Below are 117,795 nucleotides of genomic sequence, written 5' to 3' on the forward strand. Positions count from 1 at the left end.
TGTTAATTTTGTTGGAAACACCAGCACCCCAAATAAAAGTAATCAGAAAATTTTAAAAAGCTCCTAGAGAACTTGGGAGTTGACTTATCATAAGGTAATGATTCTGCAGGATGAAAAATGAGAGAAAGAAGGAAAAGTAATGAACAAACCAAATAAAGAAAGCACAATATGTATAACCAAGCCACATATTTCACTAATACGTATGTATTTCACCTGTAAGCCAATTACAGAGCTTGCTCATGCATATGAATTGTCTTGTTCAAAAACCCATATAAAGTTATAGTCTTCGTGTAATCAGGACCCGAGGTCTGCGATAAGTGCCTTGGGCCTTTGCAGTACAGCAAACAATAAACATTTCCTGCTGAAGCATACTAAAAAAGCATACCAGGTACATCTACACTGTAGATTTAATGCATGTTGACACCACTTTGAAACCCATGCCTCAGTTCTATAGAATTCTGGGGTTTGTAGTTCAGTGAGGCGCAAGCACTCATTAGCAGAAAAAGGCTAAAGACCTTGTAAAATAGCACTGAGCCATGTTAGTTAAAATTGTCTCAAACTGCATTAATTCTACAAGGTAGATGCACCTGTGGTATGACAATGTCACAGTACTCACATCCCACCCACCCATGACCGCTGCTCCTTTCATTTTCATTTCTGAGGAATGGGCTCTGTGTGTATGCCTTCGGGCTTTGCTTCCTCTTTGCAACCTCTGTCTCATGCCATCCTCCCACCAAGGTGACTTGAACCACAGTGACAGGGGATATGAGTGGGGTTGGGTGAATCAAACCTTCTTAAACTGTGGTTCGCAACCCTAATTGGGGTCTTGATATGTGGAGGGAAGACTATTGGCTTCCTGGAAGATGGTGAACATTTGACCTCACAGTTTCCTTGCTTTATTTACTTGCTTTGGGCCCCTCTTTTCCACTTGTGTTTCCTCGCCAGCCCTTCCTCCAATGTGGTGGGGTGCTCCCAGTTCCTTCCCCCATGCTCCATTCCCCAATAGCTTGATTTCCCCCATGTGCATTCTTTCACCCAACTTTATCACACCTATAACCTTATCACTCTTGGGTTTTTTGGCCTGTCCTCTTTGGGGACGGGGCCTACCGAGAGTCATTAGACGAAGCTGGCTTGGCCTTGCCCCCATTCAAACCCAAAGTGGCAAGGAAGTGTCACAAGATGCTTCCTTGCCACAACTGAGAGGTAACTGGGTTTGGGGTAGATTTGGAGGAGCTACTCGCATTTTTGATGCCTTTCCCCCATATGATAGGGGAAAGGCCAACGCAGCAACATGTGTTACCACCCTTTCCCCTGTCTGATGGAGGAAGGAGGGAGGGTGCGTACATGGGGCACCACGAAGTGCCCTGTGTGCTTGCCTTTTCACCGCCGATTGCCAGCAAAACGGTACAAAATGAAGGTTAGTGTGAAGAGGTCCCTAGAGGTTTTGTTATGAGCCTTCCCTTCTTCCTTGGGCTTTAACTTGGCAAGGTTTCTGCACACTGCCACGTAGTGTCTGCCTTATACCTTTATATGAATCTGCTAGCAACAGTATTTTAGCAACAGCATTTTAGCCAGTGGACTCTCAAGCAGAGAAACTACAGAAAAAGCTTACCTTGTTTAGCAAGCCTTGCAAGCATTGGTTTTGTTTCCTAGCATCATTTTGGTTTCAGAAATACTCCCCTTCACATTTTGATTCTAAAAAACTAAGTTAAGTTTATAAACGATACTCAATTAAAATTTTTAAAAGTCAATCATCTGCCAAGAATTTGCCTAGGTGTTATGAGATTTCAGCTAATGCAAAACCATGGGTTCGGAAGCCCAGCATGCCTAGGGAGGGGACCAATATGCAAATGAGTTAAAGGATAGGCTGGTCAATAAGGTGGATAGAACAAATAGTAGGATAGGAATAGAGCCATTATAAAAGGATCTTTTCATCTTAACTTAAAAGTATAGTAATCAAATAAAGGAACTTGAGTTCAGGTCATGGTTAGAGACCATCTAGAAGAGAAGCACAGCTGTGAGTATGGCAAAACAAGTAAAACAGGAATGGAAAGGCCAAATAAACAAAGACAATCTGGATAACATAGTGGAATTGCTCGGTCTTGTTGGAATGTGTTTCATCAACTGACGTGGAATGAAAGGCTGTATTTTTGTGCAAACAAACTAGTTCAAACAGCGCTTCTTTCTGGTGTCCACTCTTGTTTATGTGGTTGCTGTTGTTGCTGGAAAAGCTCTTGGAAAAGATTGGTTTGAAAGCGGGGTTTTGTTTTTTTTTAATTTGAAGAGAAAATGTTGAAACAGGGAGGAAGGGAATCTTTTAACTTGTATGTTTCAGGAAGAGAAAATAGCATAGCTGCTTCACACAGAAAAGCTTTCCAAAAATCAAGGAATTGAACATTTCTGTAGTTCAACTAGCAAGCTCAAAGTGGGAAAGAGGTGACAGGAGTCTTTTTCCTAACTTAACAGAACTTGCTGCTTTGGAAAGAAGCAGTGAGAAAGAGGATTTGGAGGGAGGATTGGTTGCAGCCTGAACAGTTTTAAAATCATAAAAGAATAATGTGGAAACATCCCAACAAACTTGGACATAAAGAAAACAGCAAACTAAGAAAATGTTTCAAGAGAGTGTCCAATTTATTTGGACCGACTCCCAAGGAAAACGTGAGTAGCAGGAAAGTTTTGTTCTTTTTCAAGAACAGAACCTGTTATTTCAAAAATTGAGGGGAACTTCAGGAATGTGTTTTCCCAACATAAGTAAACAGCACCATTTCCTTGCAAGAACAAAAGGTTATTTATAGAGATATTTTTAACAAGGCTGATAGGAATAAAAAAGAGTTTTTCCCAGAGACTAAGGACAGTTCCAGACATCACCAAACTGCATGCTTTAGTCGGGGGGGGGGGGGGGAACCCAAAACCTGAGAGTAGGTCTGCACACAGACCTGTTGGTCCCAGGCTTTCTTCCCTCACTGTCCTCACCAACCTGGCCTCCCTTCTGTGTCTCTGGAGATCCCATGTTTAAACCATCACACGCATGTGTGCACTCCTCTCCTCCTCCGTCCTAGTCCTCTATGCTTCTGCAAATGCCTTCTCTCTGTCTCTCTCTCTCTCCCTCTTCCAGCTCTCTTCTTCAACACAAACAAACCCTCAGAGCCCCCTTCACTTTCCATCCTGCCTCTTCATTAATCCACTCCCATCTTGGAGCAAGTGGCACATATTACAAACATTGCTCTTGCAATCTCAACGCCATACTTCATTGTTTAATATTATACAGTATAAAAATAAAGAGTTGCAGACAGTTCTAATGGCTCTCTGTTTGTGCTTCCTTTAAATCAGCTATTCGTGGATTTGGCAGCCCAAACGGCTGATCAGCTGTTCTGGCTTTTTAAAAGAGGACATCAGCTGGAGCAGTCCCTCACAATGGAGCAAAACTGCAGCAACATTAGTTTTGTCATCTCAGCTCTTAGGAAGACTTCAAGCTTGATTTGCTCTTGAGGAGCATTTCTCAACCTGGGGGTCGCGAAGGGATGTCAGAGGGGTCACCAAAGACCATCAGAAAATACAGTATTATACAGTATTATCAGTATTAAAGTTTGGCCCAATTATATCATTGGTGGGGTTCAAGTGGTTCTTTAATTGTAAGTGAACTATACATCCCAGCAACTCAAACTCCCAAATCTCAAGGTCTGCTTTCCCAGACTCCGCCAGTGTTCACATTTGGGCATATTGAGGATTGTTTGAGTCCACAGTGCACTCTGGATGTAGGTGAATTACAGCTTCCAGACTCAAGGTCAATGCCCACCAAACCCTTCCAGTATTTCCTGTTGGTCATGGGAGTTCTGTGTGCCAAGGTTGGTTCAATTCCATCACTGGTGGAGTTCAAAATGCTCTTTGGTTGTAGGTGAACTTTAAATCCTAGCAACTACAATTCCCAAATGACAAAATCAATACCCCCAACCCCACCAGTATTCAAATTTGGGCTTATTGGGCATTTGTGCCAAATTTGGTCCAGTGAATTAAAATACATCCTGCATATGAGATATTTGCATTACAATTCATAATAGAAGCTATATTACATTTATGAAAAGAGCAATGAAAATAATTTTATGGTTGGGCGTCACCACAACATGAGGAAGTGTGTTAAGGGGTCACGGCATAAGGAAGGTTGAGAAACAGAAGTATAATCCAGGGCTTCTTTCCAACAGGGCCAGGAAATACAGAGAAACCTTCTTTCTACTGCAGAACCTTCTCCATTTATCAGTAATTGGGAAGGCAGGCAAATCACTATGTATTTGTAACAAAATCTGGGGAAAAAACTCTTCCTGGTTTGGAAGTGTTATTTCCTATGTAATTGTGCGGTACTTACTTTAAAAATAGTTGTTATACACCAGAAACTTTGTTGTTGTTTTTTAACCACCATTTTTAACCTTTCATGTGCCATTTTTAACCTTTTGCACAGACAGTAAAAACAAAGAATTTGCAGTGTAATAAACATTTTACTTTGGGCTTATTCTGGAAAAAAAACTTTTATAGTTTTATCACAGCCTTCAGTTTTTTATTAAGGCATGTAGATTGTGTTAAAGTGTGCCTTGGAGGAACAGGGAGGAGCAACATATGGGCCGTTAAAAGGCTATAAAGAAATAGGTTATAGAAGATTTGGGAACGGCCTTAGATGAGAGCGTGTGAACAAAGCACAGGCACAGACTTGCAGAGCAGACTGGAACGAGTCTGAAATAAGGTAAGGGGGCATATCACGTATTTGTCTAGTTTCCTTCCCTTCTTACCAGTACTTGCTTCTTCATTTTTCATATCCTCCTGTGACATTTTCACTCCGAGATTTATAATCCCACTTGTGGCACTTTTTGTTTTGCTTTATAAACATGCTATGCTGTTTTTGTTTAAGATATTGACTAGCCCTCACTCCCCATTTGAATGTTAGGACCCAAAACCTTATTATCACTGTGTTATGAATGCATGTGTGCCCATAAATTCCAACCCTTCCCAACAGCCCCTTTGCCAGTTAAACCAGAGCTGTGGGTCTTTGAAATGTAACCTTAACCTGTTCTAAATAAGCACTCTGTTATATGTCAGTGCCCTTGTAACTATACTCTTCTTGCCTTTCCTCTTAAATATGTTGCCAAGTACACTGGCTGTTTCTTGTCACATTTCATTTTCAGGGTTAGCTGATGTTTCCACTGTGATGATGATGATGATTATTATTATTATAAATAATTTTATTTGTATTCTGCCCTATCTCCCCAGGGGAACTCATGGCGGATTCCAACATACAACAGCAAACATTCAATGCCTCCATAAAGCAAACAAGTACTTTATAGCCCCAGAAAAGCCCCACATATTAAAACAACCTAACATCAATAAATTAAACCAATATAATCAAACAAGAATTATACAACGATGTAAAATCTGAGTGTGAAACATTCACATCAATTTACAAAAGCCAACTATTGTTCAGAAAATTGTGTAGGTTGGTTTTGTGGCCAGAGTGGTTGTATGGCCAGTGATAGTAACTGAGCTAATTTAGATTAGAGAAGCCTGAGTATGAAATAGTTCTCAACCAGGTAGTCCAGTAGTAATTTCTCAATGTCTAATCCTCCTCCTCTCCATTTGCTAATGAGCAAAGACGAATCTTCATTTTTTTGAAGGAGAGAAGGGAGGGGTCCAGCTTTATTTCTTTTGGAGAGGGAGTTACAGAGGTGAGGGGTGACCATGGAGAAGGCCCTCTCTCTTGTTCTCTCTAGTTGTACTTGAGATGGGGTGGAAATGGGAGCAGGGCCTCCTCTGCTGACCACAGTGCCTGAGCTGGTTTGTAAGAGGAGATGGAATTTGTCAAGTAGCTTGGACCCAAACCATTTGAGGCTTCAAAGGTGTTGACCAACACTTTGTATTTAGCCAGTGGAGCCGCTGTAACATAGGAATACCTCTCTTCCTGTATGGGACTTCAGTTAATAATCTGGCTGCCGATCTCTGAACGCTCTGAAGCTTCTGAACTATTTTCCCCAGGTAGGGAGCATTGCAGTAGTCTAAGCAGGATGTGATTAAGGCATGGACTATCGAAAGCCACTGAGAGGTCAAGGAGAAACTGCAGGGACACCCCCCTCCTGTCCAGCTCTCTTCCTAGATCATCCACCAAGGTGACCAATGCTGTTTCCGTTCCATAGCCAGGCCCGAAACCAGACTAAGATGATTGCATTTCTAGAGAGCCTAGCCTTCCCCTTGTCTGTTTACTTTATTTTACTGTCCCTTTATGCTGCTTCATCTATTTTTTCTTCAATTTAATACTGACTACTTATATTAATTGTTCTCCAAGTTGCTGAATAAAAATGAAAACTTTATTTACCTCAGAGGCAAAGATGAATATGACTCTGGCTGTAGATAAGGGGTTTTTCAAGCTAGAATATACATTCTATGTGGGTATGCAGCAGAATCTCAGGCCCATGGGGAAATCCTTCTTTATTTTTCATTTGTTTGAACAGTTGACAAACATAAGGACACCATAATTCAAGAGAGATATTGACAAGTTGGAATGTGTCTAGGTCTTTATTTGTCATAACCAGCACTTTGAATTCTGCCTGGAAATGGATGCGTCACCAGTGGAGCTGTTTCAACAGGGGTGTTACTTTGTTGTTTGGTTCGGTTTGGTGATATGGCCTAAGGGCTAATCAATAAAATTTGTTTATTATTTATTTAACAGGAGTGTGAGGTACCTCCCATAACCAGCAACCTGGCTGCAGTATTTCCGACCTAATATTTCTGAAGAGTTTCCAAAGGCAGCTTCACTTGGAGTACATCATAGTAATCTAAACAAGAAGTAACCAACAAATGTGTGGCCAGATACAACATATCAAGGAGTGGATAAAGATGATACACTAGTTTTATTTGTATAAGCACCCTCCCTGGCACCACAAAACCTAGATATGCAAGCCTAGATCAGGGTCCAGCAATACTCCCTAGCTATGGACCTGAGATTCCTGGGGTAGAATAACCCATCTGTAACAAAAGGGAGGGAAGCCACCAGTTTGTAAAAGAAGCATGCATCTATGTGCAGTCCTCTGCCAAAGCTTTAATATCTGGGACGCTCTGTGTGTTGTAAAACAGAAGCCTCTTGGCTTGGAATCACAGGCTTGAGTCTCTCTTGTATGAAACAAAGTATCAACGTTTATTCAAACATTCCAAGCTCCAAACGATTGTGGTTACAATTACTATTTTTGTTGCAAACTTGAGTTACAGTCATGTATAATATATTTGGTACACGTTCCTTTTAAACTCTTGACAGGATAATATTGTAACTTAAGCCACACTGGCTATAACTTATTCTCTGATTCCCCACTGTCTCTCTCTCTCAGACAGGGTTAACTTCTCTTCACACAGATTCCTAACTGTTCCTAAACAGCTTTTCCTTAACTAACTTCACAAGCAGCCATTCTTAACTAACTCTCTAACAGATATTCTTCATTGTCTCCCTCAGACAGTGTTTCTTAACTTCTTCTTTTAGGCAGAGATTCCCAATTCTCCTTTTCTTAAACAGGAAGTCCTACTTCTTCAATAACAGAAGTTCCTGACTTCTTTTCTCACACAGAGATCCCTAACACATTTTCTTAACTGCTCATTTCTCAAACTCTGTTCCCAGCTGTCATTTTCTAAACTCTCTACTCTAACTGCCTCTTTTTAAACTTAACTCCGCCCCTTTAGAATGTTCGGCTCTGCTCTTCCCAACTGTCTGCACTAATCTGCATAGGACCAATCGGGCTCCATATGCAAATGATCTTGTCCGCTGTTGCTATACTATTTGTCTCTAATCTTCCCTATCTGCCCCCTACAAACATAGATCTATACACTAAAATTTTCACACAGAGTAACAAATTCGCTACACCATCCATTAAAGTCTCAATCCCTATTTCCCAACCTTCCTTTCAACTTGTCAGGAGCAGTTTGATGTTTCCCCTTGTCCAATCCATTATTGATAGCAGACACTGGTTTAGTACTAAAATGGCTACATGAATTAAAGGCACTCTATCACTCCCACTGATTTTTTTCTCTCTGCAGATTTTAGACATGTGGATTTACCTGGCTGCTCTCCTAGGGCTTTATTTCCTTCGACGATGGTACCGAGAGAGACAGAATGTGGAGAAACTTACAGATAAATATGTTTTCATCACTGGCTGCGACACTGGTTTTGGGCACCAACTTGCTAGGCAGTTAGATGCTCAAGGGCTCCAGGTGTTGGCAGCTTGTCTCACACAGAAAGGAGCAGAAGAGCTGGAAAGGATCTCCTCAGAGCGCCTCAAAACCACCATTTTGGATGTCACTAGCACCGAGAGTGTAAAAGAAGCAATGAACTGGGTGAAAGGATGTGTTGGACACAAAGGTAGAGATTTCCATACATTTATTATCTCCAGGCATGGCTGAGACCATGGGGGCCCCGGTGGCGCAATGTGCCAGCAGAATTGCTGACCAACAGGTCAGCGGTTCTATTCCAGGGAGAGAAGGTTGAGCTCCCTCTGCCAGCTCCAGCTCCCCGTGCGGGGACATGAGAGAAGCCTCCCACAAGGATGGTAAAACACCAAAAACATCCAGGTATCCTCTTGCAGACAGCCAATTCTCTCACACCAGAAGTGACTTGCAGTTTCTCAAGTCACAACTGACACACACAAAAAATGGCTGAGGCCAGCAATTTGTCTTATTCCAAATATTTACCCTTCAGCTAGAAGTCGCTGAGCTTGGCTCACTCTTTGACAACACCAGGTTGCACTACAAAATTGACAACATGAAACTTCCTGTATGGAAGTTGTTCTCTGTTTTAAAAGCTTCAATGACAAAAAATGCTAGGCTCAAAATTGTAATAGATGGCAGATCTTTGTAAACTATGTCTTCCTCCTTTCAATATCAAACCAAATATATACAGGCCATAGAAACTGTACAGCAGGCATGTAGCCGGGGGGGGGGGCTTGGGGGGCTTCAGCCCCCCCCCCCCCCCCCGAAATTCTGATGGTGGTTCGCGAAAAGGCCTTACTGGTGCATTATTTAAACTGTTATGTTTATTCATATCATGATCTGATCACCATAATCAATATATCCCATATGTATGGGGGTATTGGGGTAATAATACAAAAGGTTTGCTAGGCTAGACCCTCTTTCAATCAGACTCAGCCCCCCCCGAAACTCAGCCCCCCCCCGAAACTCCCCCGAAAATTTTTTAGCCCCCCCCCCCCCCGAAACGAAATCCTGGCTACGGGCCTGCTGTACAGAAACATACTGTACAGATAAATGCCTGACAAGTTTAGTGGTGCCAATTGAAAACAGATTTTGGAGAAGCATCTCTTTAAATCCTGAATCCTACACATAACCGATCACCTTTCACCATTCAGTATTTTTACCTTCTTTATTCAACATTTCTAAACAATAAGATAAAATAGGGTGAGCAGATTTGCACATATTTTCTCCTATTTTATTGATGGCTCATCAATAAAATGAGAGCAAGAAAAACACAATCCTGGTCTAAACATCGCAATAGCAACTTTGTAAATTGCAGTAGTCACTAGGTTCTCATCCAGAAATTATCAGTTCGTTTCATTTGCTTTTAGAGAAGGAAGTGTGAAGTAGAAGCAAACACACTTCAACCTGCAAATATTCATTGTGACATATCCAAGAAATACTGTTGTTGCTTGAGACTGAAGCCCCTTAGTGATGAAAAATTAGATAATTAAAACAGAACAGGATGAGAAGACAGAGACAAAAGGTTATACAATAAACTGCAGCTGAACCAGAGAGAACCAAGTGCATGCTCATATCAGGTGCTCAGAGTACAACATTCTTTCAGAAAATTCACAGAATACTTGTAATGATCCCAGAATCAAAGTTTGTTCAGCCAGAAAATAAAATATTCCAAAAAAGGTAAGGGATAAAGCAAAAACATTTCTAAACAAGACATCTCTCTCTTCACACAGGACTGTGGGGTTTGGTAAACAACGCAGGTATAGGGAATCCATCAGGTCCCAACGAATGGCTGACAAAAGATGATTTTGCAAGGCTGATCAATGTTAATCTGCTCGGTACGATCGATGTGACACTGCAGATGCTGCCCCTGTTGAGAAAAGCCAGGGGGAGAGTGGTCAACATGTCTAGTATAAATGGAAGACTGGCGAACACTGGAAACTATTCAGTAACCAAGTTTGGTGTGGAAGCCTTCTCTGACAGCCTGAGGTAAGATATTAGTTATCTATGTTTTTCTCTCCAGCTAATGCTGAAGTAATGGGATAATCGGGCTCCTCAGTTAATCTGAATGATAAAAGAGAATAGAAAAATGGGAAGCTGCAATTTGTGTTGTGTTGATTGCCACAAAATCAACCTCAGTTTTTAGTGACCCCATGAACAGGAGACCTCCAATTAACCCTATCTTCAATAGTTCAACTCATGTCTTCAAAGGGCCCTTCCACACAGCCATATAACCCAGAATATCAAGGCAGATAATCCACAATATCTGCTTTGAACTGGATTATCTGAGTCCACACTGTCATATAATCCAGTTCAATGTGGATTTTAGACAGCTGTGTGGAAGGGGCCAAAGACTCAGGGCTGTGGTTTCCTTGACTGAGCCTATCAATCTTTAATGAGGTCTCCTTTTTTTTCCTACTACCTTTTACATAACCAAGCATTTTCTAGTGAGTCATGCCTTCTCGTGATATGGCCAGAGTAGAACAATCTCAATTTATCCTTTTTTGGCTTCAGGGAAGAATCGTATTATGCAAAAGACACAGTGCACAATATAATGTGACTAGCATCAGTTATTTAAATACTAAGTTTCATAGTATTGGGTTTTGTAGCAACTGATTCCATCTAAAATTACAAGCAAAGAGCGGCTTCTGTGAATGGCAATGCGGAAAATTGTACTCTACTATATAAAGTAAGATTTGGAGGAAGCTGAAAGCTAGAATTAGGGTCTTATAAGATTGGAATATACCCTGTTTCTGAGACTCTTTGAATGTGATTCCGAGTAGATCCTACCCAACACATGGCATTTGTCAATTCTGTCAGTAATCCATTGGAATCAGTGTGCAAAATGATGTAATGGCACATGGGACACTTATCATGTTTTTAAATTTTTAATATGGTTCTGAGGTGCTTTTTTACATGTGATCATAAAATCAATATACGTTCCATCAGCTGAAATCTCGCAAGAATAGTAGTTTGGGACTTCCAGCTATGTCACTGCGGAATATTAGAAAAGAAAAGTGATGTAGGGAGGAATTTGAATGGATTTGAAGGAGCCAGCTTTCTGTGGTGTCATCAGTCAAAGCACAGTTTTTTCTAAACCTAAGAATCAGATATGAAGGGGTCAGTATGCATCCCATCTGAATACATTATGCATCGAACCCTAAAAAATATGGGATGCATACTGGTATAAACAGAGTATATCCCAATATGATAATGTCCCTAGTAACTATCATGCAAAGTTTGCCTGATAGTGGCAAAGTGGGTTAAAGCGCTGAGCTGCTGAACTTGCTGATCGAAAGGTCGCAGGTTTGAATCAGGGGAGTGGCGGGAGCTCCTGCTGTTAGCCCCAGCTTCTGCCAACCTAGCAGTTCAAAAAGATGCAAATGCGAGTAGATCAATAGGTACTGCTCTGGCAGGAAGGTAATGGCACTCCATGCAGTCATGCTGGACACCTGGCCTTGGAGGTGTCTATGAACAATGCTGGCTCTTCGGCTTAGAAATGGAGATAAGCACCAGAGTCCCAGAGTCAGACATTAGAGCAGTGTTTCTCAACCCGGGGGTTGGGACCCCTGGGGCAGGTTGTGAGGGGACTTAATGTTGTGACGGGGGTTGGGACCCCTGGGGCAGGTTGTGAGGGGACTTAATGTTGTGACGGGGGTTGGGACCCCTGGGGCAGGTTGTGAGGGGACTTAATGTTGTGACTGGACTTAATGTCCAGTCATTAAGGGTTGTGACTGGGTTGTGACTGGACTTAATGTCAGGGGAAACCCTTTACCTTTACCTTTTACCATTTCTAACTTCTCTCAGTGATTATTTGTAGGATAAACATCCACCACAGAAGATTTCATGGGTGTTACATTTTTTTTCTTTCTCTGTGAGTATGGTCCTGAAAAACATGAACTTTAAAGTAACAAATAAGCCTTCGAAGTAATTGATTAGTTGTTAATTAACGAAGAACTAGCTATCTAACTAATAATTTCTTTTAACTATCAATCTGAGATGGGGTGGTATCACCCCTCTTATTTCCTGCTGCCTGGCATCATTTAAAAGATTTCTAGTTCAATTTTGGATAATCAATGCATATGTATGAAAGACAGAGAGTGAGAGGTTTTCACCAAACTGCATAATATCTCTGAATTTTTAAAAAAATTATCTTCACCATTGATTTGGCCACATGGGGCTTTCAATACATGTTGAGTCTCCCTAGACAGAAATGAAAAAAAAAACTTCACATGACATGGTCACAGGGAACCGAAATAGGGGAAAGCTCTTTTAGTGGTGCTGAACATGCATTTACAAAGTCTTCCAAGTATTTTCAGTCATGTGATAAACTCAAGGTGCTTCTGCAGTGACTTTCCACCTCATCAGACAGGATGATTTTAGTGTCCTAGGACACCTCCATCCCATCTGGAGGAATGATGAGTTCGCTGCCCATCAGACAATGCAAGGGCGCTTTGTGTGGAAACCCCATCCCCAATGCGTCACTGTACACGTTCACTCTAATGATAATAATAATCTAATGGAGCCAGCATAGGGCCTCACCACAATGACGACACATGTGATGGGGAAAGCGTCACCGAGAGGGAGCTGTGTGCAGGGTGACAGATCCACCCCACTGCTCTCTCTTTGAACCCCCCATCCCCAGAAGCCCAGCAGAGTGGGACACTTTGCCAGGGCTTTCTGATGAAATCAATTGAGATCAGTGACATCTACTGTGGGCGTTCCTTTTCTATGCCGCAATTCCCTGTCCCTATACTATTGCTATTTCAACTTCTAGTAGGCAGACAGTGAAGACCACTGAAGCCATATGTTCCCATTTTTTTTCTTCCCATATACGTCCTTTTTAAGAAAAAAATCAAAAAACTGTGCAGCTCCGTAGCCGAACTAAGCTGCTGATATGGATATCTACTGTAAGTTGAAAATTCACAAGTACAGAACTGTGCATCTGTAAACCTCTCACAATGCGAAAGCCCAATCTCATGAGATTGTGATGTTTCAAAGTTGTGCAGTTCTCCTGGAGGAAAATGTGGGGTCATAGACAAAGAGGGAGATGCATAGGTTGGGAGCAGTTATAGCCTAGTAGAAGCGGAAAGCTAAACACATGTGCAGTTTCTCAAATAGCTTTGTGCAATAAGAACAGAGACAAGCCAGGCATACTCTAATTCAGTGGTTCTCAACCTTCCTAATGCCGCAACCCCTTAACACAGTCCCTCATGTTGTGGTGACCCCCAACTATAAAATTACCTTCGCTGCTATTTCATAACTGTAATTTTGCTATTGTTAGTAATTTTAATGTAAACATCTGATATGCAGGATGTATTTTCATTCACTAGACCAATCTGGGCACAAATACCTGATGCACCTAAATCTGAATACTGATGGGGTTGGGGGGGGGGATTGATTTTGTCATTTGGGAGTTGTAATTGCTGGGATTTATAGTTCACCTACAATCGGAGAGCATCCTGAACTCCATCAATGATGGAATTGAACCAAACTTGGCACACAGAACTCCCATGACCAACAGAAAATACTGGAAGGGTTTGGTGGGCATTGACCTTGAGTTTTGGGGTTGTAGTTCACCTACATCCAGAGATCACTGTGGACTCAAATAATGATGGATCTGGACCAAAGTTGGCACAAATACTCAATATACCCAAATGTGAACACTGGTGGAGTTTAGAGAAAACAGACCATGAGATTTGGAAGTTATAGTTGCAGGGATTTATAGTTCACTTACAATCAAAGAGCATTCTGAACCCCACTAATGATAGAATTGGATGAAACTTCCCACACAGAACCTCCATGACCAAAAGAAAACACTGTATCTTCTGATGGCCTTTGGTGACCTCTCTGACGCCCCCTCGCAACCCGCCCCAGGGGTCCCAACCCCCAGTTGAGTAACGCTGCTCTAATCTCAGACAAGACAGATCTGCAATTATATAAGCCTGTTTAAGAGCCTTGTGTGATAATGTCCCAGTAAAGGAATAAACAGAAAATATGAGAGAGGTGGCTAGAATCATCGGGATGTCTGCAATGCTACATGCGTATTCCTGGGATTGAAACCTTACTAAAAGGAGTCATGTTTCAATCACAGTAAAAATACAAAACACCACATGTAACAGTCTTATTACAGATGAGGTTATCTTTTTCTTTCAATTCAGGAGAGAGCTTTGTCCCTTTGGAATTAAAGTTAGCATAATTGAACCCGGTGTTTTCACTACCAACATTTTGAACAACGTGGAAGAGAACTTCAGGAAAACATGGGACCGAGCACCTTCTGACATCAAAGAAGCCTATGGGCAGCAATATCTGGAGAGCTGTGAGTAATCTGGACACATTATTTCTGGAATCTGTTTTGAAGACTTTCTCTGTGTGTATATTCCTCATGATATAAAAAACATAGGAGAGACAAACACAACCACCTTCTAAGCCTCCCATTCAAACTTCTTCAAGCTTCATGTAATCAACCTCCACAGTCCAGAATCTGAGGATTTGGACTGGCCTACAATTCAGTTGAAAATAGTTTGGATTACATCTGACCCAATTTAGGCCCAAATCCCAACTAAAGCATCAATATACAAATACTTGCACCTACCATTGCCTTGATTTAGGAATGTTAATAGCCATGTTTTTAATCCTCATCAAAACTACATGAATTTTTGAGAAATCACCATACCTCCAATGTGTATGTAATGTCAAACCAAAACTTTTAAAATGGAGCCACAATCAAGAGTAAAGATTTAAAGTTGAGTTTAGTTCAGTGCCTAAGAACATTCCTACTAAAGTAACACTTTAATTGCATTCCCAATGCACAGCCCCCTATAAATAAACAGCTAGTGCTAAAGAAGTGTGGGGCTGAATCCATACCTGCAAAATAATTAGTCATTTACTCATTTTTGGTGCACAACATTCCTCAGCTTTGAAAGTGAAATCAGCTTAAATAACCCTTTTATTCTGCACTTTCATGGAAAAACCTGTTTTTGGGGGGGGGGGGTTGTTGTCAGTTTTTTGTTTGTTTTGTTTTTGTTCTGTTTGGTTTTTTTTTTTTACTATGTTCTACAGCCTGTATCTGGATTGAGGTGGATTGTGGGGGACAGGTTAAGAGTTGCTGGTTGGTAGGTGGTGACTGTGGTGCTGCTGTTTTGTTTGGGGTCTTTAGAGTGGAAGACTGGGCAGGGGATCAGATGGGGACAGCTGGCAGAAGGGATGAGAAAGCCATTCTTTCCCACTGCTCCTGTGCCTTTGACACAGATGCCAGCCTCTCTCTACCCAGTGTGTCTGTCTCTCTGTTGAGAGAATTAAATGCCTCCTCAATTTAAGTCACAACATTTAAAGTCCCCATGCTCATTCCCTCACTCAGATGACAAAGGAAAGAGACTGAACAGGGAGTGCATTCAAAAGGAGTACAAGGTGGGTGGTAAGACTGACTGGAAAATAGAAAGATGGTTGGTTGGCAGGTTTACTTGTGTCAGGAATTAAGAAGAAGTAACGGCTGTGGTCATGTGACCAAAACAATCTGATACCACAAATGTGTGCATACCCAAAATGCCCTTTTGTACCAAGGTAGTTTTGGGGTGTGGGGTTGGAACTGTGTGGTTTTCAAGAGCAGCTTGAGTCCAGATTTAAACAAGTGAGTGTGACCTCAGCAGGGTCATATTAGTAGAAGATAATGCTCAGGAAGCTGGGATACAGCTCTTATGTGGCTTCAGCCCCTTCTACTTCCATATAATCCAGTGTATCAAACTTGATGATCAGCTTTGAACTGGAGTATATGAATCCTCACTACCATATAATCCAGTTTAAAACAAATAATCTAGATTTTATATGGCAGTGTAGAAGGGGTCTAGAAAAGGAGAACCAAAGACTGAGTCCTGATAGAATCAAGAAAAGCAAAATAAAGTAAACAGAGGACTGGCACAAAGCTCCAACAAATTATTTAAAACAATCCTGCTGTTAGTAAAAACCAGTTAAAGAACACAGTAAATAAGGAACTATCTGGTTATATACTCTGTTCCTTTCCCGAAGCATTGCAGCTGGAGAGTGCTAGTGAGATTCTTGCCCCAACTGGAAGTAAGATCAGCCAGTAAAGAAAGTCTAACTCTCCTCCTCTTCCCACCCTCCCATTCTGGCATCTTCCTTACAGGAAGCTATTTTGCAATATTTGGGAGACATACTATCTGACTCGTATTAAGGTACATTTTGTTGCTGCTTCAGCATAATGCCCCAAATTGGTTCAAATTGATCTAATCCAGACTCAATCCAGTTCAAATATGACCTTGGACTACATCTTTCCTTCATATGTTTCACAAACAGGTTGCACCCTCATAAGCCAAGCTTACATAAAGAAGGCCAACACCAACCTCTATCTGGTCACTGACTGCATGGAGCATGCTCTGATGTCCCGGTATCCACGCACACGCTACTCTGCAGGCTTGGATGCAAAGCTCTTCTACATTCCTCTGTCTTACATGCCAACCTTTGTGGGAGACTATGTGATGACTTGCTTTGCCCCAAAACCAGCACAGGCAGTGTAGGTAATTTTACAGGAAAGAGTTGAATAAAGTCCACAAGTTGTGTCAATGGACACCGTTACATACAATCTCAGCAGTCAAAATGTTGTTTTTTTTAATGTGTGTGTTTCATTTTTACCTTTGATCTCTGAACTAAAGGCTCACATTCGAATAATTGAGATGTGCTTGTTTGGAAGTCAGATTCTGGCTGCGATGATGTCAACTTAAATGTCTCTCATGCCATAAATAATATTCAGTGAACCCACCTACAAAGAGACCAAGGAGTGAAAACATCTCTCATCTTGGAGACTAATGAATCCTCAGGGAAAGGGGAGCCAATTGAACCAAGCCATCAGAAAAACATGAAGAAGGGAAACAAGTAAAGCCATTCCCTCCTGATCTGACAAGTCAGAGAAAAACAAATGTAGATATCTCATTGGACAGAAAAGTTATGAGATGATGCTAGCTGGTAGAGATAAGATGAATTATCAAACCATTGTTCTAAAAGACACAATTTCTCCCTTCTGTTCACTTTTTGTGGATCACTTTTTGTGGATTTTGAAAGATTGTTTATGTTCCTCATTGATGGGAGCACAACCTCACCCCACAAAACCCAATCTTTGCCAGCACGTTCTAGTCTTTCTTAAACCCAGAGGCCAATGGTACTCCCAAAAACCTCCTGGAAGCTATATTAGTTGTAATTTCCGCTATTCTCTAGGACAGTGGTTCTCAACCTGAGGGTCCCGGGTATTTTGGCCTACAACTCCCAGAAATCCCAGCCAGTTTACCAACGTTTAGGATTTCTAGGAGTTGAAGACCAAAATATCTGGGGACCCACAGGTTGAGAACCACTGCTCTAGAGAGCCATAGTCTGAAAGGTGCCATAATTCCATACCCATTAACTATTGTAATTTAGCAGAAATGATCTCGATTAATCCACTACTATCCTATTTTTTAGCTTTTAAAATGTCCTTGTTTCTTGCTTTTCCTTCCATTTTTCCCATTTGTCCTCATCTTATTTCAGTTACGGGGGAGGGGGGGGGATTACTGCAAATACCAAAAGTAGTTTGCACTCAAGTTAGGTCACTAGGAAGCAGAAAAGAGGAGGCGACAAAATATTTTCCTTCCCAGCAGACTCTGAGAAACACAAACTGCTTCAGCCTCTTCTGACTTCGTCCTCATTAATAATATTTACTTTCTTGATCACATTGCATATTGCTTAGCTACAAGTATTTCAGTTTTCATCTGTGAAATGTTGGAGGCTATGTAGTTCTTAAGCATGCTAGGGCTGTAACAAAGTCCTGATTATGTCATGAAGACTTCAAAGAGGTTTCTCCAAAGGCTGCTAATTCTTCCAAGAACATTAAAATCCACAAGCATCTTCTGTATTAACAGATACAATATGCCTGGCCCAGCATCATCCAATAGAAACAAATAGCCACAAATAGCTGGTGGTGCAGTGGGTTAAAGTGCTAGCTGCTGAACTTGCTGACCAAAAGGCTGCATGTTCAAATCCAGGGAGCAGGGTGAGCTCCTGCTGTTAGCCCCAGCTACTGCTAATCTAGCAGCTCGAAAACATGCAAATGTGAGTAGATCAATAAGTACCACTCTAACAGAAAGATAATGACCACATGACCTTGGAGGCGTCTACAGCTCTTCAACTTAGAAATAAAGATGAGCACCAACCCCCAGAGTCTGACATGACTGGACTTAAGGTCAGGGGAAAGCCTTTACCTTTACCTATCTACACAAAACATAATAGTTATGCAAATATATAACATTTGACATGAAATTATTATGGTCGGGAGCATATGCCAATTTATAATGGGAATCTCAGAACTTACTATGTAGTCATGTTATTATATTACAGAGCTACCAAAAGAGCAATAAAAAGGAGGCACTTCACATATTATCAAGGTCAGTGTATTATCAATGCCTCAACAGACAAAAATATCCCTGTTGGTACGGCCCCTTATAAAATAAAAGAGATGCCAAAGTTCTCAAAGCTCTACGGCCAAAGTCCTCTGAAAGAGTGGAGAATCTAACATATAAGAGTTGCTCTCATAAGTGGAAGAAATCATATGTCTTTTCTCCCAGCGTGTAAGGAGACCTAGCCATTCGGAATTAAGGTAAGATAATATAGGATCTTTGATGGTGTGACAAAAGGGGTTCAATCCCATTCAATGCCGCAATGGGGGAACTCAGCTTCCTGGAATAATCTGGAGAACTGGATCAAGAGTCCTATTGAAGTCAGCTCTCTTCAGAATTTGTCAGAAAGATGATAAAGTGTACAAAAGACAGGTAACAATTTTAGTCAAGGAGCCTCAAGTGGCGCAGTGGGTTAAACCTTTGTGCCGGCAGGACTGCTTACTGACAGATCAGCAGTTAGAATCTGGGGAGAGCGGGTTGAGTTTCCTCTGGCAGCTCCAGCTCCCCATGCAGGGATACAAGAGAAGCCTTCCATAACGATGGTAAAACATCAAACATCTGGGCAACGTCCCTGCAGACGGCCAATTCTCTCCTACTAGAAGCAACTTGCAGTTTTTTAAATTGCTTCTGACATGAAAAAAAGCCAACCTACCCAGAGGTTCCATCAACAAATGGAAGGGACCACTAAGTATGCATTGTGATTTCAGCAATATTCATACTTGGGACTGGAAAGGAGAAATAATTTGTTCTCCTGCTGGCTATGCCTTTTTGCCTATGGCACGAATGGGATTCCTGATCACATCACAAACTAGCGTGTCGTGGTCTTATTTAATATTGAGGATTTTAAACAGAGGCTGGATGGCCATCTGTTGAGAATGCTTGGATTGTATTTTCCTGCATGACAGAATGGGATTGGACTGGATAGCCCTTGTGGTCTCTTCCAACTTAATGATTTTATGACTTCCAGATATCCCTGCACCTTAAGAAATGTTTTGTTGGCTCTGGGTCAGAAAATAAGAATATAGCCATTTTTACTGGGGGAAATCTGAAGAGGAAAGACTTATTACATCACCATGGCTCCCAATCATCCTTGAGCAAGTTGTAAATATTCCTTTTTTATAATTTGTTAATATTTCTGCATATATTCTAGAATTAGTTTCTCCCAATATTTTAAGGTTTTTGAGTCATAGCTTATTATTTATTTATTTATTACTGTGCTTATATACCGCCGTTTCTCAGCCTAAATCGGCGATTCAACGCGGTTTACAACACAATGACAAGCAGCAATATTCCATTAAAAAGCATAAAAACACATACACAATACACAATATTATTGGGCCACCAATAATAATCCAATGCATCTCTTAATTGTAGTCGCAATCCAATTTCGTCGTCTGTGATTAACCAATCCTTGTTCATCAGTTTCGTTGCACCAGATTAATCGAATGCTTGTTTAAACATCCATGTCTTCAACCTTTTTCGAAATACCATCAGTGAAGGGGCTGATCTCACCTCTATGGGGAGGGCATTCCAAAGCCGAGGGGCCACCACAGAAAAGGCCCTGTCTCTCGTTCCCGCCAGCCGCACCTGTGAAGCAGGCGGGATAGAGAGCAGGGCCTCCCCAGAAGATCTTAGGGTCCTGGTGGGCTGATAGGCCGAGATACGTTCGGATAGATAAGTTGGGCCAGAACCGTTTAGGGCTTTAAAGGCCAGCGCCAGCACTTTGAATTGGGCCCGGTAGCAAATCGGCAGCCAGTGGAGCTGGTACAGCAGAGGAGTTGTATGCTCCCTGCGCCCAGCTCTGGTTAGTATCATGGCTTCCGCCCGTTGGACTAATTGGAGCTTCCGAGCCGTCTTCAAAGGCAACCCCACGTAGAGAGTGTTGCAGTAGTCAAGACGGGATGTAACCAGAGCGTGGACTACCGTGGCCAAGTCAGACTTCCCAAGGTACGGTCGCAGTTGGCGCACAAGTTTTAGCTGTGCGAATGCTCCCCTGGTCACCGCCGAAACCTGGGGTTCCAGGCTCAGCGATGAGTCCAGGATCACACCCAAACTGCGAACCTGCGTCTTCAGGGGGAGTGCGACCCCGTCTAACACAGGCTGTAACCCTATACCCTGTTCGACCTTGCGACTAACCAGGAGTACCTCTGTCTTGTCTGGATTCAATTTCAATTTGTTCGCCCCCATCCAGACCGTCACAGCGGCCAAGCACCGGTTCAGGACCTCAACAGCCTCCTTAGTAGCAGGTGGAAAGGAGTGACAGAGTTGGACATCATCTGCGTACAGATGACATCGCATTCCGAAACTCCGGATGATCTCGCCCAGCGGCTTCATGTAGATGTTAAACAACATGGGAGATAGTATTGAACCCTGAGGAACCCCACAAGACAAAGGTTGTGGGGTTGAACAGGAGCCTCCCAGTAACACCTTCTGTGACCGACCCTCGAGGAATGAGCGGAGCCACTGCAGAACAGTACCTCCAAGACCCATCCCCGCGAGGCGTCCCAGAAGGATACCGTGGTCGACGGTATCGAAGGCCGCTGAGAGGTCAAGCAGCACCAACAGGGACACACTCCCCCTGTCGAGCTCCCGACGCAGATCATCCACTAAGGCGACCAAGGCTGTCTCGGTACCATGCCCCGGTCTAAAGCCAGACTGTGCCGGGTCCAGATAATCCGTGTCTACCAAGAATGCCTGGAGTTGTGAGGCCACCACACGTTCCATGACTTTGCCCAAAAAGGGGAGATTGGAAACAGGCCGATAGTTGACGAATTGAGTGGGGTCCAGTGATGGTTTTTTCAACAGTGGTTTTATCACAGCTTGCTTTAAGCTGGCTGGAATTTTGCCTTCCCGAAGGGAGGCATTAACCACCACCTTCACCCACTCGGCCAATCCCCCTCTGGCCTCCTTCAGAAGCCAGGATGGGCAGGGGTCTAGGATGCATGTGGTAGCTCTCATTCCTCCAAGCACCTTGTCCACATCCTTGGATTGAACCAATTGAAATGAATCCATCAAAACTGGACAAGCAGATGCTCGTGTTACATCCTCAGAGACTGCCGTTAATATGGTATCCAGTCCAGAGCGGATCAAAGCGACTTTGTCTGCAAAGAACTGAGCAAAAGCTTCACAGCGAGCTGCCGAGTCATCAGGGCACCCATCCTGAGTGGTGGGTTTTAACAGGCCTCTGACAACTCGGAACAGTTCAGCCGGACGGTTCTTTGCAGACGCAATAGTGGCCGCAAAGAAAGTCTTCTTAGCGGCTTTTATTGCCGCGGCATATGCCCTTAAAAAGGACACAAACCGTGTTCGATTTGGCTCGCTCGGATCCGAACGCCACACGCTCTCTAGTTCCCTCTTCTTTCGCTTCAACGCTGCCAGCTCCTCGGTGAACCAAGGAGCTGGTTTAGCTCAGCTACTTGAGAGGGGACGTTCTGGAGCGATCGTGTCTATTGCCCTAGTCATCTCCCCATTCCAGAGAGCGACCAGGGCATCAACAGGATCACCTACCGAGGTGGCGGGAAATTCCCCAAGAGCCGTCAGGAATCCATCCGGATCCATAAGCCTCCTGGGGTGGACCAGCTTAATGGGTCCTCCACCTCTGCGGAGGTTAGGGGGTGCAGTGAGTCTAAAGCTGACCAGGTGGTGGTCGGTCCATGGCAACGGAGAGATGGATAACTCCTCAACACCGCCACCTTCCTCCCATCCCTGATAAAAAACTAAGTCCAATATATGTCCAGCACTGTGGGTGGGGCCAGATACCCGCTGGGACAGCCCCATGGTCGCCATGGTAGACATGAAGTCCTGAGCCGCTCCCGTCCTGAGCTTACACTGTGGCTCAATGTTTAATGAAAAGGTATTTATGTGTATTTTAATAGGCATAAACCTCTCCCTAAAATTTAAAATTTACTTTTTACTTTAAAATTTAAAATTTACTTTTTTTCCGTAGTTAGTGACAATGTGATCAATGCAGATGAAGGTTTTACTTGGAATATATTCTTAGCAAATAAGACAAAGAGACCACAGGAAAAGTTGAATGCTATAGGAGTTTTATATTGAGAAGGAACACAATAGTGGGCATGCATTCTTTTCTTCCGTGCTTCATCTGTTTCTAGACTTGTTTTGATCTTCATTGCAATGTACATGTCTTCTCTCAGATGGGAGAAGGAAGTTCATACGCTGCTGAGTAAACCAAACCCTTTGTTCACACATTCCCCAGCAGCAGATGTACATATAATTTCACCAATACTGGAAATGATATATAGTCATTTCAAAGCCATTGATAATTCAGATCACAATTAATTTATAAGCTGGCAGGCATCTTATGCATCTTATAAGAAATTCCATAATGTATTTATGTGCTGTTTGAAGAAACACTTCTTTCCATTTGTCCTGAAGCTGCCGCTGTTTATATCCTGGAGATGATGCTAGGTTCTAATATTAGGAGCAATGCATCGGCTTTCTCTTTCTAATATGTTGCCCCTTATTTGCCATTTTCCTAAACTACTGTATACTGATTTTCTTGCTTCCTGGCAGGGGGCTGGACTGGATGGCCCACAAGGTCTCTTCCAACTCAATGATTGTATGATTCTAGGTTCTGCAAACTGTGCTTCTATAAGATTTTCTCCTGTCTTCATTTTGTCTCTTTTCTCTGCACTTTTTTGAACTCTGCAATCTCCATTTCTATGTGTCTTAAAGCCAGCTTTGCATTCACTAAGCTAAGAACTCTATCCCATGGTGGGGACGGGGAGGAAGCATCATATTACCATGGCATTTTGTTCCATAGCATTATAAAGGACATCCGTCCATTTCTCATTCTTCTTCAAACATTGTATTTTCTTGCCAGTTTTACAGAAATTGTCAGTTTTCAGATTTTTCCCATGACACAGTGTAGTCTCCACGCACTCTGTTTTTAAAATTTAAAAAATCTTCAGAAAATAAGCTTACTTGACTTTCCCTCAGATCCCACTGCTCTAGAGGAGACCCAAATAGCTGATCTTACACTAAACTTATTACAATTGTTCAATCATGAGGATAGTCTTATTTAACTCCTTATATCTATCTTTCCCCTTTTTTCTGGAAATGAGACCCTTCCACTTTGCCTCCCAGGTCCTTCTGATTTGGCCCGTCTTATAATAACTTTTCCTTTTACTAATATAATCTTGGAGTAGGTAGTCAGCTAGATTTTTATACCAAGTTTTTATATACCATTTCTTGTGGTCCTTCCAGACTAGCACAACTGAGGTTTTAATTGCATTCATCATGTATTTTATCATACATTCTATATTTATTATATTCTAAAGTCCCTTTTAAAATATCTATATCTTATTTTATTCTTTGGAGTCTTATCTTATTCCATGTTTATTGCTGTCTGCACGGAAGATATCACATTCTATTAATGGTGATTGCTCTGATTTCTGAGGAGTCGTAATATGACTCCAAAGTCATTATTTAGAAGCAATGCTTCATGGGAGAATAGAGTTCAGAGTCCCTGGAGCAACAAGTGATTAAAGTTACGACTTCTTCATGTCCCTTTCATTTCTGTTATCGAATCCCCCCCCAAAAAAATTCTCAATAAACCAAATCTACTAACTGACAGTGAAAGAATCCTCTATTTCCCCCTATATAATATAATGATCACAAGAAAATAATGCATGTACTAAAAGTAACATCCAATGTTAGTGACAAGGGCCCCTGATAAAGCAGGAATTTAATTTTGGTGAGAAGTTTTACCTTCAAGATTGTGATTATACATTCATATTACTAAAAAATACTAGATCAGTACATCGCAAGTTATCTGTTATGTGGGATTGGTAAAAAAATCTAGCATTCCTAAAACTAGCATCATATTTGTGCACATTAATTACAGCTGTTTCTTTCCTTCCTGGAAACTTACCATGGGTGAAGCTAAAAGCTCAGTGACTGTCATGAAATTGGTGACAATCACTTTGAGTAGAATTGGGCTGATATACATTGATACATTGATATATACAATGTTCATTAGAAGAGTCCTGTGTTCCCCATAATTGTTACGTCTTCCCTGCAGGTTATAGAGATGTGGCTCTACCTGGCTGCCCTCTTGGGGTTTTACTTCCTCTGCCGATGGTTCCGGGAGAGACAGACTGTGGAGAAATTGACAGAGAAATATGTGTTCATTACCGGCTGTGATTCTGGGTTTGGGTACCATCTCGCCAGGCAGCTGGATGCCCAGGGCATGCGAGTGTTGGCAGGTTGTCTCACCCAGAAAGGGGCAGATCAACTGGAAAAGGTCACATCAGAAAGGCTGAAAACCACGCTCTTGGATGTCACCAGCACAGAAAGCGTGGCTGCAGCAACTGAGTGGGTGAAAGGATGTGTTGGGAATAAAGGTACAGTAGTGGACTTTCTCAATTTTTCCCCCAAAATGGAAGTCCTTTGAAAATACTTTTTCCCCTTTCTGGAACAGATAATATGCAGGACAGAGCAATGTGGACGCCAGTCCTCAGCTGTAAACCAACGAATCCTGCCTCAAGAGCTCAGAGGCAGAGCTTTGCCAATGAACTAAAAACTTCACCTTCATTTTTTCAACTTCTAAGTGTGGCATTTTCCCTTAATCTATCAGGCTCCATGCTGTACTTCTGAAAATGTTGGAACTCATAAGTAATATTCATGCCAATGAGTGGTCCAAAAATAGGTAGTTGAAAAAGACAGGATAGAAGATGATATCCACCTTGAAATGATGATCAAATCTTTTTACACTATCTAATTATATCAATTTGATACCACATTAACAACTATCATTATCATACAGCATCCTGGGATTTGTAGTTTGGGAAGGCCCTTGAGGTCTCTGACAGATCATTCTAAATACGCCATAAACTATAAGGATTCCACAGGTCAAGCAACAGCGGTTAAAGTAGTGTCAAACTGCTATAATAGTGTAGTGGGAAAGCAATGTTAATCTAACCCACACTTTTTCATCTGTAATATAAGTTGACAAGTGTAGGCAACAATTAACTTTGCAGTGATTAGCAATTAAAGTTGTCTAAGTTAAAGATTACACAGGCTGTTAGAAAAGCAAGATTCTTTCACAAAGTTCACAAGGCTTTTGAGACTCTGGGTCCATTCAGCCAGTGTTGAAAAGGCTACCAAAAATGGGAGGCGAAATGAAAAAGCAACCCTAAATTAAGAAATTCTCTCTTCATGCAGGACTCTGGGGATTGGTAAATAATGCGGGCATAGCTGTACCCCAAGCTCCTAATGAATGGCTGACCAAGGAAGACTTTATGAAGGTGATAAATATCAACCTCTTTGGGGTTATTGATGTGACAGTGCACGCCCTACCTCTGTTGAGAAAAGCCAGAGGGAGGATTGTCAACATGTCCAGCGTGGCAGGAAGACTATCGTACTTTGGAGGAGGTTACTGCCTGTCCAAGTATGGCGTGGAAGCCTTCTCTGATTGTCTGAGGTAAAGAAGATCCCCAGCTTGGGTTTTCCTCCATCCAAATTTCAAGTCACAGAGTGTTTCCTTACACTGAATGATGCAAGATTTATGGCATAATGTAAAATAAACCACGGGTAGATCACTTTGGATCTGCCCACACACTGCCATACCAGGGAAAGAAAATATGCCTCACAGATGATCAATAAAGAACAAGTAGTTTACTCTTCATAATTCAGATCACCATATTTACAATCATGTGATCAGTTGCATTGACTCACATAATGTCCTTTTATGAGAGGTTTAAAATGGCCTTTCTTTGTCTATGTAGATGAACTCCTTCAGCAGCTCATGAAGCGAGAGCACACTCCAAAATCTGTCTCTCTCTGCTTTCTCTCTGTGCTCTCTGCATGCACTTGCATAGCTCAAGCCTGAAAATGTAACAGTAACCAAAAGTCACAGGCTCAGCCATCTCCCTGGGTGTAGCCTGAGCAATCAGCTTCATGCATCTTATTTTACAGTTGACACACAGACACTAACTGATTTCTTGCATGCTTTAACAAGATTGTAGAAGCATTTGAAGATGTGCTATACTTAATCATAGTATTAGTCTTTTTAATTTTAATATTAACTATGTCATCTACTTAAAAGAAGTATTCCAGACATCAAACTAGAATCCCATTATGATTAAAGTTATTTCCTTTTACTTTTGCAGGAAAGTCAGAACTGGCCCTATTGTTAGACAAATCACCCTCAAGATATATATTCTAGATGTATTATAAAAGCAGCAGACTATTAATGATTTCATGTTCTGCGATTGTACATTTACTCTATTTGCTGCTACTCTTGAAATAGAACGTTTCTTGGGCTTGAAGTCAATATGAAAATTTAAGCTACTACATTGCTTTGGATAACAGCTCTGGAGATGAGGGATCAATTCCCTGTTTGGCCAAGGACATCCCCTTGGGGGAGTCACATATTCTCAGCCCCAGAAAATCTCTTAATAGGTTTGCTTTAGGGGAGCCATAGATTAGAAACAAGGCACACAACAACAACAGCATGCATTAGAAGACATATGAGTAATAGAGGGAGAGAGAGGTGGACTAACAGAAAAGAGAGAGAGAGAGAGATGACATATGAATGTGGGCAAACATATCAAAGAGCAAGGGGGCTGTATCACTGTATAAGGGGAAGAAATAAGAGAACAAAGAAAAAGAGACAAGATGAGCATGGGCAAGATTTATGAGAGGGAAGAAGGAAAGGACATTACTCAGAAGCTACCAACAAGGGGAGAAAGAGAAAGAATGGAAAACAATGAGTAAGACATAGAAGGGGTAAAAGAAACAAAATCAGGGAAATTAAAAAAGATAGGATGCAAGTGCATAAGAAAGGTTTAACTGAAAAATCTTTGTATCTGTCATTTGTAATTAATGATGTGTAGACCTTAGGAAAAGAAAACCAAAAAACATTTTGAGTTGATTAAGGCGAGTGGGAAAACAACTGAGAAAAGTACAAATAAGATTGAAAAACTGCCAAACAGAAATCCTTAAGTCTCATATTCAGCATTCCTTCATGAATAGGAGGTAGCCCAATATTTCCCACCTTGTTCACGGTCTACCCAATGCCCTGGTGCTGGATGAAGTTTCAGAAACTTTGTGTTGGCTGTCATCCTATGCATGTTCATTCTTAGCACTTAAGCCTCATTGAGGGTTGCAATGGGACTTCTGTGTAAGTGCCTTCAAGTTGCCTTCTGACCTATGGCAGTCCCATAATTTCATTGGGTTTTCTTAGGCAACAAACATTCTGAGATGGCTTTGCAGTTTCCTTCCTCTGAAATCACAGTACATATACAAATCACTTCCCCGTAGAAAGGTTATTATTATATGTGAACTGGAAATGGTGATCTTTTCCTTTTTATTTATTCAGGCGAGAGCTCCGTCCTTTTGGGGTTCAAGTCAGTATTATAGAGCCTGGTGGTTTTGCTACACCCATTCAGAACAATATTGTAGAGGCCTTCCAAACGGCATGGAGCCAGGTGCCTTCTGACACCAAAGACGCCTATGGGCAGCAATACATGGAGACCTGTGAGTAAAAAATTACATCAAAGTTGTGCTAAAGGTGGGCAATGTCATTGCATTCATTGCTTTTGAGAGGTGAATTTTTCCTAGCCTTTGCAGCACAAAGGCTAATGGGAGCTGTCCAATGTGATGAACTTCTTTGGGGCTTCTTTTTGTGTCAGGAGCTACTTGAAAAACTGCAAGTTGCTTCTGGTGTGAGAAAATTGGCCATCTGCAAGGACATTGCCCAGGAGACACCTGGGTGTTTGATGTTTTACCATCCTTGTGAGAAGCTTCTCTCATGTCCCGCATGAGGAGCTGGAGCTGACAGATGGAGTTAAACCCACTCTCCCTGGATTTGAACCACTGGTCAGCGGTCCTGCCGACACAAGGGTTTGACCCATTGCACCACCGGGGGCTCCTTTGGAGCTTATGGTTTGACACCTTGGGTAGTTCCCATAAAATCAGGAGTAGATTTCATAAAACCCAGCATGGATTCATTTTCCAAAACCATCAGGTATGTTGAAGTGTCTCAGAAGCAAAAATAAAAGTAGGAGAGCATCTTACTAAAATGTCATTCTTAAAGTATCATGGATATTTTCACAGGCTGTGCAAACTTCACCCACCTGCTTAGGGTCCTGTTTAATGGTTTGGATTAGACAATATTCCAGTTCATTTTTGTTTGGACAGATCTGACACAAAACTGAAATCAGATCAAATTGTGAACATCTGTATTTTGCCCTATCACTGACTGGTACTGGGAAGCAGAAACACCATAAGAGTTTGTGCTTGTTGTCCTCCCCCCCCCCCTAAAAAAAACAATTTTAAACAATTTACAGATCTGATGCCCTTCACATGGAAATTAATTGCAGACTTGTAGAGCTACAGAATCTGTATAAGCCACATTTAAACCACGACTTTGATAAAATCAAAGGAAAAAGTGTACATGTTCCTTCAAGTCACCTATCAACTTATGTTATCCCACAAATGTAAAGAGTGTTCTTATACAAGGGATATTGAGATGTGGTTTGCCTTCCTTTCCTTTAAAACATTATTGACATTAACAAGGAGCCAACAAAAGAAACCAAGCAGGAGGAAAAATATTGATTGTATATATCTAATATATTGACTCTTCAACTTTTCTTTAACTCAAGTACTATAATTGGAAAGTGCTGATGAAATTCTTGCTCCAGTTTGAACCTAGACCTATTTCTCGTATCTCTCCTCCCTTTCTTCTTCCTTCTGGAGTCTTCTTTACATGCTGCTATTTTAAAATATTTAGAAAATATACCATCTGGATAATTGAACTATTTTTGATGCTGTGCCAAATAACTTCAGATAAATGTAATCCAGACCCAATCTAGGTCAGACCTAATCTTGCACTACTTCTTTCCTTCCTCTTTTTCACATGCAGGCTGCAAATTGCTCCGGGATCACTCAAAGAGAGCCAACAACAACAACTGGCTGGTCACCGACAGCATAGAACATGCCTTGACATCCCGCTACCCTCGCACTCGCTACTCTATAGGTCGAGACGCAAAATACTTCCACCTTCCTATGTCTTATTTGCCAACAGCTGTGTCAGATTTTGTGCTGGCTCGCTTTATGCCAAAGCCAGCACTGGCATTGTAATCAATCTTGTCTAAAATGCTTTGCAAATAAGTCAATAAATCAAGTAGGTGGGACATAACCTCCATACATATACATATATCTCTCCTAATGAGATGCTGCTCTTAGTTATGACCATTGATGTGTCAATCATAATAAGGTTTTTGCTATATATTTTTATCAAAAGTCTTAAATACTGTTTTAGCTCATTATGACATAATTGTCTGCATAGAAGGACAAAATCAGGGGAAAGTCCTGTGTCGTTCCAGTCACTTGGTTCAATTGTTGAACAATGAGGTAACACAGATAAGCATTTTACTAATTCAATTCCCCTACTGTAGTTGTGGCTAGTAACTGAATTAACACCCAGGGAATATCTGGAAAGCCAAATATCACAACGGGACAGATAACAGAAAAAAATGAAATGCAAAAATACAGAATGGGGGACACATGGCTCGAGAGCAGTACGTGGACAACAAGTTAAACATGAGCCAACAATATGATGTCAAAAAAAGCCAATGGGATTTTGGCTTGCATCAATAGGAGTATAGTGTCTAGATCTAGGGAAGTCATGCTCCCCGCCCCCCATTCTGCCTTGGTTAGACCACACCTGGAATATTGTGTCCAATTCTAGGCACCACAATTGAAGAGAGATATTGACAAGCTGGAGAGTGTCCAGAGAAGGGTGACTAAAATGATCAAGGGTCTGGAGAACAAGCCCTATGAGGAGCGGCTTAAAGAGCTGGGCATGTTTAGCCTGCAGAAGAGAAGGCTGAGAGGAGACATGATAGCCATGTATAAATATGTGAGGGCAAGTCACAGGGAGGAGGGAGCAAGCTTGTTTTCTGCTTCCTTGGAGACTAGGACACGGAACAATGGCTTCAAACTACAAGAAAAGAGATTCCATCTGAATATTAGGAAGGACTTCCTGCCTATGAGAGCCAGTCAGCAGTGGAACTCTCTGCCCCGGAGTGTGGTGGAGGCTCCTTCTTTGGAAGCTTTTAAACAGAGTTGGATGGTCATCTGTCAGGGGTGCTTTGTATGCAATTTTCCTGCTTCTTGGCAAGGGGGTTGGACCGGATGGCCCATGAGGTCTCTTCCAACTCTGATTCTATCATTCTATGAATCTGGGTTCTTCACAAAAAGCAATTCTCAAATGCCATAATGGATATAATACAATTTGAAAAACAACCTCCTCAAACGTAATGCCAGATAAAACAATTGTGATGTCTCAGTGCTGAGTCCAGTTTTCTAAAAACCATTTTGGCTTCCCAAGTGTTGCAAGCCAAGTGAGAAATTTATTGTAGTTTAGTAATTTGATAAAACTCAATAAATAACACTGTGTGACATGATTTTTGTTCCTGGGTTATAAATTTCATTTCCTAAATGGTTTTATCATAAAACATGGGAAACATTTATTAAACTGCAAAAACTTTGTTTTTGCAGGACATCCTACAGCACATTTTGCTATAGTTTTTCATTGAATATCTGATAGAGTTTCAACCAATTCAACAACTGCTATTGTCAGTAGAATGTGACTATTGCACTATGCAACCCAGATCTCACGAACAGGACACCCACCAGTATGTGTCTGAAATATAGTCCACTGAGGTGTTTAGTTCTTATATCACATACCATCACATATTTGCTTGTCCTAAATGATCTTGACTTTTGCAGATTTGATTACTCATGGATCTGATTAAAATGTTCTCTCTATGAATCTCCAGTTTTACTGAATAATTACCTGTCTCTGATCATGCTAGAAGACCAAGAGATTTTGAAAGAGAACACCTCTCTGGGACTCTCTAGGTCAGTGATGGGCAACCTTTTGAGCTTGGTGTGTCAAAATTTGCCAAAAACCTGAGCATAACTTGGGTGGAGTGTCACTTTGAGGAAAAAACCCATAATTTTGCAATATTTATAGTTTAAATAAGAAAAATGTATAATCCATGCTGAGTTATGGAGTGAACAATGCTCAAACGTGCAGATGTTAAATTTGTAGAGCCTTTAGTGCTTATAAACTGACTCATGGTCAGCTTTTAGCAGAAGTTAACAACAAAATTATGCCAAAAGACCTGGAAATTCATTGAGAGCTGTTTTCTTAGGGGGGCCCAGTGGTGCAGTGGGTTAAATTGCTGAGCTGCTGAACTTGCTGACTGAAAGGCTGGCAGTTCGAATTCAGGGAACAGGGTGAGCTCCCGCTGTTAGTCCCAGCTTCTTCCAACCTAGCAGTTCGAAAACATGCAAATGTGAGTAGATCAATAGGTACCGCTTCTGTGGGAAGGTAATGGTGCTCCATGCAGTCATGCTGACCACATGACCTTGGAGGTGTCTATGGACAAAGCTGGCTCTTCGGCTTAGAAATGGAGATGAGCACCACCCCCCAGAGTCAGACACGACTAGACTTTCTGTCACAGAAGTACAGACAGGGAAAATTCACTTCTATTCCTCTCTCTCTCTCTCTCTCTCTTATGACCTCGTCAGATGGGGTAAAAATCGACAGCATACACTGGTTCCTCTTCCCTTTTGTGACGGAGCCCGTTGACCCCATCCCACAATGTACATCTACTTCTGGTGGGGCTCCATCGCAAAAGGTAACAAGAATCAGTATACGCCACTGCAGTGACAACACAAGAAGCTTTCCATGTTGCATTCGTATCAATGGGGGAAAGCCAGGTGGCGGATAATTCACCCCTGTAGGATGGGGCCCAATGTAAGTCGGGTGATGCGGTGCATGGGACAACGGGTTTCCCATGCTGGGCTCAACCAGATTTACCACGTTCCATGGCAATTCCAACAGCACATATCATGAGGTTCTTAGATTGCTTAATCCCTTCATAAGAGATGTATATCAAGCTCCAGGAAAGACATCAAGAAATATTTCAAACATTCCACAATTTTCTGATTACTGAGATGATGTTAAGGACTGTGTTGTTTTAATGATGTTTGAAATCCACCTCTTTCCCATTGGGTAGACAACATATAAATTTAGCACATACATTTAAATAAACAAAAAACTTTTGTTCAAGAAACTCATTGGAAACTGAGCAGTTCAGCTCTAAAAACTATATAGATACATATATAGCTCTCAAAACAAATGCACAGACAGAGGACAGAAAGACATTCAATCTAATATGGAACACAAAATTCTTCCATCTGTTTCAATGACTTCGCAAGAGAATTGTAGCCATAAAAATAATTTCTTCAGAACTTATGACAACAAAGATTTACTGATGTTTTGCCCTCTTCCTCATTCCCCAGTTTGTGGAGAATGTCTAAATATCTAAAAAGCTAACCTTTCAACCTCCCTGCTCCATGGAAGCTGAAATCATCAAGTGTGGTCCAGCTAGGAAGTACCACAGCTCAGATTTCTTTCAGCTACCCGTTGAACCCTTGCCCCTGTGGCAGTAGGCAACAGTACTGTGCACTTTTAGCCTTGTTCTCTTTGCCCTACTCCAAGCATGGGGAAACTTCGGCCCTCCAGGTGTTTGGGACCTCAACTCCCAGAAATCCCAGTCAGCTTACTGGCTGTTAAGAATTGTGGGAGCTGAAGTCCAAAACACCTGGACTTCATGCCTGCAGACTCTCTTTCACAACTTAAGCACAGGGTTGGGCCAACGTGTGGTTAGCACACATTCCACTGGCAAGGAATGCAGATGGAAGAATGCGGAAAAACTGACCAGTCCAGTGCTTGCATCACTCCTTATTCTGGAGTCACACTGGCTCCCTCTGATATTGCTTGGCAATGTGTGCCCTGTGAAATGACAGAAGGTATGCTTTATCACACTCCACACTTCTTAAAAGGGTGTGAACTAACAACTTGCTTGGATTTGGAAAGAAAACAAAAGCACCATTACCAGCATTCTGAAGATAGGAAAACCCAAAACTTATGGGGAACCTCTGCCAGCAGTTTTCTTATATAGGCTAGGTTCATATCCCCTTTGGACTACCCGTTGAACCCTTGCCCCTGTGGCAGTAGAAAGAATTAGATCTATTTTCATCCCAAGGAGGTAGATGCTGAGAAAAACATTTACTGTTCTTCAATAGGATCAAAAGTTCCCAAGACTCCAGTAGTTGCAGGTGTGCCATGTTAACAAAGGAACCTATCATGAGGTTTTGTTGGTAGAATTTGTTCAGAAGGGCTGTGACTATAGTATTAATTTCAACTTTGATACCTCTTCTCTCCCTGCCTGTTATTTTGTTGTTTGATTCTTGCAATAGTTTGGAAGTGTAGAAAAAAAATATTATTGTTTTTTAATTGCCTATATAAAATAGCTCGTGGTTCTGTTGTGCATTATCATTTGAGAAACGCCCTCTTCAAATGATCTTGTCATCTTGACTTCAGTTACTTTCCAGTATCTAATCATGTTTTCATCCTACAAACATCCATCCGTCATCCGACTCCAAGGCTCCCTGTTATCAATAGCCCTTCTCAGGTCTTACAAACTCTGGTCCATACCTTGACTGAGATTTTCATTGATGTATCTTCCTCTCTTCCTGCCTTTTACCAAGTATTCTGATCTTTTCTAATGAATCCTGTTTTATCATATGTCCAAAGTAAGATAGCCTCAGTTCTTAGGGAGAGTCCTGGATTGATTTATTTTGGGACCTTTTACTTGTAATGCTGCAGAAATTCCATCTTTTTAAATGATTTCATTAATTTTCTACAGAAAGGTTAACAAGAAAAGCATTTTAAAAAGGGAAACTTTTGTGTGCCCATACAATGAGGTACCAACAAAGACTTATGAGAGATAAGCAAATTGAAGGGTAAAGAAGAAATAAATGTTGAAAAATTAAAATCTGACATTTTCACTCAAGATGGTTTGTGACTGAAATTATCAAACTCCTCAATTCATTTACTTAATTCATCCCTAACCATTTTACCAACAGTACATCTATTTAAATGTTTCTTTCTCTATAGCCACTATACCAGGCAGAATTCCCTTTCTGAATAAAATTCTTCCAACATTTCAACATTTTCCTTTGATATATATGTATAAATAAAAATGCTAAATGACCATTTGTAAGAGGATTGCTATATTTTGAATATGACATTTGTATGTAACAACAATAAAACATATGAACACTATTCTCTCTCCAAGATATGCTGAATTTTAAGTCACCAAAATAATCATACAAGTCAGACCTTAGGCTAGCTGAATGAACAGAGCAAGCAAAAATATGCAAACAATCTGGATTTTTGAGGCAGCAAGGGATATGCAAATATATATATATTGCTTTACTAATATGCAGAGATGTCAAATCTTCCTTCATAAATAGTCTGCAATGGAAATCTTCTGGAGTAGACATTCTACTCTTTCTCCGGTGCATGTGGAAAAGAGAGGAAGGAAGTCTTTTATACTTTTTCAAAGCCTGTGAAAGGAGTCCATTTCCTTTCCCATGAAATTGTAACAACACACATCCCTCCAGACCAAGATAAGAGACTAAGGACTACAGAGTAGAGGTGGCAGAAGTTGGGACTCAAGCTCACCCTAAGAGGCAAGAGGCAGGTGGCTTAACCCTCTCAGATGATCTGGCACAACTGGACCACTGAATTTCTTCTGCAGCTGAGCCTCCGTTCTGTGTGCAAAATCCCATTATATCTGAGCCTGCTCAAGAGTAGGTAAATAACTCTGGAAAAAATAGCCAGTTTTAGTGCTTATAAACTGTTCATACTCAAGAACAACTGGATATTAATGGAATGGGGTGAGTGATTTGCTTTCTCCCTGACTGCCTCCCAGGTACGTATGATGATCATTGTTTTTCCTGACCCAACAGAAGACTACAGATCACAGGAAAGGGTAGTCTGTCTTAATAGCCTTAAAATATCTCACTCCTTCTGAGACATTTCACTAAGCGTGAAGTTAAAGAATTGGGGGAGGGGTTGGGTTGCAGCAAGCTATTTTTCTACACTGTATGCTGGAGAAAAAATATCTCTCCAACGGCATCCTGGAGTGAGTAGCACAACTCTGTAGCTGCTCTTTTTTCTGCAGTTTTTCTTTGCATTTTCATATGTATGCATTTGTGTGTGAGTGACTAAATTTATTGTTCTAACTGCAATACAACCCCACTTCAGTATTTAGGGCTTTGGGGCGATGGTTCACATTCAATTGACCCTATTGTACATGGTATATTCTGACTCTGTTTTCTATATTAAAAATTACTTTTCCTTATGCCATAATATAATGTGACCAACCCAGAAATAGCTTTTAATATGGAAAAATTCCTAAAAGCACCAAGTACTGTTGGGAAAAAAATGGAATGCTATAGGTGCGAAGGAGGCATCCAATTATAGAGGGGGTCTAAATACTCTGAAAGCTGCAGACCCCCACTTAATTTTGGCAGCTAGACCACCAAGGAATATCAAGTGTTCTAGGCTCAGTTTCAGAGGAAGGAACTGGCAAAAACACCTCTGAAGATTCATAATCTAAGTAAGCCCTATGAAATTCATGACACCAACATAAATTAATTGGCAACTTAAACATAATTGTGCAGATGAATCATTTCCTTCTTATCCTCATCTGCTAATGAATTTTATTGTTTTGTCAGGATGTAATTCTTTTTCCCAGAAGGAAGAGTGAGGTTCAACTGATGCCATTCTCCAGACCAGCAGGAGGTCCTTACTCTTCTCAGAATAGTGTTTCTGCATAAGGTATTTTTTATTTATTTTTATTTTTAGTGTTATTGGTGTTTTTATAACCTGACAGAAATATGATTCTTCACTGTTTGGCTAATTTAAGAACATAAGAAGAGGCATATGAAATCAGATCAGGATTTCCTCTAGTACAATGTTCAGCTCCCTGGGTGGCCAACTAGCTGCCTATAAGCAGAGTGCAACCAAACCCACTGTCGCACAGTCCATAGTGTGTGTGTGTGTGATATACATACACACACACACACAGAAAGAGAGAGAGAGGGGGGGGACTGTCTCCAGTACTGGAGGTGGTATAGAGTTGTCCTAGGTATGGAAGGCAGGATTAAGAAAATCAGGTAAATTTCATAACATGCTATGGGGAAACTCTGCAATGGCCTGTTACAGCATGAAAAGAAGGCTGTTCCTTGCTATATTGGTGCATCGAGCTCCTGTTAAAGGAAACCTACCCAACATATTTGAAATGTCTATACAGGCAGTCCCTGGGTTACAAACATCTGGATTATAAATGACTCATAGTTGAGAACAGGGTTGAGACATCAGGAAGTGAGAGAAATCTACGCTTAAGAAGGGAAAATCACTCCTGAAAGAGTTATCATTGGGGAAAGGTGTGTCTACTGAAACTTTGTCATCAATCCTTGTTTCCACAAATTTGTTTCCACAACAAGCCAAATTTTTCAAAATTCAATTATCTCATGGACAGAAAGTGAGGTGAAATCTTCTGAACAGGGGCTCAGACAGCAAAACAAACATCACTGGAGTGTCAACCTTTCCCTACGCTATCCAAAGCTTTAAAAATTGTTTGAAATTACAATTACCTGTTCTGACACAAAATCAACTTAAGAACAAAACTACAGAACCTATCTTGTTAATAACTTGAGAACTGCCTATATTCTGACCTCAATACTGTCAGAGAATATAGTATTTTTCCACAAGTAGTCCTGATTCAACTTTCTACCAGCAATGTAGAAGTCAAACCCACTCCTAATAAGCTAATGTTTCTGTGTCACTTGGAAAATAACGTACTCTCAATGCATTAACAAAGCTCTGGCTCCCCCTCACTTTCTTCTTTTTCCATGCAGGTTTTAGCCATGTGGCTCTACCTAGCTGTCTTGCTGGGGTTTTACTTCCTTCGCCAGTGGTACCGGGAGAGACAGACTGTGGGGAATCTAACAGAGAAATACGTCTTCATCACCGGTTGTGATTCTGGGTTTGGGAACCATCTTGCCAGGCAGTTGGATACTCGGGGCATGAGGGTTTTGGCAGCTTGTCTCACCCAGAAAGGGGCAGAGGAACTCGAGAGTCTGACATCAGACCGATTGAAAACTATTATTTTGGATATCACCATCACAGAGAACGTGGCGGCGGCAGCAGAGTGGGTGAAAGGATGTGTTGGCAACAAAGGTACAGTAGAGGACTTCCTACTGCTATTTCAGAAATGAAAGTTTTATAAAGCTTATTTTACTTCTGAAAGGGGGAATATGTAGGGACAGGGCTATGCTGAACACTAACCACAGGGCTCCTGGACTCTAGACTAATGAATGCCACTTTTTTCATTTCCGCCATTTCCCACAGATGGCCTGACTCTGGGTTGCAGTGTTCTGCTCATAATCAGGGATTTGGCCATAGGAAAGTGGCAATGTAGTGTGTCACTAGAGAGCCTAGAGATGGAGGAAATCCAACAGCAACTGTAGGGAACAGTGGGATGTGCCTTCAGGTACTGGAAGAGAAGATTCAAAGGGAGACTAAGGGCTCAAATTTGATGGACAATATCATGTTCATTTTTCTAGCATCATTGCCCCCAGACTGGCCAACTCTAAGACACTTGTAAAACTATGAGTTATGGCAATGTAAAAAAAGCCAACCAAGATTCCATAAACAGTGTTATGGCAGTGTAAACCAAGTTTACACTGCCATAACCAAATCTAAAGCCAGGTTACACTGCCATCAGAGTTGTGGCAGTGTAAACCAAGCCAACCAAGATTCCATAATCTTTCTTGATCAGTGTGTGCATATATCAAAAACGAACTAAAGTTTCATGAGCTTTCATGTTATAGTTAATTTGAAGACATGGTTAGGAAACCATCTCTTAATAATGAAATGTTTCAGCCTGATTTATTTGAGAGCCGCAAACTAAGTTCCTTGTTTTAGACATTAGAATACAACAGTCCTTACATTTCTTAATCATACGCTTGGTTCAGGAATTCTTGGTTCAAACCCTTAGGTTGGATCTATATTGCCATATAATTCAATTTGAATTGCATTATACTGCGGGATTATTTTAAATATATATGTGCTATTTTTATGCTTATATTGCTTTGTTAATTTTATGTTTACGTTGTTTACTCTGTATGTATTGATGATGTTACTTGGAAACCACTCGGAGTCCCCTCAGGGAAATAGAGCAATATATAAATAAAGTTGTGTTTGTTGTTGTATTGTCAGTGTAAACCCATATAATACAGTTCAATGCAATTCAAGCTAAGTTATATGGGTCTACATTGACTATATATTAATACAGTTCGAACTGCATTGTTTGGCAGAGTAAATCCAGCCTGAGATGAAGATTAAAAATTAGAGTCAGTTTGTTTTTGTAATTTCTTATACTTAATGTTCTCTGTGCAGTGTAGTAGGCAATTAATTGGGTGTCATAGGAAAATATTATGGGCCTCTTCAGAGAAGAATACTTCTCCAGGAAAAACAGAAAACGTTTGACAGAATTACAGTTTATGCACTCACATTTGCAAAAGCTATAAAAATGAAATAAATTTAAAAATCAGTCCTGAACAAGGCAATTCTCTCTTGCAGGTCTCTGGGGCTTGGTAAACAATGCTGGCATTGGTGATCCATCAGGTCCCAACGAATGGCTGACCAAAGATGATTTTGCAAAGGTGATCAATGTCAACCTGCTTGGCTTGATTGATGTGACTCTACACATGCTGCCCCTGGTGAGAGCAGCCAGCGGAAGAGTGGTCAATGTCACCAGTGTATTTGGAAGACTACCTTACATCGGAGGAGGCTATTCTCCATCCAAGTACGGTGTGGAAGCCTTCTCTGACAGCCTAAGGTAAAATACTGGCCAGGTGGCTACTAAGTAACATGGGCCATTCTCCAGCTATTTCTCATTTAACATTGAATATCCTGAGCTGTACTGAACATGGGTCTAAACTCAACTGTTGGTACCAACTAGAACACTGTTCAACGGAGAAAAAATTGCGGGCCTGAAAATAGCTGTTCTTTTATAATTTTGGGGTGCTGAAAATGAAAATGACATTTAAAATGTGTATTGGCTCTAGTTTTTATGATATAAGCAATCACGTAATCATGTATGGTTGAAAAAATGCATGTTGCGACTTACACTATGGAAGATTCTAGAATATTCTAGAAAGTTTGATGATGCAGTATCAGTGCCGTGTGCAAAAGCCAGAAAGCCCTATATAAGGCCAGACTTTTGAACGGTGAGGGTCAGTCAGTTGAAGACTGAGACAGTATTGTTAAACATCGTTTTACATTGTTCTTTTTACTGTAGTTATGCCTCACACGTGTGTAAATAAAGCAGATAATTTCTGCTATGTTTGCGGCGAAGTTACTTTTGAATCACAAAAGAGACGAATAACAGCAGTGATTAGGAAAGCCTACAAGTTGTATTTTGAGTGGGAAATAGGAGACCAAGACAAAAGTTGGGCGCCCCACATCTGCTGTAATTCATGTGGATCGAGACTTGTCCAGTGGCTGAAGGGGAAAAAGTCTTCCATGCCTTTCGCAGTGCCAATGATTTGGCGGGAACCAACCGATCATGTCAGTAATTATTACTTTTGTATGGTGCCTCCAATTCAGAAAGGTGTTACAAAGAGAAAGAAATTGTTTATTCAGTAGCCAAACATTCCTTCAGCAATGCGTCCAGTACCTCATGGAGAAGGACTACCGATTCCAGGAGCACCTGAATCTTTCGTAATTGACTCCAGTGAGGAAGAACCAGACGAAGCTTGTAGTGATGATCCAATAGCCTTATTTGACCCCGATTTTCTGCCATCCACATCCAATGAACCGCATCTCATAACACAGATGGCACTCAACAACCTAATAAGAGATCTGGATCTTCCTAAGAATAAGGCCGAGGTTTTAGGTTCAAGACTGAAACAATGGAATCTCTTGGCAGATGATGTTCGTACATCACTATACCATGACCGTCAGAAAGACCTTCTTCCACTCTTTGACCAGGAAGGTGATATTGCTGTTTGTAAGAATATCTGCGATTTAATGTCGGCCCTCAACATAAATTATAATCCCGAAGAGTGGAGGTTATTCGTTGACGCTTCCAAAACAAGTCTTAAAGCTGTATTACTGCATAATGGGAATCAGTTACCATCTATTCCAGTTGCTTATGCAGTTGCAATGAAAGAAACATATGAAAACCTGAAAGAGCTTCTAAGGTGCATCAACTACGATCAACATCAATGGTCAGTCTGTTGTGACCTAAAAGTTGTTGCTACCTTACTTGGTCTTCAGGGTGGATATACTAAGTATTGTAGTTTTTTATGTGACTGGGACAGTCGTGCCAGAGAATTGCATTATATCAAAAGAGACTGGCCGCTAAGGCAGACATTGCAGCCGGGGAGTAATAATGTAATACATCCGGCACTTATAAACAGCGACAAGATCATATTACCTCCATTACACATAAAGCTGGGATTGATGAAAAACTTTGTCAAGACAATGGATAAGAATAAACCAGCTTTTATGTACCTGAAAGGTAAATTTCCATCAATTAGTGCTGCAAAAATAAATGAAGGAATTTTTGTTGGCCCACAGATTCGTCAACTTATGGGCGATGACGAGTTTCTTTCTCTATTGAAAGGAAAAGAAAAGGCTGCGTGGATATCATTCATGTCAGTAACATCGAAGTTTCTTGGAAACAACAAATCATCAAACTACAAGGAAGTGGTTGAAGAACTACTCCAAGCCTACAATCGTCTTGGATGTAACATGTCATTAAAAATTCATTTCCTTGACTCGCATCTGGATTTCTTTCCATCAAATTGTGGGGCAGTGAGTGACGAGCATGGTGAGCATTTCCATCAACAAGTTGCCACTATGGAAAAAAGATATCAAGGCAAATGGACTCCGTCAATGCTGTCAGACTACTGCTGGAGCATTGTAAGAGACAATCCTTTCCTTGAATAAAAAAGAAAAGTCAAGAGAAGCAAACAGATATAAACTAAAGTCACGATTAAAGTGACATTTAAACTTTCAGACTTTTCAACTGCATTAGGCCTACTAATATAGTTTCTTGCTGCACAAACATAAACAATAGACTAATTAAATAAATATTTCTCATGTATAAACTATTGGCAATATAATTTGACTAAAATTTAGTAAATATTCACAGTTTATATACATGCAGTAAGGTTAGGCGCATTATCATAATATTAACTAATTACCTATTGTGGAGAAAACTGAAATAGCTGTTGCATAAAAACCAGAGCCAATTATCACATTTAATTATTATATTTGAATTCAGCATGTTAAATTTATTAAGAAACGGCACATTTCGTTTCCGCAACTGAGAAAAACGGAAAAATTGTAGAACAGTGGAATAGATCCTTTATTTTAGTAGGAACTTCACAAGTCATTGAAGGCACGTTTGAATGGGGTATGTCTGCTGCACTTTTTTCCTTATTGTTATGTTTTTAAATGCTCTTACATTATTTTAAATTAATAGCTTTTAGCAGGGTAGCAAACCTATGAATGCACCTTAAACCTTTTCCACTCACAACCCCTTTTAGCCGAAGAAGTTTTCACGTGACCCCAAGTATATAGGTATACAAAATAGGTATAAAAACCAAACATTTACTGAAAATAAGTCAGCATTTGAAAGACTTGCTAAACAGGCCTATTTTCCTTTTTGTGAAGTATAGCTGAAGATTTTTCTGCAACGTCCAGTAAACACTGGCTGTTGTTGCTAACAGCTCCCCTGATTTATCTGCAAAGGAAGAATATTAACAAGTAAAAGATCCCTATTTGGATTTTGGAGTGCATCTGGTCAGTCTATAGAGCCAGTGTGGTGTAGGGGTTTGAGTGTTGGACCATGAGTATGACTCTGAAGACCAGGGTTTGAATCCCTGCTTGGGCATGGAAATCCATTTGGTGACCTTGGTCATAATTTCTCAGCCTCACGGGAATGTAAAGCTAACCCTCCTCTAAACAAATCTTGCCAAGAAAACCCCATGACAGGTTCACCTGAAGAGTGCCATCACTCAGAAACACCTTGACAGTATAAAGCAATAACAACTAAGCAAGTACTATATGTACTATCGTACCAGTTGGGTATCCCTTATCTAAAATTCTTAAGGCCAAAGGTGTTCTGCATTCCAGATTTTTTTACCAGATTTTGGAATACTTCCATGTACATTATGCCTCTCAAGATTAAACATGAAATTCATTTAGGTTACATACATACACAATTTACACACATAGCCTGAAGATAATTTTACGCACAATATTTTAATAACTTTGAGCATGAAACAAAATTTGCATACACTGAGCCATCAGAAAGCAAGGGTGTCACTGTCATTGCCACCCACGTGGACATTTCTGGATTGTTTTGTTTTGTTTTGTTTTTTAGTATTTTGGATTATGAAACACCTGTTATATATAGTGTTCAACCTGTAGCAGCAACTGCAATACTCCCTCTGCTGGAAATAAAAAGTATCAACACATACAACAGGGGCAGGCAGTAAATGAGCACATAGAAAAATGCATTTTGTGTTTTCTCTTATACCCTTCACTATGACACTATGCACAGTTATAGCAGCTTGGTCCCACTTTTTTGCAATGGCTCCAACCTGGGAATTTTATCATCTCCAGTCTAGACCTATTACTTCATCACATGAAAATCGGGCAAAACAGAGGGAACCACCTTCTTTGTTTCCTATCATTAGGTCCTGTGCCTTTTCTTGTTCACGGACGACTGCCATTGAAAGTATACCTAGGGCACTACTTTGAGGAACATGCTGGCTGGAGGAGACTAAGATTTGTCATCTCCAAAGTGACTTTTCTAAGCACCAGTTGGGAGTGCCTAGGCCAGTGGTTCTCAACCTGGCGTCCCCAGGTGTTTTTGGCCTACAATTCCCAGAAATCCCAGCCAGTTTACCAGCTGTTAGGATTTCTGGGAGTTGAAGGCCAAAAACCTCTGGGGACCCCAGGTTGAGAACCACTGGCCTAGAGCCAGTGTGATAACCACAATTCTGAACATGTATACATTTGCATTAAATATGAATTTTCAGAAACACAAAAAAACTCTTAAGGAATAGAACTGTATCTCAATAATTCTGTAAACAATTGTACAGATAGCAACATCATTTTGTTCCATTTCAGGCGAGAGCTCCGTCCCTTTGGAGTCCAACTCAGCATTATTGAACCTGGTGCTTTCAACACACCTCTGCTCAGATCTATAGAAGAGACGTTCAGAAAAACATGGAGCCAGGCTCCTTCTGACATTAAAGAACTCTATGGGGAGCAGTACTTGGAGAACTGTAAGTCATGAAAGCACTGTTCTATATGCTTAGTGGATTGTAATGCTCTGAGCAGTAAACTCCAGCTTCTTTCTCACCGCTCATGTGCAACCACACTGCTTGGTGCCAGAATGTGTTCCCATAGCCAGTTAGTGGCTTGGGAAGTAGACAATGGCCAGTCCCATTGCAGTCCCAGATGAGAGCCAGCTCAGCACAAAAGATACTCAACACATATAGTTTACATGTACATAGTATATTTTATAGATATTGTTGGGGGAAAATATAAAAACCATAATTTACAGCTGTAAATTAGGTTGGGCTCTTTATGGGTTCAGATCCAAGCACTGATCAGTGATTACCATGCCTATTGGCTAATGAGTCCAACTCTCTGACTAACTGTTGGAGTCCCGTGGAATGATGGGAGGGGACCACAGTGGCAGCCACCCACCCCACATGATTTCCCACCAGCAGGGGGTGCTGGTGAAGGCATCATCCCTGCAAGTGTCATTTTCAGATTCAGGACCTATGCCAGACTACCCCAACACGTTGCTACAAGTACAGAAATCACCATGTAAACAATCCATCGTTCAAATACCACAAACAAGCCATATACGAAGGACAGATGGGTGGGACACGGGTCAGACTCCAACTGTGGAATTCCACGAAGCTCCTCCCCTTATATACCATCTGGCCTGACCAGAATGAAAACACCCAAACAGAACAGCCAAGAACCCCAGTCAGGCCACCCAGCCAATCAATTTTGAACCCTATGGTTTAAACCAGGAGTCCTCAAACTTTTTAAACAGAGGGCCAGGTCACCGACCCTCAAACTGTTGGAGGGCGGGTTATGATTTGAAAAAAACCATGAATGAATTCCTGTGCACACTGCACATATATTATCTGTAGTGCAAAAAACACTTAATTACAATACAATAATTAAAAAGGAAGAACAATTGTAACAAATATAAACTGATTAATATTTCAATTGGAAGTGTGGGCCTGCTTTTGGCTGATGAGATAGGATTGTTGTTGTTGTTGTTGTTGTTGTTGTTGTTGTTGTGTGCTTTCAAGTCATTTCAGACTTAGGTTGACTCTGAGCGAGGGCCGGGTAAATTACCTTGGAGGGCTGTATCCAGCTCCCAGGCCTTAGTTTGAGTCCCCCTGGTTTAAACTGATTGACTGCCTGTCCCCTGCGTGCCATGCAGTGCCATGAAGGCATGGGGGAAGCCCTCCAGCCAGCCATGAGGATGGGGCAAACACTGGCAGCTTCACTCCTTACCGAGCAGTGAGTTGCACAATTCTATTTCTGCAGATGAGAATGCAGAAGACTTAATTATCTTGTATCTCCAGCAAAAACCGGAGATGGGTTGGGAGGAGCTGTAACATCTTCTATACCAGTGGTTCTCCACCTGTGACTCCCCAGATGTTTTGCCTTTCGAATCCCATAAATCCTAACAGCTGGTAAACTGGCTGGGATTTCTGGGAATTGTAGGCCAAAACACCTGGGGACCCACAGGCTGAGAACCACTGTTCTATATGATCTTGGCTGCAGAACCACTGGACACCACCAGCTGACACACTCGCCCAACTACGAGTTAGCCATAGTGGCACATGGGATGGGGGAGTGGGATGGCTACATGGGGTGGGGGGAGGATGAGATGAGATGTCTTGAAAAGTTGCTCAATGTCTCTTATTTGCAACAACTAAGGAGCCCCTGGTGGCACAATGCGTTAAACTAAAAGGTCGCAGAGGCTCGAATCCGGGGAGAGTGTGGATGAGCTCCCTCTGTCAGCTCCAGCTCCCCATGCAGGGACATGAGAGAACCCGCCCACAAGGATGTTAAAACATCAAAACATCTGGGCATCCCCTGAGTAACATTTTTGCAGACGGCCAATTCTCTCAAACAGAAGCAACTTGCAGTTTCTCAAGTCGCTCTTGACATGAAAAAAAAAGTTGTAACAACTTTTTAAAAACACATGTAGGCACAACAGAAATTTAAACTTATGTGTGTCAGCAACAGGTAGGGGCGGCTCAACCCATTATGCAAAGTAAGCATTTGCAGTATAGTTGATTTTGCCCAGGGGAGCTCTTGAGGCACTCTTGGGGGAAAATAGACCTTGACATATGCAAGTTGTAGTTACTGGGATGTATAGTTCACCTACAATCAAAGAGCATTCTGAACTCCACCAATGATGGAATTGAACCAAATATGGCACACAGAACTCCCACGACGAACAGAAAATATATATCAGTGATTGGTTGGGGGGGGGGGCAAAATACTGTTTTATTACCATTGAAAATTACTTAGGACCACCTCTGGCAACAGGATTCCATTCTCCATCACCTACTTCGCATATATGTACATTGCTATCCAGAAATTGATAAGGCAAGAAATAAAATGGTTGACTAGCTTCTAGGCCTTCCCACTGGAATCTCATTCTTGAAGTACCATAAATACGTCAAGATTTCACAGCGCATTCCTGAATTTTCACTGAGGAATATTAGAAAGCTGTCTTGACAGCCTTTGATTATGAAAATATGCAAGTTGCCTTTTGTCATCTGGGTCTAACTTTTTCTTTTATTTCTGGTTTTCCCCACACAGTGTGCAAAGTATGCCAACGTATCATCCAGGATGCCAGCCAGAACCTCTCTCTGGTTACTGACTCCATAGAGCATGCCTTGACGTCTTGCTACCCTCGCACACGCTACACTGCAGGTTGGGACGCAAAGCTCCTCTTTATCCCTCTTTCCTATATGCCAACATCACTAACAGAATATATGATGACTTATTTTATGCCAGAGCCAGCACAGTCAATGTAAATTAGTGTATTATGCAAGGCCCATGGAAAAAGGGCTTTGCCGTCTTCCAAATCAGCCAAGAAGTTGTATAGATGGGGCACAACTTCCAGTTCTTCTGGGGAGGCCCTTCTTTCGCCCCCGCCAGTCTCCCAGACTCGTCTGGTGAGTACAAGGGAGAGAGCTTTTTCCTCTGTGGCTCCCCGACTCTGGAACGCACTTCCTGGAGAGATTAGGAAAGCCCCTACCCTAGAAACCTTTAAAAAGAACCTTAAAACCTGGCTCTTCCACTGCTCATTTGATGAATAGATTTACATCCACATACTAGTGCTTAGTTTTCATGGTTCTGTTATTGGAGTGCATTCCCCCCTATAGGAAAGCTTTGCTTCACAACCTCCACTAAAACGAGCTCGCCACTGCAAATAATCTGTCCTTGTTTATCTCGTGTTTATCTTGCCTGAGTTTTTAATCTGTTTCTACCCAGTTTTCTTTTATCCATTACATGTAGCTCGCCCATGTTATTGTGATTGTGTTTATTGTAATTTTATATTGCTATGTTGTCTTTTGTTTTATGTAATTGCATTATTATTGTTTATTATTTGCATTTTCGGGCTTGTTTTATTTCATGTAATTGTTGTTTTGGGCTTGGCATCATGTAAACCGCACCAGGTCCTCATCGAGGAGATGGAGTGGGGTACAAATAAAGATTATTATTATTATTATTATTATTATTATTATTATTACCTCAGTCATCATGTGACCGAAAGATTTCTCAGGTTAATTTCTGTTTCCGTCAATTTTGAATTATTGACCCATCTTGGAACTGACATGATATAGCAATTTACTTCTGCAGGTGAGATTGAAATTCTCACTTCAGCAACCTGAACTCGCCGGTGAAAGAGTAAGTATTTTTATGTAAGAAGGTTTATGGACCAAAATGACATTACAGTTGTGAAGTTAGGCTGCCAGTTAAAACCTAGAATGAATTGTTGGGAGAGATTGCTAAACCAGTCTCTTACCTTATAGTTATGCAATGTTTTAGTGGTGTGTGCATCCATAATCTTCAGCCGTATGAGTATATGTCCATTGTCTTGAACTTGTATCTCTCCTGCTTTTCCTGGTGTTTGATAGATCACATCGTAGCTGGTGGTAGAGCTAATGGCAGGTGAAACTTGGGTAACCCAGACTGCACACAAAATATAGACCTCCAAAAAGAACAACAGAACAAAACTGCATCTGCCAAAAATAAATTATACAGAGAGAGAGATTGAGAATGTATATATCCCAGTTTAAAGGCAAAGGTTTCCCCTTGACATTAAGTCTAGACGTGTCCAACTCTGGGAGGTGGTGCTCATCTCCATTTCTAGGCTGAAGAGCCGGTCATGTGGCCAGCAGGACTGCATGGAGCGCTGTTACCTTCCCACCAAAGCAGTACCTATCAATCTACTCACCTTCACATGTTTTCGAACTGGTAGGTTGGCAGAAGCCGGGGCTAACAATGGGAGCTCACCCCATCCGCAGATTCAAACTGCCAACCTTCCAATCAGCAAGTTCTGCAGCTCAGCAATTTAACCAGCTGCACCACCACAGCCCCCTACATCCCAGTTTATCCTCAACTTATCTCAAACTATCAGATCTGACAAATACTGGTATTAATGTACCACCAGCAGCAAAAACACCTGCTCTATCAGTGTGGAAAGGGCCATTACCCACGTAAACTGGAATATACATTCCCTTCTTCTATTTAAAACTCTTCTAGTAATTGATAATTGAAATTATTCTACATTTAACCATTTTGTCCAGCTTTCCAAGAAAAAGGTTCCTTCTCAAAACAGAATCATCTAAAACAGTGTACCGTGGTTTAAAGGGGTCACAGTTTTATATAAGTTACAAACAATTAAGGATCAGTAGGTCTGTTCTTCAGTTTTTATTGTGTATGGAATTGCAATTGTGGACATTTTAACTTACCTCCCCACACCTCATATCATCATTACCACCTTTTGATGTATTTTGAAGTTTCTCTGACATGGAAGAAAAATCCCCACTACCACCTTTTTGAGGTATTAAAACCTGTCCACACCAATTGTTAGAATATGCCAGGGTATAGACAAGCTTCACCTTGATTACCCCCAACTTTTTACCCCCTCCAACATTCTTCCCATTATGAGCCTTCGGAAGTATGGGTGCCAGATGTTGACCAGCCAAAGTAGAGGTCGATTGACATAAATGAAGGATAATTACGCAAGATCATGTGCTAATGCGGTGGAAATCAAAGCAAAACGTATGGCTTTGAACATGCCGCAAAACAAGCATGACAGCAGCATTTCCACACATCAAAGGTCAACCTCTGAAGGGTTGTGGGATTCTTTGTTCATTGGATCTTCCAAGAGCAGAGGAAATGGGGTTTTCATTAAAGTATTTTTAGAAGTCTACACCCATGGCAGGAGGAGTCATGCATTTTGTAAAATTAAGCTGGAAATAATAATGCAGGGTTTCTGTGAGTTTTCCAGGCTATATGGCCAAAAGCATTCTCTCCTAACATTTCACCCATTGAATGGCCTTGCCATTTATTAAATGTAATAATCATTATTAAATGTAATAATACATTTTGTAAAAACTAAGTGTGGAACTGCACTTACCATATGTTATCATATACTATTTGAAATTGCTAACATTGACAGAACAAGGACTTTTGTTGGGTGAAATTGTTGAGCCTAGTAGGCTGAGCTGTTATATTTTCCGTTACTGAACCACCACCACCACCACCCCCTTCCATTTATTACCAACTGTTGCATAGAAACAGCTTCCTTCTCCATATCAGGCTTTTGAGGGACATAGTTGTCTTACTCCTGGACGTGACACCAACTGATTTATAAATCACCTTGGAGAGTGTTAGTTTTATGGCATTGTAAATCTAGAAAAACAGTCTGGGTCTCTGAGAGGATTATGGTGGGTATGTAGAAATGTAATCTGAGCCATGGGCCTAACAGCATAAAAGCATGTAGTTTTTAAATACCAAACCAGATCCTGGGAATGTTAATTGCTGGATTTCAGTTGGTTTTGTTCCAGTTATGCTGGTATTAGTTGTCTTGTCCCCAGCGGCACAACCATTCATTGGATAACCAGAAGAGCTACCAATTGTGATTTGATTTGGTTATTTGGGGTGCCGATTCAGAAAATTGCATTGGATAGATCAAATAACCAACCCAAATCTAAATGATGAATTTGTGATTTTACTCTGATGACCTGGCCTTATGTAATTGTATGATTTGTATTTTAATGTATTTTATGTATTAATGTATTATGATGTTGCTATGTTATGTTTTTTATACTAATTGTGTATGAACCTTTTGCTGTGAACCAGCCTGAGTCCCTCTTCAGAGGTCGAGAAGACCGGGTTATAAAAGCTCTAAATAAATAAATACAATTTTGCAACTAGTTGTGCTATTGGAACCTGTATTCTTCAATCCACACCCTATTACATACTTTAGAAATAAGTTCCATTTTGTGCAACATTATTTGTGGCAATGGAATGCCACCATCAGATAAAACCACTCACCTTCCAACTAGAGCTTGTTGGCCCTGAATTTTCATATAGACCAGTGATTCCCAAGAACTAAAATATGGTCCACGGCCTCACCATTACTACACCATTGCAATGAGAGCGACTGGTCTTGCGAACCCCTCTTATAGTGCAGAGCCTTATTAAATAAGGTTTTCTGTGGGCGAGCAGATGGCAACTCCTGAATGGCATATGTTCTGTATCGGAAACTAGTGTTGATGTGATCTATCCAATGCAATTTTCTGAATCAGCACCCCAAATAACCAAACCAAATCTAAAGTTGACCAAAAACCGATTCGTAACCCTTTTGGTACTAATGTTGGAGAGTGGTCCCAGCTCAAAGAAAAGATTGGGAACCATTGCTTTAGATGTAAGAAGCCAACTGAGCACAGTGCTGATTGACAGTGTATTGCTATCCCAATTGCACTCCTCTCTAAAATGCAAGTACTTTAAAATACTGCTGTTTTTTTTAATTCTTATTAAGCAATGGGTAAACACAGAACTGAATAAATCTGTATGTGACACTTTTTTAAAAAGCAGAAACACGACTGAGACTTAATAAGCAAAACAGATTGCTGAATCAACATTTGGATTCCTGACCAATCCATATGGAAAATACATTTAGAAGACAGGGACCATATAGAATCATAGATTTGAAAGGCTCCTATGGGCCATTGAGTCCAACCCCTCAATAAGTGCTAGATCTCCAGCTAGAACATCTTTACTGGATAGCTGTCTAACATCATCTCAAATTCACTTCAAGAAATTTTATACACAGGGAACCACTATTTTATACACAGGGAACCACTATTTGATACACAGGGAACCACTATTTGATACACAGGGAACCACTATAGAACATCTTTATTGGATAGCTGTCTAACATCATCTCAAATTCACTTCAAGAAATTCTATACACAGGGAACCACTATTAACAGACTTCATAATGCAGTTTCTTCCAGTGTCAGAAGTAGTGCAATAGATCAAAAGTGCTTCTGCGATGAGTTTGGGAGAATACATATTGTTGTGGGCATCACTTCCCTCTGGTTCACTTCCCAATCAATTTCCAGCATGCAGACAAATTTAACCTCTTCACTGTAAAGCAATAACTTCCCACATTTGCTTCCTTTTTTCTACCTGCACGGTTTCAGAGTTTATTCCTGGCACTCTTCAGAATTTCATTTGTTGCACAAGCATCTCCATACTGTTTTCAATATTTCATATTTGTTTTATTTATTTATTTACTAACTTGGGGACCCAGTGATGCCCAGGTTATTTGAGAAGGGCATTTGTCAGCTGGGGTATTTGTCGGTTGGGTTCAGTGCTCTCTGGAGAAGGCAGAACTACAGCTCCCTTCTCCAGTCACACCCAAACTCTGCCTGGATGTTCAGTTCAGAATGTTAGGTCTGTGTGCCAAGTTTGGTCTGGATGCAGCATCAGCTTGATTCATGCTCTCTGGATAAAGGTGAACTACAACTCCTATATGCCAAGGAAATCACCCCCCCCCCCCCAAAAAAAAAAAAAAACACTGCCTGTGTGCACAGTTGGCCATGTTGGGTCTGTGCACTAGGTTTGGTCCAGATCTGATGTCAGTTGGATTCAGTGCTCTCTGGAGAAGGGTGAACTACAACACCCAGATCCGAAGTCAATCACGCCCAAATCCCACCTGTATGCACAGTTAGCCATGTTGGGTCTCTGTGCCAAGTTTGGTCCAGATCTGGCTGGGTTCAGTGCTTTCTGGATAAGGGTGAAGTACAACTCCCCAAATCAAGGTCAATTCCCACAAACTCCTGCAGTATGTTCAGTTGGTCATGGGGCTTCTCTGTGCCAATTTTAGTCCTGGTCCATTGCCAATGGGGTTCACAGTTTCTCTAGATGCCTGTGCACTATAACACCCTTAAATCAAGGTCAGTTTCCCCTAAACGTCTCTAGTATGTTCTCTTGGTTATGGAGAGTATGTGTGCCAAGTTTGGTCCAGGTTCGTCATTTATGTGCAGTGGTTGGTGGAAGTCAGAGCTGAATTGGCTGCAAATCTCATCATCCATGGTTCGTCCTCCCCCAAAACACATCAGGACGTAAAGTGGGTCATGAGGAGTCTGTGTACCAAGTTTGGTCCAGGTCCGTCGTTCGTGGGGGTTGCAGTAGCCTGTGGAAGTGGGAGCCAAACGGAAAGCTGCCACATACATACAAACACAGATACAAACACAGATTGACTTTTATTATACAGATAGATTTATTTGGCAACTTCTGCAAGCCCCTACACTCCAAAACAAGATTTGTAACAAAAATGTGCACTCCTCTTTCAGAATACAGTAATGAGGAAAAGGCAGGGAATGGCAAAATGCATCTTTTAGTATTCTCTGCATGTGTGTGTGTGTGTGTTCATGTGTGTGGATATACCATTCTTGTGCACTCAGAAAATCAGGAATTAATTTACTGTGCAAGGGCAAATTTCCTCAATGACAAGGCCACAAACAACTGGTCTTTAAGTTGCACGGTTCTTCCAGTAGGAAAGACAGGCAAGAATAATGAGGGACAAGGCCCAGGTTGGGGGGAGTTTTTAAGCTATGTGCCGAGTTGACAACAGAATTTGACTGGAGGATGTACAAATGCGAAAAGAAATGTTCTCTCCAAGAATCTCTAAGTCCTCCAGAGCAGGCATGTAGCCGGGGGGGGGGGGAGCCCCTCAACCCCCCCCCCCCAAATTCTCATGGTGGTTTGCGAAAAGACCTTACTGGTGCATTATTTAAACTGCTATGTTTATTCTGATCACTATACTCAATATATCCCATATGCATGGGGGTATTGGGGTAACGATACAAAAGGTTTGCTAGGGTAGACCCTCTTTCACTCAGACTCAGCCCCCCCCCCCCATTGAAATCCTGGCTACGGGCCTGCTCCAGATCATCTCTATGGTGGTAGTTGACCACAGGATTACACTGGAGAACCTATAGATTCCTAGAGAGAACATATTAATCAAATCTGTGAATAATTAAAGCCACAAGACGACTCCACATATTTAAATGTTTGTTGTTTAGCACGAGAAGAAGTAACCCTAGTCCTCAATTCCACCCTTCAAAAAAGTAACCTCGAGCCCTTTCCACTCCACCTCATATGGCTTGAGCAGGTTTTGGTTTAGACCAGGTCAGGATCAAATCCGCCAAGGCTGTGGGCAAGTAAGAGAGAGGAATGAAGAAGAACTGGGCATCCCAGCCCGCAGAATAGCGTGTACGAGGATGCTTGGATATCAAGGCGTGCTCCATGCAATCCGTAACCAGGTAGAGGTTTGTGTCGCACCGAGATGAGAGATCTTCTCTAAGTAACTTATACACTGTATGAAAGAGGGACCGGGGGAGAGAGAGAGCTCAATGAGAAAAGCTGTAATCGAAAATTCTATTATACCAGAAAATAAAGCAGCCTTTGGTACAATGGCATAGATACATATACTGTCTTCTTCAGAAAGACATCCCTGATTGGCAAATCTGTCCCATTATGAAATTGTTATATGTCAACAGGTAAGACTCTGCCTTGTCAGGAAAAGGAAACAGGTTTTGGTTAAGTGGTTGAAAGTGAACTACTTGACTTCCAAACAGAGAGCTCAATACAATCACTAGGTGACGGCTAACTTGTGTGATCGGCCCCATCCATGCTGCAGAATAATACTTTCACACCATGTTAACTCTCACGGCTCAATGCTATGAAATTCTGGGATTTGTAGTTTTGTAAGCTGTTAAACTGGATGGGATTTCTGGGAGTTGTAGGCCAAAACACCTAAGGACTCACAGGTTGAGAACCTCATCAAGACAGGGAATATTAGACATGTAGGCACCTAAGTCGCTCCTGAGACACACACACAAAAACCTCTAAGAGGAGGGCTTGGAAAATTTCCATTTTTGAAATATAGCTCCAAGAATCTTACTACTGGTTATGCTGGTTTAGAGTCTAAGAGTTATAATCCAAAAATTATATTTCCAACATGGGTCAGATCTCATAAAAATGACTTTTTGTTTTATAACTCTCAGGATTCCCTGGCTAACATGGCCAGTGGGTCGTTATCTGGAAGTACAAAAGTTGAACTTTTTCAAGCCCTGTTGCATTATGCATTTTGGAGCAGATTTCTTACCAGGTTTACTGTTCCAGCCCCCTCCCCAAAAGTATTCGGGGATTTGTTGTCAAAGTTTATAAACTTCCCACTTTGCAAATGGATAGTGAGACTCTGCTAGTAGTGGCTTCTACCTAGGACAGGTAGAATGAAGACTATTTACACTAATAGTAAACAAATCAACAGAATTGCCCCACCAACCACAGCATAAAAAACAAGATCCTGCCTACAGTATTACATAAAGGACTCACGATTGGTGTAGTAGGTCTGGCCATAGCTGTCTTTGATTTCCTGTGTGACATTGATCCACCGATGCTCCATCCAGTTAAGGGCGTTTTGGACATGGCTCATGGCTGTCCTGAAGTATCCTGGCTCTATTATAGCTACTTTGACTCCAAATGGGTTGAGCTCACGCCTAGAAAGAGATACATGGATAACGGGCAGTTGTAAGTTTAGTGGTCTACTCTATGCTCAAGCACTTTAAAAACACCAAAACACAGCTCGCCAGGAGTGATTGCTTATAAGAATAGTAATCAGTGCATCTCAGTGGACTGGTAAAAAAAATCTGCATTTTCTGGCAGATGTCTAGCCATAGATATTGCAATTCATGGGTTCAGTTTGTAGCCACTGTCAGGGCCTCAAAACAGTTCCTGGGTTGTTTGTAGTAGGCACTGCACAGCAAAACCTGATCATTTTAATCCACCTCCAAACCGAATAAGAGTATCTGTTTAGAACTTCCCTATAGAGATATAAACATATTTACAAATTCAGTTTCTCTGTGTGTTTTTTTTTAGTGTGTGTGTCAGGAGCAACTTGAAAACTGCAAGTCGCTTCTGGTGTGAGAGAATTGTCCATCTTCAGGGACGTTGCCCAGGGGATGCCCGGATGTTTGATGTTTTACCATCTTTGTGGGAGGCTTCTCTCAAGTCCCTGCATAGGGAGCTGGAGCTGACACAGGGAACTCAACCTGCTCTCCGCAGATTCAAACCGCTGACCTGTCAGTCAGCAGTCCTGCCAGCACAAGGGTTTAACCCACTGAGCCACCGGGGGCTTTCTCAGTGATAAAGAATGTATCAATGTGTCAACATATTCTGCTTCAAACATTCACAACCATGGAAAGATTCATTAGTCATCTTTCCTAGCTCTTATCTAAACTAATCGCTTGAAGAGGACTTTTGAAATTAGGATGAGAAGTAGAGCAGGCATCCCTTCAGTCCAAATATATGACAAACATTATCTCTTGAAACTACACCACTTAGCACAGAATTGCCATTTTCTACTAAAACAAATGGCCCACGTTCTTTAATAAAACCAGCTTCCTAACCCACAAATTATCACAATTCTCTGACTCTTGCTATCCCTTGGTCTGGATGTCAGAACCATTTTGAAACCTTGGTGCAAAAAGGGGGCAAATGTGGCTCAACAAACATTGATGGACCGTACCTCCGATAATCCCTCATCATTGATTGTTTAGTTCATAAAATTATCAGAAACGTGGCATTTTGCCCGCTCGCATAACCTTTTGCTGATCCTGACAGTTAGAAACGATGCAGCATTACCTGAGGGAGTCAGAAAAAGCCTCCACCCCATACTTAGAAGGGCAGTAGCCTCCTCCACAGAAAGAGAGCCGACCTAGGATACTGGCCACGTTGACCACCCTTCCCTTGGCCTTCCTCAATAGGGGCAACATTTGCAGAGTCACATCTATCAGCCCGAGGAGATTGACATTCAGCACTTTCTCAAAGTCTTCCTTGGTCAGCCACTCGTTGGGGCACGCGGAACCAAAAATGCCAGCATTGTTCACCAAACCCCAGAGCCCTGTGAGACAAAGGAGGCATGGAAGGAATTGCATAAAACAGAATTGTAACAAACAGCAAAACATCAGTGAATGGGCAGGAAATGGTCATGGCTCCCACTACTAATTTCATTAGAAATTATGTTTGAGCACCCAGCAAAGGGAGATTAATGGTTTCATGCATTACTGGATAAGTTAATAGCATCCTGATCTGAGCTAGACAAAGAACAATTCTCCAGTTTTGTTAGATTGCAACTCCAGGCATTAGGTACTACTGCTGGATTTGCAGTCCAGCAATATTTGGGGGCTGCACAATACCCACTGTAGCATGTAGCACAGTTCTGTTCAGGGCTTGCCTAAAAGTACAGCTTACTAGGTTTTACTTGCTAGGAAGAGTGTTTAGGTTTTCAGTGTAATCTAATCATTTTCCTTTACATACAACCTCTTCCAGAGACTGATTTTGACTGAAACATATTCCTCAATTGCCTAATTTGACAGGAGAGTCCTAAGGAAACCTCTATCATCCCACTTTTTCTGCCATTTTCAAAATGTTCCAGTTTCTCCCTCCTCCTTCCACTTTCTTCCTTTGTCCTTGATTTGTACCAGTTGGTGCAAATTGTATTCAAAGGAGTTCCCACTCAGTGTACCTTCATGGGAAGGGGGAAAATAGGATTGGGTGCAATGTTGGATTCTAGGGAGAAATTAGGCTTGAGTTACTATTGGACCTATTTATTTGGCTTTTTAGCAGTCCATGGTCTTCGTAGAACTTTCTCCACCACCGCATTTCAAATGAGTCGACTTTTCCCGAAGAGCTTTCTTCACTATCCATTTCTTACAACCACACAAAGAAATAGGGAAAACAATAGCATGGGCAATTCTAACTTCAGTATTCAATGATGTATCACTACATTTCTTGCCTAGTTCCTTCATAGCTGCTCTTCTGAGGGCCCTTCCACACAGCCATATGACCCAGAATATCAAGGCAAAAAATCCCACAATATCGAGTCCACACTGCCATATATTCCAGTTCAAAGCAGATAGTGTGGGATTTTATTCAGCTATGTGGAAGGGGCCCAAGAAAGTCTAAACCAGTGGTTCTCAGCCTTTGGTCCTCCAGATGTTTTGCACTTCAGCTTCCTCAATTCTTAACAGCTGGTAAACTGGCTGGGATTTCTGGGAGTTGGAGTCCAAAACACCTGGAGGACCAAAGGCTGAAAACCACTGATCTAAACAAATACTATTGTCTCCTTCATGTCTCATCCTGAAGAACCTGAAAGAAGAGAAGTGAGTCCCCTACTGTACCTTTGCTCCCCACGATTCCTTTCACCCACTCGGTTGCTGCCTTCACACTCTCTGTGCTGGTGACATCCAAGATGGTGGTTTTCAGCCGGTCGGATGTCAGCCTCTCCAGTTCTTCTGCTCCTTCCTTGGTGAGGCAAGCTGCCAAGACCTGCAGGCCCTGGATATCCAATTGCTTGGCCACCTGGTTCCCAAAGCCAGAATCACAGCCAGTGATGAAGACATATTTCTCCCCGAGGTTCTCCACAGTCTGTCTCTCCCGGTAGAACCGTATTACAAAATACAGGAAGACTGCCAGTGCCAGATAGATCCACATTTTTGCTGTGAATTAAAACAAAATAAAGCAAAATGCCAGGTGTTTGTCTTTACACACACACATGTTCCAGGCTAAATATCCTCCAAGTATTCTTATTTTAACATTGCCAAGCAGCTCTGAGTATAGTTTGCTCTATCTAAAGGGTTAAAGAGCAATGAAAAGTAATGGGGAAATAAACCCAACTTATCATTCCACCTGCAATTCATTACCCCTTTTCCTGAGTGGATGACATTTCCTATAAAGAAGTCAATATCTGCACTTATCATATTGGTTAAAATTAACTCTGTTGCAAAATTAACAGAGTATTACTAGGAGCAGTACTGTGATACATTAAAGAGAAGGTTCTCTCCTGGAGCACTCAAGGCTAGATTACGGTGACTACAGTCCTCAACCAATTCCAAAACCAGGAACCTATTTGTGCAATTGTGCAAAATCCATTATTGTTATGTCCACTTCCCCAAATTGCACATCAGGCCAGTAGTTCTGCCACATTATGAAAACCCTGCTTCATTTCAGACACAGATAAAGGGGTGCTTCTAAACATCTCACATACCCTCTAACTGCCCAGATGTGCTGGGGACACCTCTGAATAGTCCTCAGCCATCCCACTTTTCCAGCTATTTTTAAAGTATTCCACTTCTTTCTTCTCCAAGTCTTCACCATTGTCATTAGCTTTCTTCGGTTCCTAAAAATTGAGTTCAAAATGCAAACATTGTTTGCATTCAATACAGTAGGCAGGAGAGGGGGTGTTGTCTTGTCCTTCCCAGTGGACTTAAGCAAAGGGAAACTGCTGTAGCCTCTCCTTACTTGTGAGCTCTTCCTAATATCACTTGCAGCAGTATGTCTGCAGTCAATAATGTGATAAAATTTGACCTGAGAAAGAATGAGGTTCCACTCTAGCTGATTTTGCATATTGTGTGATTACATACAATATGCAAGGTAAACAGCTGCTGCCTCCAGAAATCTGCCCTACCAGATGCTCGCAGTATATCAACTGATCTAGGTTAACATGAGCCAAAGCTGTTTAATGTGGCCTTGAACCACATTAACCAAAGGCACAGATTGCTCTGAATTCTCCCCCCAAAATCTGACGGAAACCTCAACTTTGGGCCCATGTAAGCAGTTGGTCCAGTTGTGAGATGAAACCAGCCACAACTGTTTACACAGCCATCCACGTTTCCTGGACTTCGGCAGCCCAGGGACACAAGATGGCACTCACTATTCCCCCTCCTGTTCTCATTCCAGTTGCTAATTCTCTGGAGAGACACTAGCTAGTCAATCAGAGAAAGGATAGGAAACAGGAGGGGTAATTCTTTCTCTCCCTCTTCCCCCCTCCTGTATCATTCTAGTGCCATGTTTGACATCACTCCAAGTGACAACTGGTATGACCCATGTTGTGCCCACTGGCCAGCCCTATGTGGAAAAAAATGGGTGGCCCAGCTCTCTAATTTGTTAATGTACCTGTTCTCTGAAGTATTAGCTATCCCTCCTAATTTGATGTCATTTGAAAACTTAATAAGTATGCTTTCTAAATCTGAATCTAAGTAATTAATAAAGATGTTGAACAGCACTGGGCCCAAGGCACAACCCCCCAGCACTCTATTAGTCACTTCTTTCCAGGAGGAAGAAGAACCTTTGGGTTCAGCCGTTTAATCGATTACGAATCCACCGAATAGTAGCATTGTTTAGCCCATACTAGTTTGTTTGCAAGACAGTCATGGGGGCCCTTGTCAAAAGCCTTACTGAAATATGCTACATCCACAGCATTCCCTGCATCTTTTAAGTTTTTTACTCAATCGAAAAAAGGGGATAATATTAGTCTGGCATGACTTGTTTTTGAGAAATTCATGATGACTTTTAGTAATCACAGCATTCCTTTCTCAGTGATTGCAGACTGCCTCCTTAATGATCTGCTCCAGAATTGTTCCTGGTATTGATGTCAGGCTGACTGGATAGTAATTGTTTGGGTCTTCTTTTTCCCCTTCTTGAAGATAGGGACAACATTTGTCCTCCTCCAGTCTGATGGGATTTCTCCTGTTCTCCAAGAATTCTCAAAGATTATTGCAAGTGGTTCTGAAATTACTTCTGGTAGTTCCTTCAATACTCGAGTTCAGTTCATCTGGCCCTGGAGACCTAATTTGTTTAGAGTAACCAGGTATTCCTTGACTACTTCCTTACCTATTTTAGGTTGCAAATCCCCTATTTCCTCATCCGCTCCATGTTACTCAGATTAAATACTGATTTCCTTTGGGGAGAGAACTGAGTCAAAGAAGATGTTGAGTAATTCTGCCTTTTCACTATCCCATGTCAGCATTTCACCACCCTCTCCACGCAGTGGCCCAAAAGAACCCCTAAAATGTTTTTAAAACTTACCTGGCCGTCATTGTGACCCTCCTTGCAGCCTCCTGGCATGAGGAAATGATGTGGAGAGTTCGAGGAGGAGCCAGGTAAATTTAAAAAACTTTTTAGGGTTCGTTTGGGGGGCTTCAAGCGGGGGGGTTGCATGCCATCCCGATAGTAAACAGGATGGCATATAGCCACCCTCCCTGGGAAAGACTGGGTTTCGGGTTGGTTGTGAGGACTTAAACCTGTACCAAAGTGGATTTTTTAAACCTGTTTCAGCACAGGTTTAAGCCTTGTGTGGAAGAGCCCTTACTTTCACCTTTCCTCTGTATCACAAACACCAGAAGAACATGGTCACTCTCACCTAAGGATCCCACCACTTCCACTCCATTTACCAGGCCCTCATTGCTGGCTAGGATCAGCTAGAGGCTAACTGATCCCTTTATTGTTTCGTCCACCTTCTGGATGATAAAACTGTTTGGACAAGTACCATTCTCCAAGCCTTAGGAAAACAATGGCAAAACCCTCCGATTAAAACTTAACAAGAAAGTCCCATGAAAGTTGTTACCATGAGTTAGAATTTACTTCAAGTTAGATGACATGTTTTTATCTTGTTTTATGGCACCCTAATATTTTCCCCTTAAAGGCATTTTATATGGATTTTTTAAAATAAATGAAAAAAATGGCAGAGGTCTGATTTGAACTAGCCACTTCTTGATTCACAATCCACAGCCCAATCTGGGAATAATAAGTTCAAATTGAATTTTAAAAAAAAGGGTGGGGGGGGGGGGGTTCCCAGAGAAGTAGGGGCTAGGAATGCAACTTCAGCCTCTCACACATCCACACACTGCACTATATCTACCATCTCATCTAATCTATCAGATTCAAGTAGAACTAGTTTAGCAAGAGGGGATGCCACCTATTTTATTGCACCAATACCTTGGGGGGGGGGGGAGTAGTCTAGAGTTGTCGAAGGCTATCATGGTTGGAATCACTGGATTGTTGTGAGTTTTCCGGGCTGTATGGCTATGTTCCAGAAGCATTCTCTCCTGACGTTTCACCCACATCTATGGCAGGCATCCTCAGGGGTTGTGAGGTTTGTTAGAAACAAGGCAAGTGGGGTTTATATATCTGTGGAATGTCCAGGGTGGGAGAAAGAACTCTTGTCTGCTTGAGGCAATTGATCACCTTGATTAGCATTGAATAGCCTTAAAACCTCAAGGCTTGGCTGCTTCCTGCCTGCGGGAATCCTTTGTTGGGAGGTGATTAGCTGGCCCTAATTGATTCTTGTCTGGAATTTCTCTGTTTAGAGTATTGTTCTTTCTTTACTGTCCTACTTTTAGAGTTTTTCAATACTGGTAGCCAGATTTTCCTCATTTTCATGGTTTCCTCCTTTCTATTTAAATTGTCCACATGCTTGTGGATTTCAATGTCGTCTCTCAAAGAAAACTCACAGCAACCTAGTCTAGAGTTGCATGACTGATTTTGGGGTTTTTTTTAATAGTTAGTACAAGGCAGGCCACGTTGTAGAAAAGTCACCTTGTTAGCTGGGGATTTCTGAAAGTTCCAATCCAAAAATTGTAACTTTTCCAAAAGGTGAATCAGTACTGGAACATGGCAGCTAAAAATAATTATTAAAGCTCCTCCTGATCCGATGCCTCAATCCCAATCAGATTTTGGAGTTCCTCAAGTAGTGAGTATATGCTTAACAAAAAACAGAAGCAGCAGCCTCCCAAATGTTTCTTTTAGTCCCCAGTAAACATGGACAGCACTCGTTAATATTTGGATGGGAGACCACCAACAAATACTGTATGCTCTATTTCAGAGGAAAGAACTGACAAAAACACCTCTTGAGCATTCCTTGCCTAAAAAACCCTATGAAGTTCAGCAGGCAACTTGCACATACACACAGGGCACATCTACACTGTAGAATTAATGGATGCGGTTTTCACAGACAACACACAATGACATATATATGAGTATTCTTACACATGTTCATAACATTCCGGATTTATAGACATGTGCAAGAATCCTAAGGCGTTCTACTTCTAGTTCTACTGAAGACCTAAGAGCCCACTCAACGTCTATGGAAAATGGACGAGTGTAAAAAATGAATCTTTAAAGGCTTTGCATACCTCAGAATTCACTTCCCTTGTGACTGTCCAGCTGTTTGAAGTGGGACCATCTGCAAGTTAAAAAAGGCGTATGTAGTATATAAATAACCTTTAAAAACCATCCCACCCTACATTTGTATAGGGACTTGGGATAGGCTGCAAGTCAACAAATACTTGGTTCTTTTGCAAGTGCAGGTGAAAGTCCAAAGCATTGGCTGTATCAGCACCCTGCCCGCTCTGGCCAAGATCCAACTCTTTCCCCTCTATTGATTTAACTCCCCTGGTGATTGTGTGCAAGGACAGTAACTGTGTTGCTTGGCAGCTCCTTGAGGCCAAGTCTCCCGATTGCTTCACACTGCCGACTGAACCAGAATTAGTCCAAAGTTTATTTTGCAAATATTCATCTCCAGTTGCAATCACGGTGCATGACTAGGGACTGTCAAAAATGTCCCCAACTCATTAGAAATGTGAGGAAAAAATGGTCTAGCTTCCTATTTTATGATTGCCACTTTTTTTTTTTCAGAATGTTACTATTTTGTATATTCTTCCAGGGAAACAGCATGGTGGAGGTACTTGAGGACTGGACTCGCTCAGCCATGAAAACCCACTGAGTGACCTTGGGGAAGCGGAAATGTCCTTTTGGAGTTTTGTTATACAGCAGAAGGGACAAATGCTAGACACACATGCTAAAATTTTAAAAACCCAACTTCAGTAGTCTTCGGGAGAACGTGAGTATGATTCCATGATCAGGAATGCTACAGGAGTTCTTATCAAAGGATAGGAATTTGAGAAAAGTGAGATATCGGGTGACACAATCTCAAACAGTTGCAATTAGGAGGAAAAATAGGTGTCTAAAGCAGACCCGCACAATATATTATTATTATTATTATTATTATTATTATTATTATTATTATTATTAGATACATCACACAGTCCTAGACATCAAATACAAAAGCCAGCATACTGATTTGTTTAATACAAGATTAGTACACAGCAAGCAAGGTCACTATGCTGGCTGCTGTATTGGATCACATGTCGGACACTTCTCGAGTGTCTAGCACTGTGTGATGTATCGGCGAATAATGCAAGCAGATCCAGGTAGGATGGCCTTTTGCAGCTGACAGTTGGGAATTTTGCCTGGGCCAATTGTTTTGAAGTGCAGGCCAAGATTTTTAGACATTGCACCCAGTGTGCTCATCACCACTAGGACCACCTTTACTGGCTTGTGCCAGAGCATTTGCAGTTCGATCTTTAAATCTTCATATCATGTAAGCCTTTCCAGTTGCTTCTCGTCAACTCTGCTGTCACCTGGGATTGCAACATCGATGATCCATACTTTCTTTTTTCTATGATTGTAAGATCAGGAGTATTGTGCTCCAAAATTCTGTTTGAATTCAGAAGTCTCAGAGTAGTTTGACATGTTCATTTTGTGTAACTTTTTCAAGCTTGTGGTCCCACCAGTTTTTTTGTCGTAGCCAGGTGGTATTTATGGTACAAATTATTTATTATTTATTTATTTGAAACATTTATATTCCACCCTTCTCACCCCAAAGGGGACTCAGGGCGGAGCACAACATATATATGGCACGCATTCTGTGCCAGAACATAAAATATCTATAAATATATACAACACTAATATCAGTGGCTCCGGTCAGTGGAGTGCTTTCCTATTATTGCCTTATTCCATTATCCCAAAGTTCCAGTGGATCATCTGAGCAATGGTATTATGCCTCTGCTTATAATCAATCTGTCTGCGCGATCTTCTGTGTATGTGATCCATCGTTTCGTCTGCTTCCTTGCAGAGTCTACATTTGGAATCTGTCGTCGACTTTTAGATTCTGGCTGTGATGGCATTGGTTGTAATGGCTTGTTCTTGGGCTGCCAGAATCAGGCCCTTGGCCTCCTTTTTCAAAGTACCACTTGTGAGCCACAACCATGTTTTTTCTTTGTCAATTTTGCTCTCAATTTTTCAAAGGAACTGTCCATGGAGAGCCTTCTTTTGCCAGTTTTCTCTTCTGTTCTGCATTGTATTTTTATGGTATTCACTCTTTGTCTTTTGTACTTGAAGCAGTTTTCTACTATTGACTTCCATCAATGTTGGTGCTTGACTGCCTTTCACATAATTAGTGTGTGTTTCTCTTCTTCTACTGTTTCACTTGCAGAAGCCCTCTGCCTCCTAATATTTTGGGCAGGTAAAGTCTGTCAACACCGTCATTATTTGATACACAACAAGATTAGCAACCAGCAAACAAAATCACTATGCTGACTTTTGTATTTGATCACATGTCGGACACTTCCCAAGTGTCTAGGACTGTGTGATGTATCAGTGAACAATGTGGGCAGATCCAAGTAGGGTGGCCTTTTGCAGCTGACAGATGGTAATTTTGTCAGTGCTGATTGTGTTTAAGTGCAGGCCAGGGTCTTTAGGCACTGGGACTACCTTTACTAGCTTGTGACAGAGTCTTTGCAATTCGATCTTTAAATCCTCATATCGTGTACTCTTTTCCAGTTGCTTCTCATCAATTATTGTTGTTGTTGTTATTTATACCCTGCTTTTTCTCTACAAGGTGACTCAAAGTGGCTTACATTAGCATTTCAATACGACTGAAAATCTACAAATATACACATTGTGCTTTTAATTATTGTTTTTCAAGATGAATATCACATCAATACAGAGGTTGTGGTATGGTTAGTTCTATTTTAATAAGTCACTCTCAAGCAACTGGCATCTACAAATCCGACAGGTGCCGCTTAACTGAGGCTTGTGATCAAATACTAGCCTTATAATCCAGTTTAAGAATGTGGATTATCTGCATTGAACAGTATTAGATCAGTCTACACTGCCCTACAATCCAGATCTATGCACTTAATCCACATTCTAAAACTGAATTAGAGGCCAATGTAGGCCTGACCTATATTGTATTTCGGAGGGAGCTGTAAAGTGCTTCTAAAACCGACCACTAGAGGGCCTCCAAAGCCACGTGGGAACCCTTAAGTCTCGCGGGGACTACAATACCCACAATGTTTTGGGGATTGCGTCAGGGAAGGCGGGGGCGATTCTGATTGGCTCTCCGAGCTGTAGGGGGCGGGGCCCTGCATTTTCCCGCGCGATTCCCTCCTTCCTTGCGAGGGATCATGGCAGAGTTTGACTCGGGCGCTTTGCCGGACTTGCTGCCCCTTTATTACCGCCGCCTCTTCCCCTTCGGCCTTTATGGACGGTGGCTGCGCTACGGCGACGGTGAGGCCTTTGGTCCGGGCAAAGGGGGGAGACTGCAGCCTGCCAACGAAAGTGCCTCTGAGCATGTACAGAAATCGGCTATGTCCAAGGATGCATCTACACCAGGCGTGGGAAAACTTGGGCCCTCCAGGTGTTTTGGACTCCAACTCCCACCATTCCTAACAGCTTCAGGCCCTTTCCTTTTCCCCCTCAGCCGCTTAAGGGGCCTAAGGGTGTTAGGAATGGTGGGAGTTGGAGTCCAAAACAACTGGAGGACCAAAGGCTTTGCAGCCAAAAAGGCTCCACAGAAATGGCACTACAAGGCAAACATTGATGACATCTGGCAATGTAGAAGTTACTGGGGAGATACAAACTTAGCTTTTGGTCCTTTAATCTAGAACAGGGAAATTCCAGCTGTTCCGATAACTCAAAGAATCCTAGAGTTGGAAAAGACACCAAGGGCCATCCAGTCCAATCCCATTCTATCATTCAGAAACACAATCAAACCCCTCCCGACAGATCAGCCTCTGCTTAAAAACCTCCAGAGAAAGAGGCTCCACCAATCTCTAGTAGCATATTTCACTGCTGAACAGCTCTTATTGTCAGGAAATTTAGGGGTGGGGTTGTCTATTTGAATTTATAGCTCTGCATTAGGTTCTCAGGGGCAACTGTCACAGAATCCTGGGATTTGTAGTTTGGTGAGGCACCATCACTCTAGTAGAGAAGGTTAAACGCCTTGTAAAACTACAACTCCTAGGATTCCATAGCATTAAGCCATGGAGCCCCCCAGTGGCACAGCAGGTTAAACCTGCTGAATTTGCTGACCAAAAGGTTGGTGGTTCATATGTGGAGAGCAGGGTGAGCTCCCGCTATTATCCCCAGCTTCTGACAACATAATTTGAAAACATGCAAATGTGAGTAGATCAATAGGTTCCGCTTCTGTGGAAGGTAAGGGTGTGCCTTGCAGTCATGCTGGCCACATGACTTTGGAGGTGTCTACAGACAACTCCAGCTCTTTGGGTTTGAAACAGAGATGAGCACCACTCCCAGAGTCGGACACAAGAAGACTTAATGTCAAGGGGAAACCTTTACTTTTAAAGTGGTGTCAAGTTGCATCAACTCTAGAGTGTGGGTGAACCCTAGGAGAAGAGATGCCAAATGTGGCTGGCCTTCCGTCAGGGCTGGTGGAATGGGCTTGGTTTCCTTACCTGCCACCCTCTGCAGATTACGTGCATCAATTGTTACCACACAGCAGAACTAGAAAATATAGCACTTTCAGCATGCTCAATGAACTTTATCTATATCTTGTATTCTTACAGCAGTTTGTGAGAGTATTTCTCTGTTATTTCTCAGCATTTTGCCAAAGGCTATCATAGAAGTTTATGAAAGAACGGATGTTCAATGGAAGAACTTCTTCACTGTTTTTATATATAACTAAGTCTTCTTCTTTCTTTTAGTGATGAAAAATTACTTTCAGCGGCGAGAGTTTTCATTCACGCTCCGCGATGATATCTATGTGCGGTACCAATCTTTCAACACACCCCAAGAACTGGAGAAAGAGATACAGAAAATGTGTCCGTACAAAATTGACATTGGAGCCGTGTATTCACACAAGGTATTGAAAATGGTGGTAGAGTAATAGAAACAGTGGTTGTATAGAAAGGATCTCTGAAAAGGATTTTAACCTATCCCTTTTCTTTATGGTAGATGAATGCTGTCAGGAACTATTTCTATATACTAGATTTCCACATTTTCTTGTAAAATGCCACTAGAGTGTGAATTGTACTCAAACTTTTGCCATTGCCTGAGTATTTTTATAGTTCAAGTATGTGCATTTTTCGAACTCATCTTGTCTTCTAAAGCTCAAATGCCTTTTTCCTCAAGAGACACAGGCAATTCCCAGCTTGCCTCTACTTTACTTCTGTAAGTTTCCTTTTCTATAGTTTTAATATATTCATGTGGCCAAAATAGCATCGCCTTCCCCCATAAAGGCAGCCTGAGCCAGCTTATGAACCCCAATGTTCACAAACTATTATGCTGACTGGCAATGGCAAAGCAGAGAATCTGTTTGAGAAGGGATTCAATGGAGTATCATGGCAAATGGAACAGCTGACGCAATCACTTTGCCTTGTAATGTTTTGTTGCAAGGGCCACAGATACCATAATGATGCCTGATACTACCATCAGTGATACATTGTGCAATGATCTATTGTCTCACTAACTACCCAAAGCCAAACATGACAGATAGAGGGCTGGATGTGTATTTGGGGATGAGTGGGACACTTGGAACTACATCTATGAAACCTGGGAAAATACAGCTGCTTGCTTAATGATGTGTATAGTAACATACCATTCACAGATTGTCTCCTCCTTGATATTCTTGCTAGGATGCTAGAGTTGGGTGATTGGTTTGAACAAACAGAACATGCCATTTGGACTGTTTGTTGTTTTCATGCAGACGTAGAAGAATATAGCAGAGAAAGCAGACACCTTTCTTCTAATGTTGCTCAAAGGCCTAGTTGTGATAGAAAAATAGGGAACTCCCTTATACCAGATCTGACTATACCTAGGCCAGTCTTGTTTTCTCTGCATGTCAATGACTTTCAAGGGTTTCAAACACATGGACTTCCCATCACCTGTTATCTGATTCATTTGACAGGAAATGCAGGGGATTGAGCGCTGCAGGCCTCTGTCAGTAAAACATGCTATCTTGTTGAGGTTGAATATATCTTATCTCCAAAAGAGACACAATAGACATGTAGCAAAGTGCTCAACACTAACTATTGGGTCTACAGCCCAGAAGTGGCTGTATCCAACCATTGAGGCATTCCATTCTACACACAATTATTCACTGAAATATCACCTGCCTAGTAATCAGAAGAGTTACTTTTTTTAGTTATACCAGTGAGGAGCAGAGAGTATGGTTTGTAGATGTGTCCTGTACACCAGTTTCACAGCCCATGAAGCTCCCAATCTCCCCTCATTTTTCCTGCATAATTTTGGGATGGGTTTTGCCTGCAAAGCTTGCCCCAAGTGCACACAGCCATACTGGAAAGATTTATATCAATACAGTGGCCAGGCTTATCTTTCTTTTCTGGTCATCCTACTTAGAAGAGCATGGATTGAACTAAAAACTCTTGCTTCTGTGCCCTGTAGATGATTCTTTCAAGATCTAGCTTTTCCTCAGTTCTGGAGTCTGAGGACAATGGGAAGTTAGAGCCGAGTTCTTAATGGGAAAGGGGAGCAAGCAAGCAAGCTCTGGCGTAATTCTCTGAGAGATTTCTGTTCCCTACGTGTTATTCCCTCATCATTGTGTTTTTCTTGGTATTATGAGGAGTGGCAGCCTCCCAGGAGTCTTTCTTCTCATAGATCACAATCTTTTCATCTTTGCTTCTGCAGTCTCAGAAGACAATGCCATTAATGAGTTTCATAAAGAGGTTTGAATTCCATATCATCTTTATCCAGGGTGGGCCTCTTTCTGTAGTTAGGGACCTTTTTTTACAACTTGGACCCGCTACCTTTAGTCGCCAGCAGTCTGCTAATTTTAGTTATGTAGAAAGTTATGGTGATTCAGTGGGTTAAACTACTGAGTTGCTAAACTTGCTGACTGAAAGGTCAGCTGTTCGAATCCGGGGAGCAGGGGAGCTCCCGCTGTTAGACCCAGCTTCTGCCAACCTAACAGTTTGAAAACATGCAAATATGAGTAGATCAATAGATACTGCTTCTGCGGGAAGGTAACGAGGCTCCACGCAGTCATGCTGGCCAAATGACCTTGGGGGTGTCTACGGACAACAGTCGCTCTTTGGTTTAGAAATGGAAATGAGCACCACCCCCCTGAGTCGGACTCCACTAGACTTAATGTCAAGGGGAAACCTTTACCTTTTAGAAAGGAAAAAAGATCTACAGGTCCAACTGTATCCTCGTTTAAGAACAAACTTTTCTTTGTTTTAAAACAGAATTATATTTTTGGTGAAATGTGTTAGCACAGCAGCATGGACTTGCACTCTGTGGATTGTCTATTGCCTCTTCACAACATTGTGATAGCTTACTCCTGTTTTACAAACAGGCTGGATGGCCACCTCGCAGGGGTACTTTGATTGTGCTTTTCCTGCATGGCAGGGGGTTGGACTAGATGGCCCATGTGGTCTCTTCCAACTCTATAATTCTATGATCCTACATGTAAGTGCTACCCATTGAGCCAGTGGTAAAGAAAACATTTATCACCACTAATCTGCCCTGTTTTTTTTTGTTTTGTTTTTTTTTTTTTGTTTTTTTTTTCAGACTAAAATTACAGATTTCTCAAGTCTGCCCTCCAGGATTCATTATCAGCTGGCTTAAAATTATTTTTGACAGTATAAGTATTATGCAATAATAGGATACCTAGAAAAGCCCTGACTAGTTAACTATAACAAAGCAATAGTTACAATCTAAATTGTTGCAAGCAAATAGTTATTCCTGAGTATAATCTGTTCCCTTTTGCTCCTTTTTCAGCCCATCCAGCACAACACAGTTCACCTAGGTGCTTTCCAAGCCCAGGAGAAAGAGCTGGTGTTTGACATAGACATGACAGATTATGACGATGTTAGAAGATGCTGCAGGTATTTTAATTTCCCCTCTGGAAATTGGTTTGCATTAAGATGTGTAGATTATTCATTCTCCGCTCAGCCTACTGTCCACAGTCTTGCTGTGGCCTTTTTTCCAAACTTCACAACTTTTTATACGTTTTGTAGTGTTTGCAATAAGTATGGCCTAGAAATATGCTTTTCCATTTTAGCTTATTCTTTACTTCTGTTTTGAACTCTTGTGTGAGCTGTTACATCAACTACAACCTTCTCAGGCAATGAATGAATCTGGACAACAGTAGATGGCAGATGGTATCAGTCATGGAGCAGACATGAACAGAAAGAAGCAAAACTATTTCGTTGTACTTATTGAGTAGAAAAGTTGGAAAAGCAAACTTATTATGTCACTCCCAACTTATTCACATTAAGCTGTGTTGGCTATGCAGGAAAATACAACAGAATCCACAAAACAGTGATTCCTTTATTGGCCAGCCAAAATTCACAAAATACATCATATAAACTGCCTTGAGTCCTCACTGGGAGAAAGTGGGGTATAAATAAAGATGATGATGATAATAATAATAATAATAATAATAATAATAATAATAATAACAATTATCATAATTTTGAGGCTTCACTGGTTTCTTCATCAAGTAAAGATGTTAAAAAGCATTCAGAAGAAGAAAGGCAACAACGTTAGAGTCACAGGCGTGTATTATGTTTCAAGTGTTAGTTCTCTTCTCAGTTAAGATGCTCTGGGCAGTGGTTCTCAACTTGTGGGTCCCCAGATGTTTTGGCCTTCAACTCCCAGTAATCCTAACAGCTGGTAAACTAGCTGGGATTTCTGGGAGTTGTAGGCCAAAACACCTGGGGACCCCAGGTTGAGAACCACTATCTTATTGGCTGAACTGGCACTGACACTGGTGCCATTTTGGCATCAAGTAAAAGCAGTCTCATTGCTTTCATCTAAATATGCTATATGAATAGTTTTAAATTTACTTAAACTGCTTCAGTTGGTTTTCAAGTTTCCTGTTTTAAGTATGAAATGGTCTAATATTTCATAGGTCTTTCAAGATATTTTTATTGCCTTACATTTTTAAACTGTTTAAAAAGATATTATTGAGGTCTGTGGATGTCTGTGTATTGTACCTTCAAATTGCCCAGCTATTTATGGGGCCCTCAAATTTAAGAGGGTTTTCCTAAACAAGGAAAATTGGCTTCTTCACCAGGTAAAGATGTTTAAAAACTCCTCAAATATTAACTGGATTATAAATAAATAAGGAGTCATAGTGCAGTCCTAGGTATATTTCTTTGCAAGTAAATCCTACTGTGTTGTTGGGATCTTACGGCCTAGTTAGTGAGCAGAGTCTCATTGGGCCGATGCCTGTGCATAGGATTGCATCCTGTAGAATATTGGGCAAGAGCAAAAATTAATCATCCCAAATGTTCCCGACTCTGATTGTGTCCAGGAAATATTGCAGAACAGTAAGAACTATTCCTTATGTTAGATCTGAACATGAACTTTTTGTTCTTGGCTGACATTTATATATATTTTTGAAACCTCAAGGCCACAACTCTGCTGTTTACCATCAAAGGCATTTTATTAATAATTCAAGTATTTGTTTTTAATTCCAGAAGATCATAATAGTAGGACAAATAATGATTGGTGGACCCAGTCCTTTATTTAATCCTTGCTAAAAGCAACACATGACAGTAGCCATATGCCATACAAGTATTTATTTGGAAATATGTTTGTCTCTGTTCAGTGTTACTTCCCCCCCCCCCCCCCCCCAACAGAGTGTGGTTGAGATTGCAGTCGGAACTGTTCAGTGCTGTACTACTCTGTACTACTTTGTTTCCACCCCAATCCAAGAAAGCTGCCTTGGTTTTAGACATGCGTTTGTCACCCTGCTCAGTCAAAAGGTAGATCACAGGACTGGGATCCAGCCTGTGTTAGATGGGGTTAGACTCCCCTGAAGACACAGGTCCGTGGTTTGGGGGTCCTCCTGGACTCAGCGTTGAACCTGGAGGCCCAGATTTCTATGGTCCCTACTAGTGTTTTTGCACATTGAAAATGTGTGTACCAACTGCACCCATTCCTTGAAACTCCTAATCTGACCATACACGTCTGTGTGTCATGTTGTATGTATTTTAATAGTGTTTTGTCTCTTGTTTTAATGATGCTGTACCCCACCTTGAGCTGCAGGGAGAGGCGGGTAATACAATTGTTGTTGTTGTGCAACATGCCTCAGTTACCTTCTGTTTGGATTACTATAACATGCTCCAAAAGGGGCTGCCTTTGAAGAGTGTCCAGAAAGTCCAGTTTGTTCAGAGAGCTGCAGCTAGACAGCTCAGTGAAACAGGTTACTGGAACCATACTACTCCCCTGTTAAAACAGCTCTAATGCCTCCTGGTTAATTTCCAGGCACAATTCAAAGTACTGATTATATCACAGAAAGCCCTATATGGCTCAGGACCTCACTGTAGCAGATCATATACTCCTGTATGAGCTCTCCTGGTCTCTATGGCCCCTTCCACACAGCTGAATAAAATCCCACATCTGCTTTGAACTGGAATATATTGCAGTGTGGATTCAGATACACCAATTCAAAGCAGATATTGTGGGATTTTTTGCCTTGATATCCTGAATTATGTGGCTGGGTGGAAGGGCCCTAAGATCATCAGGAGAAACAAATTTCCCTCTCTTAGTTCTATAGTTGGTGGGAATACAAGAGAAGACCTCAATGGCTGTGTCTAAACTCTGGAACTTTCTTATGGTCATCTTTCCATCAGTAGTCTGGATTTATTTTCATTCAGACAAGCTTTTAAATCAAATAATGGGTTAGGAGGTCCTGTATTATTTTAAACAGTGATGTTTAATAGTGCTTTAATCTTTGTAATTGCATTTTCTTCTTTTTAAGGAAGTGCTTTATTATTGTGCCTAATTTAATTCTATTTTAATGCTCATTTTATATATTTCTAATTGTATTGCTCTTTTAATCCACCTTGAGTTCCAATTATGAGAGAAAAATGGGATCCAAATAAAAATCATCTTATTCATTTACATATTACCTTCCTCCAGTAATGGGACTCAATGTGGCTTACAACATACAGTATACCAATGGTTCTCAACCTGTGGATCCCCAGATGTTTTGGCCTTCAACTTCCAGAAATCCTAAGAGCTGATAAACTGGCCGGGATTTCTCGGAATTGTAGGGCAAAACACCTGGGGACCCACAGGTTGAAATCCACTGCAGTATGCTAAAAAATAAATGTAATTGTGCATTCAGAACTAAATCCTGTGAAATGAAACTCAGTCTTGGGGATGTGGATATAGATATTTCATGAAAATATTCTGGACCTTCAGCCAAACAATTCAATGGGATTAATATCTGATTTGCTTTTTTGTTTTTTTTGTTTTTCATGTGTGAGAAGAGTTTGCTTTTGTTTTTAAGTACTGTACTGCTTGGTTGCAATTTTTACAAGAGGAATAGGATCTTTGAAGAAACATACTTAAGTTTGTGGTGGTGTTCCTCTGTCCTTAGCTCTGCAGAGATCTGCTCCAAATGCTGGACTCTCATGACTATAGCCATCCGCATCATAGATCGATCGCTTGTAGGTAAGTGGCTTGCAGTCCTGCATTCACCATAGCTAGGCAGCATTTTGTGATCTCTCCTTGCAGAGAGTAACTAAAAACAGAACTTAAATGTCTTTTAGAAGTATGTATGTTATTTTCATTATTGCAGGTAAAGTGTCCCTTATCTGAAATGCTTTGGATTTCAAGAGTTTTTTGAAATATCTGAGAAATGGCAGGAGTCCAAACATAATGCTCAGTGTAAATCCATGCCTTCCACCATTACATAGATCCTCACTTCTCTCTCCATCCTCGCATTTTGTTCATTCACTACTTGTGTTTCTATGAAACACATGACTGAAGAAGACTGAGGATTTGAGAAACTTAGAATATAGAGGCTCTGATACTGCGTTTTTTTAAAAAGTACATACTGTACCGGTAGCCTACCAGCCACCTGTTTCCATCTTGCAAGGAAATGCCACAGCCACTGCCTGGCAATAAAATTTCCATTTTTGGTATTGTGGCACTTAGAATAGGGAAGGATCAGTAAAAAGGCCCTCCAATTCACTATAAAGATGAAGGTCTTAAGCACCTTCCCCTTTGGTGTCACACTTTTCACATATGCATCACTTCAGGACACTTTCAGTTTTACTAGTGGATTGAAGGTTAAACCAATATCTTATAAAAGATACAAACACAGGCATAAACTGTAATAATGATATGTATGGGAACACAATATATATCACAAAAACCTTTTATTTGTATATTTTAAATACATGTAATAGCCTACATTTCTAAGATTTTTGTCATTTCTCTTTACATTTGTGCAATGCACCTATATACTTCAGTCAACACACTAATGTGTCAAGACACTTCTGTTCTAAAAGAAGACAGAAATAGTACACACCCGCACACATAGATGACCTAAATTAAGTTGTTTGTCCCAGCCAGAATAAACTTTGAATCAAAGAAATTCACATAAACTTTTGCTCATCAACATTCTGTTGATTCAATAAGTTTATTTTAATAAAAACCTCACAGTTAGATTTTAAACATGCAAATTGTTCCCTATGTTTTAATTAAAACTGGATTCCGGGTCTGAAAATATAGGAGACTAATAATGGTTGAGCTAGTGCTTTTTTTCTTGATCTCAGCAAACTTGCAGTTACATAAAACTTTGGTACATCATGCAGCCTCACCATAGTCTAAGGCTGGAATGATTTTCTTTGAAAATGTCTAATCCATCACTAAGCAACAAACAAGAATCTGTCTCCTCACATTTCCACAACCTCTTCTATATGACTCTCAAGTTGTGGACTCTCCCTGCCATAATTTTCAATTTTTTTTTATTTTCAGTCAGTGACCAGGATCAAAAAATGTACAAACATCAGGATAGGCAAATATACATTTGGGTATTAAGAAACAATGTCAAAAGCCTTAATTTGCTGCTCTTTTGACACCGTTACAGCTGTCACTGCCAGCTATCATCGTAGATTTGCGAAAGGCTGCCTTCCGTCCTCTGACAATGTTTCCTTTTAGTGATCACTGACTACTGGTTTGGTTAATATTGCTTTAGTATTTTCAGTATTGATGTTCAAATCCTTTGTTCCTATAAAGTGATTGTTTTCTTGTAGTGGGTCTAAAAACGACTCGTTCTCAGCAGAGCCATAAGCAAGTCATTGTTTGTTTTCTTCCTTCCTTCCTTCCTTACTTACTTTCTTTCCTGCTCTCTCTCACTTTGTAACATGGGATAAAATGCCTGACCTACCTTACAGGAGTATTGTAATATTGTGGTTTCTCATAACAGTATAGGTGTAATCAAATCATTATGATAACCTATTAATCCCAATTCATTTCAGTGGGTCTGACCTAGGCAGGCATAATTGAAATTTGCCTATTTTCTTGCAGTTGGAATTGTATGGTAACACTGTGCTTTCTGGTACTTTTTTTGCACCTCCAGAGGATTTTGGCATCAAGCACCGCCTTTGGGTATATTCAGGACGGAGAGGAGTGCACTGCTGGGTGTGTGATGATTCAGTCCGGAAGTGGTCTTCAACACTCCGCTCCGCAGCCGTGGAATATCTCACCGTAGTGAAGGTGTGGCATGTTGAGACTGAAATTGTATAATGGCGGGGAGTGGACTATGAGATACAATACTGTCTCTCTGTCTCTCTCTCTCTCTCTCTCTTTCTCTCTCTGGATATCATAGGAAAGGGTTAACACCCCTTTGGTATTTGTTTTGCTGTCTGCTCCTGTTCAGAAGATTTCACCTCACTTTCTGTCCCTGTGATGATTGGATTTTGAAAAATTTGGCTTGTTGTGGAAACAAGGATTGGTTATAAAGCTTCAATGGAGACACATTTCCCCCATGATAATTCTTTCAGGATTGAATTTTCTTCGTAGGGTTAGATTTCTCTCACTTCCTGTTGTCTCACCCCCATTCTTAACTATGAGTCGCTTGTATGTCAAATGTTTGTAACTCAGGGACTTCTTGTATATGTAATAACCTCATTTCACAGCAGATCATTAGAACTTCCTCAAATGTGGGCTGATAGTGTTAAAATTTTGCCAGGAGGTGCTACAAGGGTAAGACACATGTATGCGAAGTTGTTTCTTTAATCTATTTGTGGGGTTTTATTCCAGAAGGTACCAAATTCCCCACAAAAATGAAAAATAAGTTACCAATGTCAGCACATTTTTGGCTAGGAATAGATTATTATTCACAGATCAAAACTATCAAAATATATCAAATCACTTTGGTACAAGGGCTTTGAAAATTGCATTTCACAACAAAAGAATTCTTAACCCTGGCATGTTTTATTTGATTCCTGTGAAATGTGTTCAGATGGATGTGGTACCTTGTGGAAATGTAATCTGCATTTGGTTGTCATCTGCACATATTTTACAGCTCTTTGAGACAGGGAAGAGTGCAATTATGATTTTGGAAATGCACTTTCTAACGTTTTATAAATCAGTCTGTAAAATTGTAGGCCTCCCTATCAATCTTACTAGTCGTGTGCTTATAAACAATCAGTGAAATCCCTCTTCATAAAAACAGTTACTTCTTAAGCTGATATATAACCAAATGAGGCATGAAGATTTTTTATATGCCCAGGCATTCAGTGGCATTTGGTTAGCTTCTGATCCTATACTTAATTCTGGAAATCCAAAATTCTAACTGTTCCAAGTTCTGGAAGTGCCGATGACAGCAGCAGCATTCCTGACTTGTAGATGAGTACAGGGAAAGTTGAGCTGCAGGTGAAACAGAAGACTCTATATGGCTTCCCAGTTCTCAACATGTATATCCTTCAAATAAAATGATCCACAACTAAGTTTTTAAAAATCCAGGGATGTGCCTATTTGGGATATTCAGAGATAGATTAGAACAACCAGAAAGAGAAATTTGTCTGTACAGTTTTGTGGCTGCACACATTACAACTGCCAAAGATTGGAAAGGGGAGAAAATATTAAACATTTAAAATTGGAAGTATAAACTGTGGAACTATGCACAGATGACTAAGATATCTAGCTATTTGAAATATGAAAATCATGAAACATTTGAAAGAAACTGGAAGCTAGCCTTAGCATACTTGACAGGAGATTTTAAGAAATAAAAACAAGAGGAATTTATTGAGGTAGATGTATAGAGGGTTAAGCAAAATGTGCATAAACTGCAGGGATCTGTGATGAAAGCCAAGATGGTGGGTAGCACTGGGGGTGGGTTGAGAGGTAATTGTACTGTGGGTGGCGGATTGTCTATGTATGTGTATTTGTATATGTCTGCAATATATATGGTTGGTGTATTACCTTTTTAAAATTAAAATTTTATTTATTTATTTAAAAAAAACATGTATATCCTTAATGTTTTACAGGGTGGCGAAGAGACCATCAAGAAGGTGGTTCTACTGGAAAATATTCACCCTTTCATCAGGTCAGTTGGTGTGACACGCCAGTGACTTTGTAAGATCTGCAAGTACAGCCCAGGCTGTGGGATTCTGAATCCTTCCACCTCCCACACCAGTGGTCAGTGCTAATTTCAAAAACTTTAGGACTGAAGAGTTCTTTAGGTAGTGCTGAGAATTTCTACAGCATGACTATCAGGTCTGTACACACTGCATTGTGGGTATCCAATGGAGAAATAGAAATACAGGTGCAGCTGCCAAGGAGGTAAAGGGTGTCAGCCTTTTCTCTTCTGAGAAGAGCACAGACTGAACCCATTCCATATTAAAAACTTTTTATTCCAAAGTCACCCCTCAAAATGGAAGCAGTTGTCCTCTAGGTAATGACTAGAGGACTGACATTTGTGTTAGACTGACATATTTGTGCTAGAAGAGCATTTTCTTCTCCTGCTAAGATGGGGTAACAAGTTAAATAGCCCATCTGCTTAGATTTATAATTCAGGGAGGAGGGAGCAAGCTTGTTTTCTGCTGCCCTGGAGACTAGCACGCAGAACAATGGCTTCAAACTACAGGAAAGGAGATTCCATCTGAACATTAGGAAGACCTTCCTGACTGTGAGAGCTGTTCAGCAGTGGAACTCTCTGCCCCGGAGTGTAGTGGAGACTCCTTCTTTGAAGGCTTTTAAGCAGAGGCCGGACGGCCATCTGTTGGGGGTGCTTTATATGCAATTTTCCTGCTTGGCAGGGGGTTGGACTGAATGGCCCACAAGGTATCTTCTATTATTCTTAGGCTTTACTTAGAGTTGTGCATTTTTTCAGGCAAGTGCACACTGAATTGAGTAGTCTGCTTAGAGCAGAAATACGTTCTTTCCTTCTACATGCTGTTGTGGCTAAATGTGAATGTAGCATTAACTCTGAATCCTTTTGCTACATAACTTTGCACATTTCTAATTTCCCCCATTTGGCAAACTAAATGCTACTGAGGGATTTTCCACATAAGTCCCGATCCTCACCTCTGTATTCCAAGCTATGGGCTTTATCATTCATTCTGTTTTCCGTGTTAGGAAATCTATAGACGTGATAAAGGAATATTTTGAAGAATACGCCCTTGTTGGTCAAGACATACTTGGAAGTAAAGAGAGTTATGAAAAAGTGTTGGCTTTGGTCCCAGAATATATCCTTTTGAGAACTTTTAGAAATCTCAAGGGCACAGAATGGACTGGAAAAGGGAAGACACTTTTACATACCTGAGTAGTAAGATGCCATGTTTCCCTTGATGCCAATTGCTGGCACCTTGCTGGTATGGGTTGGTTAACAGTTTTTCCTGTCTGAAGCCAGGCGTGGGGAGTATACAGTAGTTGGGAACCTATCTAGGAAGAAGTAGGAATGGCTGACCAAAGGAGAGGCAGAAAGAAGTAGAGAAAACCAAGTGGTTCTAACTCCAGCTGCCACTTGGTACTTCTGGACAAAAGGGGCTCAGGGAAGTTATCGGGAAGTTGCTGAGCAAGTTAGAAGGGGAGCCAGAGACATGAGGTTGAAGGAGGAGGAAGAGAATGAAACAGATGAGGACAGAGAAGCAGGAGGGTAAAGGAGCTGGACGGTCTAGGTCCCCTAGCAATGCAGGGAACATGGATGTGCCAAGCACGCATACCCTGCACATGGGGTGGAGGAAACACTGGCCAGAAGAATTGTTGAGGAGCCACCTTGCCAAATCTTGGGATCCCAGCAAGGAAGCAGTAAAGGTTTCTGGGGGAAAGATGGTTGTCTGAACCCATTTACAAGTGCATGCACTTTGGCCAAACAATGGACAGCACTTGTTGTTTTGAATGACACCACTGCCACTGTGCAAATAGGGAGAAGGAAGTTCAGTGAGAGAACCTTAGGCTTGTCTACTTACTAGGCCAGTGTTCTTCTTGCTGGGAAATAATTTAGCATATAGGGATCTACAGTCTGAAACAATACATTTCATGCTCCCACTACAGACAAAGTTCTGGTAGGTAAAGAAATACAAAGCCTACAAGTAACTCTCACTAAAATTAGCATGAAGATCAGGATACAACCTTTTTCGTGGCTGATCTCTGTCTTCCCTATCAATATAAACTCCAGAGACGTAGTGCTGGTGTGAAGGGAATTGTGAGCATGCTCAGATAGGAAGTTAATAAGTCAGACCCATAAGGTGCAAAACTTCAAAACAAAGGGAAACCATGTCTCCTGCTATGTCTATGTGTGTGTGTGTGTGAGAGAGAGAGAGAAGGATTGATGAATGAATGAATGTTGGTGGTTTAATGTTTTTTATTTAATTGATTTTAATTTTGGGATTACTTGCATGCTTTTACCTTTTGCATCCTTTGAATTTTTAACTATGTTTTAACAAAAGCCACCTTGAATCTCGTACTGGGGAAAAATATTATAGAAATAGTTTATAATCATGATTGTTGGGAGGCGGTGATTTCTATTGAGATTCTGCTTCTTGGCAAACCTTGAAATTCCTTAACAATTCACCTACCAGTCCGAGAAAATATTTCATCAGAATTTCGGAAGAAAAACCATGATTCACTCCAGCGCTGGAGCATTTTGAAAAAACAGGTGGGAAATCCTAGTTGACTCATTGAACTGGGAGTAGGGGAACCATGTGATACGCCAGAATGCCAGACCTGGGTGGTGAAGAACAACCCAGCACAGGAGGCTGGCATAGTTTGACTTCTTAGTCAAGGGGTTGGAACTGGCAACTTGGTTATAAGCCATTGACATTTAATTAGTTCTGGCATATGAGACCACTGACAGCCTGTTCATTTATTCATTAGTCAGGAGAGAGCTGTTGTGCCAAGGGTGCTGGTGACAGCATCATGATCTTTGCCAGGATAACCCATTGCTGGCAAAGCAACCAATCTTCTCATTCTGGCTGAGTGCTTTCAAAGTTCTGTGCAAAGTGAAAATGGTTTGTTTGTTTGTTTGTTTGTTTTTTCCGTGTCAGGAGTGACTTGAGAAACTGCAAGTTGCTTCTGGTGTGAGTGAATTGGCCGTCTGCAAAGACATTCCCCAGGAGATGTCCAGATGTTTTTGACATTTTACCTTCCTTGTGGGAGTCTTCTCTCATGTCCCCACATGGGGAACTGGAGCTGACAGAAGGAGCTCATCCGCGCTCTTCCTGGATTCGAACCTCTGACCTGTCCTGCTGGCACAAGGATTTAACCCATTGCGCCACTGGGGGCTCAATGAAAATGGTAGCAGCTTATCATGTTTGACAGAATCCTGAGCTCACCCCATTCAGAACCTCCTTGGCTTGGGGTCCCTTCTATTTAAGAAGGGTGGGATGGAGCAGACAACAAGTTGTCCTGGCGTACAGACAACTTCTGCACATCCCATAATTCAGAGTCTCTCAGTACAATACGTCCACACATTGTGTGAGTTACCCTTAGTGTCATATGTTTTTTGTATATAATCTGGAATCCTTTTTTTCTTGAAACAAAAATGGAACACATAGGAATTGTAGTCCAGGTCATGGAAAGGAGGCTTAGGTGGGGAAGTGGCCTTGCAATTTTAGAGTGTGTTCAGAACAGCAGCAACTTTCTAGTACATAGAGGTTTTTTAAAAGGTCCACTGAGAAGATTTTTCCAATCTCACATCGCAGATAAAGCAACGCACCGAGTGGGAAATCATGCTGCAGTACTGCTTTCCTCGGCTGGATATTAATGTCAGCAAAGGAATTAACCACTTGCTGAAGAGTCCCTTCAGTGTTCACCCCAAGACAGGTCAGTTGTGTGATGCTTTGTCATATCTTCCTTCTAAAAAAGCTTTAAAAGCCAATGGGATTTTGGCCTGCATCAATAGGAGTTTAGTGTCTAGATCCAGGGAAGTCTTGCCTCCCCTCTATTCTGCCTTAGTCAGATCACACGTGGAATCACGCTGTGTACAGTTCTGGGCACCGCAGTTAAAAGGAGATGTTGACAAGCTGGAATGTGCCCAGAGGAGGGCGACTAAAATGATCAAGGGTCTGGAGAACAAGCCCTGTGAGGAGTGGCTTAAAGAGTTGGGCATGTTTAGCCCGCAGAAGAGAAGGCTGAGAGGAGACATGATGGCCATGTATAAATATGTGAGGAAGTCATAGGGAGGAGGGAGCAAGCTTGTTTTCTGCTGCCCTGGAGACTAGGACGCAATGGAACAATGGCTTCAAACTACAAGAAAGGAGATTCCACCTGAACATGAGGAAGAACTTTTTAACTGAGAGAGCTGTTCAGAAGTGGAACTCTCTGCCCCAGAGGGTGGTGGAGGCTCTTTCTTTGGAGGCTTTTAAGCGGAGGCTGGACAGCCATCTGTCTGGAGTGCTTTGAATGTGATTTTCCTGCTTCTTGGCATGGGTTTGGATTGGCTAACCAACAAGGTCTCTTCCAACTCTATGATTCTTAAAAATGGAAATCCAGGAGTAGTGCATTGATAAATAGAGTGACTTCTGTCACTCTATTTATCAATTAAGACAGAAGTCACTCTATTTATCAATTAAGGACTTCCGTTGTCCCCTTTAACCTATGAAGTTTGATTATAAGGGGTGGGGCACTTAATCCCTTAGCTAAGCCCACCTCACAGTTGTAAGAATAAAATGATATGAAGCCACAAGTTTCTTAGGAAAAAAAACACTGAGTAGCCTTACTCTACATAATCTTACAGAAAAGTCTCCTTGCAACCTAAAAATGAGGGAGGAAATAAGGTTCCATGGGGAAAGGTGTTTTATTTAACTAATTCTAGCTCTTGTTACAAATTTCCCTAATTCGAGGAACTGAAAAGCTCCTTTTGACCTAAATGCTAGTCCCAAGTAGAGTAGACCCATTTACTCACTTGTTGAATGGTGAATACATATACACAAGCCACTGATCCAGTGGTTCTCAACCTGTGGGTCCCCAGGTGTCTTGGCCTACAACTCCTAGAAATCCCAGCCAGTTTACCAGCTGTTAGTATTTCTGGGAATTGAAGGCCAAAACATCTGGGGACCCACAGGTTGAGAGCCACTGCACTGATCAATGGATGCGTTGTGGGTGGGAGGATAAATAGGATGCAGACCTGTTTAATTACTCCAAGTGGCAGTGAGAATGGGCGGAGGCTATGAAACCCACTTACGGCTCTGCCCCAGCACAGCTTTCCTCATACATATACCTAAACGTCGGAGTGGATGTAGGCTGCACATATCTCCCAAGCAGTTGTTTGTGGCCGATGGAGGCACGTAGATTGGTGGGGAACAAAAGTTCTGTTACATTGGGGGAGGGGGGCAGGACATGAGAGTTACACCTCTATGGGATTGCAGTTCTTCCCTGAAAATGTCTGCCCCGTGCACCTTTGAAGGAAAAGGCTGTAGAGCCCTCTGATAATCAAAGGGGTGAAATAGAGGTTGCCCACAAACTCTACCCTGCTCAATATACAGAGGTCTCCTAGCCACTAGAATCCGGGAAGGATTGTGTTACACAGATTTCCCTGCCCCAAACATCTTCCCCTCAGGTGGATATCAAGGAAAAGGGGAGCCATGTGGGAACAGTCTGACAGCACCATGAGTTATTTCTACATGCTCTGCCTTTTCCTCTCTTTCAGGTCGTATTTCGGTACCAATTGACCTTAAGAAAGTGGATGAGTTTGATCCATTTGCTGTTCCCACTATCAGGTATAGCTCAACTGATTTGAGGCAGTGTCGCTGAATTATGTTGAGTCAGGTTTTGTGGTATTCCATGTGTCTTTCTTGTTCGTTTTTAGTCAACTCTGCCATGAGCTGGACACAATTAAGAAGGACGACGTAGATGGAAAAGAAAACGGAGGAGACGCAGAAGGCTCCCGGAAGAGCAGGGGTGAGTGGGGCAAAGAAAGACATCCTTATAAATCCTTGCCTCAATTATGGTAGTGTTTTTGTTATTTTGAGGGATTTGGTAGGAGGGTGTTAAAGCACAAGCACATAACAACCCAATGCTTCAGATTTACATAGCCATTCTTTTGCTTAATGACTCATGTATCATATATGTTGGTTTTGCTCAGTGGCTATGATTCCAAGCATTGAAGCCATTCTCCCATCTTTGTGAACCGTAGAGTGCCTCTACACTGCAAAATTAATCCAGTTTCACACCAATTTAACCGCCATGGCTTAGTGCTATGGAATCATGGGAGTCGTAGTTTTACAAAGTCTGCCAATGAGTGCTGATTATAATTCCCATAATTCCTTAACATTTAGCCACCGCAGTTAAAGTGGTGTCAAACTGTATTCATTCTACAGTGTAGATGCACCCTTAATTATTGATTCTCCTGGCCAAGTGGAATTCAACAAAAGTTCTAAGTGGATAGGTAAGTGGATTTCTTTCCCCGTGAAAAGGCAAACTTGATGTAGAGGACATTTTTCCACCAGTATATCTGTTCCTGATTCATCCAGAATAAGGAATGGAAAACCTTTTCACTATACCTGCTTCCCAAAGATTGTATTGCATGGGATTAAGATTTAATTTTTGAAAACCAAGAGACTATTTTTTTCTTCTGAAGAGCAAGGTAGCTGTAGTCAAGCCCACTTTCATCAGAATATTTTTCCCAAAATTGTGCTACAGAGGCACTTGAAGATTTTGGGTCAACAGAATATAATAGATCCCCATAAGTTATATTCTGACAAATGGGTACTCTAGATGAGTTCACTCAGCCCCGTTTATTTCATCAACAACATGGTGATGAAACCATATATATTGAATAATGTTTCATAATTTCGTACCCCAACCAGGTGGATTTTTTCTTACAGATCTCAGGAGCTGAGTTAATGCAAATCAAACAATCGTTACCAACTAGTTGTGGGTAAAAGATACTGCCAGCTGGCTATGAAGACTTTTAGGAAAGCTCTAAAGTTCCATTTCTTTGTTGTATTTCTTGGGCCCCTTCCACACATCTGAATAAAACCCCACATTATCTGCTTTGAATTGGGATATATGGCAGTGTGGACTCAGTTCAAAGCAGATATTGTGGGTTATTCTGCCTTGATATTCTGGGTTATATGGCTGTGTGGAAGGGCAGAAGGCTTCTTCCTTAAGGTGTATATTCTTTGGGCTGCTGGTTGTTCTTAGATGCTATTATGTACTGGCTTTTAGTATTTTCTGGACTAGCTGTTCTATTATCACTTGCTTTTATTCTTTTCTGACCTTTATTATTGTATCAGATTTTATTGTAACTCAAGTGTTTTACCCTTGAAGTTGGGTTAAAATGCTTGCTCTAAAACAAAAATAATAAATGAAATAATGACAAAATGTTTTCTATTCCCTTGCTTTCCTTTGTATAGATTACAGGAAAACCAGCCTTGCTCCATATGTGAAAGTCTTTGAGCAATTTGTAGAAGAACTGGAAAGCTCACAGAGAGGGGAACGTCTCAATGCTAGCGGTAAGTCAGATGGAGGATTCTGGCTTCCATTGACAGATTCCAAAAGTCCCCTACACACTATGGAATCAGCATAGCTGGAGTCAGTTACTTTAACAGTTATTTTAGAGCACGCACCAAAAACATAAATATAATACAGCCTCCATATCCATGAGAGATACATACCAAGAATACCTGAAACCATGGATAATAGCAAACCCTGTATTTTGACTATATATAGGCAAGAAGCATCCCACTGAATTGCATCAGAGCACCTAGACAGACCCATAACCACTTCTGAGGGGGAAATATTTTTAAAACATAAGTATGTGGAACCATGGATATCAAATCTGTGGATAAAGTGGCCATACTGTATTACACTACCATTGTGCCTCTTGATTACATTAAAACTAAGGTATTGGTTTTATTCTATGACTGAGATTTAATGCAGAACTGTACACTAGAACCATGAGCCTGTCACCAAAAGTGTCCATCTTGTATTGAACCCCCCTCCCCCCCAATATCTACACAGTTTAGAAATTATTTTGGACTATAGTTCCTCACAATCTCCAAGCTCATATAGCCATTGACCATGCTTGCTGGGGTATTCAGGGAACCCTGGTCCAAATAATAACTTTTGTAAACTCTTTCTGTATTTAAACATGTGGTAGATCTGCCCTTCTTGCCTGAGGTTATTACATTGTTTCTCTCCTCCACATAATTGGCTACTAGGCAGGGCAGGAGAGTCTCAGAGCATAATGGTGTCAAACTAGTGAGCTTGTGGTACCTCACCCAGAGAAAGGAGGGATGAGGATGATGGCATTGATAAATGAAAGAGCAATAAGAGTAACACTGCATTACACATACTAAACACAAGTCTGTTTTGCCTCTGTTCCAGTAGTTTACAATTCTGCCTTTTGAGACAAGACCCCTGAAAATCCTACTGTGTGCACATTACAATGGCAAGTGAAAATAACCTCAGGAGCCATTTCAGGGAGAATCAGATCTAAATCCGACAGAACCGTTGTGTGGCGATAGTGGGCATTACTAAATCATTTGGGTTTCAAACTAAGAAAAAATTAAAATCTTAGATTTTTCACCCTTAATGATAGCCGCAAAAGGTGTTGTCCAGTATGTTGGATGTCTTCAGCATATTCTTAACAGTTCTTAAATTTGTCTTTCCTTTTTTTCAGACATGCAGATGGATTTCTAAAGTTCTTGATGGACAGAAATGACGCCCATTTCATCCAACCAGTTAATTGTCATCACCTGAAGAAAGGATATATTTAAATATTTTCTTTAAATGTTGCAGTGACCAACTTTTTACAGAACCAAGCAACACTGACTTTTTGTTGGTTATGCTCCAAGTCCTTAACTATATCACTAACACTCACTCCCCCCTGCAGGTATCCCTTAAGCATGCTTGCCCTGCTGCCTGTTTCAGCACTTTCACTGTATTCTACCCATTTAGTTAATATTTCTCAGCATAACACAATCTGGGTTAGGTTATCACTTAAGCAAGCTTTGCAGCTTAAAGACCAGATGTAAATAAAATACAAATAGTGCAATTCTGGCCTCCATGTTTAATAGTGACCAATCGATGTGTGTCTCTGCCTCTTGGGTGGCCAATCAAGGAAACTAGTAAACATGATTAATTCATATTATATCATCGATTTCAAATTGTGTCCATTTTTTGAAACACCCTGTAGTTCAATTGTTTATTAATTTTTCACTCAGACATTGCTAGAACTTTTGCTTGGGGGAAAGGGCAGGGAGACACTATGACTTCCATTCATATTCTCTGCTGTTTGCTTGCTCATTAACTATAGTGCTGGGGAATTCTGGGAATTCTGTTCCAAAACCACTAATTTTTCCAAACTGATTTCAAGACAGTAATGATAAAGGGACTAAATGTGTGATGTATTAGAAGTTTTGCATTCAACCATAGATTAAAACAACCCCAACAATCTGGGAGGATAGAAGAGAAACTGAAATGTCTAATTGTGTGACAGGCAGTACATTTTTGTGCCATTAACATCCATGTATATTAGAACCCTCCTGCTCTGACACTGGGGCCCCATCTACACTGCCATATATTCTGGTTTCAGAATGCAAATTATTTGCATTAAACTGGATTATATGGCAGTGTAGACTCATAATCCAATTCAAAGCGACTAGTATGCAGTCTGAAACTGCATTATATGGCAGTGTAGATCCAGCCTGAGTCCTGACTGAATGGTTGGAGCTTATTCAGTGCAATACCATAGTTATTCAGTACCCTCTTCTGAGTGCTGTTTAAGGATAAATCAATCCAGCATCGCACTCCAAGATGGGAGAGGGAATTGGGAGCACAATTACAGAAAGGGGAAAACATCTCCACAGAATGCCAGTGACAGCTGGTGACTTCTAGGTCATTGGGGCATTGTAACTGCACCAGAGTGCATTCATTGCCCCACTGGCATGAAGGTCACCACCTGCTGCTGTAAGATGATAAATCTGAGGCGAGGGTAACAGGAAGCTTTCCTGTACTTATAGGCATCTCTTTTCCATGCGTAGTGCATCAAGATTGGTTCTGTGTCGCTTTGTGTTCATGGACACTCACAAGGATGGTCTTTTGGGGTTAAAGGACATGGATATAGTAATACATCTGGAAAACTAGTGGTGGCTTCCAATTCAGCAAATAAGTAGTAGGATACAGACTTAACCTTAAAAAAGTTATGTCAGCAGCTCTATCATAAACCTTTAAAGCAGGAATAGGATTGGTATGCACCTCCAGAGGTAGTTGGGTTGCAACTCATATCAACCCTAAGCAGCATAGCCAGTGGGTAAGGAATGGGGACAGCTGTCAGTCAACATCGGGGGGCCTGATTCCCATGCCATCTGAAAAATACAAATAGCTAAATGAGTGTGATAACTGTTTCTGGTACAATGCCTCTTATTCTCTCTGTGTGTTTGCTGACATTGTTTCTTTCTCTTATGAGGATTGTTACTTTTTCTTATGAGTAATGGGTTCCATTTTGTCCTTTCATCTGCTTATATATATTTAAACTATAATTGTTTTGCAAATATTTTTCTAAATAAAAAGTTTCATAAATTACTTTGAAAATGGCTTCATGCAACTATGGGGTAATAAGTCTTGAAACAAAAATACGTTTCCTTCAAAACTTGATAATTGTAGCAGTTCTGAAATTAATTTTCAGGCTGCAGATGACTGACCTGGAAGAAGTGGGGGTGGGGGGACTCTTGAAGACCAGCTGAGAATCCAGGAATGCAAAAAAACAAGGGCAAATAAGACAGCATTCCCATAAACTGCAATAGCCCATTGCAATTTCACAGAAGTAGAATTGTTATTCTGCAATACCAGAAACCACCTGTATGATAACACCCTCACTTTAAGCATGTGGTTGTACTTTTAATATAGGAAGTGTGATACACTTCAGATACTATTGGACTGTCAGCTCCCAGCAAGCCTAACCATGACAGTTGCAGTGAAGAATACTGGGAGTTCTAGTCCAACAACATTCTGGAGGATTGCATGTTTCCCAGCCCTACTTTATAAGGTCTTTAAGCCTTCTCTACCAGAGTGCTGGTACCTCCCCAAACTGCAATTCCATACCATTGAGCCATTATAGTTAAAGTGGTTAATTATACAGTGCAGGTGCATTCTTAGTTTAGACATCTTGGCTTCTGGGGAAAGTTCAGGCTCCTTTGCACTAGGATTCAGTCATGGCTTGTTTTAGCAGCCCCCATTACCCAGGGTACTCCTCCATCACCCATTTCAGCAGTGTTCGGTACCATCGATCATGATATTCTTCTGGGTTGTCTTGCTGGGATGGGATTAGGAGTCACTCTTCTATAGTGGCTCCATTCCTTCCTAGAAAATTGTACTCAGAAGGTGGTGTTGGGTGACTCCTATTCGGCCCCCTGGCCATTGGCCTGTGGAGTCCCCTCAGGGATCTATTCTGTCACCCATACTATTTAACATCTACATAAAACCACTGGGAGATATCATCTGGAGTTTGGGAATCTGGTGCCATATTTATGCAGATGTCACCCAACTCTATTACTCCTTTCCAAGGATGTCATTGTGATCCTGAACCAGTACCTGTCATCAGTAATGGACTGGATCCAGGCAAACAGATTGAAACTAAATCCTGACCAGACATACTCCTGGTCAGTTGCAAGGCAGATCAGGGTATAGGGATACAACCTGTGCTGGATGAGGTTACACTCCCCCTGAAGTCACAGATACACAGCTTGGGGGTGGTTCTAGATTCATCTCTGACCCTGGAGCCTCAGGTTTCAGTGGTAACAAGGAGTGTCTTTGCATAATTAAAGCTCGTGCGCCAGCTGCACCCATACCTTGAGACACCAGATTTGGCCACGTTAGTACATGTCTTAGTTACATTTCGATTGGACTACTGCACCGTGCTCTACGTGGGGCTGCCTTTAAAGAATGCTCAGAAGTTTCAACTGGTTCAGAGATCAGCAGCTAGGTTACTTACTGGAGCTCTGTAGAGAAAGAGAACAATTCCCATGTTATGGCAGCTCCACTGGCTTCAGGTTTTCTACCCGTCTTAATTCAAAGGTTCAGGTCCAGACTACCTGACAAACAGACTCCCCTCATATGAACCTGCCCACATGCTGTGGTCATCAGGGGAAGACCTCTTGATCCCACCCTGTCTCAAACCTGGTTGGTGGGGAAGAGAGAGGGGGTCTTCTCTGCAATTGCCCCCCACCTCTGGAACTCTCTCCAGAAGGAAATTAGAAGGGCCCCTTTGCTGCCCTCTTTCAAACATCTATTAAAAACTCACCTATGCTCCCAGGCATATGAAGAGCCTAACATCTGCAGAACTGGCTTGTTAAATAAGGACTGCTTTACCAGATATGGCTTTTAATTCTGGGTGTGACTTTTAACTTTGGGCATGGCTTTTAACCTTGTTTTATTGGGGATTGTGTCATTGTGTTCTATTGACTGTATGGTTATTTTATGATTGTTTCTATTGCCCATTTGCTTCGTTTATTATTTCATGTTGCTAGTCACCCTGTCCCCATGGGGAGAGGGGGCGGGATACAAATAAACTTTTGATTGATTGATTTGATCTGCCAATCAACTTTCTTCACATCCATCTGTCACAACCAGATCATCACATTAGAGAGAAAAAATCCACTTAAAATCTGGTTTCTGCCTCCTGCAGAATTCTGGGGTTTGTAGTTTAGGGAGGAGCCTTTAACAGCCTCAAGCCCTGAATTCTACAGGAGGCAGAAACTGAATTTTAAGTGGATTTTTTTTCTCTAGTGTGATTAAGTAACATAAAAACTGGAAAGAAGGTGCATTACTCCTCCTCCTATCACAGGTATTTTTCTGCTGTAGACACAGAATTGGCCTTATCCTGCAGCGCACTTGGAAATGTGGGGTGCATCAACACTAGAAGTAATCATGTCTTGTCGAAGGCTTTCATGGCTGGAATCACTGGGTTGTTGTATGTTTTTCGGGCTATATGGCCATATTCTAGAAGCATTCTCTCCTGACGTTTCGCCTGTATCTAAGGCAAGCATCCATGTGGAGGATGCTTGCCATAGATGCAGGCGAAACGTCAGGAGAGAATGCTTCTAGAACATGGACATATAGCCCGAAAAACCTACAAAAACACTAGAGGCAATAGTTTGCTTTCACTTTTCACTGCCCTGACTCATTGCAATGGGATTATGAGAGTTGTAGTTTTGGAAGGTCTTGAGACTTCACTGCCCAAGACTGGGGGCGTCTCTCCAAACTACGATTCCGATGAATCCGTAGCATTGAGCCATCACAGTTGAAGCGGGGTCAACCGACTCTAATTGGAGAGGGTCCCACCGAGAATAAACGAAGCAGCAGCAGACAAACCACGTGGGCCAGCCCGCAGGGACCCGGACGTCCTTGTGGCGCAGACCGGAAGTGGCCTTCTCTCCGTCTCTCGCTCTCTTTCCGCCGCCATCTTGTGCCCGGCTCGTCTCCTACAGTAAGTCTAACTCGTCTCTATCCGCCGCCATCAGCTTCTCAGCGGCGCCGGGCAGGGCGGGCAGGGAGGCGCCGAAGCGGGGAGAGGCAGGGGTTGCTGAGGGGAGCCATATGGGCGAGCGGGGCCCACTTCTAGGCCCCTCGGAGCCCCGTCCCCTGTCGCGGGGCCTTGGCTTCGAGAGCGGAGGGCCTTCGCCTACTACGGGAAGCGGGCGAGGGAAGGCTGCCTTGGTGTGGGCCTTGGCCTGCCAGGGCGCCCTTGCTGCCAAGGGAAGGGCATTTCCCCCTTTGGGCCTGGGGACTGTGGCCACTTCTGGGCCTTAGCAGTACTGACAAGCTGGAAGGTGTCAAGAGAAGGGCGACCAAATGGTCAGATGTTTAGAAGCCAAGCCCATTGAGACAGCTTGATATGTTGTGCTTGAAGAAGAGAAGGCTGAGAGGAGGGGACATGAGAGCCGTGTTGAAATATTTGAAAGGATGTCACGTTGAGGAAGGAGGCAAACTTCTCTGCTGTTCTGGAGACTAGGACACAGAGTAATGGGTTCCCATTGAAGGAAACAATCCACCAAAACATTAGGAAGAACACCCTGATAGTAAGAGCTAGCGTTCTCATGGTGTGGCAGCACATTCTCTCCCTTCTCTGGAGGTTTTTAAACCAGAGGCTGAATGGCTATCTGTCAGGGGTGCTTTGGTTGTGTGTTCCTGCATGGCAGGTTGGACGGTTTGGGCCTTGGAGTCCTGTGATTCTATGACTGGATCTGCCAGGAATGGATCCATGGTTTTCCTTCTCACTTCTCCTTGATTGTTTTACTTACAAGCATTCTCCAGAAAATGAGGTTTCTTACCACCATTCCAGTGTTTTAAGAGAAGGATAAAAAGTTCAGGCAAGATGGGAGTCTCAGGTCTTAGGAAACCGGGTATATCACACCATTCTGCTGGTTTTGGGGAAATAGCTGTGCCTTGTGAGTGGGAAGTTGCATCTGAGAGCCCAGTGAAAGTGTATAGATCTGAGTGTATGGGAGGGTAAGACACCTTCTCTTTCCAATAGTAAGCAGATAAATCTATCAAGAAAATGTACAAGCTTGTTTCCAAGTGACATCTACTTAGTTTCAAGTGTATGCCGTTTCTCTGGTGTCTATTTAGTTCTGGTTGGCTAGTTTCTTGATTCAGCTGTTTTTCCTGTGAGATGCATCTTGGAATTGTCCAAACTTTCTTTTTCTTGACCTGCATTGCTCTTCCTCAAGCCACAAGGAAAGGCGGGTAAGAAATAACGTTATTATCATCAAAGCATTTATTATTATTCTAAACTATTTTTGTTATTGTTAGTGTCATTGTTGGTAGAGCTCTGTTCAGTAAGGGCCGAGGTGGTGAGTTCATAATTTTAAAATTCTTCAGCAAATACTCAATGATGCAATATAACCAAAAATGCTGCTGCTAGGAAGTAGAACTAAAAACTATAGTTCTAGCAGCCACACTAGCTTTGCCAGTTTCAGTTTGGGTACATCAGTGTACTCTTAACTGCCATGATTCAGTACACTGAAAACCTGGAAGCTATAGTTTTTAAAGTTCTTTAGCCTTCTCTGCCAAAGAATGCGGATGCATCACCAAACTGTAACTCCCAGAATTCCATAACATGGGCCATGACAGTTAAAGAGGTATCAAACTGCATTCATTCTACAGTGTAGATGCACCTGACTTTGTTTTAAATTTAGCTGTTTAGTGGTATTGGGCAGAATGCTTTAACATGATTTCTGTCTCTTTCTTAGAGGTGCATGAAAGGTCTACTGTATTTTAAGACTTCCAGGATAAATGTGTTAATATTTTTATCAAGATGATTACTTTGAGCAAATTATAGTTTATACAATACTCATGTGAGGGAAGTATTTCTGTTTCATGTGTATATGAAGTTTCCCTGGTTATTCTGAGTGGAGATACTCTCCAATATTATTACTGGGATAACATTTGGAAATATGACTAAAATTTATTTTTGTTCCTCCTAGAAATGCCTGGTGAAGCCACAGAAACTGTCCCGGCGACAGAACTGGAGCTGCCACAGCCTCATGCTGAGACAGGTTAGTGCCCTGTATGATTAATATGCCTCCAGAAAGAATCCTGAAACTCGTCTGGTCAGGTAACCAAGCCAGTAACACTATTTTGAGAGGAGAAACATCCAAGTAATTAGTGTAATGTAGCATTGTGTCCAAGATACTACAACTTGAATCTTTTACAAACTGATGAGAGAGCATGTCCCATTAAAACAGAAGCAGTCAGTTGTGACCATCAGATGCTGTTGAAGCAACTCCCTCTCTCGGTTATGCTGACTAGGGCTGTTGGGAGCAGAGGTCCAGCAATATCTGAACATCTGCATTTATCTCACCTAATTTACATTTTGCCTCTGCTATGAGCTTATTAGTCTTCCTTATGGAAGCTGCTATGTTTCAGCTTCCAGTCCACATCTACCATATGAGAATAATGAAGTTTGCTTTTAGCATTACTGAGATAATATACACTAAGCTTTTATACACTTAAGACATCCAGAATATTGTTTTGACTTGAGAAAGTTTGAGATAATACATTTCAAAGTTTGCATCTTTGTTAAATTTGATCTGTTCTGATTTTGATGAGTTGCAGGGTCTCTCTGAGACATGACAGAGCATGCTAAAGGTGAATCACAAACTGGATAAACACTGTAATACGGCTTGATTGTAGAAGTTTTAGCATATGATATGCTAACAACAATAATGGTTGTGTTTATGAATTGTGTGCATGTGTGCGTTCTAACTTGTGTGATTACCAAAGGAAGCAAGAAAAAGTTGATTCTTGTTTTCTCTAACCCAGCACTTCTCTAATGGTTTTGGTGATCTTTTTGACCTTTTTTTCTAGAGTAAACTTTTCTTCTTTTATAACATCTCCATATGGGCAGTTTTCTCAGTTGTTTTTCATGACTAGCTAGTGCTAAACCGAGTATGTCTTCTTCAGGAAAGAAGAGAGAGATGGTTCAGAATCAAATGAAACAAGGGATTAATGATATTACTAAACCTGTGTAATAGCCTGTAAAGAGAATTTCAGCACAAAATCAGCCAGTAAATACTTGGTGGCTCTTAACATTTTACAGATTGCAGGTGGACACATTGAGATAGAATGGTTTAGTGTGGCTGTGAAACCTTTAAGAGATAATATGGGCTTGGATTAGATTTCAGACCTGAAACAATCTCTTTACCTATTAAACTGAAAGAATTAAATCTCAAGGGGATACATTATCTACTCCACTTAACTTCGATGAAGAGGCATGAAGCACTTTGCTTTGTGTTTTCAAGGCAGTGTTTCTTTGAGAAAATAAATTGTATTTTAATGTTTGCTTGCGTGTATGTGCTTACATATGTATATGGGTGCCTTTCTCTGAGTGGAACTAATAACTGTCAACCTCCTCCCCAAATATGTTATGTTTCCACCTGTCTGTTCAAAGGGTATTACGGATGCTGATTAGCAGAGAGCCAGGTTTCCTGGTTTGCCACCTTTCTTCCTGGAAACTTAGGGGACACTGCATGCCTCTGGGACTTGGTCCTCCCCTTACTACACCTTTGCATGGGCTATTGCACACTGCATGACTGGTAAATGAAATGATTTTAAGCGGTGTGTGAATTTGACTTGGAGATAGAGCGGGATCATGGAAGTCTATTGGAAGATCATATATTGCATACAGTTGAATGGAAAAGTGTTCCTCTAAAGCAGGGAGAGTAGCAGTTCATTGTGCTTCACAGGGCCTTGGAGGGATGTGCCTCTATTTCTGGTTTAATTTTTTTATTCAGAATGCTTCCTGTACTCTCTGTGTGGGAAGGGGGAAGGAATCCTGTCACACATGCCCAAGACTCAGGAGGAACATTCTTCCATGCCACAAAGAGAACCAAAAGTCGATCCTGGTTTTGAAAAAGGAGTCTCTTGGTTTGAAACAGTCCAGGAAATCTAAAGACATTGCAAAATCAAATGGTATAGAAGGCATTATGAATTTTTGCATACTTTAAAAAAAAAAACAGTACAAAATCCAGGTCATATATTTGCATCACTGTCATTACCCCTATTATAAGGCAAGCAACAAATGCATATTCTGCCTTATGTAGTGTGCATATCTAAGCAAAGTCCACAGTGGTTTTTCCCTTGATCGATTTCTGCCAGGGAAATATCCCAGAATTTGGTTAAAGACAATTGGTTATAGATGCCAGAGTAGATTTTGGTACTTGTGTTATGCTAGAGTGATTAATCACTCTGGAAATGTGACTAGAGCACAGATACAGATTTTGATTCACTTCAATCAAGCTTTACTTTTTTTGTGAGATTAAGATGTGACATAGAAGGCAGTCGTGACAAGAGGACCCATAGAGACAATATCAGCAGTAGGTTGGCATAAATTATCAGGCAGATAAGATGGTAGGTAACAGAATAACATTGGTAAAACCAATTCTAGAAGCAGAGTTATCACCCCCCCCCCCAAAAAAAACCACCCAGGATATATCGGATGTTCTGAAGTCTTCAGAGTCATTCGTCATCAATGATGCAAGCTTTGATATTCGCTATAACCCTGGTAGTTGCATTTCTTATCTCCCAATTTTAGTCTGGATTGGTGTTTGACACACAGTGCTAATCTTCAAAAGTTGATGCCATCTGAATTCAATTATGGCAACAATGAGCTACCTTAACATGGGTGATCTTGTCTGAAGGTTCCATTACAACAGGTCTTCAGTTTAGTCAAGAGAATTGGTGCAGTAATGCCAGTTCACCTCGGTTTGCCTAATTGCTCTGGAAGCTAGTTGTTTTGATGCACTGTGCATGAGGATTTGCTTTATTAATCATGGTGCCATTTTCCTCTGAGGTGCCAAGCATACTGTAATTTTCACAATTTCCCACAGTTAGATACATTTCCTTTTGGGCTGTTAGCCAATCCCATAAGGCATGTGCAGACATTTTGGTCTCTTGACTGGTATCTGAACAGTTGGCACTATTGCAGTAACTCCAGCTCCTGGGGCCCCCATGGAAGTGAAGCTGACAGCTGAGGAGTCCAGACCAGTTGCCACCAAGAATCCTGAGGTGGCAGGCCAGGGTTCTCAGGCTGGGACAGCTCTAGAGCCTTCAGGTAGGTCTCAACATAAAAAAGAAGGATGCAGGCAAAATAGCATTCTGATTATAAAAGAATTAAATGCAAAAACAACACAGTAAATCACCCATCAAATAAAGATAAGTGTTTTGGGGTTTTTTTTAATGAACATTACTTAAGCTTGAACAGTAAAGATGTGTTAAAGGTTTGCATAAGATGTTGTTAAATATGCTTCATGTAGTATGTAGGAGCTCTTTGAAACTTACACCTTAGTGATGCTGTATTCATATGTTTAAAATAAATCAAGAGGGAAAGCGGATATAAACATAATCCTTTAAAATAACTGTTCATACTTATCCAGTCGTGTGTTTTTTAAGCCTGGCTCCTATAACAGCCAAAGATTTAGAATTTTACTTGGATAAATCATTCTGCTTCCTTAGTGTGAAGCCTATTACTTGCTGGTTTTATCGTGAGCCTTTTTCCTGCTTTGTTCCAAGCGTTTTAATTTTGAATTGTGCATTCGTTTATCTTGCTGGCCCAATGAAGAACTGCTTTTTCAGTTGTTTCCCGATTGGAACTTGATTACACAGCAGTGAACAGATATCAGTGATCACTTACTGTGTCCTGTCTCTGTTCTTCAGTGGGTGGTTGAATGACTGGTGCAAACCAGGTTGTTTGGAAGTTCCAGTGCAATACATACCTGCTTGCATTTATATTTAAATAGCATTGTTCTAAAATTCATATTATTGGAGGCACGTGTTAGATTCTCATTGAGTCATACAAACATCGATATAACTTATTTTATGGGTACCACAATAGAAGATTATTGACAAGTTAGAATCAATTAAAAGGTTTAAAAACCAAGACCTGCCAGGAACAGCTTAGGGAGCATGGACAAGAGACAACTAAGGGGTAACATTGTAACCATATGTAAATATCTGAAGGGATGTCATGTGAAAGCTGGAAACAGCTTTCTTTTTGCTGGGACTGGGGAAAAAACAAGATTCATATTACAGCAGGGATTCTACCTAACCACTGAAAATGACTTTATGACAGCAAGAGCTGTTAAACAATGGAACGGGTAGCCCTGGAAAGTGGTATACTTTTGTCCTTTGGTGATATTTGACAGAGTTATCCGTCTGTCAAAAGTGCTTTAGCTTGTATACCTGCATAGCAAATGGTTGGGCTAATTGGCCTTTGCATTATCTTCCAGCTATATGTGATTCTATAAACAAAGTATTTCCTGCAGTTCTTACCTTCATCGAGTGGTTTCCCCTCTATTGATAGGCAGAACTTTGCTGTCTGTGTGCTCATGTAATGTGTAAAGTTCATCCATCCTCTTCAAAAATGAGTGGCTTATGCTGTTAACATGACCATTTTCTTTTTTCCTAAACCCTTACAATAACTGATATGCTATAAATTGTATCTCCCCAAAGCAAGTTTATTTTAATTTTGGTCTCATCTCAGAATAAAACTAAGTGTAATTGAAAGGCAGTAAAGGGAATGAAATGCAATTTGCTTCAAGGATGGGCAGCTCTTCATACTCTTAATTTGTTATCTTGATGAAACCAAGAAACTAGGACCTTCTAAATTGTATTGCCTTTTGATGCGTTGATCTCATTTATAACTTGTTACACTTGCTCATTTAGCTCCTGCTATCCCTGCCCTTCATGTGGGCGCTCCCAAAGCACCTGCCACACGTTTTTCTGATACCAGGTATTTTTTCTTGCAGCAGGTATTCAAACACCCAAGTATTTGCTCTGAATTTTAGTGTATTCTTCCTTAACAGAAGCTTGCTGTGCTGTGTCAATGCAGTTAAATTAACCATAAAGTTGAGTAAGTTGGGGTGATGTTTGCTAAATATAAAAAATGTGGGAATCTATTCTCTTCAATTCTGCTTCTGTCTCTTCTATTAATATAAACATTTTGTGAATTTCAAAAATAAATATGTCATGGTTAGACTTAGATCATGGCTGGTGCCCTCCATATTTTGAACCACCTCATGTATATATTAAAAGCAGGTTTCACGGGGCAGGATTATGGATTTTAATGTGATCTGTGAATAACTCAATGGTAAAAAAAAATTTACTCAGCACAAAGCTCCTTAGATCCATTCCTTGGAGAGGCAAAAGTACTATGCTGCCAAATTCCCATCCAGGCATTCAGAAGGCCTTTCACCATTCTAGTCAGAGGAGGAGATGGATCCTCTTTTAATTCAAGTTAATGTTCATTGTACAATATTAACTCCCTGTCAAAAAAAGGAACCGTCTCTTTCTCTTAAGTAGAGTGGCAAACAGAAAAAGCTTAGTCCATCCCAAAGGAACATAAAAGAAGCACCGGTTTCTCTCTCTGCCACAGTTCTACTTTTGGTCTTATTTTAATGCCTGAATAGGAAAATGGCAGCAGAGGCTCCTTAGCACTACCATGCTTTAACAGGGAGGGCATTTGGGGTCAGGTCTAATCTTATGGTAAATCTGCCACTAACTGTCGTCTGGGGAAAATCCCAAACTAGTACCAACATGCTTCACTCTCCTGGCCATGATAGTGTCTTTTTAGCATTAGCCTACCTTAGTGGGGATAGCAGAGAGGGTCAGTGCTTTTTTTATGATAAGCTCTTCCCCAGCAGTTGGGCAACAAAGAGGGAGCCAGAGAAGACAAAAGGGAAGAAACCGGCCACTTGTACAGCTGTGGCAGGATATAGCATATGGCAAAGAAACACCATTGGTGACAAAGGCAATTTGGCTGGAGAAGCACCCATTTGTTGTCTTTTGCCTGCCTTCTCCAGATCCTCTTCTCTGACTGATTGCCCTTAACCTGCTTGTCACTTTTGGGAAGAGGGAGAAAAGAATGAGGAGGCAAGTGGGTTGCTTCCGTCAGTTGGCTGTTGGACTTACTGCTGGCGATATTTGAAAGACAACCTACCATTAAAAAATATCTTAATCCATCTTTGCTCTTTGTGCAAAGAAATGGTATCACCAAAGCACAACTGCCTCCATTTTCATGCCCAGACATTCAAAAAGGCCAAAAGCAGAACCATAGGAGAGGAGCCATTCTGACTAGTTTGAAAGGGATCGGTTTTTCAGCACAAATCTGTACGGTACTTTATCCAATTTGAACAGTTACCTAACAGTTATGTCCTCTTGCCAGTTACACAGAAAGGCTTATTAGTATTTTTAACAGATGTTATGTCCCCTGAAATGGCCCTTCCAAGTGCTGCCCTTGGTATCTGGCTTGTGCAATACCTTTGGATCCTGTGAAGAGTAGGTTCACCTTGACATTGTACAACATGATATACTTGAGGATACAACCCTATCACACTTACTTCCAACTTTGGAAACACCTTAAATTTTCTCTTAGACAGAAAGCTTGCTGACTTGTTTACAGATTTTATTTCTGCAGCCAGATTAAACTGACTTTTTCATTTTAAATGGAGCCTATATTATAAAACAATCAATTGATTTTTTTTTGTCTGTGGGTAGTTAATTCCCACAAATTAAAAAAATCCTTCTCATGTTAAAAGCAAAGTCCCGAATATCTGCATAGCAAGGTTGGATGTGGAGTAAGAGATACGACTAGGAAATATTTGCAACAGAGTGTGATACAGCTATGACAAAAAATCTTAAATGGTCTATTCCTGCAATATCCTTCAGTGGAATACCTTTATTACAATGTGACATGATCTGGGCTGCAGGTAACAAAAACAATTTGCTACTTTCTGGTAGCAGCTGCATTTCTTTCTGTCCTACAGGTAACTGTACAGTTTTTCTATGTGGGAAGCTCCAGCTAACTTGTTTTCCTTCCCCGGTTTTTTTTTTCTTTTCATCATTGATTCATCTTTCTCTCTCCTTTAGCTGCTGTTTCCAGCTCCTCTGATTCTAGTCCTGCACACCCTTCCTCCTTATCCCATGATGCTAAATCTTCCCCTACTGGATCCTGTCCTTTCAGCACTCCACTGGCTCCTGCTGGCTTTGCTGTGGCAGCCCAGACTCCTCTTTCTCCTCTCAAGCCTACTGATTTGGTTATACCTGCACAAGCAGCTAGCCCCTCATCTCCAGGCATTGCATCAGATTCTCACCTGGCTCCAGTGATGCTTTCTGAGTCTGTTGGTTTAGCTTCTCCAGCTTCTACCATGAGCCCACCTCCGATGGCTCCTGCTGCCCTGGTTTCTCATATGCCACCATGTACACCTGCCCCAGCTCCTTTCATTATCCCAGTTGCTCCTGTTTCTCCCTCTATAACACCAGCCCCTCCTATTCTCCCTGCTTCTTCGAACCCTTTATCAGCTCCTCCCAAGTTTCCTGTCAGTCCCACAGCCCCTATTCCAATTTCTGCCCCTACAGTCCCATCTTTTCCTTCATGTCCTCTTCTCCCAACATCTGCCATTTCTCCCTCAGCTCCACCAGTGCTGCCCTCTCTTAGACCCATAACCTCTTTTCCAGTTCCTCGCAGTCCTGGAGCTCCCCCTTCAGCACTAGCCACTCCTACTTCAGCCCCAGTGTCCCCTCCCCCTGCTACTAAACCACAAAACTCAGTGATGCAGCCTACTCTAGCCCACAACCCAACTGCTTGTTCAGTAGCTACATCTAGTTCTGTGGCCCCTGCAGGGCCACCTTCAGGACCATCTGCAGGTTCTGTTTGTCCTCCCGTGATTCTTCCTTTGGCACCTGTCTCTAAACCTGTAGTATCTGTTTCTCCTGTGGCTTCTGTTGCACCCTTGGAAGCCTCTTCTAAAAGCCCAATCAAGCCTGCCTCTGGTCCTGGTGTCCCAGCAGCAGCTCCATTTGCACCACCTGCAAAACCTATCTTGGTACCAGTTTCTGGTCCTGTAGTCCCTCCCCCAACCCCAGCAGCAGCTTCCTCTGGTTTTATGGCACCTGTAGAAACACCTATGAAACCAAGTACCAGTCCTATAACTCCAGCAGGCCCTGCTTCTGAGCCATCTGTAAAACCCATGTCTGCTCCTGGAACTCCTCCTTTGATTACAGCCAGCCCCATTGTTGGTCCTGTGGCACTCAAAGGGCCATCTGTACAGCCTGCTTCCCCTTTAGCCCATATTTCTAGTCCCAGAACTCCTCTGGTCACAGCAGAATCTCATTCTGGTCCAGTGGCACTTGCAGAAGCAACTGTGAAACCAGTCACAAGCCCTGGAACACCAAAAGACCCTGCATTTTTTTCGGTAGTACCTGCTGGTCCACCTATAAAACTTCCTTCTGTCACTCCACAGGGTCAGACAGCAGGTTCCATGCCACCTGCTGGACCACCTGTAAAACTTCCTTCTGGCCCTGGAGCCTCCATAGAGGCAGTTTCAACTCCTCCATTGTTACCTATGGAGCCATCTGCAAAACCCATGTTTTCCCCAGTGATCTCAGCAGGGCCTATATCTACACCTGTGGCAGCTGCAGGATCCCCTGAGAAATTTGCTTCACCTGTTCCTGGCCTTGCCAGTGCCCCAAACACCCCTCTTGATCCAGTAGCACCTGTTCTCAAGCCTATGACAGCTGTTTCTAGCTCTGTGCCCCTTCCAGGGTCACAGGGAGTACCAGCTTCTTCACCACTGATGCCTACATGGCCCTCTGTGAAATCTAGTTCTTCTTCAACACCTACTTCTGGCCCTAAAGCCCCGCCAGTGCTTGCTTCTCAGCCTGTAGCTCCTGTTTTGGCCCCTGTCTCTGGCCCTATGCCTGGAGTTCCTGTAGAATCTGTTCATACACCATTGTCACCACCAATGAAATCTGTCACTCTGGCACCTGCCCCTACTCCTTTGGCTCCAGCAGGGCCTCTCTCTAGTCCTATGCCATCCACTACCCAATCTGTGGCTCCTCCTCTGATCCCTACTTACAGTTCAGTGGTTGCAGCAGCACCTGCAACTAAGCAGCTGACACCCGCAGTGCGCCCTCTGGTACCTCCCTCACCTTCTGGAGCTACTTGTCCTATAGTTTCTCCATTGGGCCCTGTTTCTGATCTTTCTTCCTGCCCCTGGGCTGGACCTGTGGCTCCTACAGAGCTAGTTCCTACAGCACCAGCACCGGCAGTGACACCCATAAAACGTTCTCCTCCTTTGACATCTGCCTCTGATTCAGGGGTCCCAATCAAGCTTGCTTCCAGTCCTGGAGCTTCTCCAGCGCAGCCTTCTGCAGTTCCTCTTGGAGCCCTGGCAGGGATGCCTTCTAGATTACAGGCCCCTGCAGCACCACAGGAAAAGCCTGCTTCTCCAGCCCCTGTTTCTGCCCCTGGGGCACCTGCACCCCAGTCACTCGTGGCGCCTCTCACACCTATTTCTGGGTCACTAACATTGCCTGTGGTCTCAACAGAGGTTTCTTCTAGTCCTCTGGTGCCGGCTTCCACACCCAAAACTTCTTCTGTAGTCTCATCACCAATTGCATCTAAACCTTCTACTCCACTTCTGAAACCAGCTTCTGCTTTGATACCTACAACTGCCCCCTTGGTCCCTGCTGGGACTTCAACTGTGCTGGCTTTTAACCCTGAGCCCACTGCAGTGGCCCATGAAGTATCTTCTTCTATGGTCATTCCTGTGACAAAGCCTGCTGCTGTTCCTACAAAGCCAGTTGTTTCTGTATCTAGCCCAGTAACATCTAACATAGCATCTGCCTCCCCTCCTGCTGCCACTCCAGCAGTGACTTCACCATTGCCTCCTCCCATCTCACCTCCTCCCTCACTGGTAGCACCAACTTCTGTCTCTGCCCCCAAAACACCAGCTCTCCCTCCCGTCTCTCCTGCCACCTCAACTGCTGGGGAGCCAAAGACTTCTCCAAAACCAGTATCTGTGCCTCTTGTGCCATCTGACCTCTCTATTTCTCAGCCTGTTTCCCCTATGAAAAAGCCAGCTTCCTCTGTGCTTCCTAAGCCATTGCCAGCTTCACCTGCTTCTGGTGCAGCCACTGAAGTGCCATCCCAAATCCCAACCCCTTTCTCCGTTGTCCTTGAAGATGATGAACTGCCACCTTTGATCCCACCAGAGGTGCCCGCTGGGGAGCCACCTCTGCAGCCAGTCCTGGTGGATTTCTCTCCTAAACCAGCTGTAGCTCTTGCTGAGATCCCAGCAAGTGCTCCTCTTCTTCCTCCTCCTCCTCCTGCCAAACAGCCTGTCGTGAAGAATGACAAGGGTATTTGCCTCCGTTTGCTGTGTGCATGGATATCACAGACTACTCACTGAATACTAATTTGTCTGCATAGTACTCTGCTTTGATTGTTAGCTTAGAAAAGTAGTATTTAGAAGTGAAGTGAACTCTTCTCAGCCTGAGTATATCAAATACGGTCAAAATCATTTGAAGGCTCGTTTTGTGTGTACTGAAGACTCAAATGTGTGTATAGGCCGCAAATGGGAGTGTCTGTTCTCACGCTGAGCATGCTGTGTCTGATAAAGGGTGCGACATCAGCCACACCTCATCCAGTATTTCTGGAATAGTGCTAACCTAGAAACTCTAATCACTGCTTTGTTTGCTGTAGCACTTGCTGTCCTCCCAGCCTGTTTTCTGCAATTGTAGTATTTGCTTCTGATTGGTTACTTAGAAGATCTTGCTGACTACAGTTGATGTGAATGAGATGGTCACAATTTTAGCATGTGTTCCTTTGTGCAGAATTGTGTCTTATCCTGTTTGTGGAAGGAGACATTGCAGACTAAAACTAACATCTCTGCCCTATTTGTAGACTTATCTCCAGTTGCAAGTCTCAAGTAGACTTATGGAAATAATGAAATATGCATTAATGTTCTAACTTCAGTGCATCTATTCAGTTGGTTTGAGGCCTTCTTCTGCATTGTCTGTGTGTGTCCTTGGAGCATGGTCTCTTTATTGTTAGTAGGAGTAATGTTGGATGTGTATTTAAACAGTGTGTTTAAACGTCATGTGTTAATTTAAGCACTTATTAAAGATCAGAAATCATTAGTCTGTGGTTATAGCAACCAGTCACTTCAGTGTTGGCTGGCACGAATACAGCTGTAGGGAAAGATATGGAGGCATTTCATGAACTGGTTTTAGCTCATTAGATCATTAACAGGTAAAGAGGGGGTAGCCATTTGTGCTTGTTCCAAGAAAAGTGTAGCCTGGACATATTCCATTGCTTTCACATTTGTAGCTGATAACATTATCTCACATCACAGCACACACATCCTACGTTAAAATAATCTCTTGAGCCAGCAGTCCACTGAAATAAGGAAGAACGTATGCTGCATCCATTCATCAGTGACAGTCATATCTATTGTATCTGTCTTTCATGGAGATAGCAGTGAGTATAGAGCTGGTATGGGCAAACTTCGGCCCTCCAATGTTTTGGACTTTAGTGCTTAGAAATCCCAGCCAGCTTACCATTTATTAGGAATTGTGGGAGTTGAAGTCCAGAACATCTGGAAGATAGAAGTTTGCCCAAGCCCGGTATAGAAGATCTTGAAGTGAAAGATATTTGTCTCATAGTCACAGACCTTGAACTTTTGAAAACTCTGCCTTTTTCTCATTTTAAAAATTGAAAATCACAACATTGAAAATCACAAAATCCAGTCCTTGCAGATACACTTACCTTTTCTGGATAGATCAGTCAAAGTTTCAAAATTATGAGTACTCTGGTTTTTCTTTTTCTTTTCCCTTCACTTCCTCTTCACCTTCCCTGACTACTCTTGAAGCTCCTTTCTTTCCATGATTAGAAGTAACGTGTTTCAGTAATAATACGTTTTGCAAATTGTTGCTTGTAGGCAATCCTGGGTAGTGCTAGTTGTAAAGTGGGGGGAAATATATTTAGTCAGACACCCATTGTACAAGTTCTCCCACTGATGAGGGAGGCCTGTAATTGACATCATAGGTAGACCTCAACTATGAGAGAAAACATGAGAAAACACATGCAGAAAATCACATTGTCTGATTTTTAACTAATTTATTTGCAAATTATGGTGGAAAATAAGTATTTGGTCCATAAAAAAGTTCATCTCAATACTTTGTTATATATCCTTTAATGGCAATGACAGAGGTCAAACATTTTCTGTAAGTCCTCACAAGGTTGGCACACACTGTAGTTGGTATGTTGGCCCACTCCTCCATTCAGATCTCCTCAAGAGCAGTGATGTTTTGAGGCTGTCGCTGGGCAACACGGACATTCAACTCCTTCCAAAGTTTTTCTATAGGGTTGAGATCTGGAGACTGGCCAGGCCACTCAAGGACCTTGAAATGCTTCTTACGAAGCCACTCCTTCGTTGCCCTGGCAGTGTGCTTGGAATCATTGTCATGCTGAAAGACTCAGCCACATTTCATCTTCAGTGCCCTTGCTGATGGAAGGAGGTTTGCACTCAAAATCTCATGATACATGGGCCCATTCATTCTTTCATGTATACGGATCAGTCACCCCGGTCCCTTTGTAGAGAAACAGCCCCAAAGCATGATGTCGCCACCCCCATGCTTCACAGTAGTTATGGTGTTCTTTGGATGCAACTCAGCATTCTTTCTCCTCCAAACATGACAAGTTGTGTTTCTGCCAAACAGTTCTACTTTGGTTTCATCTGATCATAGGACATTCTCCCAATACTCTTCTGGATCATCCAAATGCTCTCTAGAAAACTTCAGTCGGCCCCGGACATGTACTTGCTTAAGCAGTGGGAAACATCTGGCATTGCAGGATCTGAGTCCCTGGCAGTATAGTGTTACTGATGGTAGCCTTTGTTACGTTGACCCCAGCTCTCTACAGGTCATTCACTAGGTTCCCCCATGTGATTCTGGGATTTTTGTTCATTGTTCTTGTGATCATTTTGACCCCATGGGGTGAGATCTTTCGTGGAGCCGAGGGAGATTATCAGTGGTCTTGTATCTCTTCCATTTTCTAATTATTGCTCCCACAGTTGATTTCTTCACACCAAGCTGCTTGCCTATGGCAGATTCAGTCTTCCCAGTCTGGTGCAGGGTGACAATTTTGTTGCTGGTGTCCTTCGACAGCTCTTTGGCCTTCACCATGGTGGAGTTTGGAGTGTGACTGCTTGAAGTTGTGGACAGGTGTCTTTTATATGGTAACAAGTTCAAATAGGTGCCATTACTACACGTAATGAGTGGAGGACAGAGGAGCCTCTAAAAGAAGGTTACAGGTCTGTGAGACCCAGAAATCTTGCTTGTTTGTAGGTCTGCCAAATACTTATTTTCCATCAAAATTTGCAAATAAATTCATTAAAAATCAGACAATGTGATTTTCTGGATGTTTTTTCTCATGTTGTCTCTCATAGTTGAGGTCTATCTATGATGTCAATTACAGGCCTCTATCATCTTTTTAATTGGGGAACTTGTACAATTGGTATCTAACTTAATACTTTTTCCCCACTGTAGGTTTTTCCCAGTTTAGACAGTATGACAAACCTTAAAGTGAAAGGTGTAAATGTGTATGCAGCAGAAAAAGAATGTATGTCCGTAACACGTTTTTTATGTCCAGACCATGATCTGAATTTCAGCTGCCTCTATCTATTCAAACTACTTTACAAAGCAGAGATGACACATTGAACCTGCTGTTGAAACTATGATTATACTCCTATGAGTATATACAGATGTATGTGTGTGTGTGTATCTGTATAAGACAAGGGCAATTTTGGGGGCCAAACGTATGTATTTGCTATAAATTAGTTGAGGGATACATTAAGGGGCCCACTTGAAATTTAGAGACACACAAATAAGTGTATGGCAAGAGTATCATTATGATGACCCTGACTGTTGTTCCTGCAGCTGTGTGGGGTCAGTGGAACCTGTAGGAAAGAAAGGCAGCCTTCCTCACCTTTTTTCTCCCAAGCGGGAGAGCTTCTGCAGTACACCTCTATTAAAAATGACCACCAGCCTCAAGAGGCTTATACAGCAAGCTCCTATTTAAATTGGCCACCATAATCATAGTTTCAACACTGCTGCTCTGCTTTACTTCGGGCACCCAAAATGATGGGAAGTAGACCTCATCAAGCCAGCAGTGTCATGTTTATTGACCAATCACTAAGCCCACTGAGATTTTTAGAGTTATTTTTGTAAAAAGAAAACAACCTTATGCACAAGTACATGCTTTATATAATTTATCCAATCTAGAATAGCTGCACCTGTCCAGATGCTTGGTTTTAATTGGAACACATGCTGAGAACAGTAATTCTTTGGAATTCTTTTCTTTCAAACACTCCTACCCAACAAATCAATGGACAATGCCTGTCAGTATATAGAACATTATTACTGATTTGGTGTAGTCTGTCATGGTGAAAGAGAGTAGGAGCACATTCACTGTCTTGTAGCCCTGGCTGAGCGAAACCCAGAGTACACTTGTCATGCCACTGTTTCCACCACCACACTACTGCACAAATCAAAACACCTATTATGTAAAACACTGTCAATTCCAAGTTATCTGTGTCTGTAGATTTTGTCTTTTCCATGTCTGCTTTCCATGTCTGTGTTGGCTATAAATTTCTGTATAACCAGATAATTCTGACATTTGTTGGCTCAGTGGTGGGTTTTAAATGTGCACTGACATAATAAAGGAAGGAAAGATGTCACCGAGCAACCCAACCCTTCCCATTTTGCCTGGGCCTGCTTGCCACTCCCAACAGAGACCAAATTGTGAAAGAAAATGTGCCTATTTGTTTCTGTAGGGTCCGGGACAGAATCCGATAGCGATGAGTCGGTGCCAGAACTCGAAGAACACGACTCTTCACAGACCACAACGCAGCAGGCACAGGTAGGAACATCCTAAAAAGAAACAGACCAGTGACTAGAGTTTTCGGTTTAAATGGCATCCTAGGCTGGGCTACAGAATATCAATCATGCAACAAATATATGTCAATCTAAAAAAAAAAAACTCCACCAAAATGCCTGATAAAGCCATTTACACTGTAGATTTTGTTAGTGTGAAGTGGTTTTACATTGGTGCAACTGTACAGTGATCCAGCAGGTAAAATAATAAGGAATAAGGGAGAGAGAAAAGAAGTGGGGAAGGAAGGAGAGAAGGAAAGAAAAAAAGGGAAGGAAGGAGAGAAATAGGGAGGGAAGGCTGGCCACAGCAACTCATGGCAGGTACAGCTAAGTTGGTATACCTCTATCTATCTATATATATAAATCAGGTATACCTAACTTGGCACACAGAACCCCCATGACTAACTGAACAGAATCTGAACGTACTGGAGGGATTTGACGGGACTGACCCCTCATGGTTGGATTTTTAATTCATCCTTCAGGGAGTTAATCTGGCATGATGTGAGTTGTAGTACACCCACAACTTTATGCATTTTGTAAAATAAAAAAAATCTAATAACCCGAGCAACGCTGGGTACCCAAACTAGTCTAAAATAAGAGAATTTCAGTGTAGTCCCAAAGATTGAATAGAAAGTTTTATAGACCTAATTATATAAAACCATTCAAATAACAGCCTATTTCCCAGAAGATGAGAGGTTAACATCCGGTATGTTTTGGGTTGCTCTTTCCACTCCCAGAATTTATGCGAACTCTCCCCAAAGAGCAGTCTTGTTTCCTGCCTCAACTCCTACAGCATCATTCGCTCAACTGAGCTAATGCGACCCAGCTAAGAAGGCTACCGTTTTGCCTTATTACTTCCTTTTCTTTATCTTTAAACCTTTCAACCTAAATCTTTGAAAAAAAAATCAAGAGAGCCCCGGATGCACCACCCCCCAAAATAGTATAATAGTTAATAGTATCCCCCAGGGGCAGAAGTAGCACTTTGGCCACTTGAGGGTTCCCCTCTGAGGGACTTGTGTAGCCTTTCAAATCGATGGCTATAGTTCACCTGTAGACTAAAGGACCTATACTGGCAGTTCTGTTGTAGCAGATGATTATTTCTGTCTCAGCCCATAAGATGTATTCCATATTGAGCTGGTCTGAGTCCCTCTACGGAGGTTGGAGAAGATCGGGATATAAAAGTTTTAAATAAATATTAACAAACCGGCGGAACACCTACTGCACTGAAACAACTGCTGCAGTGATGGGGTGCTCTGTTTTGCCCAGCTTTCCTATTTTATTTATTTATTTACTGTATTTATATCCCGCCTTTCTTACCTCGAAGGGGACTCAAAGCAGTCTTACAATAGGCAACAATTCGATGCCGTAAAACATTAAACAGACACGTAATAAAATTAACAAATACATTAAAATATAAGATTAAAAACATTAAAACCAATTATTAGTAAGAACCACATAATCCGAAATCTTACTCAAGGAGCTGTTCCAGTCATGATTGCACATATTCCATCTTCCCTTATTGCAGTGCGTTGTTATCCAAAGGCTTGGTCCCACTGCCATGTCTTCAGTTTCTTTTTGAAAGTTGGGGGGGGGGGCTGATCTAATTTCGCTGGGGATGGAGTTCCACAACTGAGGGGCCACCACTGAGAAGGCCTTGTCCCTCATCCCCACCAACCTCACCAGCGAATGAGATGGGATCGGGAGCAGGGCCTCTCCAGAAGATTTTAACCTGTTCATATGGGGAGATATGTTCTATCTCCCCTCCGCCCCCCCTCCCCAAAAAAAGAAATAATATTCTTCCTGAAGAGAATTGTGGAAAGTCTCCAGAGTGAAGGATTTCAAAAATTAATGGACATTTGTATGAACACCTCTCTTTATTAGATTATGCTCCTGATTTAGCACATGGATGATACATCTGTTCCCATCAATCTCTGCCATAATGGTATATGCAGACAGTGTTATTATCTCTTTGACCTGCAGTGTAAATCTGGAGGAGTTATCCTTCGGAAAATCCTTCAAAGATGTGTTATGATTGGAGAGGCAGTCCACTGGAGTGTCCCTTAATCTGTTTTTATGTGTCTTTTTTTCTGGCAGCTTGCAGCAGCAGCTGAAATAGATGAAGAACCAGTTAGCAAAGCAAAACAAAGCCGGAGTGAAAAGAAAGCACGAAAGGTAAAACCTAGTTGGTAAAAACAACGGAACTGTTCCGAGTCTCCAGCTACAAGATGCAGTAGGAGCTACTTAAATCTTTTGTTCCCAAAGGGCGGGCAGAGGTGTACAAACAATACCGGTATCATTTGAACTTGCCACTCATGGTGTTTTTTCAAAACCCATTTAATGTAATGTATAGCTATCTGAGTCCCTGTGATTATTGGTCCTTTTGAGAAATGTATCCGTGTAGAGATAGTTGGGGTGAGCCAGGGTAAGTTAGGAATGGAGCCATTTCTCTCAGCATATTTTCCTTGCCCTGCTTGTCTTCTTTGGAAAGGGAGTCGGGCATGAGATAAACTTCCAGAATCAGCTCCTCCCAACAAAAAGAAACCAAAATAGTTCAAAATGAGAACTATTCCCATGAGTATTTAGCTTGCTCACTTTTTCTCAGGAGAATTTTTTATGTTTGGAGAATTGAATTTTGCTAAACTGAGGGAGTCAGCTGATTAACTGAAATTGTGTTCCCATTTTACAGGACCTGAAACAGGCACTGCAGGGTTAATTATGCAACTAGGAACAGATCCATATGCTATGTTTGCACACTCAGAAAAAAGGCTTTGAAGGTTTCTGTGCATTGATTAGATTGGAAAAGATGCCTGAATATTGTCATGGATGTTTTATAGCCGTAATTAATACCCTTTGCTTTCCAACCACGGTCTAGTCTATTTCAGACTTGAAACTTTTCTTCCCAATCTTCTCTGTTTAAAAGGCAATGTCCAAGCTCGGTCTTCGTCAGGTCACAGGGGTAACAAGGGTAACTATCCGGAAATCCAAGAACATCCTGTTTGTCATCACCAAGCCAGATGTATACAAAAGTCCCGCATCAGATACCTATATAGTTTTTGGTGAAGCAAAGGTAAGCTGAACTTCGGAATCCTGGCTGTTCAATTTCTGTAACAATACAGCCCCTTCACTTACCAAGTTGACTTGCAATATGACAGAGAACTGCATTATCCAGCTGTTCTGTCACTGCTTGGTAGCTGTGTTCCATTTGCCTTGTTCATCATTAGGTGCTTCTTGTGTTGTAACAGACCTCCCTGACTTCTCTCTTCATCTCTACCAGATTGAAGATTTGTCACAGCAAGCACAGCTGGCTGCGGCTGAGAAATTCAAAGTACAAGGAGAAACTGTTTCAAACATTCAAGAAAACCCACAGACTCCAACTGTACATGAAGAAAGCGAAGAGGAAGAGGTATGCCACACTCTACATGCATACATTGATACAAATCAGGATTTGTAACTAGCAATGGTCAGAAAAAATATCTACTGCTAGTTGAAAATGTCTTTACTGGGGTTTACTCTAACTAAGACAGGAAAGCTTAGAGAAGACAATTATGCTGGAGAAAATTGAAGGGCCGACCAGGGGCAAGATGGATGGGTGGCATCCTTGAAGTGACTGGATTGACCTTGAAGGAGCTGGGGGTGGTGATGGCCGACAGGGAGCTCTGGTGTGGACTGGTCCATGAGGTCACGAAGAGTCGGAAACGACTGAACAAATGAACAACAAACTCTAACTTCAGGAAGGGACACATTTTCTTTATCCAGCCTAGTTGTCCTCCAGGCAGGGGCAGGGAGTACATCTTTGTGTTTGTTTGTGTGCTTTTGTTTGCTCACTGCTCACCGCATCTGTTAAAAACTTCTAGCTTATTTGCCTCAACAAGGTATGCACCATCCTCATAGTGTACTGCCTTCCATTTCCTTCTACTCTTGAGTCTCTACAAGTCCTCATAAATGCACAGCCTGGTCATTTGTGACTGGGCTGCAGCCAGACATAGCCATCGTGTAGCCTGGTTTGTCCCTGCCAGTGTCACAGCTTCCTGCTTGAATCCTCAAGTTTTATTTTCCTGTTACTTTCCTGTTGAATAGATGGGATGGTAGATAAAGTTGATAAAGCCAGAAAAGGCAGTTGTCCCTAGAGACCCTGTATAATATACTAGTGCATTTATATTAAAATTAGTCATTTGCATGTGTTACTTGGGGTGTTCTCATAAGAACCATTTTAATTCAGCTAGCAAGAGGCAGTCTTTTAGAACTTCCTGCTTCTATTAACTGTCACAGTATTAGATATTGCATAGAAAAATAATAAAGGTAACTTGTTTTTCTTTCAAGTACTGATATACAGAGCAGCACAAGCACAGGTCTTGAATTTTTGGTGGCATTTCTTTACTAGGGCTCACACATGCCTTACAAGATGCTAATGACTATAATTGTCCTAAGGCTTGCAAACCATCAATGCTTGTGGAATGCGTTGTCATGCACTTAGCTCCCTAACTGTTGTCAAAAGTATTATCCAAGCATTCCAACCTTGAATTTTACTGGCAGTTTGATCTTTTACTTTCATTTTACCACAGATAGATCATTTTTCTGCAATTTGCTTAGCATGTGGAAGTGAGCAGAAGCCAGGCCATATTGTGGTTCATGAACTCTTAACATGTGTAGAGTGCATTCACACTGCCTACCATGTACTAATCCCTTCTTTCTTAGCACTCTATATGTTGTAGTACAAAATTAATACAAAGGAGGTAGGCCTACCAGGATTCTTAGACATTTTTAAATTAAATTTTGTGTTTGTGGTTCTTACCTTTGGAGATGTTGCCCTGTTCAGTTTTGTTTTCCCTCCTTTTCTGTTTACTATAAACCATGCCTGGGCAAACTTCAGCTCTCTGGGTGTATTGTTAGGAATTATGGGAGTAGAAGTCCAAAACTCTTGGAAAGCCCAAGTTTGCCCATGCCTCTTGTAAACCATGTATTTGTCTATCCTGACAAATAAAACATTGAGGGAGAGTGATTTTTCTCACACTTACTAGTGAGCTTACAGCTGTAACTTGGACCCTGTTAAAGATCTGTTCTGACCACTTTAAAAACCTTTACAAGCATTTACATTTGTGAAGATAGTCTGATGGAGTCCTCACAGCATCTTGCCTATTGGACAGAAAAACTTTGAGCCACTCGCCTAAGAGACAATCAATTTCTTCCCATTTAGGTCGATGAGACTGGTGTCGAAGTGAAAGACATTGAGTTAGTGATGTCCCAAGCAAACGTTTCCAGGGCGAAAGCCGTCCGTGCCCTGAAGAATAACAGTAATGATATCGTAAATGCAATTATGGTAAGTGGCTTGCTGAATTCCATTTGGAGATCAAGCGGTGGACTCCAAAGAGATGTCAGATAAATCACACTATATTCTACCTGCTATGTTTATGTAGGAGACAGAGGAAATGCACGAGTGTTCAATGTTATATCCTAGGCAACTGGTTGGAAACCAGGCACTGTATCTTTTTCAGCCCTCATCTGATTGCTTTATCACAGCTAGAATTACACTCTCTGTTTTCCTTGCCCTCTATGTCTCAGCGATCATAAGCAGCCAAAACAATAGCCTCCAAGGTTACTTGGCTATGTAGAACAGATAAACAGTTTTCTTGGTTTTGCTCTGATATACTCCCATGAACATCCACATCCTGTTTCATAGGATGAACAGAGTTCCTAACTTGTTTCTTTTCATTTCTTTACAGGAATTGACGATGTAGCCTCTCAGAGAATAAAACTTTTGGTGTTACAGAGGAGAATAAATGGCCGCTGACCTGAAAATTTGTACTATTTCTATCAATAAAAGTTGTGGTTTAGAAGGTTTCACTCATATTTTTTGTTTCTTTTGGTTTCAACTGAACAGTAAAATCCTTGATAAGCTAAAAGGAAATTGATTGTGATGCTTTACAATTGAACTTAGCTAGTTACGGAAATGTTTTGTAGTCATTCCTTGAAACACTTCTGACATGTCAGAGGACTTGGCCTTAATGTGGTTCTTTGTAAGGCATGGTATATTCTTCTGGCATTGAAAAATTAGAGGTTTGGTCATAGATCTAGTGCTTTTCTAGTATGGAAACACTCTCTTAACAGTCATGGCTGATGCAGGCATTCATGCTAGGAAAGACTGAGTAATTCTCTGCAAGGAACAATTTGTCCTTCAGTTTCAGTGAGTTTAAAAGAAAACATGGTGCTGCTTCAGAGGTTTGGCTTGGTCTTGAGCTATCTCATATTTGAGCTCTTGCAATTGCCTGTCACAGTTTGTTCATGTACTTCCAGAGTTCACAGACCTATTACAAACAGTACAATAACTGCACCTCTGAATTTTTGTTTTGTTTTGTACATAGCACTACTGTGAGTAAACAGAGCCAGTCTTCCTTATTGTTTACACAGAATTGAGGTGGAAAAATTAGATTTAGGACTAAATTAGAAATTGAGGAACCTGTGACACATCCAATATTGTTGGATTCTGACTCCCATTAACCATAGCTTATTGTAGGAATGGGAGTTGTAGTCCAAAAAGAAAGATGGAAGGCCACAAGTTTGTAACCTTTATTTCAAATTTTGAGATATTAAATACAAGGACACACTTTAAACGAGGTACATAATGCATGTGGAGCCCAAGTTGACTTTCAAGAAGAGATCCTTGTTTCTGCTCCTTGCAGCATGGCTCACTGGCAGGACTGAGCTAGTCACATCTTTCTGCAGCAGTCCGCTCAGCAACAACAGACTTCCATCGCTCTGGACAGTTGGCTGGCTTTTAAGATGCATTTGGGGTCATTTGGGGTTGTGGCAACTACCATGTCTAAACGATTGTGACTTGGGCAACTTGCGTTTATCTCACATTGCTCTCCCCATCTATAAACCACTCTTCTAGATGTATTGGATTACAACTCCCAACATAAATCTGGATATAGGATTTTGAGGGCTGAAGGCACATTGGCAGGACAACAGGCTGGGGAAAGCAATTTGCAACAAAAAAAAAACTTTTCTAAAAGTATATTACCAGTATTCTCACTGTTGGTTTGCACTTGCTTCAAAGGTATACAAAGTGTCAGGAGGTCCATGGAATAATTCAGGGTACAAATCAGTTTATTTTATTTATTTTTAGCCACATATGTCCTGTGAAGTGTTAAAGGGTATGCATTAGAACTAAATAAACATACTTCCTGGTAGTCTTCCAGCTGTGCCTGAACATCTGTCTCTTAGAAGTGCTCTGGCTCTAGATTGCCTCAGTTAAGCAGGGCATTGGGTTGAATGGCCAACAAGCCATCCAAAATCTGTTATTTTGTGTAACAGAGATAACTGAACGAAGAATATAACAGTATGAAGCTATTTATTCTAGCCAGCCAGTCCACTGCCAATTTGCATCATTGCAAAGATGCTTCACCCAACAGTCTAGAGGTGCATATACACTGAAAATTTAATGCAGTTTGATACTACTATAACTGCCATGGCTACTATGGAATCCTGGGAGGTGTGCTTTGATGAAGCACCAGCACTCTGTCAAAGAAGGTTAAAGATCTTGCCAAATAACAACTCCCAGGATTTCACATCATTGAACCATGGCACTGAAAGCAAAATCAAACTGCATTCATTCTGCGGTGTAGATGCACCCTAGTTTTACAGTTGGGAGGTTTTACAAGCATTTATATTGATTTCGTGGAACATCTCCTCTTGGAAAATGCTTTGAAGGCTGCAAACCCAAAAATATTCTAAAATCAGACTTCCTTTTCCAGCATTATCACAGATTCCTGGAAGCTACTCTCCAAGGCAGTTGTCCCACACTTCTAAATATGTGCTGTCTTTGGCATATGTGTTCTATAGTCCCATTATGTTTAACGTTTTTCCAGATTTGTGCATATATACTCATGTCACCATGGAGCCCTTTCTGTACCTTTGAAGGAATTGCAGTGAGGATTGTGTGCATTGAACATTACATCTGAGACCGGTCTTCTCATCAATATCTATATATGGAGGAGGAAATTGGGAAAGAAATTTAAAAAAGGAATCTCCACGACCTTCTCATCTCTTCCAGGGTATTATTCTTGCTGTACAACGTGTAGACTGCAATCCTGTGCCCATCTACCTGAGACTAACACAATAGGTTTTAATGTATTGTCAAAGTCTTTCATGGCTGGAATCACTGGGTTGTTGTAGGTTTTCCAGGCTGCATGACTATGTTCTAGAAGTATTCTCTCCTGACGTTTTGCCTACATATATGGCAGGCATTCTCAGAGGTTATGACCTCACAACCTCTGAGGATGCCTGCAATAGATGCAGGCGAACCATCAGGAGAGAATGCTTCTAGAACATGGCCATACAACTCGGAAAAACCTACAACAACAACACAATAGGTTTTCTTATCAGATTTGCACACTCAGTCTAATATTAATGGGCAATGGGAGGCTCAGGAAGCATTGTTTTGAGGGGGCCTTAGACAAAAGGGCCTTCTGGTGGTATAACAGCAGTTCAAAAACATGCAAATGTGAGTAGATCGATAGGAACAGCTTCAGCGGGAAGGTAACGGCACTCCATGAGGTCATGCTGGCCACATGACCTAGGTGGTGCCTACAGACAATGCCAGCTCTTCAGCTTAGAAATTGAGATGAGCACCACCTCCCAGAATCGGACACAACTAAACTTAATGTTAAGGGAAACCTTCACCTTTTAGACAAAGTACTCTTCAGTAAACCTACACTTGTGCTAATGACCTCCTCTCAGACATCCTTAACAGTATTAGGTGGTCAACAACATCATCCTCCAAAAACGGGTAGCAGGAGAGCACAGAACATTTTCAGGAGAATTGATACATACTGAAGCTACCCATAAATTATATGGGATAGATAACGGAGTGTGTGCTACCACTTCATGTTCTGTGATTTCAAGCCATTTCTGACTTAGGGAATCTTAAGATAAACTTATGGAGTTTCTTTTTAAAAATATGTTCAGAGGGGGTTGCCCTTGCCTTTCTCAAAGACTGAAAAAGCGTGACTAATCCAACACTCAAAGCTCTATACCATGCTAGCTCCTTGTAATAATACACAAGATACTATAAAGTACACTAGCCCCCGGTTGCGCAGCAGGTTAAACAGCTGAGCTGCTAAACTTGCTGACTGAAAGGTCAGTGGTTCAAACCAAGGGAGCAGAGTGAGCTCCCACTGTTAGCCCCAGCTTCCGCCAACCTAGCAGTTTGAAAACATGGAAGTGTGAGTAGATGAATAGGTCCCACTTTGATGGAAAGGTAACGGTGCTCCATGCAGTCATGCCGGCCACATGACCTTGGAGGTGTTTATGGACAACGTGGGCTCTTCAGCTTAGAAATGGAGATGAGCACCACTCCCCAGAGTCAGACATTACTAGACTTAATGTCAAGGGGAAACCTTTACCTTTATAAAGTACAGAGAAAAATAGATTGCAAGGTAAGAACTCAGTCCACTCATTTATGAATTACTTCAGCATTGCCTTCTTAAAGGAGACTTTCCAAACTGGCTGGAATTTTTCATTTCATTATACCTTCAACTACTATAACTGAAAACACTTTGTCCAGGTTCTCTTCCAACCAGGATTCTAACGTAGTGTTGCTGAGATATTTTATTGCTGCCTCTCAGACCAAGAGGCCTAGTATGGGAAGCCTAGGGTGAACATCAATATTAGCAAGACCTGCCAAGGTTACAGTGCCCTGGCAATTGCCTTGGGCACTAATCCCAGGCTTGCACTCGGCCCTACATCCATTCCCAGGTAACAGGGCATCGTACTCAATCCTCTCTCTACCTTCTGTGTCAGCAGACACCTCACCTTAAGCATATTGCAATTGTAGCTGTACGAGTTAAAAACGTACTTGCCATTGGGCAACATAATTGGGACGAGGAAGCTGCAGTAGTTGTATGAATAAATCAACATGAAATCAACAGAAGGGATTGGGAAAGGATCAATGAGGTGGAGATACAGTTTTAGTGTCTCTTATTTGAAGTCATTGGGACCAGAAGTGCCTGCTTCTTCTCTCCTTCCATTGAGCAGGTGGGATGGAGGATATAGTAAGGGGCCTTTCCTCTGTTTCTTGGCTTGGACATAATAGAGATGTGTCTGGCCTTGGCATGATGGAGCTGTTGTCTGCCTCTCCCTCTCTTCCTCAGGGGGCCAGGG

The 117,795-nt window shown here is 41.6% G+C and overlaps 6 protein-coding genes across 11 annotated transcripts; 5 read left to right on the forward strand and 1 right to left on the reverse strand.

Annotated features, from left to right (window-relative positions):
* The first annotated feature begins 4,666 nt into the window (after positions 1-4,666).
* On the forward strand, positions 4,667-16,825 carry LOC132766601 (17-beta-hydroxysteroid dehydrogenase type 6-like). The gene is made up of 5 exons (XM_060760943.2): positions 4,667-4,732; positions 8,059-8,380; positions 9,960-10,215; positions 14,388-14,545; positions 16,540-16,825. The coding sequence occupies exons 2-5, from the start codon at positions 8,068-8,070 to the stop codon at positions 16,758-16,760; spliced, it is 948 nt and encodes a 315-aa protein (XP_060616926.2). The 5' UTR covers positions 4,667-4,732; positions 8,059-8,067; the 3' UTR covers positions 16,761-16,825.
* A 7,892-nt stretch (positions 16,826-24,717) lies between these two features.
* Positions 24,718-29,771, forward strand: LOC132768360 (17-beta-hydroxysteroid dehydrogenase type 6-like). Of its 2 annotated transcripts, XM_060764173.2 has the most exons (6): positions 24,718-25,030; positions 25,851-26,109; positions 28,009-28,166; positions 29,081-29,087; positions 29,137-29,165; positions 29,587-29,771. In XM_060764173.2, exons 1-6 carry the CDS (start codon positions 24,718-24,720, stop codon positions 29,769-29,771), a joined length of 951 nt encoding a protein of 316 aa, XP_060620156.2. The 2 variants fall into 2 exon arrangements, with proteins under 2 accessions (XP_060620156.2, XP_060620157.2); XM_060764174.2 differs by lacking the exons at positions 29,081-29,087; positions 29,137-29,165 and having other exon boundaries at positions 29,554-29,771.
* Positions 29,772-35,070: 5,299 nt separating this feature from the next.
* LOC132768359 (retinol dehydrogenase 16-like) lies at positions 35,071-47,431 on the forward strand. Of its 3 annotated transcripts, none has more exons than XM_060764171.2 (6): positions 35,071-35,488; positions 36,297-36,399; positions 37,482-37,803; positions 39,208-39,466; positions 43,777-43,934; positions 46,516-47,431. In XM_060764171.2, the coding sequence occupies exons 3-6, from the start codon at positions 37,491-37,493 to the stop codon at positions 46,731-46,733; spliced, it is 948 nt and encodes a 315-aa protein (XP_060620154.2). In that variant the 5' UTR covers positions 35,071-35,488; positions 36,297-36,399; positions 37,482-37,490; the 3' UTR covers positions 46,734-47,431. The 3 variants fall into 3 exon arrangements, with proteins under 3 accessions (XP_060620154.2, XP_060620153.2, XP_060620155.2); XM_060764170.2 differs by having other exon boundaries at positions 35,071-35,453; XM_060764172.2 differs by having other exon boundaries at positions 35,071-35,370.
* Positions 47,432-53,038: 5,607 nt separating this feature from the next.
* Positions 53,039-62,369, reverse strand: LOC132768358 (17-beta-hydroxysteroid dehydrogenase type 6-like). The gene is made up of 5 exons (XM_060764169.2): positions 62,262-62,369; positions 57,471-57,788; positions 55,933-56,191; positions 54,625-54,788; positions 53,039-53,602 (listed from the first exon to the last, which is right to left on the reverse strand). Exons 2-5 carry the CDS (start codon positions 57,781-57,783, stop codon positions 53,382-53,384), a joined length of 957 nt encoding a protein of 318 aa, XP_060620152.2. The 5' UTR covers positions 57,784-57,788; positions 62,262-62,369; the 3' UTR covers positions 53,039-53,381.
* Positions 62,370-65,328: 2,959 nt separating this feature from the next.
* On the forward strand, positions 65,329-87,948 carry PRIM1 (DNA primase subunit 1). Its single transcript, XM_060764168.2, has 13 exons — positions 65,329-65,478; positions 66,915-67,072; positions 69,949-70,055; positions 73,565-73,638; positions 75,554-75,690; positions 77,466-77,524; positions 78,556-78,665; positions 79,998-80,077; positions 81,123-81,243; positions 83,069-83,138; positions 83,228-83,319; positions 84,777-84,875; positions 86,045-87,948. The coding sequence occupies exons 1-13, from the start codon at positions 65,376-65,378 to the stop codon at positions 86,062-86,064; spliced, it is 1,230 nt and encodes a 409-aa protein (XP_060620151.2). The 5' UTR covers positions 65,329-65,375; the 3' UTR covers positions 86,065-87,948.
* Positions 87,949-90,742: 2,794 nt separating this feature from the next.
* Positions 90,743-113,482, forward strand: NACA (nascent polypeptide associated complex subunit alpha). 3 transcript variants are annotated; one of them, XM_060764163.2, is made up of 10 exons: positions 90,743-90,850; positions 92,850-92,921; positions 95,852-95,977; positions 99,790-103,062; positions 107,538-107,623; positions 109,732-109,809; positions 110,558-110,704; positions 110,912-111,040; positions 112,832-112,954; positions 113,358-113,482. In XM_060764163.2, exons 2-10 carry the CDS (start codon positions 92,852-92,854, stop codon positions 113,370-113,372), a joined length of 4,047 nt encoding a protein of 1,348 aa, XP_060620146.2. In that variant the 5' UTR covers positions 90,743-90,850; positions 92,850-92,851; the 3' UTR covers positions 113,373-113,482. The 3 variants fall into 3 exon arrangements, with proteins under 3 accessions (XP_060620146.2, XP_060620148.2, XP_060620149.2); XM_060764165.2 differs by lacking the exon at positions 99,790-103,062; XM_060764166.2 differs by lacking the exons at positions 95,852-95,977; positions 99,790-103,062 and having other exon boundaries at positions 90,744-90,850.
* The last annotated feature ends 4,313 nt before the right edge of the window (positions 113,483-117,795 follow it).

Source organism: Anolis sagrei, chromosome 2 (assembly GCF_037176765.1).
Source record: "Anolis sagrei isolate rAnoSag1 chromosome 2, rAnoSag1.mat, whole genome shotgun sequence".
In the NCBI taxonomy this organism is placed as follows: domain Eukaryota; kingdom Metazoa; phylum Chordata; class Lepidosauria; order Squamata; family Dactyloidae; genus Anolis; species Anolis sagrei.

Excerpts from the sequence above, each read along its gene's own strand:
- LOC132768360 (XM_060764173.2), top strand. The coding sequence starts at position 24,718 with ATGTGGCTCTACCTGGCTGCCCTCTTGGGGTTTTACTTCCTCTGCCGA. Across the intron at positions 26,110-28,008 it reads GCCTTCTCTGATTGTCTGAG|GCGAGAGCTCCGTCCTTTTG; the intron begins GTAAAGAAGATC and ends TTATTTATTCAG. Across the intron at positions 29,166-29,586 it reads ACAAGGGATATTGAGATGTG|CCAACAACAACAACTGGCTG; the intron begins GTTTGCCTTCCT and ends ACTCAAAGAGAG.
- LOC132768358 (XM_060764169.2), bottom strand. The coding sequence starts at position 57,783 with ATGTGGATCTATCTGGCACTGGCAGTCTTCCTGTATTTTGTAATACGG. Across the intron at positions 56,192-57,470 it reads AGGAATCGTGGGGAGCAAAG|GGCTCTGGGGTTTGGTGAAC; the intron begins GTACAGTAGGGG and ends TTTGTCTCACAG. Across the intron at positions 53,603-54,624 it reads CCAGACCTACTACACCAATC|TGTATAAGTTACTTAGAGAA; the intron begins GTGAGTCCTTTA and ends TCTTTCATACAG.
- LOC132766601 (XM_060760943.2), top strand. The coding sequence starts at position 8,068 with ATGTGGATTTACCTGGCTGCTCTCCTAGGGCTTTATTTCCTTCGACGA. Across the intron at positions 8,381-9,959 it reads AGGATGTGTTGGACACAAAG|GACTGTGGGGTTTGGTAAAC; the intron begins GTAGAGATTTCC and ends CTCTTCACACAG. Across the intron at positions 10,216-14,387 it reads GCCTTCTCTGACAGCCTGAG|GAGAGAGCTTTGTCCCTTTG; the intron begins GTAAGATATTAG and ends CTTTCAATTCAG.
- LOC132768359 (XM_060764171.2), top strand. The coding sequence starts at position 37,491 with ATGTGGCTCTACCTAGCTGTCTTGCTGGGGTTTTACTTCCTTCGCCAG. Across the intron at positions 37,804-39,207 it reads AGGATGTGTTGGCAACAAAG|GTCTCTGGGGCTTGGTAAAC; the intron begins GTACAGTAGAGG and ends TCTCTCTTGCAG. Across the intron at positions 39,467-43,776 it reads GCCTTCTCTGACAGCCTAAG|GCGAGAGCTCCGTCCCTTTG; the intron begins GTAAAATACTGG and ends GTTCCATTTCAG.
- NACA (XM_060764163.2), top strand. The coding sequence starts at position 92,852 with ATGCCTGGTGAAGCCACAGAAACTGTCCCGGCGACAGAACTGGAGCTG. Across the intron at positions 107,624-109,731 it reads CCACAACGCAGCAGGCACAG|CTTGCAGCAGCAGCTGAAAT; the intron begins GTAGGAACATCC and ends TTTTTCTGGCAG. Across the intron at positions 109,810-110,557 it reads GTGAAAAGAAAGCACGAAAG|GCAATGTCCAAGCTCGGTCT; the intron begins GTAAAACCTAGT and ends TCTGTTTAAAAG.
- PRIM1 (XM_060764168.2), top strand. The coding sequence starts at position 65,376 with ATGGCAGAGTTTGACTCGGGCGCTTTGCCGGACTTGCTGCCCCTTTAT. Across the intron at positions 65,479-66,914 it reads GTGGCTGCGCTACGGCGACG|TGATGAAAAATTACTTTCAG; the intron begins GTGAGGCCTTTG and ends TCTTTCTTTTAG. Across the intron at positions 75,691-77,465 it reads AATATCTCACCGTAGTGAAG|GGTGGCGAAGAGACCATCAA; the intron begins GTGTGGCATGTT and ends AATGTTTTACAG.